The sequence below is a fragment of the Danio rerio genome, chromosome 21 (genome assembly GCF_052040795.2).
Source record: "Danio rerio strain M-AB ecotype USA chromosome 21, GRCz13ab, whole genome shotgun sequence".
Classification (NCBI taxonomy): Eukaryota; Metazoa; Chordata; class Actinopteri; order Cypriniformes; family Danionidae; genus Danio; species Danio rerio.
This window is the reverse complement of record NC_141041.1, coordinates 44,808,646-44,936,416: the sequence shown is the minus strand read 5'-3', so window position 1 is coordinate 44,936,416 and position 127,771 is coordinate 44,808,646. Positions and strand designations below refer to the sequence as shown.

Here is a 127,771-nt window from a genome sequence, read left to right as displayed (position 1 = left end):
GCTTGATTGAATCATTTAAAATAGATATGGCAGAGATTCATCTGAAAGGTACAAATATTCTAATATATATATATATATATATATATATATATATATATATATATATATATATATGCAGTATATACATACATATACATAAAAATATGTAGATGTTGCTTGTGATTGAAAATGTCATAATAGCAACACTAAATGGAACCTGAATGTCTCAAATTCTGGAATGTAAAACGTTTGCTCAAATGTAACTACAAATACATCATGAAAGAGGTCAAAGTAATATTCACCTTACTCTGCAATGCGGAAGTAAGCTCTTGTTCTGTGATTGATTCATTTGCCTATGGGGAAATGACTATAGCATGCCTGGAAGAGCATCCACTGCATAAAACGCGTATGCCAGAGTAACTGGTGGTTCATTTCACTGTGGCAACCCCTGATTAACCAGGGCCTAAGCCAAAACATAGTGAGTACAACAGAAATAACAAACCTCAGAAAATGGCAAGCATGTTTATGGATATTCATATATTATATTAAACACATTGTTTATCTGTTTATATTATTTTATAGTCTGTGCTTATCTCTTCATCTTTTAAAACATAAGAATTTGACTGAACAAATACAGTCTTAATTTTAAAAGGGGCAGTTTTGGTCACTAACATAATAAAATAATAAGATAACAACAAAATTGAAAAAGAGTCATATATAAGCAATTAAAAATAATATTGTGCATAACTGTGACAACCATATATGTTATGGAGCGTTCAGCTCCTACATAGCTTTTATGCTTTGCATTTTAAAGAAAAATAATAAATAAAAATTTTAAAAAGCATTGCCTACAAGTTTACCTCCCATAAATAAAGGAGGCTGAGAAAAACACAAAATTTAGAGGGAAATTCAGATGGCACTTAGCGATTTTTGCATCTGAATTCTTCATATTTGGACCAAATCCCCAAAGGCTGGTTTTCTCTGCATGCAGTGTTCTCAGCTTTCTTTTCTCCGTAAGTTAGCCTGCCTACATCTAATCATATTTCACCAACGAAAGAATATTTTATTTTATATTTGATTCTTGAACAATGTTTTTATCTCAGTCCCATTACAAATATCATAACTGTATTAGCAAGCATAGATACCATATAACCTATCCAATAATCCAATGGCGGCACTTTGTGTCTGGCTAGAAAAATGTGATTACTGAAAAATGTTGAGATTCATGTTGAACACTATGGGGCGCCACAGCTTAAAAAATAAATCTGCAGAGCAACAACAGATTGTCCATTAACCCATGCAGGTATTTTACGGTCGAGATATGCTTGTAAACATTACATATTACGGCTTGACAAGTTATCTTTTCACCTTAATCAGTTAGACCTCTAATATTTTCACCAATAAAAAAACAATAATAATATTTTAACTATTATTTATGTCTTTTGGTGTAGTGTGTCACAAAAGATGGGTTTACATTTTGCAATTAACTAATATACCAGTGAGAGGTTGAGAACAGCCAGTGCTCCACTCAGAGATCTCACCATCACCACAAGGAAACAGAACAAACTGAAGACTAAATGCAGAAGGCACGTGGTTAAATCTCAAATACACTTAAAAAACACCAACCAGGCTTCCTAAAAAAAAAAGTGCACTTTGGCAAAAATTTTAATAAAAATTAATAAAGTTGTAATAAATTAATTGATAAAGAAAATCTTGTTTGAAAACAGTCTTTTTGAAAGCATGCTCAAACAATATGCTTATGCACATGTACCTAAAACTTTGCTGTGGCTTTGCAGGCTTTATCTTTTAGACAAATTTCAACTTTGTAGACAAATTTTAGACTTCATCTCCACACTGTAAAAAGTACTGGTTGCTCAAATATTTAAGCTGAATCAAATTTGAACTCTTATTCGAAAATATTAAATTGACTTAAATCAGCTTTGGTAACTTACAAAATTATATTAGAACATAAATAACTTAGTCTAATAATTACAATTAACTAAAAACATAAGTTGTCATGACTAATTGATCATATGATTTTACAGTGGTTCACAGGCATGTTTAAATTTTCATTTAGATTTAACTCCAATACTTTGAATTCCAGTATTAGTTTAGTTTTCCATCTTAAGAGTTTAAGAGGATTTCTAACACAACTTTCACTGTTTCTCCAAAACGTAATGTATTAAACATATATTAAAGGCTAATGTTTGCATTTAAGTCATATCTCACCCCAAAAGCATAATGTTCTGACAGAATACTCTGCCTAAAATGATTCCAAACCTTTATTAGTTTCTTTTTTCGGTTGAACACTAAAGAAGATATTTTGAAGAAAGCTGAAAACCGCTAACCATTAACTTCTAAAGGATGGAAAACTAATTCTATGCAAGTCAATGATTACAGGTTTCCATCTTTCTTTTACATTGAACAGAAGAAAGAAACAAACAGGTTTGGAACAAGTGAAGGGAGAGTAAATGATGACAGAATTTTCATTTTTGGGGGAACTGTCCCTTTATAAATAAATACTATTTGTGCTTAGTATGTATCATTATAAATTCATGTTAAGTAATATACTTAAGTAAATATGATATATTATTATGTATCATTCGAGTCCAGCACGCTTATTCAAATTATATATTTAAATGAGCTGAATCAACACAATTCTTGAATCCACTTAAATAATAATAATAAAAAAACAAAAAACAAAACAAAACACTAACTTTAACGATTTGTGTTGGGCAATGGAGTAAACTAAAAAAAAGATAGGTGGGGCAGGGTGGGGTATTTATATATATATATATATATATATATATATATATATATATATATATATATATATATATATATATATATATATATATAACCTTAATAAACTTATTGGGAATTTCAAAAGAAATTGGTGTATTTGGTTTTAAACGTAACTTTATTCTTTCATGGGTTATTTACAAGCCCCCTCACAAATATTAATGTGCCACAAACAGGACATTATCTTCACCAACCATTCACATTTTATTAAGGTGTATCCATATAAATTAGTTTTTTAGGAATTGTACTTAACTAAGTAATTTAAAAAATGTGTACTTTTACTTTCCCTTGAGTGCATTTTACTGCAGTATTGGTACTTTTACTGTACTACTTTTCTTCAATCTGCAGTCACTACTTTATTTGTCTTTTGATTTCTGCACATATAGGGTAAATCACAGCATAATGAACTACCTCAAAATATGAGCTATTTCTAATTGAAGCAAACTGCTTGGAAGAATTAAAAGTGTCCAAGAAGATGTTCGAGATCTTTACAGGCATTGAGCCAGAGGCTGTTTAGATGCATGTCACTGATGAGAAGATGACAGATGTTCACTGTATGATGACCGAAATGGTCTTAAACGCTAATCAGTCACAGGACATAAACAAGACATCAGATTGATGCCGTACCCCAATGTCATAGGGATGTTGCATTTTGTTTGTAAATGAAAATTGGGTTGACATCAGAACCCAACATCCGACCATTGTCAATGTCCAACCTAAAATCAACCAAATTTCAAAGTCTAATGATGTTACAGCTTGACAATGTGTATACTTTACCACTATGACGTCTATCAGACGTTGGATTTTAGTTGCCATACCTGATGAATAAATGGCAGTATCTGACATTAATATGACGTTAGTTTAAGATGTTGGCTCGACATTGGATTTTGGTCACTTAATAACAGCATATTATCAATCAAATATCAATGTCATCTGACGTCATTATTGGACATCAAAATAACATGGTCCTTAGATGCTGGCTAGATTGAATTTTGGTCACCTGACCTCACAACCTAAATCTAGCCTAATATAACATCTTAAGACCTTGTGTGCCTGTTAAGAAATCACTAAATGCACTACAGAATGTTACTTTCACACATCAGTTGGCGTTTTTGTGTGGAGTTTGCATGTGCTCCCTGCGTTCGCGTGGGTTTCCTCCGGGTGCTCCGTTTTCCCCCACAGTCCAAAGATGTGTTACAGGTGAATTAAATTGTCCGTAGTGTATGAGTGTGTGTGAATGAATATGTGGATGTTTCTCAGAGATAGGTTGTAGCTGGAAGGGCATCCGCTGCGTAAAAACACGCTGGATAAGTTGGTGGTTCATTCCACTGTGGTGACCCCAGATTTATAACGGGACTAAGCTGAAAAGAAAATGAATAAATGATGAATAAATAATTCAAACAAAAATGTAGTGTTCCTTTGACATCATGGTGTACTTTGTATTGTCTGTTAAACATTTCACAATAGTGCTGTAAAACTATATAACAATAACACGTCCTTGTTTTTTTTTTCTTTTCCTCATATGCATTTGTTGATATAGTGGGAAATAAATCAATTAAACCAAAGCTGTCCGAGGTCAGTTTGATCACTTTTATTTTCTTTTATTACAGTTTGACTGTTTAATAAATAACTCACACATTTAGTTGGTGATTATTATGTGTTTTGTGTTTTTTTTACCACCTAGCAGCAGCAAAAAGTTTACCTGCAACACAAAACCTGTTCCCTGAAGATTTCCCACAGCCCACTGATGACTATAGGAAACCTCATCCTCGCCTCTCACAGAAGACTATTGTCCATCTCTCAGCAGGTCTGCGAGTCTGGCTCCATGCAGTTTCTGTGTAGAGTTTCAGCAGTTACAGGCCCCTGTTTATCTCTGTCATTCAGCATTGTTCAGACAAGAGCACATCTTTGTCTTCCCCTTGCTCTTCCGCATCAGATCTCACCTCCAAGTTCCTTCAGGTTGTGCCAGTCCCTTTTCTTCAAGACTTCTGGGAAAACCTGTGAATATAGTAAAGAAAATGTCAATAATTACCTAAAGAAGCTGCTGTGAGCATAATGATTGTTTGAAATATATTTCACAAGAAAATACTATTTCAGTCTTTCTACCTACTGTGTAAACATGACAAAACAGGACTTTTATTGATATTTTCTCAACATTTCTCTTGACATTAATTGTAACCAATAATATTATAAAGTGTTGCAGAGAAAACCAGCTCTGATTGAGAGTCTAACCGTGTCTATCCATGAGGCTGTAAAGGTTGAAAATCCCTGGATTAGAGGATAAATGAGGTCTCTAAATCTTTTGGAGCTTAATAAAGCTTTTTGAAGTTAAAGTTGGCAGAGGAACTGGCGGTTCACTCTGCTGTTGCGACCTCTGATAAAGAAGAGACTAAGCCACAGGAGAAAATGAGCTTGGCAGAGGAACTGGCTCTGAAGGAAAAATGCATTTTCAGGCTGAATATTTATCTGATATGTGTTTTTTTTTTTTTGCCTTTTTACAAATTTTTTTCTCAAAGGTCTTTTGAATGCAGGATGTAATGTGAGTAAAGGTATAGATTTTTAGAGACAATATATATATATATATATATATATATATATATATATATATATATATATATATATATATATATATATATAAGGATGACACGATGGTGTCGTAGGTAGCGCTGTCCTCTCACAGCAAGAAGGTTGGTCAGTTGGCATCACTGTTTGGAGTTTGTATGTTCTCCCAATTTGTGTGGGTTTCCTCCAGGTGCTCCGGTTTCCCTTACAGTCCAAAGAAATGCGCTATAGACAAACTGGGTGAGCTAAATTGAGTGTTGGGCTAACGACCCACCTCGTAACAATTAGATGTTACGAAACACCAATATGATGTGGTTAAAATATCAACTTCTATATAAACAGCCCTGGGAGTAAGTGTATATAGCTAAATGTATGGCTAAATCCGACCAGCCTGGTGATTACACATTCCAACAGTAAGAGGAGAGTTTGGAGGTTTAAATATTAGAGTAAAAACACAGTTTTTGCATAAAGTTTTGCGATGCACACAAACCCTATAGCAAAAAGTTTTCTGGCCCACACCATCAGCATTTGCTTGCCGCTGTGAATTATGGTACATGACTGGACCAAGTCTGGCTTCCATACAAGAGGCAAACATGGACCATATGTGGCCCAAGTCTATAAGTCAAGTTAATAACCCATAATTGGGCTTGAACTGGGCCAAATATGTTGGTGAGTCAATGTTTATATATATATATATATATATATATATATATATATATATATATATATATATATATATATATATATATATATATATATATATAAACCCTTGAAGCATTTCGCTTTATGGCTGTGCTTTTTCTTGAAGTGACCTGGTTGACAAATTATTTTCTTTACTCAAAAATAACTTAATAAATGAAATGTATCTTAAAAGTGGTTCAAGATAGGCCAAACGTACGTGGCCCACAGATATATTTAACATCTGGGCCATATACTACATTTGATATCAAGTCTTGAGAGCCGCCTGTAGACGGTGCCACCTCGGCCAAACTTGGGCCATGTTTGGCCCACGTGCTGCATGCCAGTGCCGGACGAATGCCTGCTGTGCCAGCTTTATGCCAAATCTGGGCCAGAATTCTTTGCTACCTGGGAAAATTATAGGTGACATGAATTTAAAAGAGGACAAACTGTTGGTGCTGGCACATCTCTGACCAAGTCTTTGAGATGTATCAAAGGTAATGTCAGCGTACCACCAAAAACTACAAACCACATTGAACAGGAGTAACTGTGGACACAAGATGAAGCTGTGGGGATGTCCAAGTGCTAACCTGGATTGTATTCAAAAACAAAATAACCCACATCTTTCCAACTTCACTGTCTTTTTCACATCTGGGAGCGTTCCTAGACTATTGCATACTCAGAGTGAAGCATGAGGGTGGATCGGTGATGGTTTGTGCTGCAATATCATGGCATCCCCAAACTTGTGCTAGATGGGCACATCACTACCAAGGACTTGCGAACTATTCTGAAGGTAGTGTCGTGTATCAGAGTGATATGCACCACACAGCAAATCTGGTGACAGAGTGGTTTGATGAACATGAATGTGAAGTTAACTCTCTCATTTCTGGCACAGCCACCAGATCTAAATACTATTGAACCAATAATGGAGGAGTGAGTCAAGAAACATTTTCCTCCAACAGCATACTGATCTGGTGAGAGGGGTCTGGCTGCAGACCTGGTGCAGTGCAATCTGGGCTGCATCCAATGCTTTTTTAATGGGCTCACCTAACCCCACCCCTAACCCTACTCGTCACAAGCTCAATTTGAGTGCATTGTGTCTGACATTGCATCACTGAGAAATGCAGTCTCAGCTTGCATCATAAAGGTTGCATCCAGATCCTATTGGACCTGGCCGCTATTCTGCTTAAAGAACGACTCATAATCCCTCTAGCCACCATGTATGACTTGCATCTGTCATGCCCAAAACAAATAGATGCTGTATTGGCTGCAAAAGGAGGCCCTCTACCATACTAATGAATTATTGTGGTCTCAAACAAGTTGTTTCAGTTTCATTGTCCAACTCCTTTATATAGTTATCCAGTCAGCAAGTTTGTAAATCAAATTCTGAAGATTCAATATAATTTCTGAATCAAAACATTTGAGAACAAAATAAATAAATAAATAAATTAATTAAAAAATAAATAAATAAATAAATAAATAAATAAATAAATAAATAAATAAATAAATAAATAAATAAATAAATAAATGTCAGCCACATTTTCAAATACAGTAGCTTAAACATTAAAGATAAGATTCAAGGGAGGGATGACTTTTTGGACAATGGTTATACCACCATTCATCTTTTATTCAACTTTATGTTTATAACATATTTATACACTAAAAGTAAGTTATATGACATATTTTAAAAACTCAGTTGACTTCAAGCTTAACTTTTTTTTACGCTATACTAGAAAAAATAAATAAAACCTTGGTACCCACAAATTAACCTTTGCTTTTTAATGTTAACCATGGCTTTGTATAGGAAAAAATAAGTAAGCAAAAACAACAAGCAACATAGTACACTTTTATTCAAGCAAAAACTTTAGTAAGAGTTGAAATTGGGTAAAGTCATTGAGTAATTCACATGTCATGTAAAGTCTTTTTTTTCCCAAATACATCCAGTGACAAGTCAGGTGTGTGATGAAATGAATGGGTTAATGTTTTTGTCCTTGTTGAAAATGTGAATGAAGTGGTACAAATCTGGCACGCGCTTAATTATGCGCCTGGTGTGTGTGTGCGTGCGTGTGAGAAAGAAAAAGACAGACAGAGAGTGAGCCCATGCACTGTCCAGAGATCAGTGCACAGAAGTTTTGCGCAGTTTCTCACCGTTTGGACATTTCATTGTAAAGTTATCCAAAGCCGAAATGATGGCTTCACGTGCACTCAAACTAGTATGGAAGATGAAAAATACATTGATTCTTTTTTGCACTCCATTTCTTCTGCTTCCTTTGCCACTTGTCATTGGATCAAAGGTAAGGCTAATTTTATGAAGCATGTAAAATGTTCTAAATAGGCAGTGATGTGCTTAACTGAACAGCTGAAGCTCCATATAAATACTTTTTACGAGTGCTGTTTCGTTCAAACAGGCCAGTCTAGTGTAAAACATGTGTGAAGACAGAGTGTATTTCTACACATCTTTCGGGGTTCATTCTGCCGGTTTTCTCTGTATTTTAGCAAGCAAGAATGTGTTCAAGACCATGCGTGACACTGGGGCGACACATTCCTTCCACAAACTCACAATGCCCTATTTTTGTCTTAACCCTTTAGTGTCGCGAGGATTTTTGGTTTTGGGGATACGATACAATGATAATAAAAAAAAATCTAAGTGTTTGTAGAAAGAAAATAATCGACCACCCTCATTCGGTTACTTAGTAAACTTGATTTGTTTTGTCTGTTTGTTTGTTTATTAATTTATTTCTAAGTCTCTCGATTTAATTAAACTCATGAATAAGTTCTCATTTGTTGCGGCAGCGGGCAGGTGTCGGTCTTCTTGATGTGTCAAAATCATAAATCCTCCGCAGTAGCAACGTTGCATAATTCAAAGCAAGATAACAAAAACGTGTAAAGCACTTTATAGCTTTATTTTGACAAATGTCTGATTGTCGTGCCATGTTTTATGCTGTGCTTTCTGATTCTGTGTGACGAAAGGGGAACTTTGCTCCTCAGGTGCATCTTAAGTGGAAACATTTAAATGCAGAAAACAAAACAAGACAGTTATACATTACAATTGTGTTTAACCAGGTTACAAACTAAATTAACAACTGAATGGTTCGTTTATTTAACAAGTTAGCACACCATTTAAAAAAGAAAATTGACTAAGTTTTTTTATTTTTAAACATTTCTAACTTTTGTCTGCTTAATTGTTTTCTGAAATTGTGTTAAATGTTACTTGAAAATGAAATTCAAGTTGGCAAGATTTATTTGTAATAAAAAACTGGGTCCCACTTTATATTAAGTGGCCTTAACTAATATGTACTTACATAGGAATTAATAGTTTGTTACAATGTACTTATTATGTAAATACATGTACTATGTACTTATGCCTGATTAAATACATGTATGTAAATACATCTGTAATTAACTTTTGTAATTACATTTTTAAATACACTGTTGACCACCCCTTACACCTTAACCTACCCTTAAACCTACCCATGCCACCAAACCTGTCCATAACCTAACCTTTATTCCAACTCAAAAGCACCACAAGTGTTCTCAAATACATTATAAACACAGTAAGTACATTGTATTTATTTTTTTGATGTAAGTACATAGTAGTTAGGGACACCTGATATAAAGTGGGACCAAAACTGTAACACTGAATTCTCAGTATTTTCATCTAACTAAAGATGCACTGTAGGCCTATATTCTTTTGAGGTGTTTTTGTCTGCAGGAGGCTGGATGTGCATATGTTGTGGTACTGATGGCAGTTTACTGGTGTACAGAGGTGCTGCCGCTGGCTGTCACTGCTCTCCTGCCCGCTGTGCTCTTTCCCCTCTTCAGAATCATGGAGTCCAAAGACGTACGTTTCAGGTCACATAGAAAAGTCATTTTGTATATGTTTAACTTAAGCAGTGTCTTTTGCTTTAAAATATAACTTTCTTTTTAAATAGACACCACTCATTTTACCTCAATAACTGAAAGTCTCCACTTTTTAAAGGTTTACTCTAAATATGTTGATTTATATATTTACACTGTAAAAATATCTGTTAATTAGCAGTTTTCTGTATTTTGTGATTCATGTTTTTATTAGAATTTTTTTACTTAGTTTATTTATGCTTTGAATTGCATTATGGGACCTTGATCTTTTTACCAACAACTTTAATCCTTAATTGCCAAGATTTGAAAAGTTTCCTTTTTTTTTCTATTAACGTTTTTATATAGTTTAAAGTGATATATTGTCTCGGTTGGTGTTGTACTGTATATTATGGTACATAAACCTTGTAAACCAGTAAAACCAGTAGTAAACAAGTGCCAGTACATTTTCTGTTAGTTTACTTATAGACTTATGACTCTATATATTATTTCTTGCATATGTTAATTCAGAATACTAGAATGTCAATAAAAGTCATTTTTGTAACTAAAGAGTTGACTATTCAACATCAAAAGCCAACAGAGCAGATATCAACATCCCAAAATGCGATTTACATCTGTAAATAAACGGAAAACACTTGTGAATCACAAAACAGGGAAACCACTGGTTAACAGATATGTTTATAGTATTGCAGTGTTTCATTATATGTGACTTAAGACAAAGACTTTTCAAAATAAAAAATAAGGGGGGGGGGGGGTAACTTTACAAATAGTACATACTTATATTTTTTAGCTAAAATACAAACTCAATATAATGTGCCCTCTAAAATGTGCAATTAAGCTAAAATCTTTAATGTGCTAATTGGGACTTTATATGTAATTATAACTATAATTATTAAGGTCCAGAGATAAGGTAACAGTGTAAAAAAACAATTGATTTAGGTTTTTGAAAGATAAAAATATTGCCTGTTAACATAATTTCTTCTGCTTTGAAAAGCTTGAAGTGGCAGGTGACAGATGACACACTTATAGTAAACAGAATAATATTGTCCACTGATGTGGATGCCAATATAGTTATCTTTATGGTTGTTGTTCTTTGTGTAAAAGGGGCATTTAGGGTTGCTTTCTTTTCCGGTTTTATATGGGTTTTAAAACAACTTATCTATCAGCACAGTCTTATGCTGGATCTACACTTGTCCTCCTTTCACATTTGTAGCTTATCAGCTCTAATATTATCAGCTTTGTATAGTAGTGTAAAATAATACAACCCAAATTCCAGAAATGTTGGAGTGCTTTGTAACTAAATTAGGAATTTATGATTCATTAATTCTCTTTAAATTGCAAAAGTTCAAAGAAAATGGTCACACTTTATTTTACAGTACAATTATCGCTATTAACTAGTTAGGTTACCTATTAGCAAGGTAGTTGGGTTTAGGTTTTAGGACTACACTTGTAGAATAAAATCATACTTTAAAAGTAAGAATCAACAGCTGATGTTTTAATAATAAGCAGGTAACAAGTAGGGCCAGACAGAATCTGCAGAGATTTTTTGCAATTTCTGCAGAGATTTTTTTTAAAAATCTGTGGATTTCTGTGGAATTATTTTGCGAGTATCATAACTAAAACCTTAATATGTGAAATAAAAAATAATATCCTTTTAACTTTTATTTAATGTTTAAAATGCAAATACAATTAGATTCACTTTATTTGGTAAACAAAGCAAGTCTCTCATATAATAGATCTACTAAACGACAGAAAATATTACTTTACAAACATAAATCTGATGAACATTTCACATTAGTCAATAATATTACTGTAATAATTAAAAATCTGAATAAATATAGATTTACACACATTTACTCAAGTAAAAACAAAATTAATGATGGGCTAAAAATCTGCACGCACAGATTCTGTGTGGGCCTCGAATAAGCCAGTAGTTAGTGGGAAATGACTCTTAAACTATAGTGTCAGCAAACCTGTTCACATCATGTATCAGGAAAGTGTTTACATCAACTTTTCTTTTAATTGCAGTGTTTAATTGTTTGGGAGCTGAGGATACTATTTTTTTTTTTTAAGTTTTAAGACTTCAGCTGTCTGATTTTGAAGGTTCAATATTTTATAGTCAAGACATTAATCTCATAACATCTATTGAAATGGTAATTTTTATGCAATGTAAATGCACATACAGCTATTTGGGGGAGGGGGGTGGGGGGCTTAAAAATTTGCCTTAATAGAGAAAAAAAAACTTTTTTTCTGTATTGGACCCTTTTTTTAAATTTGATTTGGTTCTTAATGGAAAAACAAATACTGTCTCACATCCTGTCACCTCTTCGGTTTGAGATTAATGTTCTGTTTTTATCCTATAGTTCACCCAAAAATTAAAACTGCCCCTATAGTTTGTTTACCCTCAAGCCATCCCTCTGTATAAATTACATTTTTTTTGCCAAACAAACACTGTCAGACTAGTTTTAAAATGTATCCATAGTTACATTCAGGTTGTTATTTCTAGAAAACCAACAAAGATTTAAGGGAATAGTTTACTAAAAAAATAAAATTTTCCTTTTAACTTGACTTTTTCTTTCAAACAAACACAGTAGTTTTACATTTTATCCTGGCTCTTCCAAGCTGTATAAATGTGTTGAATGCTGACTTTTATTCTGAATCTTTCAAAAGCAAAGAAATTATCACTTTAAATTATAATCTCCACTCAGCCAAATGCACTTCATGCGCGACTGAAGTACCTACAGTATGACGCCTCCTTTTTAAAATCATACAATTTCATACGACTGAACCCGTACGAATGCATGCGAATTAGCCATTAAACTGGCAAAATGAAAAATACTTTCATTTTCTCTTGAGATCAGGCTGGTATAAACAGTTGCATTACAAAATCTTTTCCTTTTAAAAGACATTTGCTAACCCCCTGGTGGTTACTTTTAAGATAGATTTATTTACGTTTGGAAGCTTCAAAATAAAAGCCACTAAACAACATCATTATACAGCATGGAAGAACCAGGCTAAAATGTTGACTGTGTTTGTCTGACAGAAAAAAAGGTCATATACACAAAGAATGACTTGGCAGTGAGTAAGTTATGGGGTAAATTAAATTTTTGAGTGAACTATTCCCTTAAATCTTTGTTGGTTTGCTAGAAATGGCCACGAGAATAAACAAGTATATCTCAAAACAACTCAAAGTATACATCTGATTTATCCTGTGTACTGTATATTATGTACAGGTATGTATGCAGTACCTGAAGGACACTAACATGCTGTTTCTGGGTGGCCTGATGGTGGCCGTGGCTGTCGAACACTGGAATCTGCACAAGCGGATCGCCCTGCGGGTGCTGCTCATTGTGGGGGTTCGACCAGCTCTGTAAGCATTTAAGAATTCATTAAGAAGCTTCTTGAACAGCATTTATACTGTTTGACAAAGAGCTCTTTTGCGATACTGCAGGTTAATGTTGGGCTTCATGGGTGTAACAGCTTTCCTCTCCATGTGGATCAGTAACACGGCCACAACAGCCATGATGGTGCCCATCGTTCAGGCAGTTCTCGAGCAGCTCAACAACACAGCACAACAAGAACAAAGCTCCATTCCTGAGACTGAGGAAAAGAGCACTGAGAAACAGCCTGAGAGCCCGGGTGAGGAAAAAGGTCTGATGGAAGATTTCACTCATTAGATATAGAGTAGTCTTAATATGTGCATGTGTAAGTAAATAGTAAAGATTGTATGCACATTTATTAGTGTTTCTAACAGGTGAAACTATGATTTTTTTCCCTCATACTTTTTAAGTATTTTTAATTTTTGTAATTTAATTACATAGTTTTACTTAATTTTAGTTTTGATCATTTAGATTTTGACTATTTTAAGATATATATATATGGGCGAGGCAGTGGCGCAGTAGGTAGTGTCGGTAGTAGGTAGTGTAGTGCTGTCGCCTCAGCAAGAAAGTCGCTGGGTTGCTGGTTCGAACCTCGGCTCAGTTGGCATTTCTGTGTGGAGTTTGCATGTTCTCCCTGCCTTCGTGTGGGTTTCCTCCGGGTGCTTCGGTTTCCCCCACAGTCCAAAGACATGCGGTACATGTGAATTGGGTAGGCTAAATTGTCCGTAGTGTATGAGTGTGTGTGTGTGAATGTGTGGATGTTTCCCAGAGATGGGTTGCAGCTGGATAAGTTGGCGGTTTATTCCGCTGTGGCGACCCTGGTTTAATAAAGGGACTAAGCCGACAAGAAAATGAATGAATATATATATATATATATATATATATATATATATATATATATATATATATATATATATATATATATATATATATATATATATATACACACACACACACACACACACACACACACACATATATATATATATAGTTGCAGTTAGAATTATTAGTCCCCCCTTAGATTTTTTTTTCTTTTTTATATATATCGCAAATTATGTTTCACAGGGCAAGGACATCTTCAAAGTATGTCTGATAAAATTTTTTTCTTCTGGAGAAAGTCTTATTTGCTTTATTTCGGCTAGAAAAAAAGAAGTTATTAATTTTTTAAACACTAATTTAAGGTCAAAATTATTAGCCCTTTTAAGCTATTTTCCCCCCCGATAGTCTACAGAACAAACCATCGTTATACAATACCTTGCCTAATTACCTTAACCTGCCTATTAGCCCAATTAACCTAGTTAAGCCTTTAAATGTCACTTTAAGCTGTATAGAAGTGTCTTGAAAAATATCTAGTCAAATATTACTTACTGTCATCATGGCAAAGATAAAATTAATCAGTTATTTGAAATGAGTTATTAAAACTATTATGTTTAGAAATGTGCTGAAAAAATCTGCTCTCCGTTAAACAGAATTTGGGGAAAAAATAAGCAGTGGGTCTCATAATTCAGGGGGCTTCAACTGTATATTTTTATTCATTGTTCTTTATTTTTACCAAATAAATTAAGGGTAATTTTTTTTCTAGGTGTGTAATAACTTTTTAGCCTTTTTATAAGCACAGTTCATTTCTGTTAAAACCTATTTTAATTAATATTTTTTTCCTACTCATGTTTATAATTTTATTTCAGTTTTATTTATCATTTCTTATTTAATTCTATGTCTTTTTTTAGAGTTAGTTATTGTTTAGTTCTGAAATTGCTACTTTTAATACGTTTTTCATGACTTTATTTATTAATTTAGTAAATAATTTATTTATTGATTAGTTAATATTTTAGGGCTGCCAAAGTACAAATCTTTAATCTCATGACATTTATCAACATGGTTTAGTGCAGGGGTGCTTAACCCTGTTCCTGGATATCTACCTTTCAGCAGATTTCAGTTGCAACCCATATCATACACACCTGCCTGTAATTATCAAGTGCAGTTCAGGTAGTAATGGGCTATATGCACACAGAATTTTAATTTTCTGTCACGCAATAATGTTAAAGTATGTTTTAAAACTATTTCTAAACTATTTGTCACAGAAAGCTGATGTAGATTGTGTTGTGTTATGAATGGGTTATATGCACAGAAGTGTTGTTCAGCCACTCAAATCTTCCAGCGATAGATTGATGTGACTATTTTCAGTTTCAAAAAGGACCTTTTACACAACCGATAATGTAGATTTTATTTAATTTAAATACAAAACACAAGTAAATAGCACTATTGATTTATATTCACATCACATTGGTTCGTTTTTGAACAATGACGACCTGTGACGCGCTCTCTATACACCTCTATATTACTCTGAATATTCGTTCCGAAACAGCATGCAAGTATGGCTTAGTAATAAGTGTAATTCCTGTGCCAAGCACTAGTTGCTTTAGCTCAACACATAAAAAGAGGGTTCTGCTGTCATCTTTAAGGTGAGCGCACTCATGTTTCAGGAGGCTTGGCTTTGGACAGAGGAGGGACTGTGGTTCAGAGATTTATGCTAACCGGTTAGCATTGTGGCAGATCACCTACAGCACCTTTAAGGCTATTTAACTGAATATATTGTAATTGCATTACAACATCCATGCTGTAAAAGGAACCTTATGAAATTTAAAATAGTCACATTAAGCTTTCACAAGAAGTTTATCATTGGCTTTAAAACTCTAGCTGGGCATAGAGGCCACTAACTGGTTCATGTGTGTTTTATCAGGGTTGGAGCTGAACTCTGTATGAAGGTAGATCCCCAGGAAAAGAGTTGAGCAGACCTGTTCCAGTGTAATTCCTGTCTAATAACACTTGCATTTGTTACGCAGAAGAGTTGTAAAGCTTTAAAATTAAAATAAAAACAAATAGATCCATGTGCCAACCAACTAAAATGAAAAACTTGAAATAAATTGTGCCTATTTTATTTATTTTTTATTTTCCTTTATTTTTCTTTCAGTCAGTGAAAATGATTTGATTTGTTTTTTTATTAATAGAGCCTAAAACAACCTAGAGTATGTATATTATATTGTACACAGTGGTACTGAATGGCGACAACTTCTCAATGGAGTCAGACCCTGAAGAACATTCACGAGAAGCAGAGGAAAGGCTGAAGATGTCTAAAGGCCTGACCCTGTGCGTGTGTTATGCCGCCAGCATCGGCGGCACAGCCACACTCACAGGCACTGGCCCAAACCTCGTTCTTATGGGACAGATGAGCCAGTAGGTACCTTGCAGTTTTTATCTTAACGACACCATATTACAGTCCAACCTTGTGCTTATCAACTATTAGCATTTTAAATCAACATTTGCTTGTCCTACAGACTGTTCCCGGACAACCCTGACATCATTAACTTTGCGTCATGGTTTGGATTTGCCTTTCCAAACATGATCATCATGCTCACGCTGGCCTGGCTGTGGCTACAGATCGTGTTTCTGGGAATAAAGTGAGCTTCCTTTCATTCACTCTCAACAACATCATATGCATGATCATTTCTGGTATGAAAATGAAAAATGAAAAAGGGATCAATAAGATTTTAAAATGCTTTTAAATAAAGCCTTTTCTGCTCTCCAGGGCATTGGTTTGATCCTAAATACAGTAAAAAATAAATGAATTAATAAATAGACAAATAATAATTAACATTATTACGAATTAAATAAAAGGTTCTTTTTAGTGAATAGAGTTTAACATTTAATTGAAACAAGCTGAATTTTCGATATCAATACTCACAGTCTTTAGTGTTACAAGATTCTTTAGATTCTTTATTATAATAAACTGATTTGCTGTTATGATAAATTACTATTGGTACTCAATCCATCACTAAAAAGCGATTAGTTACTTTACTTAAAAACCTAGTAAACCTGTTGCCTTTAAAGCGACTAGTTGACTTTACTTTAATCAGGTGAGTAAACATGTAACTTGGAACTGTTTAGTTGCCTTAAATTAATTTTATAATTTTTATATATAATTTTTTTAATTAAGCGCATAGTTCAATTACTTAATCATTTTAAGCCAACAGGTTTACTCACTCAACTAATATATTTTACAGTGTTACTAATGATCCTTATATTTATAATTATCAGTTATATATTTATAATTATCAGTTAAATATATATTTTTCCTGCTTCATATTTTGGTAGAAACAATTTTCCACCTTTGAGATATATATATATATATATATATATATATATATATATATATATATATATATATACATATACATATATATACATATATATATATATATATATATATATATATATATATATATATATATATATATATATTTCCCAAATTATGTTCAGCATGTCTGATAATATTTTTCTTCAAGAAAAAGTCTTGTTTGTTTTATTTCAGCTAGAATAAAAGCAGTTTTTAATTTTTTAAACACCATTTTAAGGTCAAAATTATTAGCCCCTTTAAGCTATTTTTTTCATTAGTCTACACTGTTAGACCTTACCAGGGTTTTTTACAGTAGAATACTGGCAACACTGTTGCCAGCTACTCACTGTAAAAGTTTGGTTACAGTAAGTAACTGTAACTGAACCATTACAGTGAGTGGCTGGCAACAGCGTTGCCAGTATTCTACTGTAACTAAACCATTACAGTGAGTGGCTGGCAACAGTGTTGCCAGTTATTTACTGTAACTGAACCGATACAGTGAGTAGCTGGCAACAGTGTTGCCAGTTAATTACTGTAATAGAGCAGCAGTGGTAACTAACTGGAAATTGTGCACAGTTAATTACTGTACTGTAGTGTTACAAATCACAGCATTATACTGCATACACATTAATAGTATGTCATATATAGTTATTGTAGTGTTACTAAAATTAATCAGTATTCTTAGCTGTTATTTAAAATAGAAGGCATAACATTTTTTCAGACAAGTTTATTTTATTGTTTTGGCACCAAACAAATAAATAAAAGAAAATGTTTAACAAAATTAAGAAATCAGCAGATATAAATATTGTCTTGCATATTACAGGTCTGTACAGTAAGACTGCGGTCACACTAATGTTTGAGCATGCAAAATTCTGTCATACTGCACTGCGAAGTGGAATTAAACAAAGCGAGGAGTGGAGTTAAACAAAATAATTAGAGATTGAAAAAGCAAGCCAGAGAGGTAATGTTTTGATCTTTGATTGGTCTCAAACAATCACATGATGTGATTTCGCATTCAGCGTTCTCCAAGCTTGAACTTTCCAATGCTGCAAATTATGAAATTTGTCGCATGAGCAATCATTCCAGTCTGCAGTACTCACATGTGTATGAATGGAAGTCTATAGGAAGAAAAGTGCAGTGTGACCGGGACTTTAAGCTGTAACTCTAATTAAACACACCTGATCAAACTAATTAAGGCTTGTTAGAATTCTACAGGTAATGTTGAAGTAGGGTGGGTACTAAACTCTGTTCTGCAGATTTCAGTTGCTACCCATATCAAACACACCTGCCTGTAATTATCACGTGGTGTTCAGGTCCTAATTAATTGGTTCAGGTGTGTTTTATATGGATAGCAACTGAAATCTGCAGGAAGGTAGATCTCCAGGAACAGGATTGAGAACCCCTGGTATTAGCAATACTTTTAAAGCAACTGCCAACATTTATCACAATCACATATCCAATAAACACACATACACAAAGTGCTGCAGTGAAATGTGTTACTCTCTCCTCAATGCTGACCATGCAAAAAAAAAAAAAAAAAAAACTAAACAGCAAAAAACACAAAATAATTATTTTAAATTTTAAAGTTTTAAATAAATAAAAACTGTGTCAACTCTCAATAAAAAGTTTGAAATAATAGTAGAAAACAAAAATAAAGTTGGCAACACTGAAAAACCAAAGGATCCAATCTTTTATTGTTATAATTATCTCATGACAACAAACTTTTTATTGTTTTTAATATAAATTCATAGGTTGAAGCACTGCTCTGAAAAATACTTAGCAACAAACTCACAACCTGGGACCGGACAGTGGAGCTTTTGTGTGTGGATGGCTATGTGTATCATGTTTTTGTGATTCCCTGTGATGATGTGCACATGTTACCTTACAGAGATGATGAAATTTAATTTTGGCTTAGTTGCCAGAAAGATACAAACAACTGTTAGCATCTGTACATTATGGCAGTATGCAATATCCAATAAATACATATACTGTACTTAAACAAAAGTAATGTAAGAAGTTATATGAGGAGAGGCTAACTAGCTAACAATGTAGCTTTCAAGTACACAGTTCAAGATAACAACAATATAACTTAAAACACAGCCTTAATTTAGAAACCTTCAAAAACATTTGAACACATTTTACTTACTCATTGTAGATTCTTATTTAAAGCCTAAAACATATCAGACTCTACATCTCAATTGATGGACATAGCAGAGAGCACACTCAGCAGTAAACAAATCAAACACCTGGCTCCCTTAAAGGGCCGGCATTTTCTGAAAACTCTTTCTAACACCTTTGTGTTTAGAATTAGACGGACAGCCTGTGGGAGTGTGTGGTGATGCCTAAATCATTGTTTTTTACAGTTATTTACTGCACAATCTACAGAGTAACAGTGCATTTATACTAATTAAACACACCTGATCAAACTAAATCTAAAGGTAGTGTGCTGAAGCAGGGCTGGAACTAAATTCTGCTGGGCTGCGGCCCTTCAGGAGTTTGACATCCCTGGTACATAGCATATTTTCAAAGAAACTGCCTACATTTATCACAATCATGTACATATCATTGAATAAAAACAATAAAAATATAAAAACTTCATCCAAAGCAAAAAAATAAATAAATAAATAATAATAATAATAAATAATCTGATCCACATGTTGTTCCAAACCTGTAGTAATAAAAATAAATTAATAAATAAAATAACCTGATTAATACATTTATTTAGGAAAGCCTTTATACTATACTGTTAATGCCACTTTTACCTACTTCATTTGAAGTTTTCCAGACAAATTAATTGAGTCTATGCAAAAATGTATGTACGTGCTGTTTAAGATATTTTTTAAATAACACATTTTTACTAGTTATTTAGCAAAACTTGCTAATTTACTAGCTTAACTATAGGCTAAACTAGGCAAATTAGATTAATTATAGAAAAGTAAACAAAGTTATAAAAATGATTGTGATAATTTGGTTGCTCTGTGTGAATATTTTTGCCTTTAAATGCATCTCGTCGATATCTTTACCTTTTAATTACCTCTGTGACATTGACATTGGTTGACTCCTGATACTCAATGTTAAAAACATAAAAGGAACCAAAGAAAACACAAAGATGGCTGCAGAGAAATTTAGCTTATCATTAATGCATTGTCTCAATTTCTCCTCAATACTGACCATACACATACCAAAACTGAACAGTATATATATATATATATATATATATATATATATATATATATATATATATATATATATATATATATATATATATATATATAGCAACATAAAGCATCAGGGTATATGGGGTAATAATGGTTGAGCAGTAATTTACCATTTATTATCACAGTAACTATCTGTAATGGGTACATAAAGTAAATTACTATAATTTATTCTTTGCACTACAAAATTTCATACAAATCCTGCTCCTTTTACAGTAAAATACTGTTTCCTTTTATTACAGCAAAACACTGGCTATTTTACAGTTATTTACTGCATAATCTACAGTAAGGGTTTACAGTGTACAGAACAAACCGTTGTTATACAATAACTTGCCAAAATAACCCTAACCTGCCTAATTAACCTAGTTAAACCTTTAAATGTCAATTTAAGTTGTATAAAGGTTTCTTGAAAAATATCTAATAAAATATAATTAGTAATTTATTAGAGATGAATTATTAAAACTATTATGTTTAGAAATGTGTTGAAATAATCTTCTCTCTGTTAAACAGAAATTGGTACCAGTTTATTTAGGACATGATTTTTACCATGGGAAACCAAAATGTACCTTTGGTATTTAGATAGAGTATTGTACCTTTATCAATGGTACAAATCTGATCCATGAAGCTACTTCCACAGTGACAAGAAACTTTGTACCTTAAGTGTCCAAAATGCTTACCAAATATTTATTTAAAATGCCTTAAATGTTTAGTTCACAACACCTATAGTTTTATGTTTTACCAGTTGTTTAGTAATATTGTATTATATAACTTAAAAAGGAATGTTTACAAGCTTTTTTAAACATATTTAAATGATGATTCTTGTTTTAATATGGAAATTACAGTTGAAGTCAGAATTATTAGCCCCCCTAAATTATTAGACCGCTTGTTTATTTTTTCCCCAATTTATGTTTAACGAAGAGACGATTTTTTCAACACATTTCTAAACATAATAATTTTAGTAACTAATTTCTAATAACTGATTTATTTTATCTTTACCATGATGACAGTAAATAATATTTGACTGGATGATTTTCAAGAGACCTCTACACAGCTTAAGGTGACATTTAAAGGCTTAACTAGGTTAATTAAGTTAACTAGGCAGGTTAGGGTAATTAGGCAAGTTATTGTATAACAGTGGTTTGTTCTGTAGATTATCGAGAAGAAAATATAGCTTAAAGGGGCTAACAGTTTTGTCGCTAAAATGGTTCATAAATAATTTAAAACAAATATGTATTTCTCCAGAAGAAAAAATATTATCAGACATATTGTGAAAATTTCCTTGCTCTGTTAAACATAATTTGGAAAATATTTAAAAAAGAAGAAAAAAAATCGAAGGGGGCTAATAATTCTGACTTCAACTGTGTTTATAAAATCATTTTGCCTGTCCAGTAATATTTATTTTCATAGATATTGTAATAAAGGAGTTGTCCAACACTTTTGTACCTTTTACCTGAGAACAATTGTGTATCTTCATTTCAGTTGTACCAGAAAAGGCACAGAACAGTATCATACGAGGTCTTATCTGTATCATATAAGGTCAAATTTTTACAAAGGTACAAAACTGTTTCTCAAGGAACATTATTTGAACCACTGTGTACCTTTTTTTTTTCTCTGAGAGTCTACATAGTGCATCAAAATGTTTATATTTTAACTCTTGAACAATTTAGTATGTCCTTGATAAATAAATCTTATTTATTTGAACTTTTCAATGGTGCAGTATCAGAGATTCCATGAACAGCTTAACAGTTTTCAGCATTGATAATATTAATAAATGATGATAAATAAACAGTAATAAATGTTTTTTTTTCTGACTAATTAAGTGACACTTAAGACTGACGTAATGATTCTGTTAATATCAGACAAATAAATATATTTTGAGACTACATTCAATATGTAAACATCTATTTCAGATTGTAATACATTTGAAGAGTTTAGATGCAAAAACCTCTATATGCCATTTAATATTTTCTTCTAAAATTAACATTTTTCTCTTTCTCCTGTGTGTGGACTTAGTAATTTTATGTTTATAGTGACAACTAGGTTCTTTTCATTGCCTTTAAAGGTAAATAACTGAACATAAACATAGGAGACTAAGAGAAATACTCATTTAAGGAGGATATTTCAGATGACATTTAGAGGTTTTTGCATTTCTTCAAATGTATTACAATCTGAAATAGACGTTTACATATTGAATGTAGTCTCAAAACTAATGTATTTGTCTGATATAAACGCACTCATTACTCTAGTCTTAAGTGTCACTTAATTATTTTAAAATTTTTAAATGTTACAGTTTTTACTGAAATTTTGATCAAACATTTAAACATGAAAAAAAAAACGTATGAAACTGTTTAATTCTCACTCACTCTTTCAATATTCTAAGGCTTGGTCCTTGATTTATCAGGGGTTGCCACAGTGGAATGAACCGCCAATTAAAAAGTTTTTTTTATTAAATAAAAAAAACTATTTAAAAATGCTTTGCTTTAAACTATAAATGAAGGATTTTTTTAATAGAATAAATATAATTAAAAACATTTTTCACATTTTATCTTGTATTTTATTTGTAGTTTTTTATAGTTTCTTTACAAACGTCCTATTTTTACTGTTTTTTGAGCAAAGAAATGCAGCTTGGTGAGCAGTAGGCATCTTGTAAAACATGCAGTGCTCCACAAAATTCATTAATGCTCAAATGTAATGTTTTTACAAACTAAAGTGAATTGAAAACAAATAAGTTGTCCCAAAAAATCTCAAGAATTGTGTTGTTTCCACTCATTTTAAATATTTTGAACAGGCAGCAAACATTTGAGCATAATACTCGCAAACACTTTTGACTTCTAGTGTATTATGCTTATGCCATTATGTAATTTAACAGCTTTAAAAAGACATGGGGCTGTGGGACGGTGAAGACGGAGAAGGAGATCGCGGCCTATAATGTGATTAAAGAGGAGCACCGCAGTCTCGGCCCTATGACCTTTGGGGAGCTGAGTGTCCTTGCCCTCTTCATCCTCCTGGTGGTGCTTTGGTTCACTCGTGATCCAGGCTTCGTGGACGGCTGGGCGACACGCTTCTTCAATGCTGACAAAGAGTAAGAATGAAAACACTCACATTAGTAAGATGCAGAGACTCTTTTAGTAGTGTTTACTGCAATGATGTAAGGCAAGCTTCATTATTGTTTCTACTGTTGGTGTTGTAATGTGGATATCAAAGATGGTTTGTTGGTGCTTGTTGAGGAAAGGTTTGCTAAATCTTTGTTGGCCATTCTTACAATCTGACAGATGATGAAACACTAATTCTTAAAGAAGTTAATAATAAGATGCTAAAAAAGTAATTTAGAACACCTTAAAATGGAACCATCCATAACAGTATGCAGAATTTTAAAAAATAATTAATAATTTATACGTTGAATTATACACTTAAAAATACTAACAACTGTAAATAAAGCATACATTAGTTGAATAAATGCAATACATTTTTTTTTACTTAAAGAAATTTACTTTTGATCCTACATTTTATTAGCAGATTTAAAATTGAAATTATTCCTGCCATTTTTGTCAGTGTGATTAGCCAAAAGCAAATAAAAAAAAAATAAAGTGTATGAAAAGATGGATGGATGGATGGATAAATGAGGTCAATGCTAAAATTTAGAGGTTGAGCACCATCATGGTAACAGACATATATTTAAAATCATGCGATAAACAAAAGCTATTTACATAAATATTAACAAAACATTTGACATGTCACACAGTGAGCTTTGGAAAGTTTTTTCCTCACTGTAAACTATAATTAGACTTATTTTTCACTTTCAAAAACTATAAATGTCACAGTATTTAAGCATAATTTTGAACAGTATTTATTTATTTATTTTATTATTTTGTTTTAACCATAAATAAAAAGAATGTTTGCCATTACGATCTCAGCAACACTTTACAATAAGGTATCATTACTTAACAAGATAAAACACATTATATAAAGCTTTTTATTTTAAATAAAAAAAATCAACCTTTGAATTTAATAATGTATTTGTAAATAATATTTAATAAAACAAACTAATATGAATAGCAAGCAAGAGCTGTAAATCAATAAACACTAACCCTGTTTGTTAGGGTTTGGGTTAAGGTGCACTCTCAGACAAAATGGTACAAACCCTTTTCACTGAGGCAGGACCTTTTTATGGAACAGAATTGTACCTTAAGACAAAGAAACTAATTTGTACCATTGCAGTTTGTAGCTTTAAGGACATGATTTCTACCATGGGAAACCAAAATGTACCTTTGGTTTTTTAAGCATGCAGATACAATATTGTACCTTCATCAAAGATACAAATCTGATCCATGAAGGTACCCCCACAGTGACAAGACACTTTGTACCTTAACAGTGTCAAATGTGTTCCTTCAAGAACTATTTAAAGACCTTTTGCTATATTCAAAATGTGTTGATTAATTTTTAGTTAGTATAAAACATCAGATACATTTAAAAACAAATTTCTTTTTTCCATTGACAATAATGGATAAAACATACTTTAACATCAATCAAAAGATCTAACACTTTTCACAAAAACATTACAGAAATACATTCTCCCATGTACAATATTAAACATTTATTTCCTCCAATTTTCACACAACACCTTTGTAGTCACCTAAAAGTTCATTTAATTTACTTAATTTTAAAATAGAAATAGAATTATGCAAAAGTATTGTAACCAGATATGCACAGTGTTTGATTACTTTTACAATACTAAAATGTCAGCATGAACACTTTGCATATGCAGAACTTTTGCCAGCTTATAAGTGTAGTGGAAAGCAAACACCAAAAGGTGTGGATATCAATAATGAAATAACGATAGTTTTGTTTTATCTGTTTTTTTTGTATTACATAATTTAATAATTAATGTTTATGATTTTCTTCTAACATGCTTTTAAATGATGTTTTAGTATGGAAATTATTCGTAAAATTATTTTGCCTTTCCAGTAATATTTATTTTCATAGATATTGTGACAAAGGAGCTGTCCAACACTTTTGTACCTTTTACATGAGAACAGTTACATCCCTTCTTTTCAATTGTACCATAAAAGGTACAGAACAGTATCATACGAGGTCTTTTCTGTGCTAAATAAGGTACAACTTAAACAGATGTAAACTGTTCCTTAAGAAGCATTATTTGTACCACTGTGTACCTTTTTTTCTGAGAGTGTGGAGTTTTAATTGATATTAAATTATTTTTGTTTATTAAAATCTCACTTTGAACGAAGAGAAAACATTAATAAGTGGAATATGACCTGAACACTGGAAAAGTGACTGAATCTTTGCTTAACACAAACAGCGTGTTCTCCTGTTATCAGCTATGGCATGTTGCTTTATTTGTAGGTCAAATGTCCAGCAAAAAATGTGAATGGAGTTTCCCCACGTGCAAACAGCATTTGTGTACATTTCCTGATCACAGTCACAAGAAAAGAGATTGAGGATTTAAAACTAAAAACACTGCAATTCTCTCTAGGTGAAAGGTCTAAACTAAAAAGGAACAGAACAAAAAGCAAAAATCTTTAACTTTACCAGAGAGTCCATATCAGACTATACAAACTGTATCTTCTCTGTGTCATAACATATAAAGTAACAGCAATGCATCTCTGTTTTATGAACACGTCAAGTAAAAATGAACTAATTGTTGTTTCCTTTAACCATTTCCATTTTGGATTTACATGTATGTGCAGGTTTGTGACAGATGCCACGGTTGCAGTGTTTGTGGCTGCGCTGCTCTTTGTCTTTCCCTCTAAACCACCACGATTGTGCTTCTGGAGAACAGAGAGTTTCGACACAGGTCAGTCAGACACCTGCCTTGCTAACATCCCATTACAGAAAGAGTACATCATGCTTTTAACTGTTTCCTTTTCTTACTTGACTCAACTAAACACAGTTTATTTATAAAGCATTTTCAACCCCAAAGTGCTGTAGAAAAAAAAGAAAACAATAAATTGAAGAAAACAGAAAAAAAAAACAAATGACAGAGACTATACTTGCACATGTTAAAGTATGTGCAGTAATAAACTTATTAAAGCACACTGAACAGATAAGGTAATTTCAGATCCTTTTACATTTAAGGCAACAACGCAAGGAGCGACTGATCATTCGAACATTAGAAGGAATCTACTAGGCTTATGCCTAGTTCAGACTGCGTGATTTTAGCCCTGATTTTGGTTCGCCGACAGGTTTTGAGAAATCGCCGACAAATGCCTGAAATCACAGGCAAATCGCTGCTCTTGCACGTGAGTGACAATCACACAGCATGAACTATCAAAGACGCGATCTGAGAGAATCGCCGATGAGTCGCCGATGCCTGTGAGATATTTGGCGTGCTAAATATCTGGAGCTGTCGGCGATTCAAATCATACCGTGTGAATTGAGTTTTGACTGAAAATAACATCAGCGATCGCCTACAGCCAATGAGAGAGCGGCATTCACTTGTGTGTGCGAGTGTGTATACCAGCTGCAGGCCAGCGGGAGGCTGGGGGAGAAGTTAAAAGCGCTCATTTTCGGTTTATTTGAACCCACGAAATGGAGGAAAAACTAGTGGAGGTGTGACAGGACTCAGGAGCAACCGTGTCTGTTTGACGTTTCATACAGAAAGAAATTAGTTTATCATCAACTTAAGTTGAGGAGAAATGGCTAATTCCCTTTAAACCCAGGTGAGCAAACATGCACATTTTCTACCCCATTAAAGGCTTCTTTCTCATTATGTAGTTAATAACAAAAGATATACTACGTGTTTTTGGCTGTGAGATGTAGTTTGGACGAAGTTGTCGGCGATTCTTCCTATAGTAAAGTCATGCAATGTGAAACCCCCTGTCGCCCATCCATCTTGCAGTGTAAACAAAGCAGCGACGAAACGCTAGCCCAGATAGTCAAGCAGTGTGAAAACATCTGTGACACGACTACTTTGAAAATCATGCAGTCTGAACTCGGCATTACAATAACTAATCAAATCAACAACATAAGCACTATAGGTCATGAAGAGCCTTAAAACACACAACACCTTTTGATGAAGTTTGTATTGTATGGGTAACCAGTACACATTAATTAGCACCAAAGCAGTATGCTCTCGCTTCTTAGTTCCTGTTAAAGGTTCCACAGTAGAGTTCTGAACAAGTTGCAGATGGGAGAGAGAGGCCTGACTCATACCCACATTCAACACATTACAGTAGTCCAATCAAGATGACACAAAAGCATAATCAACCTTCTTCTTTAGGTATTGACCTAAGGTGAAAAGATATTCTTAACGACATCACTGTCTGATGGTCAAATTTAAGGTTAGAGTCAAAGATGACACCAAAGTTTTTCACATTAATATTATTATTATTATTATTATTATTATCATTATTATTATAATTATAATTATTATTATTATTATTATTATTATTATTATTATTATAGGAAGCTTCCCCAGACACATAGTCACATAGACCCCTAGCACACCTGGTTGCCAAACAACATGACTTCTGTCTTATCCTCATTCAGTTGAAAAAAAAATTATTTGCTGACTAATACCTTACCTCAGAACTCAAGGTCAAGACGATTCAGTGGTAAATAGATTTAAGAAATGTGCATTATGCACACTAAATGTCTCAAAAATAAAACCCAAGGTAAGTTTTTAAATGGGAAACAAAATTGGACCCAAAATAGAACCCTGGGGAACCCCACATACAAGAGGAGCAAAAGTGAAAGAAAAATCTTCTAGACAAACTGAAAAGGTTTTTTTTATTTATTTATTTTAATAAGAAGCCTTAAATGCCAACCTGGTCCTTGAGTCATGCACTGAGAATGCCATGGTTGACCATATCAAAAACCACAATAAGAACCCTCTATAGACACTCTGAAAAGGTCCTATTTTTTAAAATAAGAATCCCTGAATGCCAACCTGGAGGGCGAAGCAGTGGCGCAGTAGGTACTGTAGTGCTGTCGCCTCACAGCAAGAAGGTCGCTGGTTCGAGCCTCGGCTCAGTTGGCGTTTCTGTGTGGAATTTGCATGTTCTCCCTGCGTGGGTTTCCTCCGGGTGCTCCGGTTTCCCCCGCAGGTCAAAGACATGCAGTACAGGTGAGTTGGGTAGGCTAAATTGTCCGTAGTGTAAGAGTGTGTGAATGTGTGTGCGGATGGAAGGGCATCCGCTGCATAAAATCTTGCTGGAAAAGTTGGCGGTTCACTCCACTGTGGCGACCACGGATTAATAAAGGGACTAAGCCAACAAGAAAATTAATTAAATAAATGAATGAATGCCAACCTGGTCCTCGAGTCATACAAGCGGAATGTCATGGCCAACCACATCAAAAACCCCAGTAAGCTGCTTTGACACAATCTACATTGTAAAAGCCCTATAGAAATAAAGATAGTAAAGTAAGACAACAAAGCATCTAGAATCAATGCATGGTTTCCGCTACATTCATTCTTCCATGGTGGGGCGCCACGCCAAAATTCATCCCGCCATGGCTACATTACAGCTTCTCATTCAAAACATCTTTTTTTTTTTTTAATAGCGGGTAATAATCGCACCAAAACATATTAAAGGGTAAGTGATTTATAATAGCGCAAACTTTTCTGTAACCGTAGTAGTGCTGTGTGTCATTTGTTTACCCTTTAAGGTGACGTGCTGACTGACTGACTGACAATCTGACAGGTGCGTGAGGCCAGCAAACACAACGTATAGCCGTTTCACTTTACTTCAGAACGCATTAATGCTACTCTGTAGGACTATTGGAGACATTCATAAATATTCCTAGCAAATCTAATAAATGCTGGAGACATACTCGTTACATAAACGCACTAAATCGCACCCAGCAGCGTTTGTTTGAGGGCGCACAAGAAGATCTGCGCGCTCTTGAAGCGGCTAATATTTGAGGGGGCGTGCAAGAAGTTTTGAGCACAAGCAGGGGAAATCTGCGTGCAAGCACAGAGATTAGCATTAACTTTTGTTTACTCTTTATAAATGATTTTTGAACAGATATTTCTTAAAGGGATAGTTCAAGCAAAAAGTACAATTCTGCCATCATTTACTCATTTTCCACTTGTTTCAAGCCTGGTTGTGTTTCTTTTTGTCTGCTAAACACAAAAGGAAGATATAATGAAGAATGTTCTTTAATCTTATTACAGATATCAATGGCACCCTTTTTCAAACATTCTTCAAAATATTTTACGTTCAACAAGAAGGAGAGATTGATAAAAGCTTTGAACCACTTTAGTTTAATTAATGGTGAGGAAAATTCCATTTTTAGTGAACAATCCTTTAAAAGTAAAATTTGGGTATGGAATTAAGTTGCATTTGCTTAAGTTATTTAACAATGACGTTGTTTGTTGAATAATTTTTACCTTTAAGTTTTGAAGTTATTTCATTGTTATTTATTCGTTCATTTTCTTGTCGGCTTAGTCCCTTTATCAATCCGGGGTCGCCACAGCGGAATGAACTGCCAACTTATCCAGCATGTTTTTACGCAGCGGATGCCCTTCTAACTGCCACCCATCTCTGGGAAACATCCACACACACTCAAACACTACAGGCAATTTAGCCTACCCAATTCACCTGTACCGCATGTCTTTGGACTGTAGGGGAAAGCGGAGCACATAGAGGAAACCCACACGAACACAGGGAGAACATGCAAACTCCAAACAGAAACTCCAACTGAGCCCAGGTTAAAACCAGCGTCCCAGCGACCTTCTTGCTGTGAGGCGACAGCACTACCTACTGCGCCACTGCTTCGCCCTATTTCATTGTTATCTTTATTTGTTTTGTTTTTATTTATTGTCTTTGATAAACGAAGAATGATCATACATTTGACTGTGGTCTGTATCAGTGCCCCAGCAAGAAAGTGGCCCGACTCCAGCTTTGCTGACATGGAAAGTGACACAGAAGAAGATGCCATGGAGTATTATACTGCTGCTGGGAGGAGGCTTTGCCCTGGCTAAGGGCAGTGAGGTACAAACAGTGCTTTTCAACATGTGTTCAACTTGTTTATGTGGTTTACGAAGACACAAATTTGTATAATGACATAGGTATGTGGTTACTAAAATTTCCCAAGCATACACTGTAAAAAAAAAAATTAATTTACTGTACTGTACTTGTTATTTACTGTAAATTTATTTTTTTTAGTTAAACCAAATGAACTTTTTTAGTCATTTCAACTAATATCAACCAAACCGACAAAAAAATTAAGCTAAACTTTTTTATAAATAATAATAAAAAACTGTTTAACTTATCAAAATCAGGTCAAGCAACTTAAAAATGTTTGTTGCTCTGGCTTTTTGTCATCACATTTTTAATAGTTCAGCTAAATCAGTCAATTTTGATGTTTGGATATGTTTGGTCCCCATGAGGAAAACAACTCATAGAAGATGCAGAATCCAGTATTTTGAAAATGTAAAAATGCTGATTGCTTTCTGTGAAGCTTGGGTTTGGGGGTAGGGTTGTAGTAGGGCAATAGAATGTACAGTTTGCACAGTATAAAAATCATTACATCTATGGGAATTCCCCATTAAAGATACATTTAAAAGTGTGAACAACCTAGTTGTACTTTATTAAAGTGTTTTTGCAGGCATGCCTTGCATCCTCTATTTCAGAATGCTTAAAAATCATACTTCACAGGGACATTTAACATTCAAATTTAGTCAAGTTTCCCGTGAGTGTTGGGTTGAGGGGTAGCGGTGGGTTTAAGTTCATATAACAAGCAATCAATTTTTACAGTTTAAAATTCATTACACCAATAAAAAATCTTAATTAACCATATACAAGTGTGGATTAAGTTCTGGTGACTGTTTGAGTTTAGTGAACTTTTTCTGACGTTCTTCCAGTTTAGTTGAAGCGGTTTGAATGAAGTTTGCTGTTCTTAGCTGTCAGGAGTGTAAAGAGCGTCCTCTTTTTTTTTTCTTCTTCTTCTTCTTCTTCTGTAGTTCATCTGATTCAAGGTTTTACATGTTGTTGTGTGTTCAGAAATTCTCTACTGCTGATGTTGTAACTAACAAGGTTTTCTGAGTCACTGTTGTCTTTTTATCAGCTGAACTGGTCTGGTCATTCTCTTCTGACCTCTGGCATCAACAAAGCATTTTCACACACAGAAATGCTGCTCACAGGATATTTTCTCTTTTTCAGATAATTCTTTGTAAACCCTAGAGATTATGTGTGAAAATACCAGTAGATCAGCAGTTTCTGAAATACTCATATCATACCTATTGACACCAACGAGCATGTCATGTTTAAAGTTACTTAAATATATATATTTTTTTACCTCATTCTGATTCTTGGTTTGATTTTGAAATTAAATGACATTAAGAACACTCTACATTTCCAGGAAAAATGCAAATTTTACAACTCCCCTAGAGTTAAACAGTTAGGTTTTACCATATTTTAAAATATTTAGCAAATCTGACAGGAGATCTTTTAGCTTAGCTTAGCATAAATCATTGAATCGAATGAGACCATTAGCCTCTTACTCAAAAAATAACAAATATTTTTAAACTTTTTTTATATTTATTTATTTATAGCTTGACTCTTTTGTTGTTACATCATGTACTAAAAACTACGGAGAATGAAAAGTTGCTATTTTGTATGTCAATAGCTAGGAACTATTTAAGCTAAGCTAACCCTGAGATTCCTATTTGAAACTCTAGAAGACTTGTAAAATGAGTGTTTCTTTAACAAGCAGTTGAGTTGAACAGGTATACCTAATAAAGTGACCAAGTAACAGAAATGTAAGCACATCCTAGGATTCTCAAAGGCAGGTGCTCGATCAAAAACAAATACAGTGGCAAAAGGTCAAAAGGAAATCGGCACACTGCCCCTTTAGCTCTCAAAAACTTTTAATGTGGCAATGTTCGACTTACATGGTCTTAGGTTAACCTGATGAAGACCATGTACTGTAGGTCAAAATGTTTTCACGTTAACAAAAGTTGAGAGCTTAAGTGTGCTGATTTTCTTTTGACCTTATACCTAATAAAGTAGGCTATTTATTGTAAACCTATCAAAAATTTTATATATATATATATATATATATATATATATATATATATATATATATATATATATATATATATTATGGGATAGTTTTTGGTCAAATTGCCATAGAGAGTTGCTAAACAGTGAACACATGATACTTAAAAGCAAGCACGCAAGAAAGGCTTAGGATAAACTGCAGCTCTTTAATAAATACTACTCCAAAGGTCAGCTTTGCAGTTCTTTTTTTATTCTCCGTTTTCAGATCTCAGGATTGTCCAAGTGGCTTGGAGATCAGATGTCTCCTCTTCAAAGCATTCCTCCATGGGCAATAGCTATTGTCATATGTTTAATGATCGCAACCTTCACTGAATGCACCAGTAATGTGGCCACAGCTACATTATTTCTGCCTATACTGGCATCTATGGTATGTAAATCTCTGACACATCATCACCTTAGAATTATAAGGTTCTATCTGACAAATCTGTCAAAATTAAGTTATTGACATATTCTTAATAAATGACAACTTATTTATATTATGGGATGTTTTTTTATAAGTTGTTTACATTTTAAGACTTTTATTTTAAATAAACAAATGTTACACACATATTGTTTACTATGGAATGCAAACACTTTGAAGCTCAACATCACGAAATCATTCAGAACGCAAATAGAACCTTATTATTCCAAGGTGACGACATGGCATGATCATTTTAACAAATCAAGCATTTTAATAAATTGTACAGAATTCAAACCGTCAGACACTAGTGTCCCTACAGTATATGATTATTTATTTGTATCATGTTGTATATTTTTAACTGTTTAATTTAGCTTTTTGGTAACATTTAGAATAACTATCCATTATAACTAGTTAATAGTCCATTAATAGTTAGTTAATGGGTTATAAATGACTTGTTAAATGAAAGTTAAAAGTTTGTTAATTATTTATAACTGTTCCTTATAGATAGCCAACAGATAACATATAATCTGTTAGTTAACAAGTTATAAATGACTTGTTAACTGTATTTTAAGGATTTATAAATTTAACTAATAAATTAGTAATAGATCATGAACAAGCTGTTAGTAAATTACTTAATAAAGGCTTGATAAGTATCAGTTAATAATTTATATACGTTATTGGGACGTTATTCTAAAGTTGCAGCTATTCTTCAGTTATTAACTGTTAGTAAATGAGGAATAGTTGCAACTTTAGAATAACGTCCCAATAACATAATTAAGCTAATAATTAACACTTAACTAATATGTTAACTCACACTTTACAGATCAGTTGTTCATAGTTTGTTAACCGTCTACTAATACCGGTGAAACTTTGTGGAACAGCAAATGGATGGAACAAGTTCAAGCTACAGAAATTTGATGTGATATTTAAAGTATAACATTTTTGTACCTTAACCTTGTTCCACTCATAAGCTTTTGTGTGCTGTATTTTACCAAAGAAACTCCACAGATGAAATGTTAAACATTGTGAGTCATAACATGGCAGAACAGCAGTATACAACAGAATACAAACCTATGAGGTTTGGGCACTTTTTTTTTTTTCTACAAAGTTCTACAAAGTTTCACTGGTGTTATTAGATGGTAAAGAAACTATGAACAACTGATCTGAGTTTGAGTTAATATATTAATTAAGTGTTAGTTATTGGCTTATGTGTGCTATTGGGACGTTATTCTAAAGTTGCAACTATTCCTCATTTACTAACAGTTAATAACTGAAGAATAGCTGCAACTTTAGAATAACGTCCCAATAACGTATACAAATTATTAACTGATACTTAACAAGTCTTTAGTAAGTAATTTACTAACAGTTTGTTTGTGATCTATTACTGATTTATTAGGTATAGTTATAAATCATTAAAATACAGTTAACAAGTCATTTATAACTTGTTAACTAACAGCTTGTAAGTTATTTATTGGCTATCTATAAGGCACAGTTATAAATAATTAACAAACTTCTAACTTTTATTTAACAAGTCATTTATAACTCATTAACTAACAGTTTTAATGGACTATTAACTAGTTATAACAGATAGTTATTCTAAAGTGTTACCAGCTTTTTTAAGGTTAGAATTTGAATTTCGACAAACATTCTGCACTCAAATAATTACATTTGCTGCTTGCACAAGCTACTTATTTAAAATAAGTTTAAACAACACAATTCTTAAGTTTTCAGGGGGACAGCTTAATTGTTTTATGTTCAATCCACTTGCATTTGTAAAAAAAAAAAACATTAAGGAAACTTAATTGATTTGTTTTCGGACAACATGAAGGAATTGTGTGGAACCCAGCATTTTTTTAGAGCGTGCTTAAAGTTTTGGACCTAACTGTTTATTCATTGGACAAATGAATTTAACATTTTTGTTTATTATTAATTAATTCACAGGGTATGGTGGCTCAGTGATTAGCACTTTCACCTCACAGCATGAAGATTGCTGGTTCGAGTCTGGCTGGGCCAGTTGGCATTTCTGTGTGGAGTTCGTATTTTCTCCTCGTGTTTGCACGAGTTTCCTCATGGTGCTCCGGTTTCCTCCAGAGTCCAAACACATGCACAATAGTTGTATTGAATAGACTAAATTTCCCCTAGTGTATGAGCGTGTGAATGTGAGAGTGTATGGGTGTTTCACAGTACTGGGTTGCAGCTTTAAGGGTGTAAAACATATGCTGGAATAGTTGACGGTTCATTCCACTGTGGTGATCACTGATAAATAAGGGATTAAGCCAAAAGAAAATGAATGAATTCAGTATATGTGGTGTTGAATGTTTATTATTATAATTTATTATCATTATTATCATTCATCAACATGATTTAATGTGCTTTAGTAATAGCTTTTTTAGACGTAAAAACTTTTTTCCCTCTTTAAAAGGAAATGGAAAAAGCATTTGTTCATCTGTCACATATTTTATGAGACACAAACAAGCAAGTTGCATAATAGTTTTGTAAGTACAGACTCTTCCTCCATGAATCTCTTGGAGGGTCTCTGGCTGTGCGGTTGGCACATTCTGCCCTCTTCTCATGAATCAGCCTCTGCTGTGAATGGAGGGATTTGTAGGGCTAAAGCTGAAGTGGCTCATATGGAGATGTGCTATTGTTGTTTTGTTGAGAAAAAAAAAAGAGAGGAAGAATGAGGAAAAAGCGGCCATTGGGGGAGGGGGGCTTTTAACTTTACTCGCTCATTCATTAGTAGCTGAAAGCAGATACACAGACGCTGTAATGAGTGCTAGTGTTGTTCAATCCTGCTTCTGTGTTACCTGGAACACAACTGAGGTTTGAGGACAGAGCCAGATCACCGCGCAACGGAGAAGATTTTGTGGAGTTTTGAATGTTCATAATGAAGTTACACCTGGATTAATTCCAAAATGAACTGCAAAAACACTCGAATTTATGCAGATAGTCGGTTTTGCAAGCTTCTGTTTCATAAATACAGTAGTTTATATTAAATAATAGCTAACACTTTACTTGAGGGGGTGTTTATAAGACAATTTTGAGATATTTCTCATACTCATTCATTCATTCAATTTCCTTTGGCTTAGCTCATTTATTCATCATGGATTGCCACAGAGGAATGAACTGCTAACTTATCCAGCATGTTTTATGAGAAACAACTATACATTCTCACATTCACACACTACGGCCAATTAAGTTTATTCAATTCATCTGTACCGCATGTATTTGAACTGTAGGGGAAACCAGAGCACCCGGAGGAAACCCACGCCAACATGGGGCGAACATGCAAACTCCATACAGAAATGCCAACTGGTCCAGCCAGGACTTGAACCAGCGACTTTCTTGCTGTGAGGTGACAGCGCTAACCACCATGTTTCCCCTTTTTATACTCTGTTAAGTCATTTTAATAACAGTGTCATTACATTTTAATGACAAATTCAGTTTGTACCATTGTAATTTAGGTCAGGAAAAATATTAATGATGCTGCTATAAATTGCATGACACAATTATAATGGGTTCGTGACAATCATGTTTATGACTGATTTATGACAAGTTATGTTTTCTTGGTAATATCAAGTTGTCAGGACAAAGAAAAAGGCTGGATGTAATGCATTTGGTTATGTCAAGTTTTTACCTCAAACAATGTCATCTTTGCAATTAAAATAAAATGACATATAATAAACGTCTAAAATTATGCGTCATGATTATAAAGGTCTTATGATAGTCTTATTTCCCTTTAAAGTGTTACTAAATGTTGTGATAATAGATGCCTTCTCAATTGTATATAAAATAATTAATTGTAACATTTTAAATTGACATATTTAAATCATAATGTGTCATTATAAGTATATTGTTTAGTATGATTGAGTAAAAGATCATTGTTTTGTTGTCTCAGTCTCAGTCTATAGGTGTGAATCCTCTGTATGTTATGGTGCCCTGTACCCTCAGTGCATCTTTTGCCTTCATGCTCCCTGTGGCAACTCCTCCAAACGCCATCGTCTTCTCATACGGATACCTCAAAGTCTCTGACATGGTGAGTGTTGAACACTAATACATGAAAAATATAAACCATTATTAACAACTTTGGAGCGTGGGGTGATTAAACACAACATGCAAACTGTTTTATTTATGGTCTTTTAATTTATGAGCAGTGAGCACTACAATAATAACTTAAATGATCTCTTTAAATAACTAAAAAAATAGAAATTATTATTATTATTTTAAAAAATAATATAATTACTATTTAAAAAATAAATATTAATAATGTTTTTTAATATTTTATATTGATGTTTATACATGCACTGTTATATTCCTAATAAAAATACATTTAAGAAAAAAAAAACATTAAGTAATAGCAGTAAGTTATTTCTGAATTGCAAATATGTTATCATTTCTTATATTTAAATATTTTATTTCCTAATTATGTTTTCTTTTTTCAATTTTAATTAAAAATACCTTTTATAGGTTAAAATTACAGAATTTTCTTTTATGCCAAAATCATTAGTATTAAGTAAAGAAAATGTTCTATGAACATATTTAGAGTGTTTCCTACTGTAAATATATCAAAATAATGTTTTGATTTGTAATGTGCACTGCTAAGAACTCAATTTGGAAAATTTTAAAGAGTTTTCTCAATATTTTGATCATCCTTAGATTCTAGTTTTTTTTCGGCCAAATATTGGCCAATTCTAACTAACCATACATCAATGGAAAGCTCATTTACAAATCTAAATATTAAAAAATACATATATACACTTGCATGAAAAGTCAGAATTATGAGGTATTAACTCAAAATTGCAAGGGAAAAGTGTGAGATAAAAAAGGTTCCAGTTGTTTAATTCGTTCATTTGTTCACTTATTCGTTATTCATCATGTAAAGGACACCATTAAACTTTTTTTTTTTTCAGTTTTAAAGGGGTGATCCAAAGTGTATTTTTAAGGCTTGGTTGTGTTTATAAGATGCAAAGCAATGTATGCTCATGCTTCACTTGTAGAAAATCACATTATTTTTTCATATATCTTACTTTGATAATATACAGCTACTCAGCTAACATGAAAGTCATATTTTCCGGTTCCTCCGAAAGGCTCTCTAAAATAAAATCTGTCTTTCACATATATTCAGAATAAGCATGTGTAAATAATATGAAACATTCACATATCTTATGTGAGTTTGTTTTTTGAGATGTACAACGTATGGAAAACATCTGCATAGAGAGACACTGCACGCACTGCTGAAGATTGTGGCTGTTTACATGGTTTGACAGATAAATATAAATTTGTAGCTAAATTGTTAGCGGTGCCAAACAGCATTTCCCGTTGTTTGCATCGTTGTTTACGTCCTTTCAACAACATATGGTTAACGCTAGAAACTGTACAAGTAATTGATCCATTTTAACAAATAAAAACACAGTTTGTGACTCACAATCCACAGCTTCATTGGTTGGAGGACTTTTAATCGAATCCAGCACTGAAGTAAGAGAGATTCTGGGGGCCCTATCATACCCCCGGCGCAATGCAGGGCAAGGCAGAACGCAATTGTTATTTGCTAGTTTCAGCTCTGCGCAAGAGTTGTTTTGACGTTTTGCAGTACGCTGTTTAAATAGCAAATGCATTTGCACTCATATGTGCGCCCATAGGCGTACTGATCTAAAAAAGGAGGTGTGTTAAGGCGCATTGCTATTTTAAGAAACTATAATGGACTGTTCAAAAGACCAAAACAAAGCCGGAAAAAGGAATGAAAACATTAATGATATATATAGGATATAATAAGGATATATATAGGATATAAATATAAAGGATTAAAATATTACAAAACATATTATTTTCTAGCCTGCATAAATATAAAAACCATACCTTCATGCCTTCTTCATCTCGAGAGGCTTTTTCAGTTTATTCATAACAATTTGCTTTTGTAAAATGTTATTATTATTACCAGTATTATTAATTATATCCATATTTATATTTGTTTATTAAAAAGCTTAGATTTGTCCAACTGTCAGGTTTTAGACCATATGAGGCATTTGTATTCGTATATAACTCAGTTTTTTTAACACACTTTGTTATTACTGTTCATTTATTTGTTTGCTGGAAAATAGAAATAGTTTTGAAACAAATCTTTGCGCTTAACAAACAAAATTAATTATGTAGGCTAATGGATGTCTATGCGTACAAGAAGTTTCCCTATTCACGAGAGTGAAAGTGAATGTAAATAATGGGGAGGCTCATCTCTCATTCTTGCACTGTATGCTCTGTTTAACTGTTTTCTTGCTAGTGAAGCATTCAGTTTTTCACTTACAAAGTCTGTCATGTAAATAGCAAATGTGATATGGCGCAACGCAACTATCTCTTAAGGGGAATGAGAGATGAGACACACCTAAAACTCATTAGGAAAATATGCTCAATCCTTTTAGACCATGCGCCATGGCGCAAAACAGATTTTTCCATCCATAAAATAGCAAACGTGGATTCTGACAAGCCCTTATTGCTTTTGCACCCTGCGTTTTTAACTTTGCACTTTGCACATTGATCGTCAAAATAGAGCCCTGGAAGTTTTCCTTTGCCAAAAGCTAGCTGTATGTTTAATATAATTCTCTGGAACATAATTCAAATTAAATTGTAAGCACTTCTCTCTTTGTGTCATGGCCTTTGGAAGCCCAAATATAGTAACAGAAGAAGCTCTGTGGAAATAGGAGCGTTTGGATGCCACTTTAACTTTCTCTGCTTTAACATCAAACCCCATCTGGCTATGCCCCTTTGCTGTGCAGAGTGCATGAACATGGTGAATGCACGTAACCTGAAAGTATGTTTGTGTAGTCCCCAAATTTGTTCGCTGTAGGCTTTGCTAAGCTAACTCTTAGCTAAATCCCAAAGTCTCCCTTTGCATTGAACTATAAGCGTCTTGCATTCAGAGATAATGTTTATGTTCACACAGCTACATTACACATCATCTAAAGTTTAAAATATGATATCGCAGTGGACCACTCCTTTAAAATAATATACAGTAAGCACTTTATTACTTTTGAAAATTAATTTATCCAATTATTGATTTTTATCAACAGGCCAAGACCGGGATCGTCATGAACATCATCGGCATCCTCTCCATCACCTTAGCCATTAACAGCTGGGGCAGAGCCATCTTCAGTTTAGACACGTTCCCCAGCTGGGCAAACACTACTGATGTCTAAGAGACACAGAGAGCCGGACTGCCCCGCTCACCACTTGTGAACTTCAGATTGTTTCCAGTTCTTATGTGAACAGAGAAAACCGATTATGACCACTGTTTAGTCATTTCACACATTCATGTCTATCTTTTACAAAACCGTGGTGTTCACTACAGTCTGTGGACATTGTAACACCAATATTTGAATGATTCATAAAAGACAAAAATAGATTTTACAAATCATGATTTTTCTGTAGCATTACAGCATACTGTGAGCACTGAGCATATATTTGGACCATTGGTTGTTCGCTTTTGGCTTGTGAAAGAGCATTTGGACGCAGAAACTCAACATCAGTCATATTGTCCCCTTGTGTCCAGACTCAGAGCCAGTGGCCGGTTTCACTGGAGATCATTAATGTACTTTGATGGTTCATATCACTTCATGTTCATATGCGTAATTTAAAGCTGCTTTAAACGCAGCTACACAAGAGCACATGCAGAAAAAGCTGAAAGGCTGAAATTGTGTAAATATCATCTAGATTTTTAAGCACAAAAATATATTTAGAGTATATATATATATATGAATAAATTTATACATACCTCAGATATGCAGAGCTGCTTTGACAGAGTAATCATGTACATTTCAAAATTAATTCAAACTCTATTTTTAATGTACATTTATTAAAATTATGTATTTTGTTCATATTTACTAATAAATTTTTATTTGGTTTACTCAGTTTCTTGGTCTGTAGCATATCACTAATGGTTTAAATTTGTGTTTTGTTGTGGTTATTTCCCTTAAGTGACACTTATGATGGATGTGCACTGTAATTGAATTCATTATTATGAAAATAATTAATTTATTGTGGCAACACAGTGGCTCAGTGGTTAGCACGATCGCCTCACAGCAAGAAGGTTGCCGGTTCGAGCCTCGGCTGGGTCAGTTGGCATTTCTTTGTGGAGTTTGCATGTTCTCTCTGTGTTCGTTTGGGTTTCCTCCAGGTGCTCTGGTTTCCCCCACCAGTCTAAAGACATGCGGTACAGGTGAACTGAATAAGCTAAATTGGCCGGAGTCTATGTGTAAATGAGTGTGTATGGATGTTTCCCAGAGATATGTTGGTGGTTCATTCTGCTTTGCCAACCCCAGATTAATAAAGGGCCTACGCCAAAAAGAAAATGAATGAATAAATGAATGAGATTAAACTAAAAGCTTGTAGGGAGAAATGACGATGAAAAACTAGCAACAATCTCCCAACCATTTTAAAAAATATATACGATATGAAGTCATAAAGCATACATCACGGCATGGGCCATAGGCATTATAATAAAAGAAATTATCTTTCAACTATTAAACTGTCTATTAAAATGTCTATGGCATATATAGGCTACACATCCATTGAACATCTTGAATTTTTCATTATTATTGGTTGTAAAAATATTTAACCACAGATTGCAGAAACTTAGAACATTAGCAAAAAATGAAGATGTTGTTACAATCAGCATAATAGATTTTAAAGGAGAGAGAAAGAAAAAACTAAATTAAAACATATAAACTCAATAAAGGTGTGTCACGATGGCGCAGTGGTTAGCACCATCGCCTCACAGGGAGAAGGTTCATGGTTTGAACCCCCGGCTGGGTCAGCTGGCATTTCTGTGTGCAGTTTGGATGTTCTTCCCGTGGGTGCTCCAGTTTCCCCCAAAGTCCATAGACATGCGCTATAGGTGAATTGAATAGCTAAAATGGCCATAGAGTACACTCCAAAAATATATTACTGCTGCTTGTTCAAACTACCAGTTTAAAATGAGCTGAAACAACAGAATTATTCTCATTTCTTTGGCCAAATTATTTGTTTTATGTTTAGTCCACTTAAATTTGTAAACCATTAGTAGGCTTAAGCGTTTTATGTTGGGTCAAAATGAAGGAATAGTGTTGGATTTACTACCTGGTTAGGGGATTTGCAGTCCCCAGCATGCTTTGCATGATTGTATTAAGAGATGGAAATGTTTAAAGTTAATAGAAAGACTTTTTTTAGAGATTCATTTTCACTTTAGTTTGAAGATTTAGAAGAGTTACATGTAATACTTTGAGTTTTGAGCTTACCACCTTTTAGAAGCACCCATGCTTTGGGTGTTGGCAGCTTAATTAGCAAAAAAGCAGTTTGTTGCTTTGCTCAGTGAGCAATAACTGTCCTAAATTAATAATTAAAAATAATTAGTTCTGGGCGATGCAGTGGCGCAGTAGGTAGTGCTGTCGCCTCACAGCAAGAAGGTCGCTGGGTCGAGCCTCGGCTCAGTTGGCCTTTCTGTGTGGAGTTTGCATGTTCTCCCTGCGTTTGCATGGGTTTCCTCCGGGTGCTCAGGTTTCCCCCACAGTCCAAAGACATGCGGTACAGGTGAATTGGGTAAGCTAAATTGTCCGTAGTGTATAAGTGTGTGTGTGTGTGTGTGGATGTTTCCCAGAGATAAGTTGCAGCTGGAAGGGCATCCGCTGCGTAAAAACGTGCTGGATAAGTTGGCGGTTTATTGCGCTGTGGCGACCCCGAATTAATAAAGGGACTAAGCTGACAAGAAAATGAATGAATGATAATTAGTTCTGAGATCAGTCTCAATCATCAGTATATGTAACTCTTGAAATATGCTTAAATATGTCTCTTTTGGTTCATTTAGGATAACTTCAAATGGAACTAAGAGACTTTGAAATGTATGAAACATAATACACATACATGATAATATCAGACCTTTGAGTTTAAGTTAAATAAAAAAACTTTTTCCTTTATATATATATATAAAATCATGTTGGACCAACTCAATTGCATTTAATTGAGGAAATAGTTTTTTTCTTTTTTAGTTAGTGCTAAACAAATTTATTGGATGGAAAACCTGCCCGAAATTAAACTGAGTTCATCCAATGAGTTCTTTTTGGAGTGTTGTGTGAAAGACAGTGTATGGGTGTTTCTCAGCGTTGGGTTGTGGCTAAAAGAGCATCTGCAGCATAAAACGTGCTGGATAAGTTAATGGTTCATTCAAGCTGTGGCGACCCCTGATTAATAAAGGGACTACGCCGAAATGAAGATGAATAAAATAAAATAATAAAATAAATTTAAATTAAAATAAATTAAATTAAACTAAGCTAAACTAAACCAAATTTAATTTAATTTAATTTAACTTTATTTTATTTTATTTTATTTTATTTAATTAAGAGACCAGAGGGAAAAATTATACTCTAAGGTTATACACTGAAGGCCATTTTGGACTTTTAAAAGACTTTTTGTTTTTTATGCCCATTTAAGACAAAATATATGACTTATGATCAATTAAAAAAAAAAGTACCCATTATAACAAACAGATTAACAATGCACCGATTGCAAAACTTAAAGCTGTAATACAAGTAAATTATGTCAAAAGTATTTAAACAATACAAGCAGACAAAAAAAGATGAACAATGATTTCTTCCAAGTCACATTTTTTGAATTGTATTTACTGAACATTTTCAATCAAATGCATGACACATTTTATAATAGGATATTCACATTTTAGCATAAAATCTGTTAGCAAAATAAAAAGAAAGAAAGAAGGAGAGAAAAAGCAAATAATGAACAAGAGCGGGTTTACAATTACCATAAAAAAGAGGAGTTTTGTTTTTGGAGTAGATCCACAGTTGCTTTAAGACTTGAAAAACCTTTAAGATTATTAAAATATTTTTTTAAATCAGCTTTGAAATGAAAAATGTTAGGCTTTCTCTTTGAACAATAACACTTGTGTATATGAAACTTAATAATATCAAAAGATTTAACATTAACAGGGGATTCTTATCTATATCTTTTTGATCTACGCATCTGACATCTCTTTTCTTTAAATTAATTCTGTGACCACTTAGTATATTAAATAGACATTCAACATCAAGCCAGAAATATTTAACATATATACAATCAACAAACAAATGCAAAACAGTCTCAACATCCACTCCGCAAATAAACACAAATTCAGAAAGATCAACTTTATATCTTTTGAGAAATTGGTTGGTTGGATATATTTTATGTATAATTTCACTTTATTAGTGTCACAATGCTTGTTGTTATAAGTCCAGATCAAGTTCCAATAGATATTCTCAGATTATTCCAAAAGTATTTGTGTCTAAAATTGGCAGGATAATAAATCAAGCTTCTACGAAATTTATTATTACATTTTCTATCTTTGATATCAACACCATCTAATAAAGTCTCATTTTTAGCTGTTAATTTATTTGGTTTACTGTAACTCTGCAAAAGCACCGCCAGGCCTTGTGGAGGCACAGGAACTGAACTTCTCAAAAAAAAATTCAGTAGCCTATAAGTCAGTAAATATCCTTCATCTTTTAAGCTGTGAGACCAATAGAACATCTTTTTAACCAAATTATCATGGAAAATAGATTTTTTTTTTCTTATATTCCAAGTCACAAAATGTATTTTGTAGGCTACAAATATTACTACAAAAAAAAAAAAAAGGTGCAAATGTCTCATAAATACTTTTTAAAAATATTGCCTGAACTTTATTCGGCTTACTTATTTGTTTCTAAACATTTTGATATTCCGAGTAGTTGTACATTTTGTGGTGAGGATGATGAAACTTTAATACAATTATTTTGTATGTGTGAATTTGTTCAGAAATTTTGGTTTGACCTTTATCGTTATTAAACACTCCTCCTACCTTTGCACAATATTTTAGTTTAAAAGAAATTATTTGTTATTGCTCAGAATAAATCTAAAGAATTTGTTTTCAACTTTTTATCTTGTTTGGAAATATTTTATACAAATAAGAAATTGTTTCAGTCCCTACTTTTCGACATTTTCTGATTAAAGTTGACTCCTGCTCAAATCTTTCCGTACGTGTAACAACAAAAAAAATATGTGTCAGATACTTGGCTCTACATGAAGAACTGTTGACTCTGATTTGATTAAATAGCTCTTAATTAATTTATTTTTATACAATTTTATACAAGTGTAATTTACTTACCCCTTACAAATGTAGTTTGTATTGTTCCTCTTTTGTATCTCTCTTATATTGATCTCCTGATTGTGGTTGTAAGTTTTAATTCTTTATTATTAAAAAAAAGGTGCAAATGTCGTGAAACACTTTTACGACAGCAGCACTGGTTTTATGGCAAAAATGGCGTCAGCGGTCTATGTCCGCATAAACAATGAGTAATGTGTTGTTTTTGGTAATCGCGCTCTAAAAATCTTTTTATAATAATCATTTTCCAGATATTTCAGCGTCGTCTGAATTCTCGTTGTCCGTAATGGCTGGTGTTATGGAAACAGGTTTGTTAAAATTAGATTGAATTGTTATTTAGCACATCTTTGCCCACGAGATTCCTAGCAATGTGACAGTTCACGTAAATACAATTGTTTGGTAACGTATTTTAGTTTCGTTTTGATCATATTAAGTTATACAACGTTAAAGAGGTATTACACTATGTGTTATTTTCTGTACTGGCGCAGATATATGTTGTTCAAGCAATTTCTGGAACACTTAACATTAAGGTTGTAACGTTATCGTCGTTAGCCAATGTTTGCTAACATGAACAAACAAGAATCGTTATATTTATTACAGTGTTTGTTCGTCTTTGTTAAAAGTATTAATGAAATAAAGTAATCTCAACTTACGGTGCATTAACTTATGTCAAGCATGAATTTGCATTTTAATTATGCACTAATACAAGTATTGTTCGTTGTTAGTTCATGAATACATTTACTAATGATTATTTGTATTATTTCTTTTCAAACACAAACATTGCTTACGCTTCTATTTGTGCTTTGACAGACGAGCAGGCGAGACAGCGCTTTCAGCTGGAGCTGGAGTTTGTTCAATGTCTGGCAAACCCAAACTACCTGAACTGTAAGAACAACGTTAACTTTTGTTTCTTTTTTACTGTTCGCTAAATTCAGTCATTACTTTAGTCATTGGTCAAATTCACTCATTGGTTGTTACATTCTGTAAATTCAAGGTAATTTTGTTACTGTGGTCGAAATATGAAGATGGATAATGATTATTAATCTTAATTTTTTTCCCCCATCCTGCAGTTCTGGCTCAGAGAGGTTACCTGAGAGAGAAGCCTTTCGTCAATTATTTAAAGTATCTGCTTTATTGGAAGGAACCAGAATATGCTAAATTTCTAAAGTAAGTAACATGTTGTTCTTGTTGAAATAGATTGTTAATTTGTCAAACATTTCTTCTTTGGATGATGAGTGCTTCTAATAAAAGCATGAAAGAAAGAAAGAAAGAAAGAAAGAAGGATATAAAATTTGTTCAATATCGTGTAGTTCTAGTGCATAATATTTATTAGTTATTTATTATTAGTTATTTATTAGTTAGTATTATTAATTATTTATTAGTTTACTAGTTATTTTGTAAAATACTATTATTCAGCTTAAAGTCCTGTTTAAAAAATTGACTAGCTCAATTAGGCTGGTCATTTGACAGCAGTTGTTTGTTTTGTAGACAGTCGAATATAAGAAGTTCTTAAGGGGGTGAAAAATATTGACCGAAACGTTTTAAGAAATTTATTCTTTTAATGCCACCAGAATAAAGAAATGAGACATTCTCTATAAGTTAAAACGTAATAGTTTAGAATAGAAATAGAAATATTTGTTTTGCTAAACATGACTTGGGAAAATATTTGAAAAGGAATTAAGAGTTTTACAGGTGGTCTAATAATTTAGCTGTATATAGTTGTATTTAAAAATGTAAATTGAATTACAAGTTTAGTATGTGTGCCTAATCTGTATGGAACAAAATTAATGGCAAAAGTATTGAAATAAAAAGTTTGTTGATTAGCATTAACTGAAAAAAAATAATGCATTGAATAAGCAACTGCTTGCATTTTAATGACTTGAATTGCAAGAGTTTGTATTTTTAGGGCCTGAATTTTAACACGGCTGTTTATTTAAGCTGTGATTATTTCAACTAAAAATATTTTAAACATGTTTATATACTTAAAATTTCAACAATTCATATTCAATTTCCAGATTTCATATATATATATATTCAAAGTTCAATTTTTAAATATATAATACTGGTGAAAAATATGAAGCATAATGTTCAAAATTTAACTTTCAGTTTGTTTACTTTTCAGTTTAAAATTTTGCTTCCAAAAATTCAGTGGTTTAAATTTGGCTCTTAAAATTCGACATTACTTCCGGGAACTGCAGGAACAGCAATAGATTGCAGATTGGCAATCTCCAGCTGCTTTTTCACTAGCAGGTGGACCAATTTAAGATTTTTAAACCATTAAATAAAGGTTTAAAAACTCCCTTTTTAAGGGAAAAAGCTAATAACAGCACAAAAGTAGCATTTAATATTGTCCTTGTTAAATTTTAACAGCCGAATTTGATCCACTAAATTAATGGAAGAGAATTTTTGAACTGAAATAAAGTGAGTTGAAAATTGTCTTTTGAATATTATACATGAAATTCGGAAATTAAGTAAGAATTATTGAATTTTTAAGTATAAAAACGTGTTTGAAAAATTTTTTGTTGAAATATTTACAGCTTAAATAAACAGCTGTGTTAAATTTCAAGACCTAAAATTACAAACTCTGGCAATCCAAGTCATTAAAATGCAAGCAGTTGTTAATTTAATATATTATTTGTTTCAGTTTGTGCTATTCAATACGTTTGTTTTTTTTTTTTTTTAACAATACTTTGATTTTGTTCCATAAATCTGCAGTTTACATAACCTAAACTATAAAGTTATATTATTTTATTTGTCAATATAAAGCAAAAACAGACAATATGGTGCCAAATTGTAGGTCGCTTACCATTAGTGCTGTGTGATACTGAACAGAAAAGATTTAAGCATTCTAAATAATTCAATGCAATATTTTATTAAAAATATCATATCAATGAAATATTTCATGTGATATCAGGGAAAAGAGAACATCACTACAACTTCTGAAAGTGAACAGCCATGTTTAACAGAAACATTCATTCTTTCAATAAGAGATAAGCATTTACCGTCATTTCTACAAGCTCTGATAGGTTTACAGATGAAGCATTGCACACTGTTTCCTGCTGACTTCAAACATATTATCTTTGAAGCAACATGTGGTTTATAAATATGTAACTTTGGCAAGGCTCATAGTCATAACTTCTGGAAGGACGTACTCTCTTTTTCTCTGGGCCACTGTTGAGGTCTCCTGGAAACTTTTTGGCTTTGGCATGGTCACACACTTTTTGTTACCATCAACAACCCTTGTAAGCACAGATAGAACAATTTCTTTTCCCTTCAAGGTTGAGCTACAGCTCATCACTAGAACAAAACAATACATTCGCAAAAGAAAATCCTAAACTCACTTGAATTTAGAATAAAATGAACACTTCTAAATAAACACTGCTACTTCATACCTGACGTGTCTGACCCTGTCTGTGTTTTCTTCTCATTAAATAGAGACACCGATCATAACAGAATACCAAAATTGAGGAAGGGATTGTAAATCTCTCTCATTAATTTTATACGTTTAATAGTAAGAAATTACATAACCATGAACGGATGAATAAAAAAATAGACAGTAAGAAAATAAAATAAACATGCAAATTGCACACGGCATATGTATGCATGTACACATTTAAAAAGTCATTTCTTTGTTCTTGCCATGATAGCAGTGCATAATATTTTGCAATATTATTTTGCAAGATACTATTATTCAGCTTAAACTGAAATTCGAAAGCTTAACTACAATAATAGTTAACTAATTAGAGACATTTTTTGTTTTGTTTTGTAGATAAGTGAAAAACAATTTCTTAATAGTACAATAATATTGACATTCCAGCCAAACTAAAAGAAATAAAACTTGTAAAAGGAATCAATATGAAAAATGTCCTTGTTTTGTTAAACATCACTTGGGAAAAATCAGGAAAAATAATACAAATTTCACAAAAGTGCTAATAATTTATTATAGCTTTTTTTATGTAATTTGAATTGATCTAAATATTTCACTAACGCAGTTTAAATCTTTGTGTATGCTAGATATCCTCATTGTTTGCACATGTTGGAGCTGTTGCAGTATGAGCACTTCCGGAAGGAGCTGGTGAACGCACAGTGTGCCAAGTTCATAGATGAACAGCAGATCCTGCACTGGCAGCATTACTCCAGAAAACGCACCCGTTTACAGCAGGCGCTGGCGGAACAGCAGCAACAACAGCAGCCACAGGCTCCATCACATGCCAACCCCACCTCCAAATGAGACTCAAGCTTTTCAGATGGGCTTTTAGATATTTTTACAAACAGACTTTGACTTTCACACTGCTCTCTGTAGGCCAATAATGTTAAGTGTGTTTGAGCGACAGGAGAGTAACGGTAAAAAGAAGGTAAGAGGAGAGTGAAATCATTTGTATTACACTTTTGTGATCTAGTATAAATTTGTGAATAAACTGTTAATTAGTTACGGATTTAAAATTCTTTATTTGCTCGAACTCCATTGGTTACCTGCTTCAGTTATTAAATATGTTTATTATGCTTGTGTACATTTTGGACAAAAATAAACATAAAATAAAATGATTAAAAAAAAAAAATCTGTTACTTAATTTTATAAACAGAAACTCTTAGAGGGGTCTGGATTCAGACCAGGTGCAGCTGTAAGCTGAGCTGCGTGCAATTCTTTTAATGGCCACAAATAACCCCACCTCAACTCTACCCCTAACAGTGACATCACTACCTCCATTGAGTGTAGTGTGTCTGATATTGCATGTCTGAGACTGTGTTTCTCAGCTTGCATATACAAGTCTGCATTCAGATACCATTGGAGACTCCACTGTCCACAAGCATCTCACATTCTTCAGTGTAACCAACACAACAGGCCTTTTACAAATCTGAAAGTGGGAAAAGCAAGCCCTCCAGTGGCTGCTGGAATAAAGCACATACATCCATCCTGAATGGCTTCCTCTTCCTGGAACTTATTAGTCAGACAATGCAATCCTTTCATTTTGGACTAATAATAAAATAAAATTCGAATTTGAACCCACTTTCGGCATTTAAAGTTAATATCCAGCCTGAGGTGATTGAGATAATTCTTTACAGAATAATGTTTGTTTTTTCTTGCACAATTACACAACTAAAATAAAGGTTAAAAACAACAAAAAGTCTCATGACATCTGAATTTTTTAAAAATTGCAGCTCTTATGATGATTTATCTGTGCACATCATTACTATTCTTTTTTAAGTTTGCGCTTCTTCGTATCTTGTTCTCAAACTAACTTCCTCTTCTTCAATATCTCTTTTTTGATTGCTGTTCACAGATGCGAGGGGGGAACAAACGGCCAGTCTCATGTGATGCACTACTAGCAAATTTCACAGTTTTGTGTAAATGCGGATCATTTTGAAAACGTGTGGAAGTGAAAAAAATGCGAGGGTAGCCCTGTCACAATAATCACTATATTGAATAATCGAACAACACATGGCCATGACCTCAATCATTTTTGGTGATGCAATATATATATATATATATATATATATATATATATATATATATATATATATATTGTCCACACACGAAAAAAGGCATTATCCCCAACTTTTTATGTCTATTGTTAGTATGGTTAAAAACTGTAGTATTTTCTATAAATTTCTATTGTATATTTTCATGTGTGTGTCTGACAACTGATCTGATACTCTTTTTTTTTTTTTTTCTTTTTACATAGAATGTTTTTGTTAACATTTGTAATTGTTATTATTTATTTGTGGCGACGCAGTGTTGCAGTAGGTAGTGCTGTCACCTCACAGCAAGAAGGTCGCTGGTTCGAGCCTCAGCTGGGTTGGCGTTTCTGTGTGGAGTTTGCATGTTCTCCCTCTGTTCGTGTGTGTTTACTCTGGGTCCTCTGGTTTCCCCCACAGTCCAAAGACATGTGGTGCAGGTGAATTGGATCGGCTAAATTGTCCGTAGTGTCTGAGTGTGAATGAGTGTGTGTGGATGTTTCCCAGAAATGGGTTGCGGCTGGAAGGGCATCCGCAGCGTAAAAACCCAGCCGATAAATTGGCGTTTCAGTCTGCTGTGGCGACCCCAGATTAATAAAGCGACTAAGCCGAAAAGAAAATGAATGAATGGATTGTTTATTTGTTTAAAATATGTTTTAAATTCAGATTTCAATGCCTAATTATTAATTATTATTATTGCCAAAATTACTATAAATATTCTTTATAATAAAATATGTGTTCTTTGGAAGAGTGTACTTTACGATGTTATTGTATTGTCATTTTTGCATTATAAAATGAGTTGTGTTAAAATGACAGTAATATTGTTTATTGCATTATATTTCAGTGCAATGTATTGGATGAGAAAAAAAAATGCATATCGTGACAGGCCTATGCAAGGGAAAACTTTTCGACTTTTGAGAAAATCGTTGTGTAAATGTAGCCTAAAACTGGCTTTAAAGTAAAAGACATTTACATTAGTTCCATAAAACTAAAGTCTGGATTCATGCAAATTACAAAAAAAAAAAAAAAAGTCCATTCCCTCAAGTGAGTGCCCCCTTGTGGTACCATCACAAAAAAGACTCTTAAAACCCACTCCCGTTTACTCCTACTCACTAGTGAAACAATCCCCCAAAATAATTAACTTTTTATGAATGCATGATTGTTTTTTGAATTGTAAAATTGGCTATGATACACTTGATAATGCTTTGAAGTTGATATTTTTTCTTCTAAGTTTCACATACAAAAGACAAAACAAAGGTAATGTCTGTTACTCCCTCCTTTAATTTTTTTTCTGGAAAGATTTTAAAATATTTTATAATTCTTTTACCTCCAGTACAAGAAACAAAAAGGCTATAAAAACCTCTAATAAATACATTTATCTGTAGAATCTATTTATTTAAATATGATGAATTCCCCCAAATACAGTTGAAACTAGAAGTTTACATACATTGTATAAAAAGGCACATAACCATTAAAAAAGGTCAGATGTTAATGTGAATAAACTTTTTCTCTTTTAGGTAAGTTAGGATTATCAAATTTGTTTCTGTTATGCGTAAGCAGAATAATGAGAGAGATTTTTTTTTTTTAATTTATAACTTTTCTTTAAAGTCAAGTTTACATACAGTAAGATTATTATGCCTTTGAAAAAGTTCAGATGATGGTGTCAAGGTTTTGGAAGTTTCTGATTAGCTAATTGACAACATTTGAGTTAATTGGAGGCACAACTGTAGAATAGTATTTAAGGAAAACCTCAAACACACTGCTTCCTTTCGTGACAACATTGGAAAATCAACAAACCAGAATCAAAAAAGAAGCCAGATTACAATTTGCTTAATTATACTGGGAAAAATAATTTTTGGAGACATTTCCTGTGGTCTGATGGAACTAAACTGTTTGGCCATAATGACTAGTGTTACATTTGAAGGACAAAGGGGAAAACTTACAAGCCTAGGAACACCATCCCAACTATGAAGTTTGGGGCCAGGTTGTGGAACTGTTTTGCTGCAGGAGGGACTGGTCCACCTCACAGCATAGATGGAATCACGAAGAAAGAACATTATGTAGAAATACTAAAGCAACATCTTAAGACATCAGCCAGGAAATTAAAACTGGCCACAAATTGGTCTTCCAAACAGACCATGACCCTAAGCATATTGCCAAATTAGTTAAAATGTGCTTCAAGGACAACAGAGTGAATGTTTTGGAGTGGCCATCACAAAGCCCTGAATTCAATCCTATAGAAAATTTGTGGGCAGAGTTGAAAAAGCTTGTGCGAGTAAGACAGCCAACAAATCTGACTCAGTTACACTAGTTCTGTCAGGAGGAATGGGCTAAAATTCCTTTAAACTTCTGTGAGAAGGATACCTAAAACATTTGACTAAAGTAAAAAAAATAGCAAGGAAATGTATGTAAACTTTTAACTGTCTAGAAATTAATGAAAAATCTCTCATTAATCTGGCATTAAGCAAATGTAAATCATTTAGGTAATCCTAACAGACCTAAAATAGTAAACTTAGTATGATTTACCATCAGAAAATTGAAAAATGGTTGGTCCTTTTTTTAGAGTGTATGAAAACTTCTGGTTTCAACTATGTAATGTAGTATTTTTCATTTAATGTATGTTCTGCATCACTGACTAAGTTTTGTTTGACTATTACATCATATAGTCCTGTATGCTTGTCAGTTATATGCTTCAAGAAAAAAAAAAAAGAAACAATCACCCAATCCGGGATGGACTGCTGGATCCCTGGCAACATTCAACAGGCCCTTTTTAAGCTTATATTTTTCTAACAATATCAGAGACTTTGTTTTATTTGGTTGTATACTCTTTTTACAATGAATCGCTTGATCCCTTCCTTATTGTACGTGGCTTTAGATAAAAGCATCTGCTAAGTGTCTAAGGAAAATATTTGCATTCAATTTTTTATCTTTTTTTTTTTCAATTAAATCATTGAATCATTAAACTTGCGTTAGATTTTAAATGGATAGTTCAACCAAAACTAAAAATTCTGTCATCATTTATTTACTCGCCCTACTTGTCACAAACCAGCTTGATTAAATTTCTTCTGCTGGACATATTTTGAAGAATACTGGAAACCATTGACTTTTCTAGTATTTGTTTTTAGAAGTCAATGGATTTTTGGTTTTCAGCTTTCTTCAAAATATTCAGTTTAGTGTTAGACAGAGGAAAGAAACATTTTGAGGTTTAGAATCACTTAAGGGAGAGTAAATATTGAGTACATTTTTGTTTTTGGATAAACTATCCACTCGTTTTTCAAGAAAGTTTTTCCCCCTTAACTCAAAAGCACCTTTGCAGAACTACATAATCTCAATGAAAGAGCCTAAAACAAGATCTTACTCAATATTATTTAGTTTTTTTATTTTACTAATCAAGCACAAAACAATGTGCACTCTGCATCTGTTTTCAAAAGTCAAATCAAGTCTTTTTTTTTTCTGCCCATTTCATTTCTGCATATACAAACTTAAATTGCCCATATAATAGGTCACCAGTTCGACTTAATGCAAATATCGAATTAGCCAATCACAAAGCGGCAACTCTATTTAAACATGTGCACATTATCAAGATGACCAGCTGAAGTTCAAACCAAGCTTCAGAATAAAGATGTCCATCACAAATAGGAAGGAACAGACGATCACAGCTTTGTGCCAACCGATAATGAAAGTGGATCAATAGATCTTTCCGTAATGTCTTTTAGGGAGTGCTTGTTGCCTACGGTATACGGTAACTTCTAAGGAAAAACGCTGTAGATAAAGTTTTCCTGTTTTGTTTTTCTTATCTGCACCACAATGTTTCTAGAATGCAAATGTGCAGCAAACTCACAACTATTATCGCCACATGAAAAACTGCTCTGTGCACTGAGGAGCCTTCAGTGGGTGTTATTTGGGGAGATGTCGGGGTCCCTTTAATGAAACCTGATCTGTACATGCAGTGACTGCTGTTTATATACTAACCTTGTGTACTACAACAGGAAGCTGCTACTGCCAGACAGTGTTTAGAGGGTTTCATTTTAAAAAGGCTGACATTTTAAGGTATGTTTGATCTAATATTTACATTTTTGTGTGTGAATATGTATTTGTTTTATAGCTAACTAATGTTTTTGATCACAGGGAACTAAGTTTAAAAATGGAAATGAACAGTATTCATACAGAGGATCATATAAATGGATATCAAAAAGAGGAGAAAGTTGAAGATGCTCAGTTGACTTCGAGAAGCATCTGTGCTGAATGTCTAAGAAAACTCAGAAGATTGTTACCAGTAAATTATAAAGAAGAAGTAATGCAGCTGCTAAAACTTGCTGGACCGGTGGTAAGTCTGAATGTTACTGTGACAACGTCACAACTGTTGCTAAATGTAAGGTAGATAAAGTGGAAAATGTATTGTGTATTTTTAGTTAGTTATTGTTTTTTTTTATTTTTTTACTTTTCTATGTATTTTGTAACCATTTAATGTTTAATCCAAAAAAAATACAATTTGTTTAATTTTACTTTTTATAGGACACATTAAAATGCTCGTTGAAAGAGAAATGCAATGATTCTGGGGTTATGACACGACATTTGAACTTTTGTGACTTTAAATACATATATATATATATATATATATATATATATATATATATATATATATATATATATATATATTTATACACTCACACACACACACACACACATATATATATATATATATATATATATATATATATGTGTGTGTGTGTGTGTGTGTGTGTGTGTGTGTGTGTGTGTGTGTGTGTGTGTGTGTGTGTGTGTGTGTGTGTGTGTGTATATATAACAATAAAATATCACGTTTAACAAATATAGTGAGATTAGATCCAGCGGGAGATGCTTGATGAGCACTCCGAGCACAGCTCTCATCTGGCTTTAGATAGGCTGCGGCGCATGCCAGAGAGTGAGTGTGGTCACGTGATGTGCGTTTTCAGCGTTTTGGTGTGGACGGAGAGCTGTTCAGAAACGCTGGGTGAAACGCTAGTGTGGACATGGATCGTTTTCATTCTAAAACGCCGTATTAAAACTGAATTGCACTAGTGTAAACGGGACCTTACTCTCAGGAAGTTCGCCTTGGCCTCAGCAGCGGGGGAGTTTGAGATCGACCTGAGCTCAATCTCCCCTCGCCCTGCGAAAGTGGGGAGCTCTGGGCTCGAGGATCCCTTGAGCTCAGGGCTCACTCCCGGGACAGCACTCCAAACAAGCTATATATAAATCATGAGCTAAATGTAAACTCTTGAAACTCCTTTGTCTTAGCCATGACTGTCCACAAACCAACACCAGAGAGCTTCTGTTTTTCACCTGTTGAGTTGATCAAAACAGCTGTTCCCAAGGAAACGAGTTAATTAGAATGCCTAGGAACAGCTTGGACTATTTGGAATGGTATAGAACTTTGGATTTTTTCATAGACAGTTTGCAAAGGGTATGGATAATTTTGGACATGCCACATTTTGTTCGAAAGTAAAGAAAAGCTGAGAAATATATATATATTTTTCACAATAACGCCTCTTGTAAATCATCTTTTTATCTATTGGGAGAAGCCTTTGTCATTTCAAGTAAAAAAAAAAATAAATTGCTCGTTGAATAAAATTAATTTTAAGTCAATAATTTGCCAGGGGTATGAATAAATTCAGGCTTGACTGGATATTTAATTTTTTTTCGTGCAGTTTATCTCTCAGCTGATGATCTTTCTGATCAGCTTCGTCAGCACTGTGTTTTGTGGACACTTGGGGAAAACTGAATTAGCCGGTGTGGCTCTGGCTATTGCTGTGAGTTTACAAGTGAACTTATATATAGTGTCTTTCATTAAATTACTCATTACATTTATAAACGCATCTTTATTGCTGACAGGTTATCAATGTGACGGGCATCTCCATCGGCTCTGGACTGGCGTCTGCATGCGATACGCTCATCTCGCAGGTCTGATAGTCAATGTTCAGTAATGTGAGAGTGAGCTGTGCTCGAGTGTCATTCAATCAAATTGTGTCTCCTGCAGACGTTTGGCAGTAATAATCTGAAGCGGGTGGGTGTGATACTGCAGAGAGGGATTCTCATCCTCCTGCTGGCATGTTTCCCCTGCTGGGCGCTGCTCATCAACACAGAGCCCATCCTGCTGGCTGTCCGACAGAGTCCCAATGTGGCCAGGTCTCTTACTCAACTCTTACACATTAGATGGAGGGGATTTCAAACTGAGGGGGGAATACTTTTTTTTTTTTTATTAAAATGAACGAATAATTAAATTCATGAAGTGGCGAGGCAGTGGCGCAGTAGAGTAAGAAGGTCGCTGGTTCGAACCTGGGCTCAGTTGCCATTTCTGTGTAGAGTTTGCATGTTCTGCCTGCCTTCGCGTGGGTTTCCTCCAGGTGTTTCGGTTTCCCCCTCAGTCCAAAGACATGCGGTATAGGTGAATTGGGTAGGCTAAATTGTCCGTAGTGTATGAGTGTGTGTGTGTGAATATGTGTATGTGAATGTTTCCCGGAGATGAGTTGCGGCTGGAAGGGCATCCGCTGCGTAAAAACTTGCTGGATAAGTTGGCGGTTCATTCTGCTGTGGCGACCCCGGATTAATAAAGGGACTAAGCTGACAAGAAAATGAATGAATGAATAAATTCATGGAGTAAAAAATACACAATAGTTAAAAGCAAATAAATCAGTACAAATGAAATGCATAAAATCATTTAGAAATTATAAAATAACTAATAAAAATTAATAAAATAATTGCGAGGATATTATTTGAGATAACATGTTTACAAAAGCAATCAGATGAAGACGGGTGGCTTATTCCAATACAGATCGCAAACTGCTTTGTAGTTTATATAATTAACATATATTATTCTTTTTCAGTCTTGCAAACAACTGACTGTGAACTTCTAAATGTTAGGTTTACTCTTAAACCAAAATAGAAATTCTTAATCAATTTGAAAATACTACATTACTAAAGGGTCATATTTTGTTATAGGATTATTTTATCAGGATTAATTTAACAATAATAGCATTGGACAATGATAACAAGAGAAAACTGGTTAATTTGTGTGCCTTTTTCATGGCAAAGTATGTGAAAAGCAAACAAATAATCATGCAATTCTTGTTCAAAGATTTCTTAAATGTATTGTTACAGACTGTAATCAGACATTTCCATCACAGACACTCTCCCACCTCCCCCTTACATTAGATATTTTGCTTGTTTAGCAAAATCTATATGCTGATAAAACATAGTGTTAAGAAATTTACATGATGCAAGTATTGTGAAATGCGTTATAAGAAATAATGTCACAGCATGTTCCCATGTGACAGTCACATACAGTTTGTGTCAGTAAAGTTTTGTTAACTGTTTGTGAGCTCTTATTTCTCTCTCTCTCTCTCTCTCTCTCTCTCTCTCTCTCTCTCTTCGCAGTCTTTCACAGTTCTATGTGAAAATTTTCATGCCTGCTCTGCCTGTGAGTGACACATTTTCATAGGATCACTTACACCTGTATTCAAATGTTGTATCTACCTCAAATCATGCTAGCTGCTAAACAGATTCGCCAAAGAAATTATATACAAAGAAAACATTTATTAAAGCGTTTGCTTTAATGTGTTGAGTTAAATCAAATTTGGAGCACAGAGTAGTTTTGCTATTTGAAATGAGCATTTATTTCAGTTTATTTGAAATTGTTTTTAAATTGGCTTTCAATTCAAATTGAGTTTTTGTAAGTGTTTATATTGAGCTTTTATATACAGTTGAAGTCAGAATTATTAGCCCCCCTTAGAATTTCCTTTCTTTTTTAAATATTTCTCAAATGATGTTTAACAGAGCAAGGATATTTTCACGGTATGAGTGATAATATTTTTTCTTCTGGAGAAAGTCTTATTTGTTTTATTTCGGCTAGAATAAAAGCAGTTTTTTATTTTTTAAACACCATTTTAAGGACAAAACTATAAGCCCCTTAAAGCTATATGTTTGGGGGGAAGAGGGGCTAATAAATTAAGGGGGCTAATAATTCTGACTTCAACTGTATTTTGTTTTAGTATTCATAACTTAGTCAATTTAACACAATACATATATAAATACTATATAAATACACCTTACTTTCTTAATTATCAAAATATACATTAAAATAGACCTTGTGCCTCTTTGGGTGGCACTGAATGCATTTTTAAATCCCTTATTCTGCAATCTTATGATCTGTGAACAGATCAGACGCATGGCTGTTTGTTTCACTGAGAGCTTATTTACTCTTCCTAAATGTCCCGTTTTCAAAAATAGGAGTCCCACATACATAATTCACTCAATATAAGCTTAGATCAAATGAAAAATAGGGAAAATAATAATAATTGTTGTAATCTCACAAGGAAATATTGTGGCTAATGAAACGCCACCAGGGGCGTTTATATTAATGATCCAGTGTGCAATGTAACAGTCTGTATTTTGTTCTGAATTTTTTTTAATTATTATTTTTTTTAGTTTTTACACTAATGTGACTCTAAAACTCACATCTCTAAAAATACATTGTGATGCAGTCAAATTGCCAAACTCTAGTGCTTTTAATACTCTACCGTGATGCTCACAGTGAAAGCTAAAGGTGAAGGGGTTGTAGAAGTCCTGTTATCACTAGACTATTACATGGCTCTCAATTACACTCAAGAACCAGAAGAACTGCTGTAAATCAAATGTTAATTTGATATTTACTAATAACATAATAAAATTAATGTAATATTGGTAGTCAAAAACTTGTTGAGCAATAGAGATTTTTTCAATTGATTGATTGTTTGATTTATTTATTGATTGATTGATTGATTGATTGATTGATTGATTGACATTTTCCAATGTTTTTTATTTATTTATTTGTTTAATCTACAGGCTACATTTATGTATCAGCTACAGGGATTATATCTTCAAAATCAGGTAATCTCTGTTGTTTTGAGTCCTATATGCTCTCCTCGAGAACGAAACCCAAACTCTAGTTGATGTGCCAAACAGATTGCTGTTACACTGATGCTCTTTTTTATGTGTATTGTTTGTTTAGGGTATTATCTGGCCTCAGGTGATCACAGGAGGCGCAGGGAACATCCTCAACGCTTTAATAAACTACGTCTTCCTTTATCTGCTTGATCTTGGTGTGCCGTAAGAAGCTGTCTAGATTTGATTTACCTTATATTTAGTCATCATATTTTCATGTTTTCTTTATTCATCTCTCAGTTGTATGACAGTCTGATGTATTCACAGAGGATCTGCTGCTGCAAATGCTATTTCTCAGTATTCCTTGGCCGTGATTCTCTATACATACATTCGGTGTATGGGTCTGCATAAAGCCACTTGGGATGGTGAGAGCCACCTGACAGCACAAACACTACTAGTTTGACCAAAAAGACCAAAAGACTTATATCCCATGTTTGTCTTTTAAAACTAAGCATGATAAAGAGCAATTTTAGCATGGGTTTTTTAAACATTTGAGTGTCATTTGCTTCCTGTTATATTAGCTATGAAAGAGTATAATTTGTTTTGCAGATTGATATCAATATATGGTATCATACTACTTAATTTTTTTATTATACTCAGGGTACACATGGTTTGGAATCAACTGCACTTTTTTATACTCCTTGTTATTTACAGTACCAAAAGCAAAACTTAATGTCTGTTTTTGCTTATTAAAAGCAAAAAAAAAAAAAAAAAAGGAAAATAAATAAACTACTTTTATTATGTAAAATAAGATGGATAACAGTCCAAAGTTCCATAGACAATAATATATTTTATGACATAATTTAGTATAGTATGTATGATATAATTTAGCTTATGACAGGCTTTTTACAGGTTTTTTAAAAATGCTATTTTCAAGGATTTTCAAGGTTTAAAAAGTGCTTTAATTGGTAACACTTTACAATAAGGTTCATTAGTTAATGCATTTACAAACGTGAACTAATCATAAACAACACATGTACAGTATTTATTAATCATAACTGAACATTTACTAATGCATTATTAACATTCAAGGCCATGCTTGTAAACATTAGTTAATGCACCATGAGTTAACATGAACTAACAATGAACTACTACATTTTCGTTAACTAACATGCACAAATACAGTAGTAAATGTATTGATCATTGTTTATTCATCTTAGTAAATGCATTAATGAACTAATGAACTAATGAACCTTACTGTAAAGTGTGACCCTTTAATTTTGGATTAAGTGTATGAAACGTCTTTAAGTGAAGTTTCATAAACTAATTTCGAGAGGAGCCTGTGATATGATTGAGCACTGCTGGCCACTCATCTGTAATCAGTAATAATCCAATCCGAGTGATCCTAGCTTAAATGGATAATTTTCTCCTTTTTTCCCTATCTTCATTTCGGAAGATTCCCCCCTTCCACCCCATCTCCTCCTTTTCCTCCCCTAAAGGTGGAACTATCGAGACCTACCTGATCTCGAATCCTATGATCTCTGCACGTACAAAGATTTTTGCCAGTTGTTGTGTCTGAGTCATTGAATGCATTTTGTGCCAAAACAATGATAATTGATCCTAAGTTTAGCCCAGATTGACTTCTGTTCTGCTCATGGTGTGAAGAGTTTCACACAAAAGTGACCTAAGTATGGAGAAATTAGTCTTAGCGTCTATAAAAATAAAAAAAAAACTTAATACTATTACTAGCACTACAATACTATAGAGGCAATTCATTCTGCTGTGACGACCCCAGATTAATAAAGGGACTAAGACGAAAAGAAAATGAATGAATGAATGAATGAATGAATGAATGAATCAATCAATCAATCAATCAATCAATCAATCAATCAATCAATCAATCCATCCATCAACAATACTATAAAATACTATAGAATACTGTAACAAATAGCATCTTAAATAATGTGAATGTGATGAAGTCTTTATGTAAAATATGTTATTTGCCACACTTGTAAAGTGCTTAAATTTGTCTTTGGAAAAGGTATTAGAACTCTGGTACTGTACAATTATATTGTTTATTATTCTATAAGAAATTATATTTGTCACATGTATTCTGTTAATATTTCTGTCTTCCTCACCCACCATTAGGCTGGTCTTGGGATTGTCTGCAGGAATGGGGCAGCTTCATCCGCTTGGCTCTTCCCAGCATGCTCATGCTCTGTGCTGAATGGTGGACATATGAGATTGGTGGATTCCTGGCAGGTTTGCAGACTATATGGCTTTGCACACTTGAACTACAGTAGTTAATCCTATAGTTTATCTTACTTCATGTTTCACTCTGCTCATAATTTACCCAGTGTTAACAATTTACTCCAGGTTAACATTTAATGAAGTTTCACACTGTATAACTGTATAATCCGAGATGTCTTGAGCAAATTTGAAAAAAAAAAAAAAAAAAAAAACAGTACATTGACTGGTTAAAGGCAGAAATGCTCTAGTTTTATTTATTTATTTCTTTTATACTGTTTAGGGGTAAAATAAAGTTTGAAATACAGTTGAAGACAGAATTATTAGCCCCCCTGAATTTTTAGCCCCCCTGTTTATTTTTTCCCCCCCAATTTCTGTTTAACGCAGAGAGGATTGTTTCAACACATTTCTAAGCAAAATAGTTTTAATAACTAATTTCTAACTGATTTCTTTTATCTTTGCCATGATGACGGTACATAATAGTTTACTAGATCTTTTTCACGACACTTCTACACAGCTTAAAGTGACATTTAAAGGCTTAACTGGGTTAATTATGTCAACTGGTTAGGATAATTAGGCAAGTTATTGTATAACGATGGTTTTCTCTGTAGACTATCGAAAAAAAAAATAGCTTAAAGGGGTTAATAAATTTGACCTTAAATGGGTTTTAAAAAATTTAAAACTCATTTAATTCTAGCCAAACTAAAACAAATAAGACTTTCTCCAAAACAAAAAAAAATTGATCAGAAATACTGTGAAAATTTCCTTGCTCTGTTAAACATCGTTTGGGAAATATTTAAAGAAGAAAAATAAATTCAAATGGGGGGGGGCTAATAATTGTTACTTCAACTGTACATTTTTAGAGATGCACTGTTTCCAAACATCCTGCCCTCATCCACAATGTTCTCAAATACAAAACAAACTATTCAACTGAAAGAGGTAAACCATGTGTTTCAGAATAGATGTAACCTATGATATGCATAAAAAACTTCTCTTTTATCTCTGTTAGGAAAGGACTAAGAATTTTAAATAAATAAATAAAAAATTGTACAGAAGGTTTTACTAATTGATCCCCACTGTATATTGGTGCCTTATCACAAAAATAATGTTAACTCTGTTCTGGAGCAGTGTTAAAACAGCCAAACCCCTGTGTTAACCCCTTATAACAGTGGTCACCAAACTTGTTCCTGGAGGTCCGGTGTCCTGCAGATTTTAGCTCCGACCCTAATCAAACACACCTGAACAAGCTAATCAAGGTCTTACTAGGTATACTTGAAACATCCAGGCAGGTGTGTTGAGGCAAGTTGCAGCTAAACCCTGCAGGGACACCGGCCCTCTAGGACCGAGATTGCCTTATAATAAACCCCCGTAATGAGTATTTTAGTGAGTGCCTATAAAAGGTTAAGTACAGTGTGGAATTGTATGAAAAAAAAAAGTCTTGATTATAGAATTGATTTTCATTCATGCCAAAACAGTATTTGACATGGAAGGTAAATATTAGTGTATTATGTCAATTTGTTTTCACTTTCATTGCAGGACTCATCAGTGAGGTCGAGCTGGGCGCTCAGTCTATCGTCTATGAATTGGCCAGCGTTATGTATATGGTACAATATAAAAAATGACTACCGTTTTGTTGATATATTTATCAAAGTCAGTTCTTATTGTCATTTCTGATTCTTAAATTATTTTGCAGTCAACTATCAGTGTTATTTTTTGCTATTTGTGGTATTGCTATAGTGCAGGGGTGCTCAGTCCTGTTCCTGGAGATCTACCTTCCTGCAGATTTCAGTTGCTACCCATGTCAAACAACACCTGCCATTATCAAGTGGTGTTCAGGTCCTAATTAGTTGGTTCAGATGTGTTTGATATGGATAGCAAAATGAAATCTGCAGGAGGGCAGATCTGCAGGAACAGGATTGAGCACCCCTGCGTATAGTGTGTGTGTGATTCTAAATCAACCCCTTTATTTTACTTTTTCCAAGCCCAAACTTTTAAACAGTGGGATACACTCAATAAAATCTTTGGTGTAACGTCATCTTAATGTAACATGCATTTGCATTCATTTGAATTGCATTATTTCAATCTTGGGCAAATGGAACTAAAGAACACACTTAATTTTGAAAAGAGGATGTCAAATCCCTTTCATTTGAATGACCTTGTGAATTGAACACAGCGTACTGTTGTTTTAATCTGCAGCCAGAATCGTCTGTTATTTATTGCAGTTCAAACATAACAGCTGTAGAAATAAAGCTTAATGTTAACTAAGACCAATCTCATAACTAGCATTTGCAATGATATTACTCACTGAGTGAAGCTACAAACATGAACATTAAAAAAATCTGCCAGCTCCCAAAGCATGTTTTATCCTCCTGCAAGGCGGAAACTATTCTAAATCTTCAAACTAAATGAACAATCACTCTCTGAACTATCAGTCTTTGTCTTAAAACACATAAGATTACTTTTATTGTCAACATTTTCCCCTCTTGATGCAATCCCATGCAATGCTTGCTGGGAATTATACATCCACTTACCCAGGGCTGGCCTGAGACTAAAAATCAGTCTGTAGCCACACCAGCCCACATTACCACACCGACACAGCTCCATCCACGGACACGCACATTCACTACTTACATTAGTGTACAGATGGTGAAATAATATAAGCAGTACCATATGTACTAGATATTTAAACATTTATTGTATGTGACTGGAACAAAAACAACCCATTTATGACAAATTTATAGATACAATCATTTCATTAATTAATTTACTTTTCGGCTTAGTCCCTTTATTAATCTGGGGTCACAACAGGGGAATGAACCGCCAACTTATCCACCATATGTTTTACGCAGCGGATGCCCTCCCAGCTGCAACCCATCATTGGGAAACCCCCATACACATACATTCACATACACTATGGACAATTGAGCCTACTTAATTCACCTATAGCACGTGTTTGGACTTGTGATGGAAACCCGAAGGAAACCCACGCGAACATGCAAACTCCACACAGAAACACCAACTGACCCAGCCGAGGCTCGAATCAGCGACCTTCTTGCTGTGAGGCAACAGCGCTACCCACTGCGCCCCTTTTCAAGACTATTTCAGTTAATTGTATGCATTTGGCAGTGTCTGATTTTAGAGCCATTGTTTTGGTTTCTCTGAGCTTTCCGGCATTGCCTTTCCTTTTTTTACGGTCCATCTCTGACGATTAGCTTGTGTTGCACTTACTGATTGTCTCACATTCTTGCCAGATTTAATTACATCCGTATAGCCTCTAATTGGGTCAGCACATTTCAAAACCAGCCGGCCGTTGCAGATTAGGCCAATCCTTAACATTTATAATTATTATTATTACTATCATCATCATCATCATATTCACATCTTGCAAGAGATAAAAGCTATGCATGTAAAAAGAATACATAAAAAAAAAAAAACAGACCGGTCACATTTAAAAAATGGTCCGGCCCTTCTGGCATTTGCCAGAGTTGCCAGATGGCCAGTCCATCCCTGCACTTACCAGATGGTTGCACCAACACAAATATTTGATGTTGTCCCAACACAAAACACAGTTACTTTTATAGTTACTAATATTATTATTATTATTATTATTATTATTATTATTAAAATTAGACAATTTTAACATTCATTCATTGATTTCTTTTCGGCTTAGACCCTTTATTAATCTGGGGTCGCCACAGCGGAATGAACCGCCAACTTATCCAGCATATGTTTTACACAGCGGATGCCCGTCCCGTACACTCTTATTCACACATATACACTAGGCCAGGGGTTCTCAACTGGTTTGGCCATAGGACCCACATTTTACGTGGTCATCAGGTTGCGACCCAAATTTTAAGGAACTATATTACAATTTTAGGAATTATAATTAATTTGTATTTATTTGTTAACATACACAAGTAGTGACAGATAAATCATAAGAAAATCACCAACACTTACAAATAAACAACATTTTATTGCTGTCATTTAACAAGATGTATCAAATTTCAAAAATATTACAAACGAAAAACGACAAATACTGTTTACAGTGGTTAGGGTAAGGAAAGGTTCAGTTACCATCAACTAAACTGAATTGTTAATAAAACATGTTGTCTGGTTTCTAAATGTAGTTTTAATTTAGAAGGTTTCATGCTCTCTTGTGAGAGCACCTCACGACATATGACACACTGAGGCTTTAAGTCTTTTTTTGTTGTCAAAATATGTAAGTCCATACTTTACATATTTGGTGTTGCACCTGCGCTTCGACATATTTGTTGCAAAAATTAAATGAAATTTCACATGCCAAACGGTAGGGTTGTCGCACATGCATTTCAAAATAAAAGTCCAGTATAAGCAAAATAATTTAAATTAAACTTTTGTTGTTTTTTTGACCACACACTCCGCCACCCACTGAAAATGTTCCCACGACCCACTTTAAGGTCACGACCCACCAGTTAAAAAACACTGCACTAGACAATTTGATTTACCCAATTCACCTACAGCGCATGTCTTTGGACTTGTGGGAGAAACCGGAGCACCCGGAGGAAACCCACGGAAACACGGGGAGAACATACAAACTTCACACAGAAACGCCAACTGACCGAGCCGGGGCTGGAACCAGCGACCTTCTTGCTGTGAGGCGATTGTGCTACCCACTGTGCCACAATGCTGCCAAAATTTTAACATAAAACAAATAAATCGTTCAAAGTAATTACATGTCTTTTGTTGTTTCCACGTATTTTAAACAAGTAGCAAGCAGAAAAAAAACTTTTGAACTTTTTGTATTATTTGCAGTGTGTGATTAGTAATCTGGGCAAACTGAGAGACTTTTTGATTTTTAAATGACTGTCAATTAGTCAAATAGTGGACTAGTTCATGTTCAGAACTCACCAAGCTATTTTTCTGTGTTTTTCGTTTAGTTTCCTCTGGGTTTTGCGGTGGCAGCCGGTGTGAGGGTAGGAAATGCTCTTGGAGCTGGAAACACAGAACAAGCCAAACTGTCTGCCAAAGTGTCTTTAGTCTGTGGACGTATGTACTTATTTCTACAGCTTTAACTTATCCTGAATATGTCTCATTTTGGTGGGATACCATGTGAAAGATATCAAGCCACACTGCTAAATAAAAAAAAATAAATAAATAAATAAAAATATTTTAGTTTTAAAAAAAAATACTTAGTTTTTGTCTTGTTTCCACAATTGTTTTTAAAATTAAACTATTTAAATGGGTGAATTTAAACCAACAAATTAAATTTAGTAAAGCTCAACTTAATTAGTTTGTTTAATTTCAGACAAAATAAATTGTGTACACCTACCCACTTATCTTAGTAAATTCAATGAATCATCTTTAAATATATATATTTTTGATTTAAGAGTTAGATATTTGGACAAAAAAAAATTAATGGATTAAAACTCTTTCCTGAGGTGTTTTGTTCATATTATGCGACAATCTTGTAATGTTATTTTGTTTATATTTGTTTGTTTATGCTTTCAGCCTAAAAAAACTTGAATGAAAATTAAAAATTAAAAAAAAATTATTAAAAAGAAATGCTTAATATTAACACTTACTAGTGTCCGATGAGTGATACTTTGTTGACTAGTATCTCAACTCAACTCAATTTATTTCTAGAGAACTTTCAACCAACCACAATAGGTACCAAAGTGCTGTACATAAAAACACACAATGCATGCAAACATACAAGGAAATAAAGTATATAAACTTACAACATATGGTTAAAAGCGAAGGAAAATAAGTTTGTTTTCAATGACCTCTGAAAAGGTTAAAAATTTATAAATGTTATTAATGAGATCGTTCCAAAGTCTTAGAGCTGCTACTGAAAATATCTAAACAATTATCATTAGAAAAAAATGAAAAACTGCTAAATAATATGTACTAGCCACAATTTCTCATATAGCTGATATCTCAGATCCCCATAGAAGCAAAAAAAAACAATATATATATATATATATATATATATATATATATATATATATATATATATATATATATATATATATATATATATATATATATGTTTTGTTTTTTTTTGTCCAAATATCTAACTCTTAAATCAAAAAGATTTTCTAGACAAGCAAAAATATGTGAGTTTTTTACTTGAAACAAGCACAAAAAAAATCTGCCAACGGGATAACCAAAATAATCTTGCTTTCACTTTTGAATGTTTATTTTATGTACATTGTTTAATTTTAGATTTGAAGAATAGATTTGAAAGAAGACAATAAATAAATCTACTTTTTTGTGTATGTGCAATGTTATAAATTTGTTTTCTTTCAATAGCTGATTCTTTTCTCCTCTGCTGTAGTGCTTGTCTCCACTGTGATTGCAGTCGTAATTGCTGGAACTAACAACATTATTGGATACATCTTCAGTAAAGATGAGTAAGTTGCTTTTAGCATAATCTTAACTAATATCTCACAACCCTTCTTTATTTGAAAAGCAACATTTAAAGGGATGGTTCACCCAAAAATGTCAAAATATCTCATTTTGTGTTCAACAGAATTTTAAAAGTGACTCTCTTTTTTTTCTTTGCTAAATGAGGATAAAATGATTAAGAATATCCTTATAAACTGGCTCCATAACTTTTTTTATTGAAGGGATATTGTCCTCAGAGTTTCGCAGGTCATGGTTATGTATGGATTTGTTCATCTGTTTGATGCTACTTCGGTAAGATCATTCATTTTTAAGCCTTTTTCTTAGATATATATGGATTAAAAAAAAACTTGTGTCAAGAGATCTGCTATTTACATCATTTATACATATTTACATTTGATAATAATTGAAATGTGTTTTTTATTGGAGGCCATTACAGGTGGCATTGTCAGAGGTGCTGGAAAACAACAGATTGGTGCTCTCTGTAACATGGTGGGATATTATTGTGTGGGATTCCCTATTGGAGTGTCTCTGATGTTTGCTTTCAACATGGGCATAGTTGGTAAGATATTGACACTACATTAAAGCTATGTTTTCAAACAGTGAAAATAATATGCATTACCTTTAATTTCTATTAATTTTTTATCTCATGAGGAAACGTAACTATTTTACATTTTGTCGGTTTAGTGGCAAATTTTTACGAGTTCATTTGTACAGAAATGTAAGATTTTAAAAAGGAGGTGTGGCATGTAACCCCACCCCTTAACCCAACTGTCATTGGGAGTTGAGCAAATCGTACTAAACTGTACGAATCAAAACATTTAAATTCATACGAATTAACCACTAGATCAAAAAGTTACGAATTGCCAAGAGATTATGTTCGATTCAAAACGCTTTTTTGTGTTGTAGCACAGCAAACTGTTTTAACATTTATTTTCTATTTATCTTTTTTCAGGCTACGACTGCAAAATTATACAAAAGCATATGTTCATTAGCTATTAGTATTTATTTCAGAAGTGACAATTCTATTGTTACAGAAGTAATAAAAGCTTCTATGGGGATCTGAGAAATCAGCTATATGAGAAATTGTGGCTAGTACATATTATTTAGCAGTTCTTCATTTTTTTTCTAATGATAATTGTTTAGATATTTTCAGTAGCAGCTCTAAGACTTTGGAACGATCTCATTAATAACATCTATACATTTTTAACCTTTTCAGAGGTCATTGAAAACAAACTTATTTTCCTTAGCTTTTAACCATATGTTGTAAGTTTATATACTTTATTTCCTTGTATGTTTGCATGCATTGTGTGTTTTTATGTACAGCACTTTGGTACCTATTGTGGTTGGTTGAAAGTTCTCTAGAAATAAATTGAGTTGAGTTGAGATACTAGTCATCATAATATCACTCATCGGACACTAGTAAGTGTTAATATATACAAGCATTTCTTTTTAATAATTTTTTTTTTAATTTTTAATTTTCATTCAAGTTTTTTTGAGGCTGAAAGCAGAAACAAACAAATATAAACAAAATAACATTACAAGTTTGTCGCATAATATGAACAAAACACCTCAGGAAAGAGTTTTAATCCATTAATAGCTGTTTTTAACCCTTGAAAGTATTTTAAGGGGTTATTGTTACGTGCAGACAATAACAACCTTATCAACAGAACATTCTTGCCTAAATTTACCTTAAGTTATCCTGTAAAAGTAACAATACATTCATTATATAAAATAAACAAAATTAAATGACATGGAAATGAACAACAACGATAAAAAATAATGGCATCGTGTAGCATTCTTGTTGTGATGAACTTCATAAGTGTAAGATGATAGCAAAAAGCACTGCCTTTAAGCTTTCTTCATTTTACATAGGATCTAATGGTTTGTGTTCACTGTAAAAATGACACTTAATTTAAAAATGAAAACCATATAATTTAAACCATATAAAAGCTTTTATTTGTGATTGCATGATGTCCAGGCGGTTCATTCCGCTGTGGCAACCCCAGATAAATAAAGGGAATAAGCCGACAAGAAAATGAATGAATAAATTAATGAATGCATGGTGTCCAACATGTCTGTAGCAATGTTGTATAGTCTGAGTCGAATCAAAAATTTACAGTGTTAATTTTGCTAGCGTGCATTGTTATTCTTTAGCTGAATAAGTAATCCAAGCAAGTTAATCCACTGAAAATGTATTATGTTATTCATTTCAGAGTCTGATTGCTCATTTGCTTCCACATTTGGAGTGCTGGTCCTTCTTGGCAGGGCCAGATTAACCAATGGGCTTTATAGGCACGATTTTGTAGTGTCTATTTAGGCTAAGAGCAAATGGCGATCCTCGTTGGAATAAGCTGGTTGAGTGATTCCCGAATATCACTGTTTGATTGACAGAGACGTAAAGCATATGGCAACATGTTTTGACGTGATCGATCATGAACCGGTTCGAATTCAGCGTCTGATGAACACGCTCTTCTTTTTTTTCCCTTACTACATATCAGATTTTGCCTACTCTTCACCACGAGGAAGACAAGCAGGAATCATTAATAAGTGTGTGTATTTTGGAAGACTCAGGCCCCGTTTGCACTGTCAGGTCTTGATGCCCAATTCCGATTTGTTGCCTATATCTGATTTGTTTGCCTGTCTGTTTACACGTTGTTTTAATTGTGACCCATATCCAATTCATGCGTTTAAACTTGCCATACAATTTACGATGTCGCGCATGCATAAAGGCGGATTCTAGCATCTGTGCCATGATGATATGTATAATCCATTTATAAATAATATTGTTTTGTTTGCATCTAACCATACACACAAAATATTCTTGATATTTTGTTGCTGTCGTGCCATGGATATTTTCTCAAATTGTCTTGGAACGTGTAGCTAACGAATTACTAGATAAAAGAAGAATTTAATCGGTTTTCATCAGTTAAACAAGCCAAGTCCTTGCCAGAAGCGACCCGGACTCTACACACAGACTCGGGCCTGATATGGTTACGATCATCACAAACGGATGTGCGCGAGCGAGCTGCGGACCATACTCGGCCTGGATAACACTCGCTGATGCTCGAGCTCGGGCCGATTACTACCTGCTATCTGGGACTAGCCACGATGGAAGAAATTGTCTTGTTTCTAGCTCTGCGAAATATGCGAAGTGTAGTAAAAGCAGTGAATGGTTTAGTCCAGATTAACCCCTACGCAATTTATGCAATGGTACGGCCCTAATGTGTGTGTGTGTGTGTGTGTGTGTGTGTGTGTGTAGTTGAAGATGTAGCTTTTGCCTGTGTGCGCAGTACTGCGCACTGGTAGTGGAGAGAATAAAGTTGTTCTATGTGAAGCCGCATGAAATGCCTCAATAAATCCGATCTGTCTGTTTACATGACAGTCACATTGTCACATAACCAATCTATATCTGATTTATTTCCACATATGAAGGACGCCTGAAACCAATCTCTGAATATCCGAATGCACGCGTTTTTTTTTTTTTTCGTGTTTACACGGTCATAGAACAGATCCGATCTGTGTCACATACAAGCAAAAAATCTGAATTTTTTTTTTATATAGTGCTGCCTGAAGGATCAGATATCACGGTTGTTCAGCTTAGGCTTGCGTCCTGTTCCTTTACACACTGAAATTCCTCCAGATTCCTTGAATCTTTTAATGAGGCACTGTTAAAGGTACTTTCTATCTTTCTTCGTGGAGCATTGCTTTTAAACATTTCAGTATTTTCTCCCGTATATTTGTTGGGAAACCATCACCTGTTGACATCCTCTGTTTCATATTACATCATTATTTTACCAATTTACCTGATTACTATCCCCAAATTGCTCCTGTCCCAACTTTTTTTTTTTTTTTTTTTTGGAATGTGTTGCAGGTCTGAATAATAGGAAATGTTGTTATAGAATTATTAGCCCCCCTTTGATTGTTTTCCTTCTTTAAATATTTCCCAAATTATGTCTAAAAGAGCAAGAAAATTTTCTCAGTATGTCTAATAATATTTTTTTGCTCTGGAGAAAGTCTTATTTCAGCTAGAATAAAATGAGTTTTTCATTTTTTAAAACGCATTTTAAGGTCACAATTATTAGCCCCTTCAAGCTATATTTTTTCGATAGTGTACAGAACAAACCATCGTTATACAATAGTTTGATTAATTACCCTAACCTGCCAAGTTAACCTAATTAACCTATTTAAGCCTTTAAATGTCACTTTAAGCTGTATAGTAGTGTTTTGAAAAATATCTAGGAAATATTATCCACTGTCATCGTAACAAAGATAAAAGAAATCAGTTACTAGAAATGAGTTATTAAAACCATTATGTTTAGAAATGTGTTGAAAAAAATCTTTACTCCGTTAAAAAGAAATTGGGGAAAAAATTAACAGGGGAGCTAATAATTCTGACTTAAACTGTATGTCTATATTTACAAAAGAAATGTTGTTGACCAGACAAAACATGAAAACTTTTGTGTTCATATTGTCTGCAATAAAATACAAGTCGAAGTACGTTTTGAAATCGCTATCTTATTTTTTTCATTTGCGTTTTACTGTCATGACTAATTCTGATTTGGGGTGTCATAGATTTGTACCCTAGTAGCAAAGAATTCTGGCCCAGATTTGGCAAAAAGCTGGCACAGCAGGCATTCATCCGGCACTGGCATACAGCATGTGGGCCAAACATGGCCCGGGTTTGGCAGAGGTGCCACCGTCTATAATGCGGCACACAAGATTTGGGCCAGATAAAAAACGTAGTATTAAAAATTTGATAAGTGGGCCATGTGAGTTTGGCCAGTCTTGACCCACATTTAAAATACACTAAAATCATTTTTGAGTAAAAAAAAAAATTCTACCAATCAGGTCACTTTGAGAAAAAGTGTGCCCAGAGTGTGCCTAAAGCGCATCACTCCATGGGTTTATCAATTTCATTGCAATCGTGACACACCAACCTATCTGGCCCAGTTCAGGCCCAGTTATGAGTTATTAACTTGGCTGAGACTTGGCCCAGATATGCTCTGTGTTTGGCCCTTGTCTGGAAGCCAGATTTGGTCCAGTCATGTACCGTAATTCACTGCGGCATGTGGGCCAAGCAAAACCTGATTGTGTGGGCCAGAGAAATTTTGCTATGTGGGTAGTATTATGTCATAGATTTAATGTGAAAATGGCTTTCTATAGTAGTAGACAGTCTGTTCTGACACTGTAGTGATGCAACTGCTTGATCTAGCACTGAAACCTGTCCATCAATCTCCTCTCGTCTCAATCGTTAGGCCTCTGGATTGGGTTTTTTACATGTGTCTTCCTACAGTCGTTGTTCTTCATTATTCTCATTTACAGACTAGACTGGAAAAAAGCAACTCAAGAGGTGAGCTATTGTTTCATCTACATTTCTGCAGTCTGTTTTTAGAGATGATGACTAGAGTTTTCGTCTTTCCATTTTCAGGCTTTGATCAGAGCGGGTGTTCAACTCACCGAGATCAAATACGAATCCTTTGGTTTGGAAAATAAGGGCTGCACTGAAGGTATTGTGATGCTCTATATGATGATGTTTATTAAGTGTCTTTCAGTATTGACTTTCATTGTTGACCGAATACAGAAGCAGCACAGGAGAACACTGAAGAAGGCCAGACAGATACAAACACAGACCTGGAAGGACTCAGTAAAGGAGAGGGAGGAATAACAGATGCTGTTGCATTGGTCACAGTTGGAGAGGTCTTGACCGCCAAACAGCTTGCTGTTCGTCGAGGACTTGCATTTTTCTTCATGCTGCTTATATTAACTGGAGGAATTGTGTTAAATGAGGTGCTCATTAGATTTGTTATTTGAGCCTACAGAACTTTGTCTGCACTGAAAATGTTAATGCTGTGAGGTTTTTTTAATATGCAATATGTAGTTTACAGCACACTAAATAAATAAACATGTGATAATAATTTATGTATAAAATTATATATATATATATATATATATATATATATATATATATATATATATATATATATATATATATATATATATGTATATATGTATATATATATATATATATATATATATATATATATGTATGTATATATATATATATATATGTATATATGTATATATATATATATATATATATATATATATATATATATATATATATATATATATATATATATATATATATGTATATATATATATATATATATTTTTTTTTTTTTTTTTACCTGTATTTGTTTGAGTTTTAGATATGCTGCTAAAATATTTATTTTCAAAATAAAAGTATTATTTGAATTACATCCAAAGACTTATTTTGTGTGCTTGGACATTATAGAAAATGAAATCAAAGAGCAAGATTTGGGTAAGTGATGTGTGGTTCAGTTGCCAGATTCATTTAATGAACACGTATTGTTTACCTAGTTTCTAAGTAAAATGAGGAGAACAAATCAAAATGAAAGGGTAAAATTACTTTATTTAAATTATATCAAAAATACTGTTAAACAGACGTGGGTTAAAGCTGCTGTTTCTCATCACACACTTTTTCAGGTTCAAGTTTGTTTCTTTTTAGCATTGACCATAGGCTGCTTTCATGCGTCAACAGATTTTAGTGTGGCGTAAGTAGCTCTTTAGCTTATGTTTGACTCTGAGACACTAGTTTGTTGTTTATTGTTGGTTGTTTGGCACAAGCAACTTTAAGAATGTCTAAATCAACTATTACACTTCGCTCTCACACTTTTCAACTGTTATTTAATAAAAACTTCAGCTCAGTCTTACATAACCAGATCTATAAAACTATCATAACAGTCGCATTTTAATGACCTCGTCTGTCAACATGATAAGCGAATTACACAGCTTTTGCAAACATTTCAATTTGATCAGATGCGTTCTTTTCACTGTTTATTTATTTATTTATTGATTTATTGATTTATTGATTTATTTATTTATTTTGTTTTTTAGTTGTTGAGATGGAAAAGAGCACACCATATTTACACAATCATTAGAGGCCCGTTGCACAAAATTACTGGTTGCAGAGGGTTTGACAAAACCAAACGAATCCAACCTGGTTAGGGTTAAGTTTGTTTTACAGGTTAAGTTGTTTTACAATGCTTGATATTTAACTTAACTGTCAACTCAGGGTTTAATAACTCAGTTTGTGGTTAACTCTGGATGTAATTAGCTGAAAGTGTGAGACCTGCAAACAGCCAATCATAGAAGACATGAGTGGGTCAGTTTGCGCCATTTCTCACGAGAGAGTAAACATAATTCACTTCTCTGTTGAAGATTAAAAGATATCAATATCAAACACATATATTTACAACCTACACACAAATCTACAAGGCATAAATAAACATTTATAATAAATAATCATTTGATTTTAATAATGTAGAGAATAATAATCCTCAAACTTGAATGGTATTAAAAGCTTTATATTTTAAAGCATATTTATATGTGAATATTGTACATTTAAAATCCTTATTGATAACTGACATTTCAAGACTATATAATATTCAAAAATAATACAAATATAAATATTTATATTCATATAATATAAATAAATGATTAGCAATTCAAGATAATATAATATTCAAATATAATATCACTATAAATAATCATAATTCATCTAATATATGGAAATTATTAGCACTTAAAGACTATTTGACTCAAAAGTGACTATATTTTGTAACAAATCAGGGTCTGGGAGGGGTTTTATTGCATCAGATATGTCATTTTACTCAAACCTGATTGGTCCAAATTGGGTTTGTGATCTCTAACCAGGTTAGTCATGAAGCGTAAGATACCATGGTCACAAATCCTGATTAAAACCATCGAACTAAAACCAAAATCAAAATAAATGTTAATACCTAAGCAAAAACCCAAACCGGTTTTATGCAACAGGCTTTAGTTAGTGTCTTGTCATTAATTGCTCATCCACATGATGTTCCAAAACATAGAGATCTTGTTTGATCAGCACACAAATGAAGCAGATAATTTTTGGATGAAATGCGAGAGCTCACTGGCCTTCCATAATCAGCCAGAAGTCCAGAACGCTACCAAAAACAGCCAATGTGTCTTCAGTCATTCAATTGTAATCTTATGAAGCTGTGAGATTACTTTTATGCACAAACACATACAAAAATTTTATTCCACAGTTTTTTCTCTTCGTTGTCAGTATCGGGTACACTGAGAAGAAGTAAACTTAAATATATTGTTGTTTTTGTGTGCACAAGAGTATTGCTGTATTATAATGATACAAGTAATATCGCCACTGTTCGGAGGGTCAAAAAGCTTTCATATTTCATCTAAAATATCTCCATTTGTTTGCTGAAGATGAATGAAGGTCTTGGTGGTTTGGAATGACATGAGTGTAAGTAATTAATGACAGAAATGTAATTTTTGGGTGAACAAAATGACTTCAATGAACTAAACTGAACAACCAAAATAGAAAGAAATAATTTTTTTAAGACATCCAACATGTACATTTCAGCCGAAGAGAAAAGGAGGTTTTGGAGCTTTTTTCCATCTAATGTAAGCAAGGACAAGGTTTAATGCTATAAGTCATCCACAAGAAAGGGTATCCAAGTCTAACAATCAGTAATTTTGAGAAAGTTTTCAGCTTTCACTATAAATTAAACCGAGACAAAAAATTACATAATGAAGCAGACTTTCATCTACGGTATTTCTCTATTTATTTACTTCTGGACTTAATTATTTACTATTTTGCAACGTTTTACCACGTCAGCAAAGTCTCAGTGGCCCAGGAAGAGTACAGTATGTAACAGCTTCATGTCTCAGTATGATCTGCCTTTTTTTTTTTAATATTTGACCGGACGGTGGTTTACTGTGTTACTCTTTAAGATGATTTCAAGATTCTGGTTTCTGATGAGTCATGAGAGATTGACTTTTTTATGTCCCTATATCTGTTAGATTGTTTTGAAATCTGTAGGCTACATTCATCTTAGATGGGAAAGTTAAATTGTGTAGAATATGTTTATTTCATTGTTTTATTATTTCTGACTTTGTTTTGTTTGGTTAGATAAATAATTAAAATACCTTGAGAACTGGTTTTCACTGTTGGCTATATAAAGATTATGGATGTTCATATTACATGACTAGCCAAATAGTGCTTTTAGCAGGGTTTGTTAACGTAACTGTTATTCTCTCTAGCACATCATTAGGCTGGTCTGCAGGAATGGGTTTTATTAATTTTAGCATGGTCATGCATTGTGCTTAATGGTGGAAAAATAACACAGTTTGATTATTTTGAGTACATTTAATTGAAATATATTAATATCTTATTGTGATTAGTTTGGTTGCATTTTATGCATTTGTTTTGTTATTTCAAATATAGGCAGCAATAGATATATAATACTTTATCCAGGGATTTTTCCCCCCACAGATAGCTGTTTTCATGTCTTTCACTACAGAAAACAATCAACTACACTGCTTTTAATATATCTTTACTGTGCAAACATAATCAAGAGCAGCTGTTTGCTGGACAGTGAGATGTGTCAAAACGTTCTTTATTATTTTTATTATCTCATTGTTTGCTACTCTTGTCTGTACACTACCTGAAAGAGCTCTTGTCACCTTGGGTTTTAGTAAAACAAATAATAACTTGACTTCTTATTGTTCATTTGGCACCAGAGGTAACTTTACCAAAATACAATATGATCATGCCATAATTTTTAATTATTTAATTAGGACAGTAAGGTCTGACTTTGCTTAGACAAAAGTCTTGATACTTAACAGAAATAATTTACAGTAAAGTCATGGTGCAGTGATTGAATGAATATTGTGTATGACTCCCATAAGCTTGGAGGACTGCATCCATAAATCTCTGCAATGACCTAAATCACTTATTAATAAAGTCATCTGGAATGGGAAAGAAAGCGTTCTTGCAGGACTCCCAGAGTTCATTACAATGCTTTGGATTTATCTTCAATGCCTTCTCCATCTTTCCCCAGAGATGCATGCTCAATAATGTTTATGTCAGGTGACTGGGCTGGCCAATCCTGGACCACCTGGACCTTCATTGATTTTTAGGAACTTTGTTGTGGAGGGTGAAGTATGAGAAGCAGCGTTATCCTGCTGAAGAATCTGCCCTCTCCCGGTTTGTAATGTATCATTTTCAGCTCAAACGTCTTAATACCTCAGGCTGTTGATTTTGATTATATTAAGGAATTCCTACATAATGATTCTCTAATACACTCTTTTGACATAGTGGTTGGAAAATAAGGGATGAAAGCACAATTGAATCATCATAGTTATTTTAAAGGCTAAACCTGCCATGAATGATTCACTACAGTGATTGTATAATAATAACAATGTTTTACAGCACATTTTAAAATCCACTCTGTTAATTCTATTGACCTTTGTCTTTGAATGTCGGGGTCCCTTTAATGAAACCTGACCCGAGCACACAGTGAGTCTGTTTATGTAATAACCTCGTGGAGTTGAGCAGCAGCAGGCAGGGCTAAACTTACTACCACACTCTATTAAGTATCTCCTCTATGACATCTTCCCAGACGTCCTTCTGCAATGAACGTTTAACACATCATTGAACGCAGTTCATTTCGTGTAGATGCTCTGCTGTTCTGTGACCAAATATAAGCTGCTTTGTGGAAATTGAAAACTGTATACATAACGAAAATGGACAGTATTACCAGTTACACCGTAACTCAGATGAATGGAGACACGAAACAGGAGAAATGTGACGATGTTCTGTCAACGTCAAGTACACAGAAGTTTTGTGGAGGATGTCGCAAGAAACTCCGGAGTTTGTTACCAGTCAATTATAAAACAGAAATTGTAGAGCTCTTAAAACTGGCTGGACCAGTGGTAAGTACATGAATAGTGCATTTTTATAAAAGCTATTCCAGTTTAAAGTTATTTAAACGTATTAACTAACTAATATAAGTATTTATTTAACTTCAGTGCCGTTTTACAATGTTAATAATGAAGCATACACCCGAAGGTCAGATTTGTTGAAATTAGTTAACTACATTAGTGACATCTTTCTAAAGCATTCGTTTATCTTGGTTATTTTTAATGTCGATATTTAACTAAAAACAATATGACTATTGCATAGAACTAGAAGTAATTCGAATGACTGCACCTTATCAGATAAAATGGTCAGTTGACATTAATTTTTGGAGATGACATCTTTAAAATTGAGGTTCATCAGAAACAATGTTTTCATGGGTATATGATACTATCAGATATTATTTATTGGGTGGCAATTTTAGTTCAATGTTTTGTTCGTATTTACATTTTTATGACAGTATTTTTCATACTATTGCCTGGCAGAAAAACTATAGAAAGAGATTTTTATTTTGCATCTAATATTCATCTTAGAATCCATCTTAATATATTGTTAATCAACAACAACAACAAAGTATTACTTCAGAACTAATTGTCAGCTTCTCACATTCGTTGTAGAATAGGGAACGTGACATATACATATAGTCACATACAGTAGTGTGGTTTTAATATTGAAAAAGTGCAAAAGTCTAGTACCTGTATCAGTTCCTGAAAGTGTTTCTCTTTTTAATGCAGTTTATCTCTCAGCTGATGATCTTTCTCATCAGCTTCGTCAGCACTGTGTTTTGTGGACATTTGGGGAAAACTGAATTAGCCGGTGTGGCTCTGGCTATTGCTGTGAGTTTACAAGTGAACTTATATATAGTGTCTTTCATTAAATCACTCATTACATTTATAAACGCATCTTTATTGCTGACAGGTTATCAATGTGACGGGCATCTCCATCGGCTCTGGACTGGCGTCTGCATGCGATACGCTCATCTCTCAGGTCTGATAGTCAATGTTCAGTAATGTGAGAGTGAGCTGTGCTCGAGTGTCATTCAATCAAATTGTGTCTCCTGCAGACGTTTGGCAGTAATAATCTGAAGCGGGTGGGTGTGATACTGCAGAGAGGGATTCTCATCCTCCTGCTGGCATGTTTCCCCTGCTGGGCGCTGCTCATCAACACAGAGCCCATCCTGCTGGCTGTCCGACAGAGTCCCAATGTGGCCAGGTCTCTCATTCAACAACATTAGATTCCTAAGTCTGCTGATTAAACAGTTGTTAGCATAATACAGTGGTAGCAGATGATGCAAGTATTGTGAAATAAGGTCAATCTTGATGTCATATAATGTGGATGTGTGACAGTCACATGAATTTACAGTCATGTCAGTTTCGTTAACTGTTTGTGAACTCTTGTTTCTGTCTCTCTCAACAGTCTGTCACAGCTGTATGTGAAAATTTTCATGCCTGCTCTGCCTGTGAGTGACACATTTTAAATGTTAATTCCTCTTTTACTATACAAATAAATGTTGCATTATATCTTGGTAAAAATAACAAATATAAATGTCTTTCAGGCTGCTTTTATGTATCAGCTGCAAGGACGGTATCTTCAAAATCAGGTAAACCCAGACTCGATTGTTATATAGTTTGTACATAGGCTACACTTCACTAAAAATGCCGTTATATTAATTGGATAGTTAACCAAATCTACCAAATTGCTATTAATTACTCAACCTTGAACTGTTCTAACCATAATATTATAATTTTTTTTGTTCTGTTAAACACAAAATTGGATATTTTAAAGAATGTTGTAAACCTTTAACATGCATAGTAGGATAAACTAATACTATGGAAGTCAGTGGTTACATGTTTCCAACATTCTTTAAAATACCTTCTTTTGTGTTTAAACACAACAAAAAACTCGGTCCCACTTTATATTAAGTGTCCTTAACTATTATGTACTTACATCAAAAAAATAAATACAATGTACTTACTGTGTTTATAATGTATTTGAGAACACTTGTGGTGTTTTTGAGTTGGAATAAAGGTTGGGTTATGGACAGGTTTGGTGGTATGGGTAGGTTTAAGGGTGGGTTAAGGTGTAAGGGATGGTCAACAGTGTATTTACTAATGTAATTACAAAAGTACATGTATTTAATCAAGCATAAGTACACAGTATGTACATGTATTTACACAATAAGTACATTGTAACAAGCTATTAATTCCTGTGTAAGTACATATTAGTTAAGGCCACTTAATATTAAGTGGGACCAAAAACTCAAACTGCTATGGAACTTTTATGAAGTCAAGGTTGAGTGAATGATAACAGAATTTTTATTTTTGCGTGAACTATTATTTTAAAAAGCTATTTCTACCTGTTTTAATTAATACAATTTTGTTAGTTGTGTAAATTCATGTATTAAAGTGATTTAGGAATATTATATCAGAATTTTGACTTGAATAAGTTTATGCCGAGTTCAGACTGCATGATTTTCAAAGTAGTCGTGATGTAGTCCTGGATGTTTTCACAATGCATGACTATCTGGGCTAGCGTTCCGTCGATACTTTGTTTACACTGCAAGATGTCTCGGCGATAAGGTGGTTCACACTGCATGACTTTAAAATAAGAAGAGTTGCCAACAACTTTGTCCAAACTACTTTTCACAACCAAACACACGCGAGAAGAAATGAAAACAATGCGAGGTCAGGTAATATACATCATGTTATTAACTACAAAGTGAGAAAGCCTTTAGTGGGGTAGAAAATTTATTTATTTTGCTACCCTGTCTTTGAAAGGGAGAAATTATTCTTAAACTTTTTTTTTTTTTTTCGACAAGGTTGTGCGTATTGTTTAGATCACACATCAAACAGACACGGTGCTCCTGCCAAATTTTGAGTATTTTTTCCTCAATTTCTTGGGTCCAAATAAACTGAAAATAAGCGCTTTAAACTCCCCAAACCCCCCCCTACCGCAGGCCTGCAGGTACCCACAGCAGTGAAAGCTGTTTTCTCATTGGCTGTAGGTGATCGTTGATGTTATTTTCAATCAGACCTCATTTCGCACTGCTTGATTTGAATCGCCGACAGCTCCAGATATCATTGGCAACTCATCAGCGATTCTCTCATATTGAGTCTTTGAAAGTTCATACTGTGTGATTGTTACTCGCGGGAACGAACACCGATTTGTCTGTGATTTCAGGCATTTGTCAGTGATTTATTGAAAGCTGTCGCTAAGTCAAAATCGGGGCTAAAATCATGCAGTCTGAACTCGACATTAGTTAACATACTGGTTGTTGTGATTTTAGTTGTGAAGTTCAGGCATGCATGTTTTGTTGATCCTGGGACAACATTCTTGTTCACAACTAAAGCATTACTCCTTCCCTAAAACCCTAACCATAGATTAATAGGGAAATTATGAGTCAGTTAAAATAGCCAATAAATTTTACATGACTCTAATATTGTTCCAAGTTAACTGTTAATCCAGTTACTTGCTGAAATCACATTCACTCAATTTAGATGAACCCGTCGGTGTATATGAGTGTGATATTATGTGTATTGTTTGTTTAGGGTATTATCTGGCCTCAGGTGATCACAGGAGCCGCAGGAAACATCCTCAATGCTTTAATAAACTACGTCTTCCTTCATCTGCTTGAACTTGGTGTGGCGTAAGAAGCTGACTAGATTTGTTTTAGCTTGTTTTCTGGGATCTTAGTTTATCATCACCTTTTAGATCCTTAAAAGTAAATATAAGATCAGATTTCTTTAATCGGACTGGTATTTTCTGTTTCTTTTAAACCAATAGAGGATCTGCTGCAGCAAACACCATTTCCCAGTATTCCTTGGCTGTGTTTCTTTATGTATACATCCGCTGGAAAAACCTGCATAAAGCCACCTGGGATGGTGAGTGTTTATCATTTCCTTTTTTGAAGAGACCGTATGTTTTATGATCTGAAACACAAAGTTGAAAAAACTTATGATGTTCAAGAAATGTTTATAAATGCATTCTTTAATAATAATAATAATAATAATAATAATAATAATAAATTATTTTCACATAACACCTTAAAACTTAATAGGCTATATGCACATATAGGGTTTTTCAGCCAATTATAAAACTCCGGTGAAAGCTTAATGGGACTATTTTCAATTTTATATGGTATGCTTTTCCAGCATCGATGTTGTAATGTAATTACAATACATTCAGTTAAATAGACTCAAGCATTCATTTAATTGTTCAAGTGTAAAACGAGATGAAAGATTGTGTGGTTGCTTGCGCTGTCAGGATCAGAAGGCAGCTCCATTGAACATGCTGGGGTAAAATAAACTGACATATTTTAAAGAAATGGTGGGGGGAAATAGAATTTAACGCAGTGCTTCTTGTTTGGTCTGAGACACACTTTACATCATGTATCTATCAGTCAGTGAAGATAACTGATTTTTAAAGAAATCAGACCTTAAGCATGGCAATTTTATAAAGGAAAGACAGTTAACCGGAAGCCCTGAGGCTGGCCGGCTGAAATTAAAAGTTTGTGTGCATATAGCCCGTTCCTAAAGTGATTTACACTTAAAAGATACAAGGATAGTAGAAAAACAGTTCCCCTTCGGTTGGGGAACTTCAGTGCCATGAATGGGAGGATTCGGATCAGAAGCCGCTTATCTGGAGAGTATTGAACGGGCCAATGAATGAAATTAATTGGCAGCGTAAGCTTGCGCAGGTGTGCGACATCTGCAATCATCTCAGCATATAAGCACACCTGAAGCCAGCAGACGCCATCCTTTTCGCTTCAGATCCTTTCTGAGTGAGTCGATGAGGGTTCCTCTTGCTGATCAGCACTTCAGAGCGAACGAGTGTGTCTCCCGGTCCAGAGTGGGTCTTCGCGGTGGCAGACGGTCGAGCTGGGTTACTCCCTTGCCTGCGGTTCTTTGGGTCCGGTCCTCCAGAGCGGTGCGTATAGTTGCAACTTTCCTAAAAGAGCAACACAGTCGTGCAGCACGTCCTTTTCAGGATGGCGCTCCGACTGTGCGTTTCTGGATGCGGGGGTTTCCTGTCTCCGGATGATGGACACGATCACTGCATTGCATGTTTGGGGGTCCAGCATGTTAATGCGGTGCTCGCGGGCGGTTCATGTCGTCATTGCGATGCCATGACCGTTGCACAGCTAAGATCGCGGCTAACTTTCGCAAGAGAGCGAGCCACCCCAGTTGCCTCCTGTTCTAAAAAAGCAGCGGGCGCTCGGGCAGATCTGAGGGTTTCAGCGGGAGCTAATCCGCCGCCCACGGGCTCGCGGACCTCTCGCTCCTCACGGCGCTCCATCCAAGCTTCGGGTGGTGAGAGTGATCCGTCTAACCAGATTGTAGCTCTCACACTCGCTGACACCGGAGATCAGATGTCCTCCGCGGCATCGGAGGGTGGGCTTTCACTGTCCGACGAAGATCCGGACCCGCTCGCCCCCTCCGGGCAGGTGAGCGCTGTCAAATCGGATCCTGAAGCGGACATGTTAGCCGTGCTTTCCCGGGCTGCTTCGGCCGTGGGGTTGGAGATGGTTTATCCCCCAGCTCCGCGGCCGGACCGACTAGATGGGTGCTACGTAGAGGACCAGAAGGCGAAGCCTTCGAAGCCTCTCGTCCCCTTCTTCCCGGAAGTGCACAGTAGGCTCACGCAGTCCTGGAGGGCACCTTTCTCTGCCCGTGCTGCGAGTGCCTCCGCCCTCACCGCCCTTGACGGCGGAGCTGCCAGGGGGTATGAGGCGATCCCGTCAGTGGAGCGCGCTATCGCGGTCAATCTTTGTCCGCGCGGCGCCTCTACGTGGCGGGGTTTGCCCCGCCTCCCGTCCAAAGCCTGTAGGTTGTCTGCCTCCCTCGGAGCCAGAGCTTATAAGGCTGCGGGCCAGGCTGCTTCTGCTTTGCACGCGATGGCCACCTACCAGCGCTACCAAGCGCAGGCGCTGGCCGAGCTGCACGAGGGCGGGTCCAACCCAAGCTTATTACATGAGCTGCGCACCGCGACCGACTATGCTCTTCGGACTACTAAGTCCGCCGCGTGTGCGCTGGGGAGGACGATGTCCACACTTGTGGTTCAGGAACGCCACCTCTGGCTAAACCTGGCCGATATGCGCGACGTTGACAAAGTTCGCTTTCTTGACTCGCCCATATCCCAGGCTGGCCTGTTCGGCGACACCGTCGGTGAATTCACCCAGGAATTCAAGGCGGTGAAAGAGCAGTCGGATGCGATGGGCAATGTCATCTATCGGCGTGGCCGTAAGCCCGCTCCGCCCGCCGAGCCATCCACCTCCGCTGTTCCTCGCCGAGGGCGCCCGCCAACGAGTGCTGCCCCGCCCCCGCCTGCGCCTCCGGCCAAGCGGGCGCGGCGTTCACCTCGAAAGCAGGCAGCCCCTCCTGCCCAGGGCGCCGTTAAGTCCGGTAAACGGACCGCGAAGCGTCCCTGAGACAGGCCATCCGGAGAAGAGGAAACTTGCTCTTTCCCCGCTGGAGGGCGGGGCCCCGATAACAACGGTACTTTTCAGTGCCACCAAAACATCAGTAAAAGAGCACTTTTTCCCTTCCCCGGATGTGACTGCACGAGTTCTGCCAGTCCGGGACGCGCTGCCTTCCGGCTCGCAGACTCTACGTGCTTCGCCAGTGGCTCACGAGCGCTGGGGGGACGGTCTCCCTTCCCTCAGCCCTCCAGCCCCCTCTCCGGAGTCAGGGTGCGGAGCCAGAGCGAATCGCTCTCCTCCAGCTTTTCCGCGGGACCCTCGTGCTTCCCGGATCAGCACACCCACTCCGCGCTGCCCCACCGCTGGTACGTCAGCGATTGTAGCGATGACTCCATTAGCGAGGGCTCTGCCTGCCTGGTTAGCGCGGGCCAGCCCCTCGCGGTGGCTCATACGCACAATCAGACTCGGTTACGCGATTCAGTTCGCGAAACGGCCCCCCAAGTTTACGGGCGTGTATTTCTCCAGGGTCAACCCCCTGTCCGCCCCTGTCTTGCGAGAGGAGATTGCTGCCCTCCTGGCGAAGGGTGCAATCGAGCCGGTTCCTCCAGCCGAGATGGAGAGTGGGTTTTACAGCCCATACTTCATCGTACCCAAAAAGAGCGGTGGGTCACGGCCAATCCTAGATCTGCGCGTTTTGAACCGCTGTCTGCACAAGCTGCCGTTCAGAATGCTCACGCAGAGGCGCATTCTCCAATGCGTTCGTCCTCGGGATTGGTTTGCAGCCATAGACCTGAAGGACGCGTATTTCCATGTCTCCATTCTTCCACGCCACCACCAATTTCTGCGGTTTGCGTTCGAGGGTCGAGCATGGCAGTACAAGGTCCTCCCCTTCGGGCTCTCTCTGTCTCCGCGGGTCTTCACCAAACTCGCGGAGGGTGCCCTAGCGCCCCTTCGGCTCGCGGGCATTCGCATACTCAATTATCTCGACGACTGGCTGATTTTAGCCCACTCGCGGGAGCAATTGATTATGCACAGGGACGAGGTGCTTCGGCATCTCCGCCTACTGGGGCTTCAGGTCAACCGAGAAAAGAGCAAACTCGCCCCCGTGCAGAGGATTTCTTTTCTCGGGATGGAGCTGGACTCGATCACCATGGTAGCGCACCTCTCCGAGGAACGCGCTCGCCTGTTGCTGAACTGTCTGAGGGAGCTCGACAGCAAACTAGTGGTCCCACTGAAGTTCTTTCAGAGGCTCCTGGGGCATATGGCATCCGCAGCCGCCGTCACGCCGCTCGGGTTGCTCCATATGAGACCACTTCAGCACTGGCTTCACGATCGGGTCCCCAGACGCGCATGGCACGCGGGCACACACCGGGTCTCGGTTACTGCGCTGTGTCGCCGCGCCCTCAGCCCTTGGAACGACCCCTCGTTCCTACAGGCCGGTGTGCCTCTAGGACAGGCGTCCAGCCATGTTGTTGTTTCAACAGACGCTTCCAACACGGGTTGGGGGGCCGTGTGTCGCGGGCATGCGGCTGCGGGCCTCTGGAAGGGTGCCCAGCTGCATTGGCATATCAATCGCCTAGAGCTGTTGGCAGTGTTCCTCGCTCTCCACCGCTTTTTACCGGTGCTGGAGCGGCAACACGTGCTGGTCAGGACGGACAGTACGGCGGCGGCGGCGTATATCAACCGCATGGGGGGTATGCGCTCTCGCCGCATGTCTCAGCTCGCCCGCCGTCTGCTCCTCTGGAGTCACCCGCGGCTGAAATCGCTGCGCGCCATTCACGTCCCAGGCACGCTCAATCGTGCAGCCGATGCGCTCTCACGACAGCTGTTACGCCCTGGAGAATGGAGACTCCACCCCGAGTCTGTTCAGCTGATATGGGCGCGATTCGGGGAGGCCCAGATCGATCTGTTTGCTTCCCCCGAGAACGCTCACTGCCAGTTGTTTTTTTCCCTGACCGAGGGCTCTCTCGGCACGGATGCACTGGCCCACAGCTGGCCTCGGGGCATGCGCAAGTATGCGTTTCCCCCAGTGAGCCTGCTCGCGCAGTTTCTGTGCAAGGTCAGGGAGGACGAGGAACAGGTTCTGCTAGTTGCGCCCCTTTGGCCCAACCGGACCTGGATATCAGAGCTCTCACTCCTCGCGACGGCCCTCCCCTGGCGGATCCCTTTGAGAGAGGACCTACTCTCTCAGGGACAGGGCACCATCTGGCACCCTCGCCCCGATCTTTGGAACCTCCACGTGTGGTCCCTAGATGCGAGGAAGACTTAGGTAACCTACCGACTGCGGTGGTTAATACCATCACTCAGGCTAGAGCCCCCTCCACGAGGCGCGCCTACGCCCTGAAGTGGAGTCTATTCACTGAATGGTGCGTCTCTCGCAGAGAAGACCCCCGAAATTGCCAGATTAGTGTTGTGCTCTCTTTCCTTCAAGAGAAGTTGGACAGCAGGCTGTCGCCCTCCACTCTCAAGGTTTACGTGGCCACCATCTCCGCTTATCATAGCGCGGTAGCTGGCGGCACCGTGGGAAAGCATAACCTGGTCATCCAGTTCCTTAGGGGTGCTAGGCGAATTAATCCATCTCGCCCCCCTCTCATGCCCTCTTGGGATCTCGCCCTCGTTCTCACGAGTCTGCGATCCGATCCCTTTGAGCCACTCGAATCAGTATCTCTAAGATTTCTGTCCCTGAAGACAGCTCTGCTGGTTGCGTTGGCCTCCATCAAGAGGGTCGGGGACCTGGAGGCATTTTCGGTCAGTGACTCGTGCCTGGAATTCGGGCCGGATTACTCTCACGTTATCCTGAGACCCCGCCCCGGTTATGTGCCCAAGGTTCCTACCACCCCCTTTAGAGATCAGGTAGTGAACCTGCAAGCGCTGCCCCCGGAGGAGGCAGACCCAGCCCTTTCTTTACTTTGTCCAGTTCGCGCTCTGCGCATTTATGTGGACCGTACTCAGAATTTTAGATCATCTGAGCAGCTCTTTGTCTGTTATGGCGGTCGGCAGCAGGGAAGTGCCGTATCGAAACAAAGATTATCCCACTGGATTGTGGATGCCATTTCACTCGCTTATTCGAGTCGAGGTCAGCCGTGTCCCCCGGGAGTACGTGCACACTCCACTCGGAGCGTTGCATCCTCTTGGGCGCATGCACGCGGCGCCTCTCTAACAGACATCTGTAGAGCTGCGGGCTGGGCGACACCCAACACATTTGCAAGGTTTTACAATCTGCGAGTGGAGCCGGTTTCCTCAAGGGTATTAGGTAACCCTTTGGTGATTGAGGAGACAACTCGGTAGGGTGTTGAAACACGCTTGCTGCGCCATTCTCCCTAACACGGAGGTACGTGCGCCTTTTTTATCTGTCAGTAAAGTTCCCCGTCAGGTGAGCCCTGCAGATTCCTCCGTGGCCCCCAGCACTGACTCAGCGGAGGAGTCACTTGCTGGCCCACTACGTTGTAGGTCTGCCCGCTGGTCAGCCCGCGTTTTGGGTATAGGTGCCTGCTATGCGTGATCCCCACTAGGCGATCCCATATGCTTATTCCGCCACGGTTAAGTCCCCCCCTGGGCGGACCCGTGTCTTCCCTCTCCGCTAACCACTCTTTGCTATGCGTACTCCCCCTTTTTAGGGCTAGTCCATAGGTAAATTCTGCCATCTATCCCCCCCTTGGGTAACGGATGGCCTCCGCAGCGTCCTCCCTATCGGGATTGCACGCTTCCCAACGTACTGTCGTATTTCCTAGAATTATCTAGATGCTCACGACTTCCCAAAAAATATATCTAAATCCGTAAAACTTCTGTTGAAGTAGGATAAATTAGGGCCAGGGACACGTTGGAGGACCGCGCCCCCCATGATGTGGGTGCGTCACGCTTGCTTGACTATCTCCTCATCGGGGGTGTTGGTAAGGTGCAGTCATTATGGCGCTTTCCATATTCTCCCATTCATGGCACTGAAGTTCCCCAACCGAAGGGGAACGTTCGAGGTTACAGAAGTAACCCTTCGTTCCCCGAGGAGGGGAACGGAAGTGCCATATTCCGTCGCCATAATGACTGTCCCTTAGCTGTTTGAAAGTCTCTTCAGCTTAAAAGGATGGCGTCTGCTGGCTTCAGGTGTGCTTATATGCTGAGATGATTGCAGATGTCGCACACCTGCGCAAGCTTACGCTGCCAATTAATTTCATTCATTGGCCCGTTCAATACTCTCCAGATAAGCGGCTTCTGATCCGAATCCTCCCATTCATGGCACTTCCGTTCCCCTCCTCGGGGAACGAAGGGTTACTTCTGTAACCTCGAACGTTATCCAGAGGTTATGCAAAATTATATCAAAATAAAAGAAGTCAGATATTAACACTGTCTGTTCATTTTAAGGCAACTGAGATGATTCTTGCATACATAAATCTAGTTATGGAGACTGCTTAAACATTACATGTTACTGTATTAATTAAAAAAAAATTTAATCAGTTACATTATATTTGTTTATTTAAAACATTTTCACATTGCAGAGTTACTGAAAAGATGATTACATAACTTGCAGGAGCAATGTGTAACAGGTTTATGTGCTGTGCAGAGCATGTTCTTTTCCTTTTTAATATTTGACCAGAAAGCGTAGTGTACTGTGTGACTGCTTAACATGATCCAGGGGAGAGTTCACTAAAATGCTTCTGACGAGTCACGTGTCATCAGGTTCATTCTACAGGATTCCATTGGGTCATGGAATATCATGTAATTGTAAAGAGCCATGAAACCCCCCTGTTTCAGCAGGGTTTGTTCACAAATTTTTTTTGGAAAAAGTCAGGAAACTGGGCGTGTCCGGCTCTGTTTAGGGGGGAGTGTTGGAGGAGTGAAAAAAGCAAGGTCTGTAAAAATTTGCATAAAAATGGGAGTGTCGGTTTGGGCATGGGCTGATTTTCACAGAGGCAAAACAAACAAGGATGCAGAGGAGAAAGACCGTGACTGTGTTTACATGGACATCTGTAGTCGAATTATTTGCCAAATTATTAAATGGTGGACTTTAACTGCAGTTTGGCTCTTTCATTCAGGGAATTCATTCATGTCCCTTGCTAAAAACGAGATATTTGATTCGAGGAACTGCTGTAAGCTTGTATTTTTCATGCAATGTTTGATACCGCACGGCGAATGAGAGAAAAAAAACTCATGATTTCCCGGAAACTTAGATGCACACGGCAGGTAGCGTCAGAAAGCCAAAAATTCGGTGAAAATCCTACACGAGGTTAAAGTTTGGTTGTGGTGCTACCATGTTTACACTCTGTGCAATAGTTTGTTCGATACGAACAAACTGAATAAACAAAGAGCACTGGTCGCTCACTTTCACGTTTCAGTTTGAAAACGCATAAGTTTTGCTACGGTTACGCCAACCGTCCACACTACGCCGGAGTTCTCGAGCGCCGAAAACGGAGCGTTTCGAAAACGCTGGAGAGGCCGTTTTCATTCTGAAACGCTGCTGCTCCGTCTCAGTGTGGATGATGGAAAACGGAGACATCTGAAAACCTAGGCGGGGCTGTAGACATTCGCCTCTCTGATTGGGGCTTTTCCTGAATATTAAGTAGCCTAACACACACAGTACAGTCCTGCATCTTCTCCGTGTAAGTTCAGACTTCGCAAGTTTGATCAAGGCTGCAGTCTCTTCTTCTCAGTTTGATATGGAAAACAGACTATACCGAGGACACGGGTAAATCTTCAAAGGGAACAGTGTACTTTATAACTTCATTCACATCACCCTGGCTTCGTTGTTTCACTTTCTCAACAATAAATTGTATACATGATTTAAGGAACTGCCTATTTTCATTTTAATATTAACAACTAAACAGACAGCAGAAATGTTGAGGTGTCGTGCTGCATATATGAGCACCATCTTCACTGTGTGGATATTTATAACAAAACGGAGCCGATAACAACTGCCTCCTTTCAATTTCAGTGAAAATAAGAAACACACCCTCTCTTTTGCTGAATATCAGTTTTAATAATCGATAATGGCCATTATAAAAGTATAACATACAATAAGTTTTTACATTATAGGAAATAAAGGCAAGCGATCAGTCAATATACAGAATTTACGTGCTTACATTAATCATTAACTTATCTTTGCGCTCAGCAAAAACACGTTACCTGAGAAAAAGTAAGATTCTAATGACCAAAGTCAGGGAATATGTCGTTAGATAAAGACAACAAGATGAATGAAATATCCCGTTTAATAAATATAGTGAGATATTAGATCCAGCGGTAGATGCTTGATGAGAAGTCCGACTAGCAGAGCTCTCATCTGGGTAGATGAGCTGCAGCGCTTGCCAGAGAGTGTCTGTGTGGTCACGTGATGTGCGTTTTCAGCGTTTTGGTGTGGACGGAGAGCAGTTCAGAAACGCTTGGTAAAACGCGAGTGTGGACACGGATCGTTTTCATTCTAAAACGCCGTTTTAAAACTAAAACGCACTAGTGTAAACGGGGCCTCAGTTGTCTAAACACTGTGACAGTAATAAATATTAATGAAGTTGCTCAATAGAGCGCGCTGATTGGTTTGAACCAAGCTTTACTCATGCATTAATGCATCACACTGTAAGACGTAATAAGACACACTCTAGTACAGACGTCCAGTCTGCACGCTGGATTCCACGCTATTATGTCATGGCCGTGACGCAGCTTCAAAAATTCGTTTTAAACCGGAAGTACGAATTTGCTTGAAATAACGCAAAAACAACCAATTTACACTTTTTTTGTGAAATATAGGTGTCCTAATAGTGTTTTTAGCAGTGTGGGACACATATACAACTGTCAACAGCTCAAAAAATGTGTTTTGGTGTTTCGTGACCCTTTAAAGACATATCTTTTTGGTCAAGCTTTTAATTTTTAGTGTTTCTGTAATTGGATTTTTTAACTTGCTTTATTATATTTTCTTTTATTGGTATGTTTTCCTTTACCTGTTTTTTATTGTAAAGCGCTTTGTGAGTTAATGCATATGAAAGGTGCTTTATAAATAAACCTTTACTTACTTACTTATGCTCATGAAACAATTAACTGAGTAAGAAGTGACTGAGAATACATAGAATGTATTAAATGATGTCATTGCTTTGAAATGACATTTCAACATTTGTTAAGTTTTAAGTTTTGCTTTTTATTGAATAAAACTAAAAGTTCCTGTGTTAAAAAATTAAAAGTTTAATTTCAACTGTCTATACATTGAGGTTTATATGGATGTTTTTGAATTGAATAAAAAATCAATATTTGTTGAGTAATTTAGTTAGTTTTTGGACAAAGTAATCAGACAAGTAATTTAAATACAGTTTTAATGATGGAATGAATAATTACTGGCCAGAATAATATAGATTTTCTGAGCTTTGGCTTCAAAATGACTGCTTTAAAGACTGGATGTTAAAAAGTAGGTGACAAAAAAGCTAAATGTAAAGTTGGGTGCACTTCACAGCATGGAAACACCTTAGATCTTTTTCAAAATCTTCAGCTGTGGTTCTCATATTGTGCATTAAAGTCATCCAAAACGATATTCAAGCTAAAACTATTTTAATAATTATCTTATTTTGACAGATTATATTATTAGTATTATTATAGTATTAATATACAAACATAACAGCAATATCTTTTCTGTTTATAAAATATCATGAAAATTATAATTTTTTTTTAGGCAGGGAAAATTCAGGGAAATTTGACAATTAACTTAAAGTGGGAACCCTGCTTTTAAAACTTTCTTCTTAGACAGTCAGTGTTGGAATCGTCATGTCCATCTGCCATATCACTCTCTCTCTCTGTTGTTTTAGGCTGGTCTCGTGACTGTCTGCAAGAATGGGGTGCCTTCATCCGTTTGGCTCTTCCCAGCATGCTCATGCTTTGTGTGGAGTGGTGGACGTATGAGATTGGTGGATTCCTGGCAGGTTTGCAAACTACTGCATATTATAGTCCACACAAAACTGAACAACTGGTCACACTTTACAATAAGGCTCAATAGTTAAGGTTAAGTAATGCTTAAAAGTAATTTACTAACATGAAAATACAGTAGTTCATTGTTAGTTCATGTTAACTCATGGTGCATTAACTAATGTTAACAAGCATGGACTTGAATGTTAATAATGCATTAGTAAATGTTCAAATATGATTAATAAATGCTGTACATGTGTTGTTCATGATTAGTTCATGTTAGTAAATGCATTAACTAATGAACCTTATTGTAAAGTGTTACCGAACATATGTTAATGTGTTTACTAACGGGTTGTCAAAATTTGTTCTTCAGTAAAACATTAAATAATATTTTAGATGAAAATGTAGTCATTGGGAATTCATAAAATCAAGTAAATTAACAGAAATTCCTCATCTGTTCCTTTAAATGTACGATTTTGATGATACTTCTGGATTGTAGGGCTCATCAGTGAGACGGAGCTGGGAGCCCAGTCAGTTGTGTATGAACTGGCCACCATTGCATATATGGTAGGTGTAATAAGTTACTTGGGAAGTAAGAAACTGTACACATATTTTGGTTTCAGGATCTCCTCAGACCCAACAGAGCCAGCTGTTTGCTGGTCAATGGGTCAGGATATTACCGTTACATAAATACGAAAGATAAACTGAAATCAGAACCTGTTGACAAAACTGTGGAACTAAGACGTGTTTCATTTCTGTTTTCCCACATTACTTTAAGTATCTTTTTCCTTTAGCAAATAGTATTCTGTTATCCTCTGCATGGGAGGTGAAAACAGATACATGGGTTGATGGCAGCAACCAAATCATACATTGCAACCGAAGCTATGCTTACTCTGTCAGACCAAAATCCATTGTTTGATTATCTGATCAAAGGATCTAAATCATTGATCTGTGTCATCTTTATGTGTATTCCTGTGGTGCTATTTGCATTTATGGAATATCTGCTTTGGTTTTTATGGCAGATTATAAAAATCATGTCAATTCATTGCTGTGAATAACATCTGCACCTTAAGAATCACTTGTCATTTTGCTTTGTTATAAGGGTTGCCTTATGCCTTTTTGGGCTCCCCCATAATACTAGAGAGTAAGATATGAACATTTATGGAATGAAAGATAAAGATTGTAATACATGTTTCTTCAAGTTTATGAACTAAATAACTGAAAGGAATAGTTCAGCCAAAATGACAATTTACTCACCCTCAAGTGGTTTCAAACATTTATAGGCTTCTTTCTCCTTTTGAACACCACAGAAGATATTGAAAAAGCTGAAACCTGTAACCATTGACTTCCATACTGGAAAAAAAAAGCAAATACTATGGAAGTCAGTGGTTTCCAGCTTTCTTTGAAATATCTTCTTTTTTGTTCAACAGAAAAAAGAAAGTCAAATAGGGATGGAACAAGTAAAGGGTGAGTAAATAATGATACAATTATGCTTAACTTTTTAACTGTTATTAGGGAAAAGTATGAATTGTTGAACTACAGTGCATCCGAAAAGTATTCATAGCGCTTTACTTTTTCCACATTTTTTATGTTACAGCCTTAATCCAAATTGATAAATTAATTTATTTGCTCAAACTTCCTCACACAATACCCCATAATCACAATGTGAAAAAAAGATTTTGTGAAATTGTTGCAAATTTATTAAAAATGAAAAACCTGAAAAATCACATGTACATGAGTATTTTCAGCCTTTGCCGTGAAACTCTAAATTGAGCTGAGGTACATTATGTTTCCACTGATCATTCTTAAGATGTTTCAGCAGCTTAATTGGAGTTCACCTGTGGTAAATTCAGTTGATTTGACATGATTTGAAAAGGCATACACCTGTCTATATAAGGTCCCAGGGTTAACAGTGCATGTCAAAGCACAAACTAAGAATGGAGACAAAGGAATTGTCTGTAGACCTCCGAGACAGGATTGTCTTGAGGCACAAGGCTGGGGAAGGTTACAGAAAAAATCCTGCTGCTCTGAAAGTTCCAATGAGCACAGTGGTCTCCATCATCTGTAAGTGGAAGATGTTTGGAACAACCAGGACTCTTCCTAGAGCTGGCCAGGCCATTTAAGCTGAGTGATCGGGGAAGAAGAGCCTTAGCGAGGTAATCAATAACCAGATGGTCACTCCGTCTGAGCTACAGCTTTCCTCTGTGGAGAGAGGAGAACCATACAGAAGGACAACCATCTGTGCAGCAATCAGGCCTGTATGGTTGAGTGACCAGACTGAAGCCAGTCCCCGCCAGGAATTTTCCAAAAGGCAAAGACTTCAAGACCATAAGAGACAAAATTATGTGGTCTGATGAGACTAAAGTTAAACTCTTTAGAGTGAATGCCAGGCGTTATGTTTGGAGAAAACCAGAAACCGCTCACCACCAGGCTAATACCATCCCTACAGTGAAGCATGGGGGTGGCAGCATCATGCTGTGGGGATGTTCTTCAGCAGCAGGAACTGGAAGACTAGGCAGGATAGAGGGAAGATGAATGCAGCAATGTACAGAGACATCCTGAATGAAAACTTGCTTCAGAGTGCTCTTGACCTCAGACTGGGGCCACGGTTCATCTGTTGTCCAGCAGGACAATGACCCAAAGCACACCGCCAAAATATCAATGGAGTGGTTTTTACAACAACTCGGTGAATGTCATTGAGTGGCCCAGCCAGAGCCCAGAACTAAATCCTATTGAACGTCTCTAGAGAGATCTGAAAATGGCTGTACATCATCGCTTCCTATCCAACCTGATAGAGCTTGAAAGGTACTGCAGAAAGGAATGGCCAAAAATGCCCAAAGATAGGTGTGCCAAGCTTGTGGCATCACTTTCAAAGAACTTGAGGCTGTAATTGCTGCCAAAGGAGCATCAACAAAGTATTGGGCAAAGGCTGTGAATATTGATGTACATGTACAGGTTTTTTATTTAATAAATTTGCAACATTCAAAAAATTTTTTATTCACATCGTCATTATGGGGTATTGAGTGTAGAATTTTGAGAAAATAAATGAATTTAATCTATTTTGGAATAAGCATATATCATAAATATTGTCGAAAAAGCGAAGCTCTATGAATACTTTCTGAATGTCAGAGTCAAACAGATTTGCAACAATTTCATTTGAATTGGGTTTAAATATGAATAATTTAAGATTCCAATGAAATATGGCCAAAACATGCATAGATAGTCTTAACAAGGATTATATACACTATTTTTTCTACATCAATTTGCTAAAGTCTTAATGAAGTATTGTATTTATTTACTGTATTATTTTCATGTTTGCCCGAAGAGCATGCACAGGAATCCAACTGCACAACACACTTTACTGAAGATGCAGATTCATCCTTATGAGAGAGAGGGTTTTTTAAGGTCAAACTTGAAGTCTGCAACAGTTGCTAAGCAACCACATCTTTAATCCACCCTCTAATTGAGATTATTACATCAAGCCGCAGGAATAATTGAAAAGCATGTTCAAAATACTCTCTTAACCCAAATAGTTGACTTTACTTGAAAATTGTGTGGAAACGCATTGCCTTAAACCACGAAGAACGGAAGAACTACACTTTAAATGGGACATATGATTCAAGCATAATTTTAGAAGGGGTTTAAACACAGTTGTGTGAATATGTGCAGGCTCTAGTTGTTCAAATTAATTAATTCTGCTTTTATAATCACACTTCATCAAAACAGCCTGTAGAAACATTTTGATTAAATTATTTTCTTTGTGCATGCCATCAGAGAGGGAAAGCTTCGCCCATTAGTGACAATCTCTCCCTCATTATCATAAACAGCTCTGAGTGAGAAGCAGCCGTCTGCATTTAATCTGCTGCTATGGTGACACACAGGCATGTTTTAATCTTTTAGTTGGATAGGTTGATTAAGTTGAAAAGAACAAATATTTTATATTGTTATTTAGTTTTTCATTATCTTGACCTTTCAGTTTCCTCTGGGATTTGCGGTGGCCGCCAGTGTGAGGGTGGGAAATGCTCTTGGAGCTGGAAACACAGAACGAGCCAAACTGTCTGCCAAAGTAGCTTTAGTCTGTGGAGGTTTGTGGCTGTTTTTACATCTTTTCTATGAAATATGCTACATTTACCAGATCTAATAACTATTCAGTATGTATGTATGCATTAAAGCACTTTTACTAATAACATTTCTAATTATGGCAATCATTTTATTACTGTTTCTTTTCTAGTACTTGTTTCCTGTGTGGTTGCCACCTTAATCGGATGTACCAAAGATGTTATTGCATACATTTTTACCACAGAGGAGTAAGTATTTTTAGCGATCAAGTTTGTTAAATAAAAATATAACACTTTACACTGGGTATTGTGTATTTCTAATTCATACTAGAATCATGCTAGTAACATGCTAATTCATGCTAGAATCATGCTAACAACATGCTAATTCATGCTAGAATCATGCTAGTAACATGCTAATTCAGGGGTCACCAATCTCAGTCCTGGAGGGCCGGTATCCCTTCAGGGTTTAGCTCCAACTTGCCTCAACACACCTGCCTGGATGTTTCAAGTATACCAAGCAAGACATTGATTAGCTGGTTCAGGTGTGTTTGATTAGGGTTGGAGCTAAAATCTGCAGGACACCGACCTCCAGGAACAAGTTTGGTGACCACTGTGCTAATTCATGCTAGAATCATGCTAGTAACATGCTAATTCATGCTAGAATCATGCTAGTAACATGCTAATTCATGCTAGAATCATGCTAACAACATGCTAATTCATGCTAGAAACATGCTAATTCATCCTAGAACCATGCTAGTAACATAGTAATTCAAGCTAGAATCATACTAACATGCTATTTACACTTTAAAACCACTTCAAACCTTCAGACTCGGCTTTTCAAGCCACCATAAAGTTTGTCCTCAAACTTTAAAATCTAGTTATAATTACTATATACCAATAAGGTCACTTGTATTCATTTAAATAGGAGATACTGCAAAACGATTTGGCAGCCCACCTTCTAAATAGAATAGACTCTTTATGCTTAAATAAATCTCTCTTACAATCTCTCTCTAAATAATCTCTCTCACACAGGGAAATAGTGAGCAGAGTTTCACAGGTCATGATCATGTATGGCTTCTTTCATCTGTTTGATGCCATAGCGGTAAGATATTCAACTATATTCTGCACTACAGAAGATAATGAATATTATATATTATTCCCATTAAAAAAATCATTACATTTTGTGAGCAAAATGGATTTATGTATATCGTAATGTGCATTTATTTTTCCATTGTTGTTTAGTTTTGTTGTATTTAGGCTATTCTGTTGTGACTATTAATACTGTTTTGTTAGATTAGCATTTCATAAATAATTTATTTTAGTGACTTTTAAAACAGAAATAATGTGTATTTCATTTAATAACATATAATCAAATTGTTGAGATAATTTAAAACTGGGGGATGGAGGGGTTGAGGGATAATGGTGGGGGGGGGGGGGGGGGGTCGCTTGGTGATTTCCCAAAATCAAGTAAATTTTAATGATCTAAATATATAACCAGATTTTATCCATAACATACAGAAGAAAAAAAAAGGTTACATTCAATATAACAAATAAAAAGACATCAGCCTTGCGTTTATATATATTTTTTGTAATGGATTGGGACCCCTTGGGTGTTTATGTACAGGGTGGGCCAGTTATATGGATACACCTTAATAAAATGGGAATGGTTGGTGATATTAACGTCATGTTTGTGGCACATTAGTATATGTGAAGGGGCAAACTTTTCAAGATGGGTGGTGACCATGGTGGCCATTTTGAAGTCGGCCATCTTTTATCCAATTTTTGTTTTTTTTAAACAGGAAGAGGGTCATTTGACACATCAAACTCATTGGGAATTTCACAAAAAAAACAATGGTGTGATTGGTTTTAACGTATCAGCGTAATCGCTGATCTAAAACATTTAATTAAACAAGCAATTTCAATCTTTGTCATTTAGAACAATTATCCTTTTTTTATTCATATCTGCTTTATTTAACAAACTAGTCACTATAGTCAGCTCTATTTTAAAGTGTAATATAAAAAGAAGAAATGTTCCAATTTCATTTTCTGTTAAAATTCCGTTATACTTTAACTTTGTAGACATTTTAGAAATTCTGAAATTTTATCTTGACAATAGGACAATAGTCAAAGTAAGTTTTTTTCTTCTGTCTGTAGGGCATTACCGGTGGCATTGTCAGAGGTGCCGGAAAACAGCTGCTTGGTGCTCTCTGTAACATTGTGGGATATTATTTTGTGGGATTCCCGACTGGAGTATCTCTGATGTTTGCGCTCAGCATGGGAATAATTGGTAGGTGATTACAAACACATTGAAGTGTTGCCAATCTAATCACGCGTGGAAAGAGCTGAAAGCAAATGTTGTGTAAAACATATTGAGCTTTCAACTTCTTTTGGAGATAGTTGAGAATGTATTTTTTGATGGTTTAGACTCCTTCATACTTTCAACCTAAATCCAATTTCTCTGCAAATTAACAAATCGAATGGACACCATATAAACCCCTACAACCCAAACAATCCCTTCGGTTCCTATATTCTGATTTCATTTCATTCAGTTGTGCCACGGGATCTGTAGAGCTTCAATACACACTGTGGACAATGAATAATTAATTTTAGGTTTCATCAGAATCAAAAATCGTCAGCAATAATAGCGGTTTGTAATGAGGTTAAAGCTCAATCTTAATTAACAGTATCTTTTGACGTTTAACATTTACCATGGGTTTAATGTGAGGGATGGGTTTAGGGGCAGGGGTGAGGTAGGCTCATACAATAAACACCCCTTTCACACGAGGCTTCAGCGTCAACAATTGACAGAGGGTGTGTCTGAAGTTGGGGCTGACGCGATCGTCATAGCAGCGTCAGCCGATGAAATTAGTCAGCAATCGGCTACTGCTGAGCTGGTGTATTTGCATACAGCGATCTGATTGGCTGACTCTTCTGTCAACGCTTGAAAAGTTGAGAAAGTCCCAACTTCTGCAGTGAGCAACGCCTCTCAAGCAGCGTAGACAGATCCACAATGCAGTTCGGCAATGCCTAACGTCACCCATTCAAAGTGAATGGAAAGCATTGTAGCTGACGCCCATGTGAATGGGGCGTAAGTGTTTTTTTTACTGTAAAAAATACATTGCAACTATGGTGAGGCTCTATAAACCACCATTACAAACATGTGTGTGTGTGTGTGTGTGTGTGTTTGTGCATCTGAATTGTTCAAAACTAAGTGAAGTTTATTCATAAACAAATTTCGAGAGGATCACGTGCTTATGATTGTTCACAGCTGTTCCAACTTTAGCTAATGACTGATTATCCTATCAGACGATCCTTAACTCACTATAAATAACCAGACTTTTCTCATCTCAATATCTTCGTCTTGAAGAAACCCCCCCACCCAACCCTACTTTCCCTCCTTTCAAACGGGCGTCACGGTGGCCAGCGATTAGCGCTGTTGCCTCACAGCAAGAATGCCCCTGGTTTAATTCCTTTCCAAACCAGACGGCATTTCCGTGCGGAGTTTGCTCGTTCTCCCCGTGGTCGCGTGGGTTTTCCCCGGGTCCTCCGGTTTCCTCCCACAGTTCAAAAACAAGCACTCTAAACAATTAATCAAAATACATTAGCTAAACTCTGAGTACACCTTTCAGCATACATATCCGACACTTAGCTACAACAAGCAAGAAGGGGAGTCATCGAGATCTACCTGAGCTCAAACTTCCCTCTCGCCTTGCAGCGGGAGGGAGCCCAGGGCTCGAGGATCTTATAAGCTCAGGGCTCTCTCCCGGGACAGCACGCCAAACTAGCTTTACTATCAATCATCAGCAAAGTGTGAACTCTTGAAGTTTTACATTGTTAGTGTATTTCCTGTGGTTATAAACGAACATCTTAAACATTTTCTGGAGAATTTTTACACTTATCTAAGCCATTGTAGACGCTAATTTAACTTTAAAGGTTTTGATCGCTCCATTGACTGTCTGAAGAGTACAAGTATGACACAAAAGTTGAAACTAATCAACATTTTGCTTTTCTTAGGCCTCTGGATTGGCTTTTTCGGTTGTGTCTTCCTACAGTCTTTGTTCTTCATCATCCTCATTTACAAACTGGACTGGAAAAAAGCAACTCAAGAAGTAAAATGTTGTTTCTTTTCCAAGTCTATATAGTTGTGTTTGGATTTGGATTGACTAGAGTTTTTGTCTTCCCATTTTCAGGCTTTGATCAGAGCGGGTGTTCAACTCACTGAGACCAAAGATGAATCCTTTGGTTTGGAAAATAAGGGCTGCACTGAAGGTACTGTCTGTCTGTGCTGCTCTATATGATCATGTTCATTATGTTTCGTTCAGTGCTGACGTTCTTTGGTGATTGATTATTAAACAGAAGCAGCAAAGGAGTCTCAGATCACTGAAGAAGGCCTGACAGATGCAAACACAGACCTGGAAGGACTTAGTAAAGGAGGGGAAGGAATATCTGAGGCTGGTGCAAAGACCACAGTTGGGGCAGTTTTGACCACCAAACAGCTCATTGTTCGTAGAGGACTTGCAGTTTTGTTAATGGTGCTTATATTAGCTGGAGGAATTGTGTTAAATGAGATGCTTGTTAGATATCTTAGATGAGCATATTAATACAGGGCTTTAACTGCAATGCAATTTTTAAACAATCCACCAAAGCAGATTTAATATTTTGATAGGTTAAAAATGTTTTATTTATTTTTCTATTTATTTTTAATTCCATGCAGCCTTTTAAGCTCTTATATCTGTTGTGTTAATTATATCATGGTACTCGCTTTGGGAAAGTTGTGAAACTTTCCGGGAATAGTTTTTTTTAAGTACAGTATGTGTGTGTGTGTGTGTGTGTGTGTGTGTGTGTGTGTGTGTGTGTGTGTGTGTGTGTGTGTGTGTGTGTGTGTGTGTGTGTGTGTGTGAATAGTTATCATACCAAAGTATAGTCTATTTGATTTTTTTATTTTGAACATGTAAAATAAAATCAGAATTTTCAGATTCTATATATAGCACCAAATAAATGATTTTATTTGTCTTTGACACAAAATGTGTGTGAAATAATTGTCACAGACAGAATGTCAGTTGTTATTTGTCAAAAGTGCAACTGCTCTTACAGGGTAGTAGCCTGAAAAATATGCATTTCAATTTTAAAAGCTTAACCTCTTTAGCTCACTCACTTCAGTTGATCATTCAATTTTGCACTGTTCTGTTACAGTCAGTTTAGAAGTGAGTGACTCTCTTTACATCTTGTCTGCAGTGTGTTATAATACAGAGGTTAGAAAGCCTGCAGAACTCAGTACTGGACTGAAACTCTAACATTTGATCTGTGAGTGAATCCTGACAAACTTCAACTTTTCTGACTGGACATCACTCTCAAGAAATCAAGATATTAGTGACAAAATTTTTAGCAACGCTGCACTAATTTGAAATGCTCTCCAGAGGGCAAACAAATCATTTTCATCAGGGGTGGGGAAATGAGACCATGGGGCCCAGAGGCTTATGGAGACAATACAGGGGGAAGGATTGGAATGCGAACCCAGATTTGTCAAACAACTGAACGTGATTTTGGCTGAGGGGGCCGGAAGCAAAAGCCTGTGCATTGGGACAGAGAATCCTAAAGGACACCGCTGAGTACTCCTAGAGAAATTTTTGCCTGGGCCTTAAACCAAAAACATTTATGCTATGATTAGATAAAGCTAAATTTATAATGCAAAATTATAATGCAACTTCTATTGCAATTGGGATTTCTATTCTGTGCAATTTCTATCTAATAATATCAAAATGATTGATATTATGTGCGGGTGAGGCAGTGATGCAGTAGGTAGTGCTGTCACTGTGTCGCAGGTTCGAACCTTGGCTCAGTTGGCGTTTCTGTGTGGAGTTTGCATGTTCTCCCTGCCTTCGCGTGGGTTTCCTCTGGGTGCTCCGGTTTCCCCCACAGTCCAAAGACATGTGGTACAGGTGAATTGGGTAGGCTAAATTGACCGTAGTGTATGAGTGTGGGTGTGAATGTGAGTGTGGATGTTTCCCAGAGATGGGTTGCGGCTGGAAGGGCATCCACTGTGTAAAAACTTGCTGGATAAGTTGGTGGTTCATTCCGCTGTGGCGACCCCGGATTAATAAAGGGACTAAGCCGACAAGAAATGAATGAATGATATTATGTGCAATTTCTCTTTTCAAACAGTTCTAATTTTTATTAATAACTGATGTATTCAGAACAAATAAAATTCTGCATATCTGTTGACACCTTATGTTTAGATACTTGACAACGAATGCAAAGAGCAGGATTTGAGAAAACAATGTAAATAGCTTATCAACAGTTCATAATACTGCATTATTTTTACTGTGAATGCAAAATGTAACCAGAGAGCAGTTTATCTCCACAAGTTTTCAATAAATGTTTTTACCTAAACAGAACTACAGCGTCCTAAATGACTTGACTATGAACATTGTAAAATATATACATCATAGAGACTATTAGTGCAATCATTCTACAACACACAATGGTTTTGATATGCAGCCCAATTCATGTTCTTTTTGGCTCCTCCCTTTATTTATCAGGGGTCGCCACAGCAGAAGGAACCACCAACTTGTCCAGCATATGTTTTACGCAGCAGACGCACTTCCAGCTGCAGCCCAACACCAGGAAAAACCCATACAACCTTGCATTCACACACATACACTTCGGCCAATTTTGTTTATTCAATTCACCAGTTCCACATATCTTTGGACTGTGGGGGAAACCAGATAACCTGGAGGAAACCCACGCAAACACAGGCACAACATGCAAACTCCACACAGAAATGCCAACTGACTAGCCGCGGCTCGAACCAGCAACCTATCTGTGAAGTGATCGTGCTACCGACTGCACCACTGTGACACCCTGCAAGAGAACAGACTCAAATAATAAAAAATATAATGATTAGCTTTCAGTACAATACAATCCCACATAGCAAAATTTCTCTGGCCCAGCTCTGGCCCACACAATCAGGTTTTGCTTTGCCCACATGCCGCAGTGAATTACGGTACATGACTGGACCAAATCTGGCTTCCAGACAAGGGCCAAACATGGACCATATCTGAGCCAAGTCTCAGCCAAGTTAATAACTCATAACTGGGCCTGAACTGGGCCAGATAGGTTGGTGTGTCTTGATTGCAATGAAATTGATAAACCCATGGAGTGATGCGATTTAGGCACACTATGGGCACGCTTTTTCTCAAAGTGACCTGATTGGTAGAATTTTTTTTCTTTACTTAAAAATGATTTTAGTGTATTTTAAATGTGGGTCAAAACTGGCCAAACTCAAATGGCCCACTTATCAAATTTTAAAATCTGGGCCAAATACTACGTTTTTCATCTGTCCCAAATCTTGTGTGCCACCTTAAAGACGGTGCCACCTCTGCCAAACCCGGGCCATGTTTGGCCCACATGCTGTATGCCAGTGCCGGATGAATGCCTGCTGTGCCAGCTTTATGCCAAATCTGGGCCAGAATTCTTTGCTACTAGGGATGATACATTTGAATATCTAACAGAAGTATTTTTGGAACACTTGAATAATTAAGAGGCTAGGCTACAATTCTCTCCTTTTACAGGAAGTGCCTTTTTGGATTCTTAAGAACCAAAGGGACTCGGAACCTCAATGTAACATCCCTTTCAAAATAATAGTGCATCTTACTGTATGGTGACCCCATTACTATCCTGGTGCATTGAGCACAGACTACAGGACAATCACCCCCTGTTGGCATCACAAACACATCTTACAGCAACAACCTACATAGTTTTCCCAGGAGGCGTCCCATCTCAGTTTTGGCCAGGTATGAATTCTAAGCTTCTGTGGTGATACAGCCACCAGAATATATGGTTGAGGCAGAGGGTTAAAACCTTGTGTTGTCTTAGAAATCTGTATAGACCATTCTCCTTTTGGGTCAAAAATGACCTGTTTTCAATTAACCTTTAAAATAAAGCAGCGATATTATTTTAATCCTCAAATCTGTTTTTCACAAATAAACAACCACATCTCCAGGACAAATGTTCCCAAAGGACAACCCTAAATGTGTACAGCCTTCATGAAAATTAGAAAATTATAGAAACATAAAAATTTATAGAAACATAGAAAATTATATTTTTTATTATATTTTTTATCTAATGTTGGAATTATTTTAGAAAAAGTCACCAAAATTTAAGATTAAAACAAACATTGTTTAGTTTTTCTTTCTGTTGTAAAAATGGCGACTGGGTCATTTTTGACCCATAAGTAGCCAGCAGGGTTAATTTATGTTCAGTTGACTAAATGACCAAATGACTAAATAAAGCCACTGTTGAAGGGCAACTGAACGATGAGAGCAATTAAATTAACTTGTTTGTTTTCACCACTAGCTGCGGTCACACTGGGCTTTTCCTCCCATAGACTTTCCTCCCATTCATACGCACGCAAAAACGTCAGATCGGAAATGCAGGGTCTTGCAGTTTCGCAGGTCACTGCCGTCTAAAAGCTTAGAATGGCCGAGAGGCGACACTCAATGGAACATTGCATTGCAACAGCAGCGCCCAGCAACAGCCCTGGATTCCGCCATTTTGGAGTGAAAGTGATCAGCCATCCATCCGTTTGTTAAGTGATGACGTATGTAATACTGTTTCCGGGTCCAAGCCGCCATTCATTTGAGTGGAGAAATCATTCGTTTATGATCACGTTTTATTCCTATCACACATTAAAGTTAATCTTATATAAAATCATAGTGTACACAACAATCTGGGCTTGCTGCATAACAAATACCAAAAATGTAACAATTAAAAAAAAAATGAATCACTTTCTGACATTGGATATTAGGCATGGACATATATACTGCGATCGTGATTTTTGAAAGTATTAAATCGATTTGTAAACATTTATTATTACCATTTCATGAGTCTCCCCATTCAGTTGAATAGAGCGCAGACCTGGAAGCCGCTTCGTGTGACGTCACACTTAACAAGCGGATGGGATCTCATTACTGTTGCGATGGTAAGCAGCTGCTTTGTTTTTATTTATTTATTTAAAAAGTGCATTAAAGCTGAGATACAACCTGAAAGATGACAATACAACACTTACTATCCCAATCATCAGTACTTTTAATAGTTTACTTTACAGACTTAGAATATGCTGTACTTCTATTGGAGTTTTCATTCCAAAATGGCCGTCGCGCCCTTTAGTGGCTGTTTCCCAAATTACACTAGAGTGTCGCCTCTTGGTGATTCTATGCTCTTTGCTGCAGTGCAAAGTTCAAGCTGGGTGAACTCTGACCTGCGAAATCGCATCACTTGACTGCGTGAGACCAATCGAGGATCAAAACATGACCTCTATGTACAGGAATTTTAAACATGGAGCAATCCTATGTCTAATAAGCTTGTTTAATCCTGTCCCTTTTCACAGGGCTGCATGACAGAATATCGCTAATGTGACCGCAGCTTATCACATGCTCAAACTCCAATGTTACTGCAGCATAAGTGTTAATTTATAAACTTATTTAGAAAAGATCACGTGCTTATGCTGGAACACAGTTGGTCATCCATTAGCCAATTTATGATTCACCAATCAGAAGATTCCTAACTCACTATAAAAAAATTTATATCACAGCTATCTTGGTTTTGAAGAATCCCCCTTCCACCCCTACTACTCCACCTTTACTAGATGGGAGGCATGGTGGCCTGGAGGTTAGCATTGTTGCTTCACAGCAAGAACGTCACTGGTTCTAGTTCAGGGGTGGGCAAACTCGGTCCTGGAGGGCCGGTGTCCTGCACAGTTTAGCTCAAACACACCTGAACAAGCTAATCAGTGTCTTCAAGATCACTAGAAATCTATAAGCAGGTGTGTTTGATTAGAGCCCTGCTGAAAAATCCAGCTTAAACCAGCCTAGGCTGGTTGGCTGGTTTTAGCTGGTCGACCAGGCTGGTTTTAGAGGGGTTTTGGCCACTTCCAGGCTGATTTCCAGCCTGGTCTTAGCTGCACAGCAAATTCATCTGAGTTAAATTCTCGGTGATGAAGCATTTCAGAGTAAAGTGTTGACGTTAAAGAGTTAGATTTTGATAAATGAATATAATAAGAGTTAGAATTGATTTTATTCAGTGCGAAATCAAGGAGTTATCTTTTCAACACTTGGTGGTGTTATTTCCAACATCCGGGAATTCATGCAGCCCCAGTCACTGAAGAATTTTCCAGACGCCATTTTCCATCTGAGGTTTTAGACCTCCGTGAAGTTGGCACCCCATAAAAACAAATAATCCCCAAAACTATGCCATTCGTTTGTGCTACGTTTGTGCTGATTTGTGCCGCAAAAACGAACGTTTGTGCTGGTTTGGGGTCTGAGATATTAAGCATTACTTTTTTAACCGTGTGACGTCACTCTCCACCCCATGTTGCGCAATTGACTTCAAAACAGCACAGGTTGTTTGTGCTCGGTTTGTGCTGGTTTGTGCCGTTAAAACGAACACGGTATCTGTTTTCCTCTTTTAGATATAAGCAAAATATTTCGGGAGCCGTGACGTCACTCTCCACCCCATTTCCTCCAAATTGCACAAAACTGGTATCATTCGTTTGTGCTGGGTTTGTGCTGGTTTGTGCCGTTAAAATAAACACTTTATCTATTTTCGTTGTTTAGATATAATCAAAATATTTCGGGAGCCGTGACGTCATTCTCCACCCCATGTTGTCTAAATCACACCAAACTGGTCTCATTCGTTTGTGCTCGGTTTGTGCTGGTTTGTGCCGTTAAAATAAACACTTTATCTATTTTTATTGTTTAGATATTGCCTTATCAAAACATTTCGGGAGCCGTGACGTCACTCTCCACCCCAGGTTGTCTAAATTGCACAAAACAGGTGTCATTTGTTAGTGCTGGATTTGTGCTGGTTTGTGCCGTTAAAATAAACACTTTATCTATGTTTATTGATTAGATATTGCCTAATCAAAACATTTCGGGAGCCGCGATGTCATTCAGCACCCCATTATTTCCTCTAAATTGCCCAAAACAGGTGTCATATGTTAGTGCTGGATTTGTGCTGGTTAGTGCAATAACAATTAACACTTTATCTATGTTTATTGATTAGATATTGCCTCATCAAAACATTTCGGGAGCCGAGATGTCATTCAGCGCCCCATTATTTCCTCTAAATTGCACAAAACAGGTGTCATATGTTAGTGCTGGATTTGTGCTGGTTTGTGCAATAACAATTAACACTTTATCTATGTTTATTGATTAGATTGCCTAATTAAAACATTTCGGGAGCCGCGACGTCACTCAGCGCCCCATTATTTCCTCTAAAATGCACAAAACAGGTGACATTCTTTAGTGCTGGATTTGTGCTGGTTTATGCCATTAAAATAAACACTTTATCTGCTTGTATTGTTTAGATATTGCCTAATCAAAACACTTTGGGAGCCGCGACGTAACTCTATATTGCACCAAACAGGTGTCATTCAGTTGTGCTGGTTGTGCCGTTAATAAACACTTTATCTGTTTTCCTTTTTTTGGATTTAACCAAAATATTTGGTTAGATTTGTGCTGGTTTGTGCCATGAAAATGAACAACAGATATTTATATTTGTGCACATATGTTACTTTCGTTTGCTCACAAATTGTGCTCGTTTGTGCTGCAAAAATATTATGTGTAAAAAAAATAATATCAGATCATTAAGAGGTCTCTCCACCCCAGTTGCTACATATTTACTAAAATAGTCTCATTTGTGTTATGACATATTTAAAAAATTGCAAATATATGACAGAAGATTGTGATACAATATGAGGCATATTAAATTCATAGGCCTACTTTCCACTGACTGGAAATCATCCACCCGCACAGTTGGCCTCAAACTAAAATACAATTCGGATATTTTTTTTGGAAAAAAATATCTTTTTGAAACAAATTTCGCATATAGTTTGTCTCTTTAAAAGCCGCTTTTCCAATTGTTCCCCAGATAGCATACAGTTCTGGGCCACATCTGGGCCAACTAAGGCACATATGGCTCACTTCTGGCAATGGCAGGAGACATATGGGCCACATCTGGCCCATATGTGTCACACCGGGTGTAGTGTGAGTTGTGGCCTGCTGTATGTGGGCCAGATGTGGCCCGTGTGTGACACACCGGGTGTAGTGTGAGTTGTGGCCTGCCGTATGTGGGCCAGATGTGGCCCGTGTGTGACACCCCAGGTGTAGTGTGAGTTCTGGCCTGCTGTATGTGGGCCAGATGTGGCCCGTGTGTGACACCCCGGGTGTAAGGTAAGTTCTGGCCTGCTGTATGTGGGCCAGATGTGGCCCGTGTGTGACACCCTGGATGTAGTGTGAGTTGTGGCCTGCTGTATGTGGGCCAGATGTGGCCCATATGTGTCACCCCGGGTGTAGTGTGAGTTCTGGCCTGCCGTATGTGGCCCGTCTGTGACACCCCGGGTGTAGTGTGAGTTCTGGCCTGCCGTATGTGGACCAGATGCGGCCCGTCTGTGACACCCCGGGTGTAGTGTGAGTTGTGGCCTGCTGTATGTGGCCCAGATATGGCCCGTGTGTGACACAGCGGGTCTAGTGTGAGTTGTGGCCTGCTGTATGTGGGCCAGATGTGGCCCGTGTGTGACACATCGGGTGTAGTGCGAGTTGTGTATTTTTAGTTCTGGTTTAGCTATAAATGAACGGGAGCCTTTGAAGTGGTTACAAATTATTAGAAATTGAAAATCAAAGTTAATTTGTCTTTCTAAGTCTGTACACTTTCGTTTTATGAAGTAGAAAATAGAAAATAAATATTGTAAATTAATGTAATGTGATGCAAGGATTTACATTTTTCCGATCGGCTACTTCTGCCTGTGGACTGCATACCTAATGAGTGGGAAAGGCTTGCTGCTCAAACATTACACAGACTCTGATGTGAAGCAGCAGCAGTTCTGTGTTTCCTGTGTTTTATTAACATTATTGTCCCTCATCAGGCAGTGAGAGCGCTACACCTTCTCTGAAAATAATAACATCGCATGTTCTAAATAAGACTTTCTGAGATTGAAAATGATTCTTTAGGTTATTAAGAATAGGAATAAGCTATTGCTTATCCGGGAAAGTATATGTTTGTAACCTTATCACATATTAATTCAGTTTATTTCCTCAATAATGGATTTATTTTTACTTTAAGGCTGCTATGAATATAAATTTATATTATCTGTTATATGTAAATATTCCAGCATTAGTAAAATTCATATTTTTTTTCATATTACCTGGTATGTCTATAAATGTCTATAAATGCAATGAGTTTCATCGTTTATTATGTTTTGATCCATTAATGTTTTGTTCAGTTTCTCCATTTGAATGAATTAAGACAGTGTCCTACCGCCACCTACTGGGTGGATTTAATTTGCTATTAGTACTACTTTTTAATGAACAATTTTACAAATGAATTCATAATCTAATAATGCTGAATTAAAGTGCTGTTTTCTTGGTGTTATTTTTTGCAATTCTACATTTTTACAATGATTTTGTTTGATTAAATGTCACATAAAACATTGTTCTTTTTTTATTTAATTTGAATATTAAATAGACATAAAAGTTTTGTTTATGAATAAAATATGTACTATGTAGAAAAAAAATGTCAGAGAACTGAGAATGTGAATAACATGAATGTGTTCACGAATAAGCTGATCTTTGTAAACAACACAAAGTTTTATTTACTTATTCTACAGAACACAAAAAATAATAAAATAAATCTGACCAATTTTAATGCACCTGTAACAGCGTACACAAATTTTATAGACAATATGCTATTAATAAGCATGTTAATTAGCAATTAGTTAATTGTAAATATATCTTAAAGTGTTATAGTTTTTATATAACAAGCTATTGAATATTAATAATAACAGTAAATATTCTAGAATTACAGCATGTTACATAACAGAGCAAGGACATGTTCACAGTATGTCTGATAATATTTTTTCTTCTGGAGAAAGTCTTCGACTAGAATAAAAGCAGTTTTTTTATTTTTTTTAAAGTGTTTTAAGGTCAAAATTATTAACCCCTTTAAGCTATATATTTTTTCTACAGTTTCAGAACAAATCATTGTTATAAAATAACTTGCCTAATTACCCTTACCCTAATATATATATATATATATATATATATATATATATATATATATATATATATATATATATATATATATATATATATATATATATATATATATATATTTATTTATTTATTTATTTAAAAACATAATCATAAAACTGCCCCCTGTTGGCGAATATGTGTTTCGATTTATCCTTGCATTACGGTGGAGTGGGCGGAGCCTCGTGAATGACGGTTATTTTTTTCAAACGAGGAAGTGAAGTCAAGTCCGCCATTTCATCTTCTTCTTTATATCCGGTAAGTTATTATTTTAAAATCATATTTGTGAGATATTTGTCGTCAGGTAATGTTTTTATTAGTTAGAAAAGCCCCTGTTTTGAAAAGTGATAAAACTGTAACTTATATGTGGATAATATGGCTAAAAACGGCTAAGAATGATGGCAGCCGTCAGTTCAGTAATCTGTTAAGTTGATTGTGCTCGGGGTTTTAACAAATTCATTTAAGTAACAATTGTCCTTTTAATCGCTCTTCATTCCCAATTAAATGATCAATAAGACGTATTATATGAAGAACAGCGTCGAAACGGGAGCTTGAATGAATGAATCATATGCTGTCCGTTTTATACAGTTGTAAAAGGTGCCGAGTTCTGCTTTTGTTACTGGTTTTAGCTCAAACATTGAACTAACAGTCTCTTTTTGGTAACGTTAATCCTAATGATCTTGATTTGCTTGTTAATGTGTGTTTTTATTCAGCAAAAGTTTGCAGAGTAACGTTATGTGGTTCATGCTGGCCACTGTTGAGACTGGTCTGCATTAAAAAAAAATTTAAAGCCAAAACGTTTGAAAAAAAATCCACAGTTGAAACATAATGTGTTAAATGACTTATGAAGGAAATTAATTAGCTAAAAAAGAAGGCTAAGTGTGTTATGAAATATTAAACCTTGTTAAAAAATAAAATCAATTGTGTTAAATAAGCTTAAAATCCATATCTTATGTTTTATATTACTTCAAAACAGCCTTGAAACTGAATTGCACCATTAATCTTGTACATATGTATCAAGTCCAAACAAATGGTTTTGTGGCAATTAAAAATAATATTTTTATAAATTGATTGTATTGTATTAATTTGTTACAGAAAAGAAAGGAATCATGCAAGGATGCAAGCTGAAGGAAAGGACAACTCTCACATCAGTGCATTACTAATTGTTTGACTTCATCATCAAGCACACCAGGTACAATATTGTACATATTTTGTAACTTGTATATGTCAGACTGGTTGTTGGGAACTGAAATAATATATTTTATGTTTTATTTATTATTAAAATATTACAAGATTTATTGGTGCTATTTTATCACGGTGTGAGGTCATAGCTTATTTAAAAAATCTAATAATGACATAATAATGACATCTTTTATCCTCCACTTGTTTCAAAATATTTTTTTTGTTCTGTTGAACATAAACTCAGACGGTGCGGTGGTACAGTGGATAGCTCTGTTGCCTCCCAGAAAAAATGTTTCTGGTTTGAGCATCGGCTGGGTCAGTTGGCATTTCTGTGTGAAGTTTGTATGTTCTCCACGTGTTGGCGTGGGTCTCCTCCGGGTGCTCCGGTTTCCCCCACAAGACATGCGGTACAGGTGAATTGGGTAAGCTAAATTGTCCTTAGTGAATGTGTGTAAATAAGAGTGTATGGGTTTTTCCCAGTGATGTGTTGCAGCTGGAAGAGTATCTGCTGCATAAAACATATGCTGGATAAGTTGGCTGTTCATTCCACTGTGGTGACCCCAGATTAATAAAGGGATGAAGCTGGAAAGAAAATGAATGAACACAAACCCAGTTTTTCCTACAATGTATATCAATAGTTACAGGTTTTTAACATTCTTCAAGTTAGTGTTGAACAGATTCAAACTGCTTTGAAACAAGTAGAGGATGAATAAATGGTGGCAGAATAGTAAACTATATCTTTAAATGTTTTATTCTGTATGTTATGTGTATTCATATTTGTCTTGTCTTTTGTCATATTGTCCTTCTAGCTCAGATTGTGATGGACCGGGAATGCGACACCAGTTACTCTTAAGTCAAGAACCAAATGAAGCACCAGAGTACAGATTATGGAGGTATCTGAAGTTGAACTAACTGGAAGCAGGGAACCATACTAATAAAGTTCGTTTAGGTAAAAGCACCTGCTTTATTTTGATAGGAAGTATTTTTTTATAGAGTTCTATTGTTTTATTCCTATTCTAATTTTATTTTATTCATATACTGAATGGAAGTCATTCAAATTTCACAACAAATGATTTGCAGATTGAATATAAAATATAATGACATTTTAATACATTATTTCTTTTGGTTATTCTTTACATCTATAAATAGGCAAGTATTTAATCAATGAAAATAATTTTAAACAACTTAACTAAACAAATTACTCTGTTGGACTCTAATATTTAAAATAGCAAAATCCTCAAACTAACACACACTCTTGTGAATGCATTCTCACATTCATACACTCAAAAACACACATTCATACAACAGTCTGTCTCAGTCTGACACACACACAACATCCTCTCTCACAGGTTTTTCTAGCAAACCTCCACCACTAGCTTGTCCTGTTACGCTGCTTTTATTTCAAACATTTTAGAGCATGATATAGTCCAGGTTTTTATCACTAAGTATTTTTTTTCTCCATTCAGCAGGTTCCTTGTAAAGATTAACCCAGGGAAGGATCGAAAGTGGAGAAGACCAGATCAAGAAAGACCACATCAAGATCTGCGGTCAGTTCAAAGGTACTTTCACTAATTACCAAGATTTCAGACTATGAATTGATGGAGTAAACTTTGAGTGTCAGATCTTCCTAGCAAAAATTCTTCCCAGTGTCTTGTAGTAGAAGTGATGCAGTCAATCAAGTTTACATTATATCGTAAATTGCTTTCCGATTTAATAAAAATATAATAACCAAACTTGATTAATGTAACAATTTTGATGAAAAGGGCACGTTTTACTAAAGCTTTTAGCACAAAGGCACCCCCATCTTGGAATATTGCTGTGTCTGACGTCACAGGGTTGGTATGCTGGAAACGTTTTTGAATGAGGTATTTGTATGATTTATACATAGTCTGTCTTAAAGCGTCACTAAATTGTACAGGCATTACAGGTCAAAGCAATCTGTTATTACATTTATCAAAATAAACAATAAGGCTCTTAAAACACTGCTTTGAAAAATGTAGAAAATGTTAAAAAATGTTTCAAATACCTCAAATGAAATGAAGTCATTTGTTTTATTATTTTTAAATATATTTTTTTTTGTAAAGTCATTTGTTTATAATTATGTAAAAAAGAAAATCCAAGTAATATAAAAGTTATTTAAGCAACAAATTTGCCAGATTGTAAAGGCAGACACAGAATGAGCAAACAAGAAAAACAGTGTAAAATGTGTAAATAAACATTTTAAATTTTTACATATTTTCATCATATACGTAAAACCTTCCTAAGCTTGAAAATATATTTCCTTAAAATAAACTTCCTTTGTTAGTGCAAATTCCTTTTTATGTAGTCTTGTAATTAAAAAATTAAACCATTCAAACAAGTTTACACTTAAAAAAAGGTCCGTAATGAAAATCCGATCTTTTTTTCAAATGTAACTAACTAAAATAGTACCATGTACTTTTACTCTGTATAAGTATTATTTACTAAAATTTGTTTTATTTTAGCAATGTAATAGTATTTCTAGTCCTTTAATTTAATGTAATTTAATTTTCAGTTCTCTTTCCATCTACGAAAACATAAAAAAACAATAATTTCACAAGCACCTTTAAAATAGGTTTAATACTATGAAATATTATATTAATATTATTATTATTTTTTTTTTATAAATCATTAGGTAGTTCCTATGGAATGTTTTTATGTATTGCTGAGAATACATTTCAGGTTTTCAATACGTTGCTTGTCAGTCTTAAAAATAAAAATAGGTGCTTAAAAAGTGCTTAAAAGTCTAATCGAGTTGTGATTGTATGTACTCTGCAAACAGCACCTTTTAATTGTTGTCCTCCTATTTTCAGGATGTTTTGCATTGGACTGTTTTTTTTTTTTTTGGCTTTGACCCTTGCTCGACCCTGACCTCACTCTTGGACTGCCCTGTTGGATTTTTAGTTTATTTAATTTATTTATTTTTTTTTGGTTCTGGGTAAATGCTAATAAATATTTAGTTGTAATTATTTAAGTAATATGTTTTTGTTAAATATGCGATTTCTGTGTTTGTTCTGTCTACTCATACTTGTTTATCTTGTTTCTGTAATTATCATTTGTTTATTTAACCCCTGCCTCGCCTCTGATATTGTTTTTGGATTGCCCTTTATATATATTTTTAATTATTGGTTCTGGCTATAAGATTATAAAATATTTATTAATTGAATTAATATGCATTTTATAAAAATATATATTTTTTTTTCTGTGTTTATTCTGAATCTATTTATCTAATTTGTATATACATTTGTGTTTGTATGTTCTTCTTATTCTGTATATCCATATATTTAAAGCATTTTTTTAAATAAAGCAATTTAAACTAAGCATTCCTTTTAATGTGATTTATATAGCTACCAAATGTAGATGTGAGCCACATCTAACCCAAAAGTCAGCCGCAACTGAACCAGATCTGGGCCAGATCTGTGAAATTGCATGGGCCGCGTCTGGGCCAGATCTGAGAAACTGCATGGGCTGCATGTGGGCCAGATCTAAGAAAGTGCATGGGCCGCAGCTGGGCCAGATTTGAGAATGTGCATGGGCCGCAGCTGGGCCAGATCTGAGAAAATATATGGGCCACATCTGGCCCAGATATGGACCATGCTTTTTCTGAGATATGGCCCAGATCTGGTTCAGTTGTGGCTGACTTTTGGATCCTTATGTCAGCCACAATCAGGTTGAGTCATCGCCGTCATTCCGCGCGGTATGTGGGCCAGAAGAAAATGGGGGATGTGGGCCATATCTGGGCCAGATGTAATTTGCTATCTGGGTCGGACCCTTTTGTATGCTGAACTGTTAGGCTCACATTCCGTGCTAAACCAGGCAAGACAGCAAATCAATTTTATTTGGAGGGAAAATGACCAAAATTTAACGTGATAAATGAAAATGATTGGAGGGGAAATAAATGTATCAAAAATTTTATACATTACAGAAAAATAAACAATGATAATAAAACAATAATAGTGCATTTGTATTATAGTGGCAGAAATATATTTTTTGACAGGCCTTGGGCAAAGTAAGCGTGCACTTTCACTAATAAAAAATATAGCACTTAAATTATTTCATTTTTAACAATCAATAAATTACACAGAGGTTTTATATCAAAAGTTGATAAAAATATAAAATATACATTTTGTTGGTAAAATAACCATTTAAACAATGGCTGTTATTTATTTTAGTATTCAAACATTAAATACCGATTTTTTTCAAGTTGAATAAAAATGAAAATGAAACAACAGCATATCAGGATGTAAAGCATATTCATATTAAAGCAATTCCTGGTTGAGATTTTAGAAAATATAGCTACCCAGTATATATTAAAGATCACAGAGAAATTACATGTCCCCAAAAATGTCCAGCTTATATTTAACTGAATTGTATAAATATTAAAAATTGCTCATTTTGTTTTTATTAAACATTTGTTATTTTTTATTAGCAAAAACAATATCAACATTTAAGAATCTATATTTCATTCATTCATTCATTCATTCATTCATTCATTCATTCATTCGACTTGTTTATTGGTGCATATATAGGCTATAATTTAAATTATACAACAGTACCTTGGACAGCTACAGTGCCACTAAAGCTTTCAAACAAAAGTCCAAAAAATTAAAGTTTTAAAGTTTAAATTAATTTTCTCCGGTGACGGCCGACATCACAACACGCCGTATAACCGTCCTTCTGGTGGTAGCCTATAGCCGGCATTAAATTACAAAACAAGCTGTCTGGGCCTTGAATTAAAAAAGTTTAATTATTTCCTCATTGTTTAAAGAGTCTACAAGTTATTAAATATAAAATAAATATAATAATATTAATAATAATGACAATAATAAGAAGATAACTAAGGATAACTAAAATATGACAAAATATTACATGTTTATCTTTTATTAAACCAAATCAAAATGGTCAAAATAACATCCTACAGCCCGTGATAAAAACGCATAGTGTTTACCAATTAAGTGAATGTAAATATTTTATATGATTGTTGTTATTGTTATCATTATTATTATTAATTGTAATTAATTAATCAATTATTTATTGTTATTTTATTGCCATTTGGACATTGTTCTTTTACTGTATGACAAACAACACAATCACGAAAACCAAAACTTATCTGTAGAAAACGCAGAGCCTATGTGTTTGCATGTGTTATAATCTATTTTCCCCCATAAAATAAATATTGACAAAATAAGTCCACTAAAGCTGCTTTACTTAATCATAAGTGGTAGGCCTACCTACCACAACAGAAAAGTTTAGGCTGCTAGTTTAAATACGAAAGCAGCCTAATATGGACGACCAGATGATAAGAGTATTTAAGAGAAAATCGCTGCATGGTTAAACAGGTAAAACAAAATGTATATTAATACATTTTTATAAAATTAATAAATAAAATTAATAAAAATTATTTATATTTTTTTGAAATTATTTTTTCCCCTATCGTCAAGCATGCTGGCTACTCATATGAGACTAAAACGAAGTAGATAAGTAGCAGGGTTGTAGCCAATTATCTTTATATTGGCCAAGCCCTTTTACTTGGAATAAATGTGTCAAAATTATGTTCGCATCCTTCATGCTTTTTCTAATAATAAAAATATCTCAGGATAACCTTGGCCTAGGCTATCTAAAAAAAAAGCATCTTAAACAAAATTTCTATCAGCCCAAACAAATTTAAATATTTTAAAATATGCTGGTTGCTGATATCATTATCTTTCATTCAATATTTTAATAAAAGAAGCAACACTAACGAAACTTTCAGGTACAATCCAGCACAAATGAAACGCACACAAACGAGACTCTTTTAGTAAATATGTAGCAACTGGGGTGGAGAGACCTCTTAATGATCTGATACTATTTTTTTACAAATAATATTTTTGCAGCACAAACGAGCACAATTTGTGAGCAAACGAAAGTAACATATGTGCACAAATATAAATATCTGTTGTTCATTTTCATGGCACAAACCAGCACAAATCTAACCAAATATTTTGGTTAAATCCAAACAAGGAAAACAGATAAAGTGTTTATTAACGGCACAACCAGCACAACTGAATGACACCTGTTTGGTGCAATATAGAGTTACGTCGCGGCTCCCAAAGTGTTTTGATTAGGCAATATCTAAACAATACAAACAGATAAAGTGTTTATTTTAATGGCATAAACCAGCACAAATCCAGCACTAAAGAATGTCACCTGTTTTGTGCATTTTAGAGGAAATAATGGGGCGCTGAGTGACGTCGCGGCTCCCGAAATGTTTTAATTAGGCAATATCTAATCAATAAACATAGATAAAGTGTTAATTGTTATTGCACAAACCAGCACAAATCCAGCACTAACATATGACACCTGTTTTGGGCAATTTAGAGGAAATAATGGGGTGCTGAATGACATCGCGGCTCCCGAAATGTTTTGATTAGGCAATATCTAATCAATAAACATAGATAAAGTGTTTATTTTAACGGCACAAACCAGCACAAATCCAGCACTAACAAATGACACCTGTTTTGTGCAATTTAGACAACCTGGGGTGGAGAGTGACGTCACGGCTCCCGAAATGTTTTGATAAGGCAATATCTAAACAATAAAAATAGATAAAGTGTTTATTTTAACGGCACAAACCAGCACAAACCGAGCACAAACGAATGAGACCAGTTTGGTGTGATTTAGACAACATGGGGTGGAGAATGACGTCACGGCTCCCGAAATATTTTGATTATATCTAAACAACGAAAATAGATAAAGTGTTTATTTTAACGGCACAAACCAGCACAAACCCAGCACAAACGAATGATACCAGTTTTGTGCAATTTGGAGGAAATGGGGTGGAGAGTGACGTCACGGCTCCCGAAATATTTTGCTTATATCTAAAAGAGGAAAACAGATACCGTGTTCGTTTTAACGGCACAAACCAGCACAAACCGAGCACAAACAACCTGTGCTGTTTTGAAGTCAATTGCGCAACATGGGGTGGAGAGTGACGTCACACGGTTAAAAAAGTAATGCTTAATATCTCAGACCCCAAACCAGCACAAACGTTCGTTTTTGCGGCACAAATCAGCACAAACGTAGCACAAACGAATGGCATAGTTTTGGGGATTATTTGTTTTTATGGGGTGCCAACTTCACGGAGGTGAGGTTTAGAACAGCAACTGGTGAGTCAAACTACCTAAATTTAGGTATTTTACTGACTTTCTTTAAGGAAATACAGTTGTAAACATATTGTTAAGTTAATAACTTTAGAATGGAGTGACAATTTTAATCTTCTGCTGTTCATTCATGGTCGTTTGTGTATCTAGCTTAACTGCATTACTCACTTCTTTTCAAGAATGTTTTTATATATGCTCACGCATACATAGTGCATAAAAACATCAAATGTAAGTTACATGTTCAACACATTTCTGTCACGCTTAATGCCATTTTGTGCGTTGTTACCCATCTGTAAAATAAAATCGACACTTCTCCTTTAATTCGAAGCAAACTAGTGAGGGAATCCCCGGAGCAGCCTAGCCTACTCTGCCCGGATGCTAACGGCAACACAGGACGGTTTCCATAAGCTCTGGAGAGTTTCTAAAACATATCTGGTGAGTAAATGAACATATGCTTACTTGTAAAAGGCTTCCTGACTAAAACATATGATTGTTTTTTTATTAATTTGGTTATTTTAAACACCGCGGCCCTTTTAAACTGGTTCATTCGTGGCCGTCCATATACCGTTAGTTCATAGACTCGCGTGATAACGTACGCTTGAAATATATTAAGCGTTGACAACCATTAAAGTCGGAATGTTAACATTAATGTCTTTAAATGACCGCGTTTGCACTTTCTCAGACATTTAAGGTTACCGAAGTCTCCCGGAAGTTGCGGGACTAACGTTAACGTTATCCCGCAAATGCACAGAGACTCCCAGATGCCCAAGTAACTTAGATGCCCGCAAATGAATGATAATCTCCCGGAAATCGCGCGTCTCCCGCCCGGTCATTAAACACTTTGCACAGCCCTCTCCACCGCATCCCTCCCAGCTCTTCAGGTACGTCGCGCGCAAGTCACCCCCACCGCTCTTTAGGTACGTCGCGCGCAACTCATCCCATTGCTCTTCAGGTTCTCATCTCTCCCGCTACCTCACGCAAATCAACTCTGTATCCCCCGAAAATTACTTTTTCCAACTCGGGATGTCTGACGTTAGTAAGTTTGGCTATTTATGTAGTCAGGAACATCTTAGTCAAGCTTTTTCTCCCGCATGATATTGTGCTTAAAACTATAGGCTAAACTTAGCATGTACTGTACACAACATTTCCTTTTTATTAAAGACAATTTAGTGCGTTGTAAACAGCCACCTGTCTGTAAAATTAATCAACTGATTCATATTTGAGCAGCCTAATGATCATACAGGTTTGATTTGTAGATTTATTATCAATAATCAACATCTGAATCAAAAGATATCTGAAAAAGTGTGAGGCATACTTTGTGATGTTCATCTCTCCTTTTTATCTGAAGGTTATGCATATGTGTTAGATACTAATTTTTTGTTGTTGTTTTTTAACAGCCACAGTTCTCTATACAATAACACAAGACCCTGTGACGGTGGCTGATTAGAGACGGATGGTGTATTTCCAGAGTTGGTGAAATGACCAAGCACACCTTCTTGGTCATATGTGGTGATAATAATGAAGGTATGTTTGATAAAGTTCTGTATTTGTTCAACATAAGCTGAGAGGGTATTAGAGCATTAGAGAATAACAAATGACATGAAGGTGATAAGTTTTGTATTGTGGGTAAACTGTTACTTAAATAATGTTTTTCTCTTTGCTTTGCACTTTTCCTCTTCTGCTTATCCTAATATTTTAGATTATATTTGGACCTGAAACATCTGCTAGACTCCAGTAAAGGTGGCGTCAATACTGGACCTGAAAGGGCCTAACAAGTTGAATCAGGAAAAGAAACATGCACGCACGCACGCACGCACGCACACGCTTACAGAAAACTGTTGTTTATGAAGTTTATGAATATTTTTTACACTGTGGCCAATATTTTGGGGAAGTCAGCATCACTAAATGATATAAAAGATTTTAAGATCCTCTAAATTTTGCTCCAAGTGTTGTGTTAAATTCAGGATTCTGGACAGACAGCTGCCTGTTTTTCCAGTTCTAGTCATAGTGGTTAACCTAATTGTTTTTGGAGATCCAACAGTGATGTATGTGTTTTTTCTACTTTTCCATATCCTGTCACCTCAACCAGCTGGGAGAGTCAAGTTGTGGATCATCATGTAGATTTTCAAAAGGTGAGTTTAGATTTCTTGAATGTTTTATTTACTTTAAATGTTCTTTTAAATATATCATAGAATTTAATTGCAATTTGTTTTTTAAACATTTTTCTTAGTCATGCTGGAGTCTTGAAGAGTTCTTAGATGAGCATCACCCTTTATCCGTGCATCAGGAACCACCAGACGAGCGATCAGCAGCTGCTACATTGTCATGGATAAAAAGGTCATCCTGTGGCTGGGAAGCACTTCATTCACAGGACATGCTTGATGAGATTTCCTAGCTCCAGTTTGTTTTCACACAAGTTTACAGCATTTCTACCTTCATTTAAACTGCTGTGTTTGATATGGAGGACCAAGGAAACACCCGAAGTGAAAGATTTGCACGCCAAGTTGTTTAAAATGTAATTTCACAAGAAAACTATGCGTTCAGAAGTAAACTATGAGTGACGCTATATTGAACTTTCAAATTGCTCTGATAACACATCAAGTTTGGACCAAAGGACTGAAACAGCCTTTTTGAGCACTGGTCATACATATTTTGTTGATACTGTCTGTACTAATAAAACATTTAAAGAATATTTGACATTGTTGCATTTTAAAAACTGAATGAATTGTTGAAGTGGTGAATGTTTTCAAATAAAATGTTTTTTCTTTTGTAATTTACAGTCTATTTGACCTTTTTACCATATTTACACTCAAGAGAGTTGAATAAAATAATATATTACACCAGGCGGTGTTAAATATAGTTAAATTTTTTAACTCTGCCCAGAGTTAAAATTAACCCTTACTTCGGTGTCAATGTGCCAACCCTTTTGAAAGTGTTGATTTAACAATGTTTTGAGTGGACCCCATGAGACACTTTCAAAGTGTTGAAATTAACACCCATAGAGTTGTTTTGGGTCCCCATATTTTGCTGTGTGGTCAGGCTGGGAGATGACCGGCTAAAACCAGCTTGACCAGCCTAGCCAAGCTGGGAGTCCAGCCAAAACCAGCTATATCCAGCTTAAACCAGGCTGGTCAAGCTGGAAACCAGCCTGGAAATGGCCAAAACCCCTCTAAAACCAGGCTGGTCAACCAGCTAAAACCAGCCAACTAGCCTAGGCTGGTTTAAGCTGGATTTTTCAGCAGGGAGTTGGAGCTAAACTGTGCAGGACACCGGCCCTCCAGGACCGAGTTTGCCCGCCCCTGTTCTAGTTCTTACCAAGTGCTCACGTGGGCTTCCCCTGGGTTTCCCAGTTTCCTTCCACCATCCAAAAACATGCAACTCAAATTAACTGACTAATCCAAATCTGCACCATAGACATTCTCCTATTAAGTATTTATCTCTTGAGAGCAATCACTATCTGTTCATTAGCTACTACAGCAGGAGAGTTTCAAGATCTACCTGAATACAACTCCCCTCTCGCCTTGCAACGGGAGGTTGTCCTGGGCTCGAGGATCTTATGAGCTCAGGGCTCTATCCTGGAACAGCATGTCAAGCACGCTTTATAATCTATCATCAGTAAAGTGTGAACTCTTGAAATGATGTATATGATCAGGAATTTTCTAGGTTCAAGCCAAATCACGTTCAATGTACTTCATCACCGATTTGTATCTGGCTCCCCTTACTTATCATTTAACTGACTGACAATTAAATGACAGCTCCAAAAATAAAAACTGACCTAATGAATCAGACTTTAGTGTATTTCAGTTATTCATTTACTTGTGTGGAAATATAAATTTCTAGCATCTAATTCCAAATGAACCATACTCTACGTATAACTGAAAAGTTATTTTCTTTGGTTTTTTTTTTTAATTAAATCATTGCATTGACGTGCCATATAGGAGGGACATTTAACCTTGCCTTGCTGACTACAGACTTTATTCGTATGTTAAAGTGATGTAATTAATGGTTTCACAGCATGGCTGTATCTATTGTATTCCCTGTCTCCAGAACATCATTTGCACATTGTTGTAATGATGTACTTATCTATTGATGAGATCAGCATAGCACCCAGACTTCATTTGCAACCATGGCACCCAGACTTCATTTGCATGCTTTGTTTTACTGCCCCCCATGACTGACCCCACCTACATGCTGTAAGATGTATAAAATGTATTGTTTTGCTGTGGAGTTGAGAGTTTGCTTTCGATGACGCCACAGCCACGCTGAGTTTCCTCTTATTAAAAAGGATTCTGCTTTGAAGACAACCGAAAGATTCTCCCTGGTTTTTTGTGGGCTCTTAGAAGTTTACAACACTTGCTTGTTTAATAAATTTACTATTTTTTGCTTGTCAGCCATGTCAGTGGAAGTAATAAGTAACAGTTTTTAATTTCTGACTGTAGATCAAACTGTATGTAAATGGTTTGAAGATTCTGCTTGATACAGAGTGTAACTTTTAGATTTGATCAATAAATATGACATATTATTAATCATCATCATTGTTATTATTTACTTGAACAAAATAAAAGTGATGCACCAAACTGAACTGATATGAGATTGTCCGAATAAGCCAACAAGATGTGCTGAGCAATTTTAACCAAGCTGACAAATCACTGACACACTAGTAGTGAAAAGCAAGCAGGAGTGAGAGTGCCTTGAAAGGTTGATATTCTAATGGGCTTCATCTTTCTTTGGTGGACTCGACACAGTCATTGTCTGATCAATCAATACATGCCTGTACATAAGGCACTAATACTTGCTTTGGGCGCTTTAGGTTAGGAAGGCAATTCCAGTCAACCTGTTCCAAAGGCTACTGGGTTTTTATTACAGTAGTGCCTACTTGCATCCCTCTGGACCTGTTCCATACAAGCTCAGTGCAGTTGTGGCTCTCACACAGCACTCTCTGAGGAACTATATCTGTGGTAACAGATTTCTTACTCATAGTGCTACACTCTGAGTATGTTTTCATCAAACAATAATGGATACCCCACTTAAAGGCTGGGGTGCATATCTGCAAGACTGCCCTCTTATAAACACTGGATTGGTCTGGAGAGTATAGCTAATCACTAAGGCAATTAGTTAGCACAACATTCCTCACTTTTGATAAAAGAAGTTTATATTCCAGGACAAGTAAATCCCGAAGCAGACAGGGGGTGAATGAGACTCGGGAACAAGGTTATAATAGTTTTGGATTTTTCATTAGTTTTACTTTCTATTTCGTTTTGAGTTTTTGTTTTCAAATTCAGTTAGTTTTTATTAGTTTTAGAGGCAGATTTACTAGTTTTTATTAGTTTCTATATTTTAAAAATGTCTTAGTTTTAGTTTAGTTTTTATTAGTTTCAGTATTAGTTTCTGTTTTTTTTCTAAATGAGGATATTTGTTAGGTGCAATATTCAAAATCAACAGGATAAATATTGTATAATAAAAACTCAATCATACATTTTTTGAAACATGTATTAAGGGAACACATAAACACTATCATCATATATAATAAGTGTGTGTGTTATGTGTGTATTATCAGATTCCTAAAACTGGATTGGAGAGGTGTTATATCCAAATCATGTGCATTATAAGTTTGTAGAAGTGATACATTAAAAATACCCTTAAATATAAATTTAGGGCTGCTTCAGTGAACTTGAACAAGTATATTAAAATCCATTGATTTCCCTGTGTTGTTTGTTTTTAAAGTGTGCTTTAAATGCTTTAAAAATAAGTTAAATCTTTGTAGACTAGAAATATATGTACAGTATATCATTCATTTTAAAAATGTGGGTCCTGATTGAATAAGGTTAAGCCAACAAACTTTCTTCTATGATTCTTTCTCAAAGCAATTAGGAATGGTCTCAGTGGTACAGATATGGCTGAAGTGAGGCTACAAAACTGTTTATTTTTCACCCTAGTAGAACTGCTCTCAAGATTTCTGGCAAGTCAAATGGCTAAGACCCATCGGCTCAATGAGAATTCCCTACTAGTCCAAAGAGGTTTGTGAGGATTTATCAGATCATTCATGTTCTTTTCGGCTTAGTCACTTTGTTAATCAGGGGTCGCTACAGTAGAATGAACCATCAAATTACCAGCATTTGTTTTACTCAGCGGATGCCTTTCCAGCCACAACCCAACACTGGGAACCACCCACACACTCTTGCATTCATACACACACACACACACACACACACACACACACACACTACAGCCAAGTTACCATATCCAATCACCTATAGCACTTGTCTTTGGACTTGCGGGGGAAACCAGAGCACCCAGAGGAAACCCACGCGAACACGGGGAAAACATGCAAACACCACATAGAAACGGCAAATGACCCAGCCGGTGCTTGAACCAGCAACCTTCTTGCTGTGAGGCGATTGTACCCACTGTACCACCCTACCTCCTTAATCAGATCATCTGGGAAATTTCTGACCCCTAAAATTTTATTGGGTTTAAAGTCTCTTAAAAAGAGTAGGATATTTGCAGAGCCGTTAGCTGCCTTATCCTACTTGACCTTTGAACTCCTGGGCTAAGCTATTTTTACACCATAGACCAGACTATGTTCTGAAGGTGCCTTCTTCCACCACTAGGTGATGCTTTAAATCTTCTTTACTCCACCATGTCAGTCCAACACAATCTCACGGCAATTCGTAACTTTTTCATTTAGTGGCTAATTCGTACAAATTCGTACGATTTAATTCGTACATTTTAGTACGATTTGCGTATCCCCCAATGACGGTTGGGTTTAGGGGTGGGGTTAGGTGTCACGCCTCCTTTTTAAAATCGTACATTTTCTTACGACTGAACTCGTACGAATTCGTACGAATTAGCCACTAAACTGCCAAAACGTAAAATACTTACGTTTTCTCGTGAGATCAGGCTGGTCAGTCACAAAAGTAGAAGAGGCTCCATTTGTTGCTCCCTCTCTTGGTCCATCAGATTAATATAGACCAGTGGTGAAAAATCTGTCTGCTTTATTGGAGTAATGCATGCTGAATTGGGTGGAAAAAATTTAGGGAAGTGTTACCTTTGTCAGGGCTCTCTCTGTTACAAGACAAAGCAAAATTTTATAGTTTGGAAATGAATTCAACCCCCAGGCGCCTTTGCTCTTTGGATTGATCCAGATGATTTAATTTCAAAATCTGTGCTTTTTTTTGTTGCACAGGCATTTTTCAGTAGAGTGGAGATATTGCCCATGCAGTCAGCTCTTGACAAATGGTTCCCAAGAAAGGGAATATCTTAGGGCGTACTCATACTATGTACAGTTGCCTTAAACTGGTCCAAAGGATGCTTGTCCCCCCTCCCGTCTCCCCCGATGACTCGCACTCACATTACATCCCACACGAAAATAACTTATATAAACATATATGTAATATATATGTGACATATATAAATTTGCCCGTTTTCATTCAGGTGTTTAGACAAAATTCAGACATCACTCAGATAGTAGCATCACTCAGAAAGTAGCATCAAATGCTTATTGAAGCATGAACGTTCCTATACAGCAGCAACAGAAATGCGGGCACATCCATGATCCGAACGAGAAGGAGAAACCTATAACACACACACGCACAGTTACGAAACATTGCATTGGTTAACATTCCCACTTACAGATACATGCAAAACACTTATCAAACATCCCTGCTGAAAAAAACAGCTTAAACCAGCCTGGCTAGCTGGATTTTTCAGCAGGGATGGTGTATCAAATTTGCCAATCGATATAAAATCTGCAACTGCATTAAAACTGACAGTGGGGCAGTCAGTCATCTAATCAGTGCAAACACTGATGGAAACACACACACACGCACATCCGCGAACACACACAGACAAACCAGGCAGGCTGGAATGCAACAACACAGGATCAGCATTCCCCCTCAGCCACTAAACAATTAGCAAACCGCTATGCTAACTGCACCTTACCTGGAGACCACTGCCAGCACACACACATCCACACCCACACCCACACCCACACCCACCCACACAGGAAGTGG

The 127,771-nt window shown here is 35.8% G+C and overlaps 4 protein-coding genes and 3 long non-coding RNA genes across 18 annotated transcripts; 6 read left to right on the top strand and 1 right to left on the bottom strand.

Annotated features, from left to right (window-relative positions):
* Positions 1–2,883: 2,883 nt before the first annotated feature.
* Positions 2,884–4,779, bottom strand: LOC141379908 (uncharacterized). Its single transcript, XR_015520642.1, has 3 exons — positions 4,725–4,779; positions 4,484–4,615; positions 2,884–4,142 (listed from the first exon to the last, which is right to left on the bottom strand). It is a non-coding gene; the product is annotated as an uncharacterized LOC141379908 (long non-coding RNA).
* A 3,344-nt stretch (positions 4,780–8,123) lies between these two features.
* On the top strand, positions 8,124–40,966 carry slc13a5a (solute carrier family 13 member 5a). Of its 2 annotated transcripts, none has more exons than XM_087299639.1 (12): positions 8,124–8,315; positions 9,734–9,862; positions 13,110–13,246; positions 13,328–13,527; positions 16,307–16,490; positions 16,592–16,714; positions 23,515–23,727; positions 26,351–26,457; positions 30,477–30,598; positions 32,874–33,035; positions 36,967–37,104; positions 40,130–40,966. In XM_087299639.1, exons 1-12 carry the CDS (start codon positions 8,208–8,210, stop codon positions 40,253–40,255), a joined length of 1,749 nt encoding a protein of 582 aa, XP_087155765.1. In that variant the 5' UTR covers positions 8,124–8,207; the 3' UTR covers positions 40,256–40,966.
* A 4,400-nt stretch (positions 40,967–45,366) lies between these two features.
* med31 (mediator complex subunit 31) lies at positions 45,367–49,767 on the top strand. The gene is given in 4 exon segments (NM_001002417.2): positions 45,367–45,527; positions 46,030–46,104; positions 46,290–46,386; positions 49,234–49,767. Coding segments are annotated over 4 exon segments (411 nt in total). The 5' UTR covers positions 45,367–45,505; the 3' UTR covers positions 49,451–49,767.
* A 4,898-nt stretch (positions 49,768–54,665) lies between these two features.
* Positions 54,666–74,125, top strand: slc47a2.2 (solute carrier family 47 member 2, tandem duplicate 2). Of its 5 annotated transcripts, XM_087299993.2 has the most exons (18): positions 54,666–54,726; positions 54,805–55,003; positions 56,364–56,465; positions 56,548–56,616; positions 56,693–56,841; positions 58,090–58,132; positions 59,536–59,580; positions 59,702–59,799; positions 59,902–59,999; positions 61,723–61,836; positions 63,358–63,425; positions 66,738–66,846; positions 68,138–68,213; positions 68,430–68,499; positions 68,635–68,767; positions 73,464–73,558; positions 73,637–73,715; positions 73,790–74,125. In XM_087299993.2, exons 2-18 carry the CDS (start codon positions 54,821–54,823, stop codon positions 74,017–74,019), a joined length of 1,761 nt encoding a protein of 586 aa, XP_087156119.1. In that variant the 5' UTR covers positions 54,666–54,726; positions 54,805–54,820; the 3' UTR covers positions 74,020–74,125.
* A 4,575-nt stretch (positions 74,126–78,700) lies between these two features.
* On the top strand, positions 78,701–102,202 carry slc47a2.1 (solute carrier family 47 member 2, tandem duplicate 1). The gene is given in 17 exon segments (NM_001080179.2): positions 78,701–79,008; positions 79,726–79,827; positions 79,910–79,978; positions 80,055–80,203; positions 80,408–80,450; positions 80,547–80,591; positions 82,540–82,637; positions 82,775–82,872; positions 93,182–93,295; positions 93,778–93,845; positions 97,255–97,363; positions 97,510–97,585; positions 98,369–98,438; positions 99,491–99,623; positions 101,351–101,445; positions 101,527–101,605; positions 101,693–102,202. Coding segments are annotated over 17 exon segments (1,773 nt in total). The 5' UTR covers positions 78,701–78,819; the 3' UTR covers positions 101,929–102,202.
* A 5,095-nt stretch (positions 102,203–107,297) lies between these two features.
* Positions 107,298–124,063, top strand: LOC147838959 (uncharacterized). Of its 3 annotated transcripts, none has more exons than XR_015520573.1 (6): positions 107,298–107,529; positions 119,749–119,765; positions 120,088–120,194; positions 121,157–121,283; positions 121,459–121,891; positions 121,990–122,532. It is a non-coding gene; the product is annotated as an uncharacterized LOC147838959 (long non-coding RNA). The 3 variants fall into 3 exon arrangements; XR_015520574.1 differs by lacking the exon at positions 107,298–107,529 and adding an exon at positions 119,939–119,987 and having other exon boundaries at positions 119,358–119,765; XR_015520572.1 differs by lacking the exon at positions 107,298–107,529 and having other exon boundaries at positions 119,212–119,765; positions 121,990–124,063.
* On the top strand, positions 111,615–115,938 carry LOC147838960 (uncharacterized). Of its 5 annotated transcripts, XR_015520586.1 has the most exons (6): positions 111,615–111,678; positions 112,516–112,612; positions 112,847–113,024; positions 113,412–113,551; positions 114,069–114,161; positions 115,434–115,938. It is a non-coding gene; the product is annotated as an uncharacterized LOC147838960 (long non-coding RNA). The 5 variants fall into 5 exon arrangements; XR_015520584.1 differs by lacking the exon at positions 112,847–113,024 and having other exon boundaries at positions 114,072–114,161; XR_015520587.1 differs by lacking the exon at positions 115,434–115,938 and having other exon boundaries at positions 114,072–114,706.
* Positions 124,064–127,771: the final 3,708 nt, after the last annotated feature.

Bases quoted from the DNA above. Each gene is read 5' to 3' on its own strand.
- slc47a2.2 (XM_087299993.2), top strand. From the start codon at position 54,821: ATGGAAATGAACAGTATTCATACAGAGGATCATATAAATGGATATCAA. The intron at 58,133-59,535 runs GTGAGTGACACA...TTTAATCTACAG, and splicing joins TTTTCATGCCTGCTCTGCCT to GCTACATTTATGTATCAGCT. The intron at 59,581-59,701 runs GTAATCTCTGTT...TTGTTTGTTTAG, and splicing joins GATTATATCTTCAAAATCAG to GGTATTATCTGGCCTCAGGT.
- slc13a5a (XM_087299639.1), top strand. From the start codon at position 8,208: ATGATGGCTTCACGTGCACTCAAACTAGTATGGAAGATGAAAAATACA. The intron at 9,863-13,109 runs GTACGTTTCAGG...TATTATGTACAG, and splicing joins GAATCATGGAGTCCAAAGAC to GTATGTATGCAGTACCTGAA. The intron at 30,599-32,873 runs GTACAAACAGTG...CTCCGTTTTCAG, and splicing joins CCCTGGCTAAGGGCAGTGAG to ATCTCAGGATTGTCCAAGTG.